The sequence below is a fragment of the Podarcis liolepis genome (assembly GCF_965112155.1).
Source record: "Podarcis liolepis genome assembly, chromosome: 14".
NCBI lineage: Eukaryota > Metazoa > Chordata > Lepidosauria > Squamata > Lacertidae > Podarcis > Podarcis liolepis.
Genome location: NC_139569.1, coordinates 30,274,585 through 30,387,836, shown reverse-complemented (window position 1 = coordinate 30,387,836; position 113,252 = coordinate 30,274,585). Strand labels below are relative to the sequence as shown.

The 113,252-nt window shown below is 44.7% G+C and overlaps 1 protein-coding gene across 10 annotated transcripts; it reads right to left on the bottom strand.

The window, feature by feature from the left end:
* Nucleotides 1-1,985: 1,985 nt before the first annotated feature.
* On the bottom strand, nt 1,986-67,916 carry CHD2 (chromodomain helicase DNA binding protein 2). 10 transcript variants are annotated; one of them, XM_083474964.1, is made up of 41 exons: nt 67,124-67,862; nt 66,640-66,779; nt 50,127-50,346; nt 48,851-48,937; nt 48,127-48,192; nt 45,887-46,001; nt 42,392-42,453; nt 39,615-39,740; nt 38,818-38,967; nt 36,972-37,105; nt 36,043-36,268; nt 34,497-34,597; nt 34,205-34,249; nt 33,893-34,068; nt 33,149-33,273; nt 31,514-31,730; nt 30,400-30,489; nt 28,985-29,175; nt 27,958-28,146; nt 26,692-26,854; nt 25,428-25,580; nt 24,228-24,299; nt 23,307-23,456; nt 21,964-22,112; nt 21,721-21,817; nt 18,185-18,277; nt 17,499-17,672; nt 16,397-16,572; nt 15,959-16,000; nt 14,742-14,881; nt 14,467-14,605; nt 13,473-13,623; nt 12,463-12,585; nt 11,842-11,970; nt 10,812-10,952; nt 10,457-10,591; nt 9,773-9,951; nt 8,146-8,245; nt 6,474-6,687; nt 5,188-5,437; nt 1,986-3,730 (listed from the first exon to the last, which is right to left on the bottom strand). In XM_083474964.1, the coding sequence occupies exons 6-41, from the start codon at nt 45,959-45,961 to the stop codon at nt 3,397-3,399; spliced, it is 5,211 nt and encodes a 1,736-aa protein (XP_083331090.1). In that variant the 5' UTR covers nt 45,962-46,001; nt 48,127-48,192; nt 48,851-48,937; nt 50,127-50,346; nt 66,640-66,779; nt 67,124-67,862; the 3' UTR covers nt 1,986-3,396. The 10 variants fall into 10 exon arrangements, with proteins under 10 accessions (XP_083331090.1, XP_083331083.1, XP_083331085.1 ...); XM_083474957.1 differs by lacking the exon at nt 45,887-46,001 and having other exon boundaries at nt 67,124-67,873; XM_083474959.1 differs by lacking the exon at nt 45,887-46,001 and having other exon boundaries at nt 6,474-6,684; nt 67,124-67,873.
* Nucleotides 67,917-113,252: the final 45,336 nt, after the last annotated feature.

Here is a 113,252-nt window from a genome sequence, read left to right as displayed (position 1 = left end):
AAATCCTTTGTTAGGCTCTCTCCTCCTGTCCTCTCGCTATGAATGACCTGCTGCATGAAAATGCTTTTATTTCTGCTCTTACTCAACTCTGAGGAATCCCAGGGTGTAAGGCAGAGCCCCAGCGGAGGAAGCTTCACGGAAGACGGGAAGCAGCCAGGCAAGTTAAGCACCTGTGTGAGTTGAGCAACAGGGCAAGGCCAGTAAATCCCTTTTGGTCTCAACAAAGCCAGGTTTCCAAGAAAACAAGCCCAACCAACAACCAAACAAAACTGTTTCTGAAGGCAGGAAGCCAGTTAGTTGGGGGTGGACTTCCCCCATCTGCTGCGCTATGTACAACTGCCCAAGGGACAGAAGTCAGAGGTGTGTGTTCTGTAAAATGCACTGGCCTGGAAAGGCTAAGTAAGGCAGAGGATTGAAGACCAGGGCTGCCAGGATGTACTCAAGGCATCCTATTCCGCTGCTGAGCGCTGCTCCACTGTCAATTAAGAAGGAGTCCTGTTGGAGCAGGCCAAAGACCCATCTTGTCCAATATCCTGTCACTAAATTTTAAAGTCTGTTACAAAAAGTGATGTGGAAAGACAGCTCTAGCCAGAAAGAGCCAGCTCCTAAGGTATTCCCTCCCCCTCCAAGCTGCTAATGTCTGCCCCTTTCTAAACCTACATATACTTGTCAATGCAGGGTGACATTTCATGTTATCTGAAGAAATGATTGATGCATGAAAGCTAATGCCATAGAATCACAGAATTATAGAGTTGGAAAGGAGCTCAAAGGTCATCGAGTCCAACCCCTTGCAATGCAGGAATCTCAACTCAAGGATCCCTGACAGAAGGCTATCCAACCTCTGCTTGAAAACCTTCAGTGAAAGAGTCCACTACCTTCCAGTTTAATGGAAGCCTGGTAGCCAATGCCCACAAATATGGAAACTAAAACTCAAGATTCTAAAATATTGCCATAAGTAGACATACAACATGCCATCATGTTATAACTGTCGTCTTCTATGTCAACGGATTCATTTATCACATTTTTGGCTGACCCCATGAAGTCATCCGAGCTGTTTTTCAGTCTGAGGGCCACAATTCTCTAGCCTCAATCCAGGCAGACAAAAAGCAGTGTTAGAATTCAAGCACACAGGCCAGCCAGGCAAAAAAAACAAAACCCAGGGAAGTGCAAAACAGGGTGAATTTGTGTGTGTGTGTGTGTGTGTGTGTGTGCGCGCTTCAGAGTCCTGAGGGCCATATAGAGATAGACTTGGAGGCCACACTTGAGACCTAATGTTGCCCATTCAGACGAGGTTCTCCATCCTGATCTATTGAATTGCAGTGTATTTATGTACAGGCCTCTTCAGTATCTGGGAATTGGGCCAGTTTGCTCAGATACTAGCCAGGAGACAACACCCATGCAAGGTCATTTGTCAGGCAAGCTTTATACAGACATAGTGCTTGCAACACAGATGGTGAGTTGGTGCAGGATCATGATGAAAAGGTCAGATTCAAGAATATTCTGAAACTTGGGAGCTTGAGCATCTGACAAACGATTTAAGGAGCATTTTTTAAGATTCTGGCAGGCAGGATACCCCTCGCTCATCATCCCACTGTTACATGTGCACATAAAATGAGGTTTTCAATGAAGTGGTAAGCCTCATTTTGGAAAACGTGTGCCTACACGGTGGGTTCATCCAGAAAAATGTCCTGCATTTTCTGCACAGGAAGTAGCAGGGAAGACCAAGATTTATATCCTGCCTTTCATCCAAGAAACTCGAGGAAACAGAGCATTCTCCCCCTCGCCGAGTGCTTCATGGGTGAGAGAAAGTATGTGTGTGAGAACGTGTGCCCGCACATGCAGTCCTGCATGTGAGAGTGTGTTTGGACATGTCTGCTGTAGCCTGGAATCAGTCCAGGTAAGCCAAACCTCAAAACCGTCCAACAAACTGACACAAGGAACTCATCGCGCGGCGGTAGCAAACAGAAAACAAGCAGTCAGTCCAATTTCTGAAAATGTCCATGTCACATTTTAATATACAAGAATCCAAAGTACAGCCTACAATGTAGGAAAATTTTTTTAATACATACTCTATAAACAAACATATTTACATCAGAAATCACTAGGACAGTGGCAATTCTTTTTGTCACAAATATAAATTAATTATCAATAACTGGTTGCGGCTGTTGTTGTTTTTCTTTTAGCCGGTGGGGTAATGTTCTGTTTCTCCCTCCCTCTCAGAAATCCACAGCTTAGTCCTTCCGGTCTGTAGATATTGGAGAAAATGGGTGGGGGACAATACTGCCATGCAGATGTCGGGAATGGACCCCAGAAATAATATTCCTCCCCCATTCCCAAATCCATCAAGAATTCATCCAAACTGGGATCCAAACCCAGCGCTACTTCCTCAATCCTGGCACACAGCAGACAATACAGATTCTAACATATGCAGTCAATGTTCTTTCCTGGGAAAACGAGAAATGAGAATCAACCTACAGTGGGGGGAGTGCATTTCCCCCCCAAGCCCTGGTGTTTCAGTAACAGGACCTGAACATCTCCAAATGTAGGTGCCTGAGACTATATGCAAGTCTCAGGCACCTACAGGTGGAGATGTTCAAGTCCTGCAAGGCTTGGCACCTGTGGGTTTGCCTCTGTTGAACGGTGGGGGTTTGGCATAGGGATGAGGGAGGAGTGGGGAGGAGCAAGTCCTGAGATGAATGGTGCAGCCTTTCAGTAACAGGACCTGAACATCTCCAACTGCAGGCACCCGAGACTTGCATATATATATATATATATGTGTGCAAGACTTGCATATATATGTATGTGCAAGTTTCGGGCACCTACAGTTGGAGATGTTCAGGTCCTGTTACTGAAAGGCTGCGCCAGCCACCTCGGGACTTGTTCCCCACCACCCATCCCTCATCCCTATGCCAAACCTCCACCGTTCAAGAGGGGCAAACCCACACAGGCCAGCACCTCTGTTCCCATTCTCCATCCCAGCCAACGACTTGGATCTCCATAGCGAGGCCATACAGGTCTCTTTCCTCCGTCTGTGCCTCAGGCAGCCATCGATTCAAGTTCCATGAAATGTCCATGGGAGACCAGTTAGGCCTCAAGATACAGAAAACAAAACAAAAACCCAGGGTGGGCCTGGCCTTTTCCCCGCAACAGGTCACTCGAGTGTAGGGAAGTCAACTCCCTAAACATTTGGCCAGCAGGATTATGTGAGGAGAGATTGGGGCAGAAATCCAGGCAACCCCCCCCCACGATTGGTCCAGCTCTTATGATCCTTCTGCAAATGTAGGACCCAACAGCAGCAGGTTCAGAGTCTCTGGTTACGAACCACAGCAGCTGCCATTTTACCTCAGGCCAAATTACCTCAGATGAGGTTCTTGCCTGATCTCCCAACCATGAAATCTAAGTTTTCCGGCTGCTCCAGTTATAATCTGGATTGTTCTTTTGTTCTAATGACCTGTCTAGGGGTGACCGGTGATCTAGAGGGGACTTGGTGTCGTGTGGGGATTTCTGTGAGGGTGGGGAGCGAGGGTCCGAGACTTGGGAGTGAGGAGGGGGGAGAAGCTGTTTGTAATCCGGCGATTTGTCCAGGTGGAAAGGCCGGTAATGGTCTGAGGGGCCCTGGCCATGGTAGCCCATGGAAGGCCTATGGTCAGGCATCCTCCTGAAGTCCTGTTGGTGGTAATTCTGAGACCGGAACTCGTCTGATCTCCGTCGCTTCGAATCATGGTGATGCCTAGGCAGAAGCAAGCACAGAGAGCAGTCAGCTCAGAAGTGGGGACTGAGGAAACATCCCATTCCCAGATGGCCAGGGCTGGTGGGAGCCATAGTCCATAGGGCACCAGGTTGGTTTCTCACAGGCCCATGTCCGCATGCAATGACCCACCTGCAGACCATAGTGACCTGGGGCAGTTTGTATGGGAGAAAGCAGTCCCCAACTAGCTCCCCCCTCGCATCTTTTGGGAAGTGCAGGGAGAAAAAGGGACACAGTCCAAATGAGGGCTCCATGTCTACCAAAACAAGACCATGTCCAACCCATTCAAATAATCAAGAAAACATTTCGCGTTCCAGCCAGTGGTAAGGGGAAGTTGCCTTCCCCTGATCTCAGTTGGCCTCACTCTGTAACGGTGTTCTGACTGCGCCGCCCCCCCCCCCCCCGAGTTCCTCAAGACACAGTAATTGACAGGAGGAAGCTGAGAGCAGGAAATCATCCTATTGCTGGTCTACACGCGGCACTGCTTCCAATCCACTGCAAGTCGTCTTCTGCCCAGAACCATGTTATTTGTCTGACTGTGGTGAAATTACGCAACTTACGTAATTAATTATGTAAATGCATTCCATCGTCATGATGTTATTCTACCCTGCTCGTTTCAATGCAAAGGAAATTCAGTGCATAAAGGGGGGGGAGTAATCTAATGTTTGTCTTTAGCAACCGGGGGGAGGGGGCGGTTGTTCCACCAAGTGAGCGCATGTGCTTTTTGCAGACGGACAAGGAAAACGATGTTACCTTGTACAGTGGTACCTCGCAAGACGAATGCCTCGCAAGACGAAAAACTTGCAAGACGAAAGAGTTTTTCATTTTTTGAGTTGCTTCGCAAGATGAATTTCCCTATGGGCTTGCTTCACAAGACAAAAACGTCTTGCAAGTTTGTTTTCTTTTTCCTATGGGAAACCGTTTCAATGCATTCCTATGGGAAACCGTGCTTCGCAAGACGAAAAATTCGCAAGACGAAAAAACTGTATGTTTCTCTACTGCACTGGCTGACAGGAAATTAAGAGCCAGGCTTGTGGCTCAAGTCTGTCTTTTTTCTCTGTTTTGGCTTACAGCTAAACAAAACTGTTCCTACTACTACTAATCAACTGCGTATGGTTTGTGAACTGAAAACAAAAACAACAGTGAATACAGATTGCATTTACTGGACTGATTTCAGTCCTGAATGTGGGATGAATAAGTGAACACTGGGCATCTCCACTCCCGCTTCTCCCATTTTTGTTGGAATACTCTGATGTCGCTGCTCAATGCTGGGGCCTGGCTAGAAATTAAGTTGTCCCCTCATTCAACAAAGCCAGGCCTCCACCTAGTGGCCAGTGCTGGGGGCGAGGAGGACATGAAACAGCTCAGGGCAGAGCTGGAGAGGCCTGGTTGCTGAGTGCAGGGAATCGGCTACCCAGGTTCTGCTGCTGGCGGCTCACCTGTCGTAATAGTCCCTGTGGCCCCGGTGATCTCGGTCACTGTTGTACTGCTCATATGGCCGCTTGCGGCTTGGGTTGTTCAGCCGGTAGTTGCGAGGTTCACCACGAGGCTCGCCACGCGGCCGGCGGTCTCCATAGTGGTGCTCTTTGTACCAATGCGGTTCATACTGATGATGCCGTTCTCCGCCCCACACTTGGTTGCTGTTGCCGCCGTAGCTGAATTTGCGGTCTCTCTGCCAGTCACCTCGCTCTGCACAAAGAGAAGGGAGGGGAAGGCTCGACTCGGTTTCACGAAACGCCCTTGAATGGGCAAGGACAGGATCCCTAGGGGTCCCTGGAAGCTGATGCACGCGGTGGGGGTTCTCCACAATCAGATCAGTCACAATGGACTGTACAAAGCCTGCCTGTCCCTCCGTACAAACCCTTAAGCCAAAATGTATAATAGGCTTTTATACTTTGTGAAGCACTTATAAGCCTTGTTTTGGAATGAGCAGTATAAGGTTACAGGTAAAGGACCCCTGGACAGTTAAGTCCAGTCAAAGGTGACTATGGGGTTGCGGCGCTCATCTCACTCACAGGCCGAGGGAGCTGGCATTTGTCCACAGACACCTTTCCAGGTCACGTGTCCAGCATGGCTAAACCGCATCTGGTGCAACGGAACACCATGACAGAAACCAGAGCGCACAGAAATGCTGTTTACTTTCTCGCCGCAGTGGTACCTATTTATCTACTTGCACTGGTGTGCTTTTGAACTGCTGGGTTGGCAGGAGCTAGGACAGAGCAAGAGGAGCTCACCCCATCACACAGATTCGAACTGCCGACCTTTTGATCAGCAAGCCCAAGAGGCTCAGTGGTTAAGACCACAGCGCCACCCGCTCCCTTAAGCGGTATACAGCTAAATAAACACAATTTCTGAAATGGCATTTTTTTACAATAAAAGATTCCTGAAGGCATCTTGAGGCAAAAAACTTTTAAAGGACAAGAATAAGCTCAGAGCCTCCTGCCCCTACCAGCATTCTTGCCATGGTATTTTGCACTAGTTGCAATTTCCAGGCTGTCTTCAAGGGCTGACCCACATAGAGTGAATTATAGTAGTCCACCCTGGAGGCTGATGGATCCTCCCTGTTAACTGGCCATACTGGCTGGGGCTGACAGGACTTGAGCAACATCTGGAAGAAGCCAGGTTGGGGAGCAATGGCCATCCACTCAATCTGGAGGGAGGGAGAAGTTCTACCCAGAGGAATAAGGAGAGAAGGCTCTTTGTGGGCTCCTGCTTGGTCTCTGACCTGCACTGCTAAAATGCCTCTTGTTTGGGTTGTTGTAGTTCTCCCGCTGGTGCCCGTGCATTTGGGAAGGATGCGACGTCGGAGGCTGGTGGAGCTTCTGAGCATGAGGTCCATGAGGTATCTGAGACATCACAGAATCTCGGCCGGACCCAGATGCCTCCGACCGAAACGGTTTCTTGCCTCCCAGGGCCTCCTCCCTTTTCCTCTGTTCCTGCTGAGGATGACGAGGGGAGGGGGACAGTTAATTCACAATAAAAGGCTCCTGGCATTGACTGAGTCACCTGAGGACAGCGCGAATGGGCCCTTCCCACACAAATCTTGTCGTGAGAACATAGGAAGAGGCTGAACTGGATCAGGCCAGGGACTCTTCTGGCACAGCATCCGGTTCTCACAGCAGCCAACCAGAGGCCTCCACGGGAACCCCCAAAGCTGGACTTCAAGTGCAATAGTAGATCTCCCCTCCTGTGAGCGCCAGAGACTAGTACTGAGGCATAAGGCCTGACTGCGGTGGCAGAGCATAGCCATTGTTGCTGGTAGCCATTGATAACCCACACATTTGCCCAATCCGTCCAAGATGGTGGCCAATCTGCCTCCTGTGGGAGTGAGTTCCACACTTTAACTATGCTGCTGAATGAGGAAGTCCTTTCTTCTGTCTGTCCTGAAACTCCCAACATTCAGCTTCAGTGGAGCTCTAGTATTACGAGAAAAAATGAAAAACCTCCCTCTGCTCACTATCTCTCCACACCAGAGGATCCCAACCTTTTTTTTAGTACGGTGAGCTGCTGGTCCAAATTTACTCAGAATGGCGACCCATTGATTCGACTGTCACGTGAATTTTGAACTTTGCATCTTCGGCATCCATCAATCTGGTGCATTTTAACTGCTGGTTTGCCTATTTTTTTGCCATTACTTGAGGCCTCCAAGCAAAAAGTTTACTTAACGTCCCTATCAATCTGGACTTCACTGAAATTGTTATAGTACTTAACAAAGTTATTCAGAGTTTTTATTCATGGGCAGGTAAGCACGCCATCTGTGTTCGCTGTTAAAGCCTACACGGCCTTGTGACTCACTTGTGGACCCACTGCCCTAAACCACACATAGCTTTATGTACCTCTTATCCAGCATATCTCCCCTTATTTTTCAAAGCAAACAAATGACCTCCCGAAAACCGCAACTTTTCCTTGCAGGACCGTTGCTCCAGCCCTCTTCTGGCTCTATAGTCTCCTTACTGAGCCTTCTGACTCCCAGGTAGCCCATGCAAAAGATGCAGAGTGCCTGGGAGCAAAAGAGAATACTGTACATCTGCAGACCAAATCAAGAAAGCTTTGCCCAGGCTCCTTCTGGTTTCTAAGGGTGCATCACAGAATCACAGAATGACAGAGGTGGAAGGGATCCCAAGGGCACCGCCTATTTTCTACAGCAGCCTTCACCAACCTGGTGCCCCCTCCAGATGTTTTAGACCACAACTCCCTTCAGCCCCAGCATCACAGAGCTAGCTGTCCAGAGTTGTGCTCCAAAACGTCTTGAAAACACCAGCTTGGCGAAGCCTGTTGTACAGGACAAATCTCCTTTGCTTATTTTTTAAAAATTAGATTTGTATCCTGCCTTTCAGTGACAAGAGCCAAGCGCTCTCTCTCCCCCCCCCACCCCTCTCTCTGTTTTTCAGACTCACCTCCTCATCCTGCGACCGCTTCTTGTGAGCCATCTTGTACAACTTGTGCAACTTTCTCGCATCAAATTCCGTGAACTTGGACACAAATATCCACAGGTTCCTGGAAGGAGGCGAATGGATTTCATTTTTTCATTTTCCCCCTTTAGTGAACTGACAGAACAGCAATTTGCTTACCCCTTTCCTCTATCAGTCTAGCCCAGATGAGGCCCCATCCCCTGATTCCACCTGAATGCAGTCTATCTGGAGATCACCCAGCTGAGACTGGAGAGGCACACTCTGCATATGCTCAGGAGGCATCTCTTCTCTTTGGGATGACTTTGTACATTCAAGGCCTGAGCCATGCAGAACCTCAAATCAAATATAACCCAATAAATCCAGCCTGCTATGCTGTGTGTGGCAGTAATGTTATAGTTTTTATTCTTATAAAACTAAATCTAAATTCTTCCCGCCCGCCCCCAATCATTTTTATTAAACCTCCAAAAATATTCCAGAACGTTATACATTTTTAAAGCTGTTTCTTCTTGACTTCCTACCCTTCCCTTCCTTGATGTTTGGTTTTTTTTACTCCATTTTATTAGCCGTTTTACAACACATGTTTTTACTATCTAAACTCCGGTATCGTTAATTCCTTCATTAAAAAACCCCCCTAAATCTAAATTCTAAGCCAAAGCAACCGATATTTTGCAAAATATTTTGAAATGTAAAAGCTCAGTGGGAGAGCATCTGTTTTGCATGCAGGCGGTCCCAGATTCAATGCCCAGCATCTCTACATAGGGACACGATGCCCCCTGCCTGAAACCCTGGAGAGCTGCTGCCAATCGGAGATGATGATACTGAGCTAGATGGACCAATGATCTTACTCGGTATAAGGTGACTTCCTACATCTTGCACTCGCTATATTGCATTTCTGCCAGGGTAGCTTACAGCACAGGGTGCGTTGTATACCTTGTCCTTGCTGTTAAGTTGCTTGGAGACCTTCAGGTGACGAGCAACTAGTAAGTCTAATAAATGAAATGAATAGGAAGCTTCTTTATAAAAGAAGCAGACCACTGATCCTTCTACCTGAATGTTGTCCACACTGACCAGCAGCAGCTCTCCAGGGCTTTAGAGAGGCAGCCTTTCCAAGCCCTACCAGGAATAGCTGGGGATTGAACCTGGGGATTTCTGCACACAAAGTGGGATGCTCTTTCCCCCAAAGGTATAGGGACTGAAGAAACTACCTCGTACCAAGTCAGATCTATGGTCCACCAAGGTCCATACGGACCGGCAGATCTCCAAGGGATAATAATAATAATAATAATAATAATAATAATAATAATAATAATAATAATAATTTATTATTTATACCCCGCCCATCTGGCTGGGCTTCCCCAGCCACTCTGGGCAGCTTCCAAAAAATATATTAAAATACTGTACTACATCAAACATGGATCAAACCTGGGACCTTCTGCATGAGGAGCAGCTGTTCCTTGAAGACCCGCTGCCAGTCAAGGTAGACAATACACAGCTAGGTGGGCCAAGGTTGTAAGCCAACTTCCTTAAACCTGACCTCAGTAGCTAACCAGCGTCAGAGCGCAGTGGAAGGCCTGACAGGCAGGAAGGCAGGCGGGTAGGTGGAGCTGGTTACCTTCTCCAGAGCTTGATGAGCTCCTGGTCTGAGTAGGCTTTCAGGCACTCCGAGATGCGGTCGCCGATCTTCAGCAGGCAGCTGCGCGTGTGCTCCAGCTGCTCCTGCACCGTCAGTCCCTTGTCTGGCTTGTCCAGCTGCTTCAAAGCCTTTTTGACAGGCCTCATCCGCTCTTTGCACTGGGAGGGGAGCAGCAGAGAGAGCAAAGCTACACGTTATTGAGGATTTATTTACCGCCTTCCTACAGGGGGCAGCCCTAGCCATCTTTCGAAAATTGTGAATTCGTGATTATTTGTGCTCATGCCACCACATATGGGACAGAACCTCCAGCATTCATTCTGCCTTTTCAACGTTTTCCACAACTGGTGCACTCCAGGTGTTTTGAACTACAGCTCCCATCAGCCCTGGCCAATGCATGCTAGGAGTTGTAGTCCAAACCACCCGCCATAAACCCAACCTGCTCATACCACTGCCTACTGTGCCCTGCTTAAGGGTTTCTTGAAATACAAAGCCGTATATAAAATGCTTCTAAATAAATGAATGAAAAGGTACATGCTGCTGACTTGAATCAAGTAGCTTGCAAAAATTCTGAAGCCCAAAGATGAGATCAACTAGTCTAAACCTCATGGGGCTGGAATGACGAATGGGACCCCTTCCTCCCTGACCCCATGAGGAAATACTTACTATGCTGAAGGTTTCCTGGTCCAAGTCATCCTCTTCCTCTTCTCCAATGGGGATGGGCTCACTCCCAGCTGTAATGTGGACGGGGCCCTGAGATCGCTTCCCTTTGCCTGCAGATTTGGCATCGCTGCCTTTGGCCTGTAAAAAGACAAAACGAGGCATGGCAAACATAAAAACAAAGCACGGCATTTGCAGTAATTTCACACAGAGAAACGAGAGAGATGAGGCCAGGCTGAAGCCAGAGAAGGGAGTTCCTGATACAGTTCTGCGGGAGAAATTATTACTCAGTATCTCAGCCAGGGTTGCTAAACTGATTCCTATGTGACTTTTCCTTGTGGAGCAAGCCAATCTCCGTTACCTTTTCTCTTTTGCCCTTTGTCTTCCTCCTCTCTTTCTCCTCTTCCTTTTCTTTCTTGCTTGCCGTCTGTTTTATCTTGTTTTCTTTGTCCTCTTTCTTCTTCTGCTTCTTTCTCACAGGGCTGCCATCTAAGCCATCCTCCTGCAAGGAAAGGGGAAAAGCAGGAAGGGGAGGGGAGAAAAAATCAAACCTATTTCATTTATTTCAGGGCTGAGGGATTGCAGGTTAGGTGGTGGTGAATTTCGTCCCCTGCGCCTCTGTATCGGGCCCTAGTGACTCTATCCAGGCCCCTCCTCTACCCCACCTTCTCTTCCTCACCAGCCCTTAAGTGCTTCTACCTAGCTGGAATGAATCCTTGAACTGTGATAACACCTCTGCCTGTGGATGATGGAAGTTGTAGTCCGAGACATCTGAAGGGCCAATTTATAGTCTACACAAGCCATAATCTGAATGGAACAGCAATGGCATGGATCATCCACATGAGGCTAATGTGCACAGCTATTATGGGTTTGTTTGTTTTTTAAAAAAACAAACCTGGTTTTCAAAGCTATCATTGTGGGGAGCGGAGAAAGACTACAGAAGCTGAACAGGGGAAGGGGCTCTGCTGGCTGTGCCTGAGGAGAGGCATCTGGGAAACAAAATCTTAGCCACCAGCTCCTGGTGGATTTTTTTGGGGGCGGTGGGGAATAAATTTTAAAAGGAATACAAAAATATCAAATACTTGCTTTATCAAAGCTAAAAAGCTGATCTAAATAAAAACATAGACCAGAAAAGGAGAGAGAGAAAGAGAGAAAGAAAGAGAGGGAGGGAGGGAGGGAGGGAGGGAGGGAGGGAGGGAGGGAGGGAGGAAGGAAGGAAGGAAGGAAGGAAGGAAGGAAGGAAGGAAGGAAGGAAGGAAGGACAGAAAAAAGAGAACTTCCGATTCTTCATCTGCCAGCTGTCTATATTATTCAACACAATAGAATCTGCACATCAGATATTGCGCAGGTGGGCATGTGGAATCACAGGAGACCTGCCAAGCTGGGCTTACCTTGACCTCTCCTTCTTCTGAGGGGTTGTCCGAGTGTCGAGGAGAGGAGACCTCATTCCCATGCTCATCTCTCCCTTTGAGAGACTTGTTTTCCTTCTTTGTGCGGGGCTTCCTCTTTTTCGCCTTGGTCTAAGTCGAGAGAAGAAGAAGTCAGTCACGAGCAGGAGAACTGCAACTTCCCAAGGAAAGCTTCCCTCCCAGATGACACACAGACCGAGATGTAAAGCCTTGTAGCGCACGGCGCATTCTGCTAACATGGTGCCCCCTCTTTGTGAGTTCTGGACCGGCTACGACTCACATCAGCCCTAGGCGGCCTGATGCTGATGTTAACAGAAACACACTTGTGCTGGATGGGGCTGATGACCTGTGGTCCAAACTTGGGGGCACCAGGCTTGGCATATGCTGCTTTAAAAGACCTGGGGGTCCTATTCAGCCCTCACTCTGGTTTGAGAGATTTTGCAAAGCCCCATCCGTATGTTTCCAAAGCATGCACTTGCCTCCACAGAGACTAGAAAGCTGACCTGTGCACTACTGCAGTGCCAAGTCAGATGTGTGAAATGCACAAGGCCTGGTCTAGTGACTCTGCCTTTTCTGCTGCAATTCATCCATGGTGGAACTGACCTCTTCCACCTCTTTCGTTCCATCCTTTTTCTCCATGTCTTTCTTGAGTAGTTTCAGCAAGTAGTCAACTCGTGCCTGGAGCTGCTTCCCCTGAGGCTTCTTGTCTGTCTCAACAGGAAGGATCTGGGGGGGGGGGGAGAGAGAATGTTTTTAAGGACATGGGCAGCAAAGGTCTGACAACAAGCGCCCCCACACATATACTGCTTTCCAAATATAAGAAACAGAAAGCTACAACTAAGAAAAAGGGGAAGTGGATTAAGAATTCAAAGTGGGGGGAATTGGACATCCATCAGTAATCCAAACACTAGAGCAGTGTTTTCTGCTCTAAGAGGCAGCATTCTTTAAGAGTATAAATAAATGTTTCTTTTTCTTCTGCCCAGCTTTTCCATGAGCCTTGCAGGGTGTAGTCAACAGCAAAATACATTGCCATTTGAACCACAGAACTTATACCCAGTTTCCCTGAGCACAACAGACTTCCAGAGATGTTGTTTTGCCCCATTATTGCCATTACTTGTTTTGATTTAAGGCTGGTTGCTCAGTGGAGGGTTGAAATTATCTATGGAGGAAGCCAAACACTTGGCTGCAGACACACACGCACTGCCTGCATTCACACATGATAGTATGCCATGGTTTGTTCTAGCTATGGCTCGTTCAACAAACCATGTTCACAGACCTGCAAACAAGGCGCATCTTGTTTCTCCGAAGCTTTCATTTTCCAACTAGCTTTGCCTCAACAGCTTAGTGAGGATCCAGGGTGGAGTGGCCTAACAAACCATGGTTAAGCAAGGCTATGGTTTCAAACATAACACTAAACCATAGCCATAACATGTCACAGTTTGTAAGCCAACAGCAAATTGTGGCTTCACGTTGTGGTTTGGCTGGGAGAAAATAAACCTCAGTTAGTCTGTTGGCTGAGTTTGCACAGCCAAACAAACCACTCTTTGGCCAAACTAACCATGGCTTAGTGTTATACATGCAAACCAGGTCTCTGCATGTGAGGTTTCTTGTACCTTGTTGGTTAATTTCAGCTCTGGGTCTGATTTGATGAGCTCCCAGTTCCCGTAGCCATGTTCATATACTCCCACCAGCAAGTGAGAGTCATCTTCCAAACTCCAGTCCACATCAAAATGGGCAGCTTTCACACGGCAAGTCAGGCAGAACCTGCAATTTAATGGGAGAGCAGGTAAGAGGTTTTGTTGTTTGGCTCAAGATGGTATATATGGTTTTCTTCCTTCCCCATTTTATCTTCACAACAACCCTGTGAGGTAAGCTAGGGTAAGGGTGGCTGGCCTATGGTCACCCATGGCCGAGTAAGGATTTGAACACAGGCCTGCCAGGTCTAAGTCCAACACTATAACCCCTGAACGACACTGTCTCTCTTCACTTTTTACATCAGAGTTCTTTTTCTATGCCTCTAAAGGTCTGCAACGGAAGGGGGACTGGGAGAGAGAGTAAAGGCACAAAATTGTGTCTTTCTCACCTAAACTTTCCAGTGTTTTAGGCTTCTTCACCCATTACACTGAGGTGCAAGCTTTCTCTACACATGTACAAGTGTTGGTGTGTGAAAAGAGTGTACACCTGTTGAGCACAGCTGCACTATGGTATGTACACAGCTAGATACATTGAGTGTTACATGCAGATAACCATGAGTCCACAGCTCAACTGTTTGTGCACCCCAACTAGATGTGTCCAGATGCGTACACTGGTTTGAATGTAACATGCGATGAACACCCATTCTGAGAGGCAGGACTTCATTCTGGACCCACCGAGGGCTCCCCTGTGAATATTCTCTTCTGCCTATCTCATTAAAGAAAGGAAAGTCAGCTGGGAGTCTGAAGATGAAGGGGTGAGCCAGAAGCTCAGTGAGTCCCATTAATTTACAGATAAACCAAAGCTGCAATCTGGAAAGCAGCTGAAAGTCAGGCCTCTCTTGCCACTGCTCTACGCCAACTCTCACCTCCTTGCGCTCTTCTTCCCTGCATCCCCAGGAAGCTTCAGACTCACCTTGCCCTCTCCTCCGGGTCCGTTGGGATGGTCTTGTGCAGCATTGCAAACTCCTCTTCGTGCTGAATGATGGCTTTCACGTTCACCTGGACGCCAGAAATCTTAATGGTGGGGCCTCTTCTCTTCCCTGGTCCTTTGTCTGGGGAAAAAGAGCCACAGATGCTTCAGCTACAAGCAACAGGGGGGAAGGGGTGAGTTGCTTATCTGAAAAGAATGAGGATCCAAGTGCTTTAACCAATCCCTTTTTCCTGGGTGCAAGACTCTTCTCCACTTACTTTCTGCAGGGTTCTCTTTCAGGTGTTCTTCGTACTCCTGCATGGCCGAAACGCAGCTGTTGTGAAGAAGCTCCCCGAGGCGTTTGAGGTCGGCCACCGATTTGTCTACCAGCTCCGCATCTCGGGCAATGCACTCCAGCCTGGAGGGGGGAGAAGAGGACAATGAAGTGAATGGAAGCGCAGCTCCCTCGTGGCAGCAGATAGTTCATAACCCAGTGCCACACTGGAACTCATCAACAGTTCCTCTGCCAGAGGCATCGTTTATCAATGTATGGGATGTGATTTTATCTGAACATCTGGTCAGACATAGACGTGTAGTCTGGGGCAGAGCCAAATCAGACGGTTTTGATGCAGATAGGTCTCCACACACACACACACACTCTCTCTATATATATATATATATATAACTAGGGAGAGCCATAGATGTACTCCTCCTATGACTCACTCCTGGGCTATGTAGACACATCTTAAGAAACTGGCTATATTTAATTGCATCTCTTTAATTTGACTTATATACTGAATATGCTCCGTGTATCGTTCTGTTATGGTTTGTATCATGTGTTAGTCTGTACCACATGTCTATTGTTAAATCAATAAAAATGAAATAATGAAATGAAATGCCACATCCTACAGCCTTCCCCCAAAGAATCCTGGGAGCTGTAGTTTGTTAAGGGTGCGGAGGATTGTGAGGAAACCCCCATTCTCATCACAGTATGACAATTCCCAGAGTGGGTTAAAGAATCAATCCTTCTTCCCAGGGAACTTTGGGAATTACCCTCCTTAGCGTGGTATGTCTGCCTCCATCATTATCAACTCTCAGGCAGAATTGGAAAACATTCCAGTCTACCCAGAAATTTGGTGGCCCACAAATGTTGTGGCAGCCTCAAGATCATTGGATGGTAGAATGTTTTAAAACTGTAATTGCTGTTGTTTATCATTTCTAAAATATATTTATATAATGCTATTATCGGGGGGGGGGGGAATCAAGTTGACGTATAAGAAAAAAATGAATGTTTCTAATTGTTTTAACATGTTTTTAATTGTTTTTTAGAATATTTTTATCTGTTTTGTAATGTTTTTGTTTTAAAAATGTATTGTTTGCTATCCTGGGCTTCTCGGGGAGGAAAGCCATGATGAAAAATCCAGTAAAATAAAAAATAGTAACAGTACCCTCAGTGTAATCCCTGGCACCCCCAACTAAATAGATCAGCACTTACCGTTCCAGGGGAACTCCAAACTTTTTGTAGGCCTTGATAAACCTGCGGGGTTCAAACAAAAAAATGGGGCAACAGCTGTCAAAAGAGTTCCAGCAAGTGCATTCTTACTTGAATAAACTTGTTCTGTGGAGCTGGTCACCTAACTATGGCAAAAGGCAGTCAGGGATGCTGCTAACTCCAGCTCCCAAATCATGATTGTGCCACCCATCCCAAGAGTACCACAATCTCCCTGGAATTCCAAGCGTTATCACAAAGCTTTGCTGGCTGTGTGGGGCGGGGGGGGGATAGCTGCCAGGTAAATAAAGTAATTCTGAATTGGAAAAAATGGCTTTTTCGCTTAAATGAAAATGAGTTTAAGAAGTATCGGAGCCTGCTCAAGACTCCTGGGCAGGGGGAGGAATAAACGCAGATGAAACCCCATCAGGCATCAGTGCTGACCTCCTGATTTCCGTGTCCGTGAAGCCTTCCACCATGTCCTTCCGGACGCTGCGGGGCCGCCCTCTTCGTTTGGGTCTTTTATCATCGTCTGAGTCCTCCGTCTCGCTCTCCGAGCCGGACGACCCCTGCAGCTTTTTCTTCATCTCAACATCCGAATCGCTGTCATTGGCCTGAGCCTATGGGGGCAGAAAGGACAACAGATCAGCCAGGCTGCTTGCTTTCAGCAGGAGGCATCTTAGCCCCTGAGCTCTCATCACTTCAGGATGCCCCAGATATTTTGGCAGAGGAGGAGGGTGAAAGGCTTCCAGTGTACTGCTGGAGCTTTGATGTGCCAGCTATCGCCTATAAAAACAGACCCACTTGTTCAGGAAGGGCCATTGTTCAGTGGTAAGCATCTGCTTGCATGCCGAAGGTCCCAGGTTTGATACCAGCTAGGGCTGGGACTGCCACCTGCCTGAAACCCTGGAGAGCTTGGACCAGTGTAGAAAATACTGAGCTAGTAGTCTGACTCGGTTTAAGGCAGCTTCCTTTGCTGCTATTCAAATCAGCCCTTTATTCCAAACCATGAGGAGTGGAAACTTAATCCTTAAAGGCACGGGACCACAGCTCAGTGGTAAAGCATCTGCTTTGCTGGCAGAAGACCCCAGCATCTCTGGGCAAGGCTCGGAGAGATCAGTCTGAACCCCTGGAGAGCAGCTACCAGCCAGGGTAGGTGATACTGAGCTCTATGGTCTGGCTCAATGTAAGTCAGCCTCCTATGTTCCTTCCCAACGAGGGGCCCTGCTTTGCATTTCAAAAAGCAGAGGTTGCAAGAGGGGAAACTGAAATCTGCAAGGGACCCGCTTAACCCACTCTGCAGTCTCCAATCCTGCATTGCCCTCTCTCACACCTCCTAAGCTCAGCCTCCGACGTCCCCGACTTCCTAAATTTACAATGTAAACCCTTTGGGGGCGATCATCTGCCTTTGCTTACATCCCCCTATCAAGTGGCCGCAGGAGGACTAGATGGACTTTTGGCCTGAATGAGTTGGGCTCTTCTTACATTCTTAGCAGTGGTTGGTCTGGGTTCAACTTGAGAAGGACACGCCCTGCCCTGGCCATACCTTTTTAGCCGAGCTGCGGATTCTGGGAAGCATGTAGATCTCCTCTAGTTCCTTCTGCCGCTCCTCCTCCTCCACCTTCTTCCTCTGCTCCTCTGGGATGATATCGTCCCAGTCCTTCTGAGACTTCTCCTCAAGCTCGGCTTCCTCCTCCTCCATCGTTGCAAAGTTGGCCACCTACAAAAGGATAAAACACCCGCCAGGTTTCATTCCTCGTCACCAGGTTAAAAAATATTTCGAACCGATCCCATGTTCTCTGTGTGTGTGTGTCTCCTCACAATGACACCGTGTGAGAAGGAACCAGCTAAGACGAAGGGAAACTGAGGCTGCAAGTGCATGCCTTCTCCAAGGCCACCAGGACCGTGAAGGAATTTGAACCCGGGTCACAATCATGAGTGTCTGCAGGAATTTTTCCAGAGTAAGGTGGGGACAAAGTTTGGACACAATTGCTCTACAGCCACTGACAAAATTATCTGCCATCTGTGCTGGTACTTCTTGTAAGATCTGAAACCATCACATCTTCACAGGGTTGGTCATATTCCTATTTGAGAATGCTCTCATTTCATTTTTAAATTGTCTTATCCTCTGCCCCTAGGTTCCTTGGGGAGGAAGGCTGCGATATAAATTCAATAAAAAATAACTGAAAACATGCTAACGTTGCTTTATGCTCCACCCACACAGGTCCATACCTTGAACTGAGACAGAAGTTCATCTGTGGCGCTCGTGGATGCTTCGTTCTCTCGGGTTTCGGCTAAGCGCAAAATTTCCTCGATGTCCATTTCCTGGAAGGGGTGGGGAAGACAGGATGGAATCAGAATCTGCAATAACCGAATACTGAGTAAGAATGAACTCAGTGGGGGGGGGGGATGTGGGAGAAGTGTGCTCAGAGAGATGGAAGGAGACCGGATAGCGTAGTCCAGCATTTCCCAAACTTTCTAAAAGCAAAGACACCCGGGTTTTTTGCTTCTTTCAAAAGTACAGTCGTACCTTGTTTCTCGAACAGAATGTGTTCCGGGAGTCCATTGAACTCCCAGAACTGTTCAAAAACCAAGGCACAGCTTCCGATTGGCTGCAGGAGCGTCCTGCAGCCAATTGGAAGCCACACCGGACGTTCGGTTTCTGAAAATCGTTCGAAAACCAGAACACTCACTTCCGGTTTTCGATCGTTCGGGAGCCGAAACGTACGAGTTCCAAGGCGTTTGGCAACCAAGGTACGACTGTAGAGGAGTGTGCCCCTTTCAACACCGCATTAAGATTCACAACAAATAATTTTCTGCATTGCTCACAGAGCAACTACTACTAAGGCCCCAAATATCTGAAACGCTGTCTCCATCCCTGCCTACAGGCCCTCCCAGGGTACCGGCAGAGGAGTACCTAAGTGTCGCTCCGTCACCTTCAGAAGTGTTGGCAGTTGTAGCCCAGGAGAGGGATTTCTCTGTGATGGCCCCTCAGTTCTAGAACTCCCTCCCCACAATGCCTGACATCATCGTTCCACAGCTTCCACACAGAGCTGAAGACACACACCTTTTACCCTGCCCCTTGGAAGTTAATGTATTTTGTTTTGGGGGATCCACTTCCTTTTGTTGAATTTAAAGTCCCCTGTTCCATTTATAATGGTCTTGCTAGTTTTACAATCATAAACTGATTTATTTGATTTTATAACTGTATTAGAATATCGTCATAACCTGTCCTGGGACCTTGCGGTGAAAGGGGTAGGTAAGGAATCCTATAAATGAAAGAATAAAGAATGAAATAAATTTATTCCTTGTGGAACACCAGCTTGGGAACTGGTATGGGGTTGTTCACCTCTGTTGGTATCATAGAAACATACAAGCTTGTATCAAAAATTAATCCTGCTCAGAGGGTTGTTGTTGTCGTTTAGTCGTGTCCGACTCTTCGTGACCCCATGGACCAGAGCACGCCAGGCACTTCTGTCTTCCACTGCCTCCCGCAGCTTGGTCAAACTCATGCTGATAGCTTCGAGAACACTATCCAACCATCTCGTCCTCTGTCAGCCCCTTCTCCTTGTGCCCTCCATCTTTCCCAACATCAGGGTCTATTCCAGGGAGTCTTCTCTTCTCATGAGGTGGCCAAAGTATTCGAGTCTCAGCTTCATGATCTGTCCTTCATGTGAGCACAATTGGATAGGTTTGATCTTCTTGCAGTCCATGGGACTCTCAAGAGTCTCCTCCAGCACCATAATTCAAAAGCATCAATTCTTCGGTGATCAGCCTTCTTTATGGCCCAGCTTTCACTTCCATACATCGCTACTGGGAAAACCATAGCTTTTACTATACGGACCTTTGTTGGCAAGGTGATGTCTCTACTTTTTAAGATGCTGTCTAGGTTTATCATTGCTTTTCTCCCAAGAAGCAGGCATCTTTTAATTTTGTGGCTGCTGTCACCATCTGCAGTGATCATGGAGCCCAAGAAAGTAAAATCTCTCACTGCCTCCATCTCTTCCCCTTCTATTTGCCAGGAGGTGATGGGACCAGTGGCCATGATGTTCGATTTTTTGATGTTGAGTTTCAGACCATATTTTGCGCTCTCCTCTTTCACCCTCAATAAAAGGTTCTTTAATTCCTCCTCACTTTCTGCCATCAAGGTTGTGTCATCTGCATATCTGAGGTTGTTGATATTTCTTCCGGCAATCTTAATTCTGGCTAGGGATTCATTCAGCCCAGCCTTTCGCATGATGAATTCTGCATATAAGTTGAATAAGCAGGGAGACAATATACAGCCTTGCCGTACTCCTTTCCCAATTTTGAACCAATCAGTTGTTCCATATCCAGTTCTAACTGTAGCTTCTTGTCCCACATAGAGATTTCTCAGGGGACAGATGAGGTGATCAGGCACTCCCATTTCTTTAAGAACTTGCCATAGTTTGCTGTGGTCGACACAGTCAAAGGCTTTTGCATAGTCAATGAAGCAGAAGTAGATGTCTTTCTGGAACTCTCTAGCTTTCTCCACAATCCAGCGCATGTTTGAAATTTGGTCTCTGGTTCCTCTGCCTCTTCTAAATCCAGCTTGCACTTCTGGGAGTTCTCGGTCCACATACTGCTTGAGCCTTCCTTGTAGAATTTTAAGCATAACCTTGCTAGTGTGTGAAATGAGTGCAATTGTGCAGTAGTTGGAGCATTCTTTGGCACTGCCCTTCTTGGGAATTGGGATGTAGACTGATCTTCTCCAATCCTCTGGCCACTGCTGAGTTTTCCAAGCTTGCTGGCATATTGAGTGTAGCACCTTAACAGCATCATCTTTTAGAATTTTAAATAGTTCAGCTGGAATACCATCACTTCCACTGGCTTGTAATCTGGGGGGTTTCTATAAGGCCCATTTGACTTCACTCTCCAGGATATATGGCTCAAGGTCAGCAACCACACTACCTGGGGTGTACGAGCCATCCATATCTCTCTGGTATAATTCCTCTGTGTATTCTTGCCACCTCTTCTTGATGTCTTCTGCTTCTGTTAGGTCATTACCACTTTTGTCCTTTATTATGGTAATCTTTGTACGAAATGTTCCTTTCATATCTCCAGTTTTCTTGAACAGATCTCTGGTTCTTCCCATTCTGTTGTTTTCCTCTATTTCTTTGCATTGCTCGTTTAAGAAGGCCTTCTTGTCTCTCCTTGCTATTTTTTGGAAATCTGCATTCAATTTCCTATATCTTTCACTATCTCCCTCACATTTTGCTTGCCTTCTCTCCCCCGCCATTTGTAAGGCCTCGTTGGACAGCCACTTTGCTTTCTTGCATTTCCTTTTCATTGGGATGGTCCTGCTCAGAGTAAACCCACTGAAATTAATTAACGCAACTATCTTAGCTCTAATAACTTTCATGGGTCTATTGAATACTGGTCATTGCCTGTAACAATAAAGATTTGATTTGATTTGATTTGTGGGCCTGGTCTGGGTAGGACTACAGTGGCACCTCGGTTTTTGAACGTAATCCGTTCCAGAAGACCATTCGAGTTCCAAAACCGAAACTCAGTATGGAAGCCTCAAAACAGAAAACTCAATACGGAAGCAGCATTTCCAGTTCAACTTCTGAGGCACGTCTAAAAACCGAAGCATTTACTTCTGGGTTTACGGTGTTCGAAAACCAAAATGTTCGTTGACAAAGACGTTCGAAAACCAAGGTACCACTGTAGCTTTGAATACAACCTTCAGAGGGGGAACCATCTCTAACAAAGTGTGCCAACCAAAAAACCCTTCCAGCTCGGCTCACCTGTGGCTCAGACTCTTCCCCTTCCAGCTCTTTGAATAGGTCTTCCGCACCGAACTTCAAGATGGCCGTCAGCTCCTCTTTGTTGAAAGGGTTTGTGCTGCAAGGGAACAAGAAGGAAGTGGACGTTGGACCTACTGGAGGGCAGCATCTCAAGGAAGGCTGATATACACCCAAGAGAGACTAGTTAGTTTAGATCTATAGTCCTCAAGAGAACCTGTCCCCATCCTTCCTCATCTCCCTTACTTGGATCTGCCAGAGTTGTTGTCCAGAACAGTTCGACCAGTGGTGTCCATGCGCTGTATCACCAGATGGTCTAATACCATCTTCTTCTTGGCTCTTTCGATAATCTCTTCTTCCACCGTCCCCTTCGTAACCAATCGATAAATATTCACCTGCAGGGGGAGGAAAGGGTACAGATAAAAGCTCCATTTTCCAGAGAGTCAGATCACGGTTCCTCTCTTACCCCAGAGCATGAAAGCCAAAAGCTTTTCTTTCTCCCGTAAACGCAACATCTTTTTAACTGAAGATGACAAAGACTGAACCTGAGGGGCCCTTCTGTTAGATGAGCTACTACTTTGCCCCTGACTCCTGCCCTGCAAGCCAGAGGAGCTCGAAGGAGGTGCCACAGGTAAACAGCTTAGAGCTTTTGTTTCCCCTTAATGCCTTAGAGCGCTATATGACTGTGGCTGCTTCTAAAGTAGAGGTCTGAACTGTGGAATTACCTCTCTACAAAGGCTCCCATCTGCACCATACATTTAAACCACTATGATACCACTTTAAATGGTCATGGCTTCCCTCAAAGTATTTGGTAAGGGTGCCGAGAGTAGTTGGGAGACCCCCTATTCCAGGCATGGCCAAACTTGGCCCTCCAGCTGTTTTGGGACTACAACTACCATCATCCCTAGCTAACAGGACCAGTGGTCAGGGATGATGGGAATTGTAGTCCCAAAACAGCTAGAGGGCCAAGTTTGGCCATGCCTGCCCTATTCCCTTTACAGAGCTACAATTCCAGGGAGGTTTAACAATCAAGCCCTGTTCCCAGAAAACTCTGGGAATATAGCTCTGGGAGAGAAATAGGGGGGTCTCCAACAAACTAATTATTTGGGGAGAGCCACGACTGTTATTAGATTATTTTCAAATGGTGTTTTTTTTAATTGGTCTTCATGTTGTTTTTAAAAATCAATAAAAAACTTCTCCATGAATCTGTCCGATCCTCTTTTAAACTTTTAGATGTTTGCCGCCCTGGGCACCGTTGGGAGAAAGGACAGGATAGAAATTCAATAATAACAATGAATAACAGCATCTTATTAAGCCTCTAAGAAAAATAGCAAATAGGATTCCATGACTGAAACAGGGCAGAAAATACCCCTTTCTCCTGGTGTTACCTCAAATCCTATCTTTCCGTCTCCCTCTCCACCTACGGAATGAAGAAAGCAACTGGCACAGAACTAAGAGGTAACTGTCATGTCCGAAGGAAAACAACCCAGGAAAACGGCCTGCAGGAACTTTGTGGGCGTTCCAGAATCTTAGGGGCTGCTGCCACCCATCCATGGCTGCAACATGAAAGCTTCGGCTCTTTCTCTGACCTGCTTCTTCTGCCCTATCCGGTGAGCCCGGGCCTGAGCCTGCAAGTCATTCTGAGGGTTCCAGTCCGAGTCGAAAATGACCACCGTGTCGGCAGAGGCCAAGTTAATCCCCAGGCCACCAGCTCGCGTGGACAGGAGGAAACAGAAGTCCTGAGGAGGAGGAAAAAGGGCCTCAGTGCTAAGCACATGAATTGCTTCCCTGAAGCATTCCAAAGAAGTGATTTGCAATACAATAACCACACACATAGACACACATATTCATTTGGAGGGAAAACCTTTGGGGAACTAGAGGGCAGATTTATGCAGAGATGTTTCTGAAAAAGAGATCTGGCTGGCTAGCAAGGGACAAAGCTTGGATAGAAAGGAAAAGTTTCAATCCCCCAAAAAAATCTTTGCAGAATGTTTGCAACAATATCCCCTTTCTTTCTTTTTTTCTTCCTTTTAATTTTTTTTATTCAGTTTTACAATATACATTTGAATTTAAACATTAATCATAATCACATAGTAGTCCCTGAACTCTTAGGCTTCCCTCCACGCGCGTCTCCATGGTTTCCATTGTCAAACTTTTTTTTATTGCATCTTATAGTTTCTCCATTTATCTTAAAAATCCATTTTTACCTTAGTTTTTCATACATTACAAGTGTTACTATAATCCTGCCAAAGTTTTTAGTCATTTACAGTGTTTTGTTTGATAACTTATAAATTGTCCCCCTTCCTTGTTAAAGTTTCTGCCTTCCTGGTTTCTGATATTCCCGGTCATTTTCGCCATTTTGGTGTAATCCACCATCTTTATCAGCGACGAATGGCTGATAAAGATGATAAATATGATATCCCTTTTCTTGTGGTACTCGCTGCCTCCCCTCAGAAGACCCCGCCAGCTGCTGCCCTCCCTCTGAATGGGCAGGTCACAATGATCATTACCTCTGAGCCGTCAGCATTGAAGTGATCCAGCGCCTGCTTTCGGATCTCGCCTTTGATTGAGCCGTCCAGGCGCTGCAAAGAACGACAGTGATTGAATCAAAGGACACTGGTGGAATCACTGCTTTTACACACCTACACACACTCACACAAAAACAATACCCTGGGTATTGCTGCAGCGGATGGTTCAGAAAGTCAAATCCCTGTCCAGCTTCTACCAGCTTGGAGCAAGGCAACACTTTAAAAATAACACTGATTAAAAATAACCTTGTTGCCACAGGGGACGGTGCCCGGGAAGCCTCAACAGGCACCAGGTGACTCCACAGCTCCCATTACAAGCCCTGAGCCAGAAACTGCTTGTGGAAGCGCTTATTTAAAAAAAAAATACATGAGGAGGAATAAGACACAAGAGGCCACGTGGAAAGAGCAAAGCTCAACGGCAGATTTCCATGCAGAGGGTCCCATAAGGATGTAAGAAGAGCCTGCTGGATCAGGCCCGTGGCCCATCTAGTCCAGCATCCTGTTCTCACAGTGGCCAACCAGGTGGCTGTGGGAAGCAGGACCCAAGGCCAAGAGAACTCTCCGCCCTGTGGCTTCTGGTATTCAGAAGCATTACTGCCTCTGACCATGGAAGCAGAGCACAGCCCTTGCGATTAGTAGTCATTGATAGCCTTCTCCTCCATGCATTTGTCCAATCCTCTTTTAAAGCCATCTGATCACTGCCTCCAGTGGGAGTGAGTTCCATAGTTTAACGATGCGCTGCATGAAGAATGACTTTCTTCTATCCACCCTGAATATTCCAACATTCAGCTTCACTGGATGAAGTCCCAGGCCAAACCAGCAAATGTCTCCAGTTAAAAAGTACTTTTGCCGGGCTGAGATGTGCCCCCTGAACACCATAAGGACTAGAAACTTGCTTGCTTCGAAATAAAAGCCGAGATTCTCAGGAAACCGAACTACACGGTCTCTGTATGCCCACAGTATCTTAACATCAGAGGGAAGTCCTCTGCAGACCTATGTGTGATGCATAAGGAGTACATGGGTTCTTTGGGGAGGAAGGGTGGGGTATAAATTCAATAATAAAAATACAAAATGCATCATCCCCTCCTTTTCTTCCCAGGCACCTTTGGTTTCCACACCTGAAGCTTACCTGAGACCATCCCCTTTGAACCAACCAAGCCAGAAGCCACATGGCAGCCTCACCTGGAAAGGGTAGTGCTTGATGGCCAGATACTCTGCCAAGATGTCCAGCATTCTCACCATCTGGGAGAAGATGAGGACTCGATTGCCCCTCTCGCGTAGCCTGCTCAGCAGTTTGTCCAGGAGGATGAGCTTCCCGCTGCTCCTGATTAAAGACTGAAGAGGACATGGTGGTCATTTGCAAATGGCGCTTCCAACCTGGACTGAGCCCTACAAATCAGGAAGATCCCTCGTTTGAATCTCGCCTAGTCAGCCATGAACTGACATGGGGGGATTCAGGCAAGCCGATCTGTCTTAGCCTCAGTGTCTCCATCTGTAATATGGGTGACAATGCTGCTGGCTTAGCTTACAGCAGGGGTGGAGAACTTAAGAGCCAGGAGCCAAGTATGACCCTCTAAGAAAATCTATCTGGCCCTTAGGACTCGCCCCAGGCCACAGACCTCACATATCCTGTTCAAGTACTTCTGCATGGCTGGAAAGAATTCTTGCATTGTGATTCTGCTTGCCTGGGTGAAGAAATTAGGTGTGAGGAAACCTCTGGGTCGTGCGGGGCTACTGGAATGTAGCCTAAAACAGAGCCTTATGGAGCTCTCCCATGGATTACAGCTAGACTATGCATGTGAAGGATTTCAAACACTTAAAAATGCTATACAGATGTTGCACATCTGTACACATTTAACACAGAAGATGTCCAGAAGCAGTGTGCAACGGGGAGCATAAAAAGGGCCTACTGGATCAGGCCAATGGGTCACTTAGTCCAGCATCCTGTTTTCAGATTGCCTGTGGGAAACAGTCAACCAGGATTCAAGCACAAGAGCACTCCCCCCCCCCCTTGGTAAGAAGCATGACTTCCGAGCATAGCCGCTATGGCTAGTACCACTAATAAGTGCACTCCTCCATGGATTTGCCCAGTCCTCTTTTAAAGCCATCCAAGTTGGTGACCATCCTATGGGAGGGAGTTCCAGAGTTTAACTATATGCTGCATATTGTATAAACGTCTATCATGTTGCCTCTTACTTGTCTTTAAGCTGGAGAAAAAAAAGTCCCAAATGTGGCAATCTTTCCTCATGGTGGAAAGCTGCTCCATGCTCTTGACCGTTTGGTTTGCCCTTTTCTGACCCTTCTCCAACTCTGCAAGACCTTGCTGAAGCGAAGCAGCTGCGCAGCATTCTGAATGCAGCCGCCCCACAGGCTTATGTAACCAGCACATGGGCCAATGTGCTCCCTCCTTGCTGTCCCTCTCCCTCCCTCCCTCCACGTTACCCACCAGCAGCAGCTCCTGCCTGTTCTCCCTCTCATTCTCCTCGGGGGCCTTGATCAGATAGCAGTGGTTGCAACACTTCTTCAGCTCCATCACGATGTTCAGGAAGCCGGACGTGCTCCCGCGAGTGCCTTTAGAGAGCGCTCTGTAGTTGCGTGTTAAAATCCACCTGCAGAGCAAGCCGGGAACGGGGCGTCAGGAGACATGAACTCCCAGTTGTGTTAGTTCCAAGGCTGGCCAGCAAGGGGACTTGGGGAGACGATCCTAACCAAGTGGGCATGCTGCGAGTTCACAGAGACCGAGCACAAGGGAAGTAAGGAATCCATATGTGAGCATGGGTCCTGAATCCAGCCGCAATTGTAGCAATCATGCTCAAAGCAAAGGTATCACCAGGACGTTTGCAAAAGTACAAAAGATAATATTTCAAGGTATTTGAGGTGGGGGGAGGGACCCTCCAAATGAGAACTATGAAAACAGAGAAAGTGCCACGAGCACAGAAATTTGATGAGCTGTTGGGAGGATAAAAGGGGGGCAGGGGAGAATGGAATGGAGTATCCTGGAAGAGGGTGTGGCTGACCGGGCAAACTCCATACTGCAACATTTTGCTGCAGATTTCACTTATAACTATGAAAGGTGTTCCCTGCTTCCTAATGGTCCTGGAATTTAAGGACATCCACAATGCAGCTTTTGCCGCTTGCAATTTAAACAGCCTGACGTTACACAAACCCCGTGTCTTCTAGAAAGCGGAGGGACTCACTGGTTCTGAATTAAAACTCGGAGGCCACTTGTAAAGCTGAAAGGGTGTTTGTGCTTCTGTCAACCTGCTGCCCTTCAGGCAGTTTGAACCACAGGTGGCTGAAGCTGGTGGAACTTGTGGCCCAAACATCTGGAGGGTGACCAGGCTGGCAAAGAGGATGCCAGAAGCAAAAACTACTACTACTATTGGAGGAACCTGGCTCCTGGGCTCTTATACGAGTCACTGGCCTGGATAGGACTCTGGCAGTGACTCATGCAGAGATGCAAGAGCGAACCTCCTGTGGGTAGCTAATGCTACTCTATCTTTTCATCAGGAGGGAAACAAATACTCCAAATCACATGCAAAGATGGGGAAAGGATAAATCACACAGAGATACATCAGGCAACCTCTTCGGGTTGTGGGGTGATATTGGGGTTCACAGGGGCCTTTATCTAATAATCTTATTCCCCATGGTGCATTGAGGTGTACTGAGAATCTTTCTCTGGAAAGTCCTGGCCATGACACCAGACACCTACTTGTAATACTGTTTCTGCAAGGCAGACATCTCCACCCGCAGGATCTGTTCCACTTTGGCAGGGAGGGACTTCTCCACGTCCTTCTTCACTCTGCGCAGGAGGAATGGCTCCAATACTTTGTGGAGGCTCTGGTAGCCATTCTCGCGCCCTTTCCCATGGTCGTCTTCAAAATCTTCCCACAACTCAAACCTGACAGTGAGAACAGGGCACAAAAAGGGGCGGTGGAGATGAGCTGGCAGGACTCCCTCTTCCTCCTCTTTCTGACCCACCCACCCTCAAAAAATATCAAAGGCTGCCCAAATTCTGCACTAGTTTGCAGGTTCAGAACAGAATTTCTTTCAAAACCATCTGCAGCAGATTCTCACTTTGTGTTGGCAAGGAAGGAAAGAGACTGCAGGGTGGAGATGAAAGCGGCAGGTGCTGGGCATTCGCCCAGAGTCTGCACACTCACATATATACACGCTTATACTCACAGGCACACACACTTGGATTCACACTCACTTGGGCACATGCTCACACCCACACCCATGTCCATGCATGTACTCACACTCAGCCACAAACCCCTTTGCCATTTTCTGTGCTTGGATGAACTGTAGCTCCGTTGAGTACATTTGCATCTCTCTCTTTTTTATCTTATTCTCTCTTTTTCTTCTGCTGCTAAACATGGGGGGCAGGGGGCAAGGACAGAGCCCCCTGCCCGATAAGGAGCTCTCTGCCCAGCCACGTTAAAAGCTGCCACTGGCAATGTCCTTTCAAGCCAACTTTTGCTGCATTAAGGATTAGAAGCATGCAAGTTCACTTTTGACCTTAGGGTCTAGGAGCCCTTTCCAAAAAAGGAAGGAAGGCTTAAGAGACTGCTCAGAAAACCCATCCCTGCACTTTTGGTGGCTCCCTCTGCAGTATCTCATAACACACACATACCCCCACAGCTTCTTCCAACCTCTCATGCTCCCACCGCTCTGCGCCCTTTGTGCTCCATTTGCCCTGGAGGCAGGTGTAACTTCTGATGCATAGTAAGGAGGCTTACTTCTCTGGCATGATAAAATGCAGCAGGGACCAGAGCTCTTTGAGAGAATTCTGAAGGGGCGTCCCAGTGATGAGCAGCCGGTGGTTCGACTTGAAGTCGATCAACGTCTTGTACAGCAAGGAGTCGTCGTTCTTCAAGCGATGCGCTTCGTCCACACCCAAGAAGGCCCAATTAATGCTCCCCAGAACAGTCTAGAGCAACACATCAACAAGGTCTTTTTCAAACCTACTAGCTCTTCCGGCAAGCTCTTTTCTACATCTGCCAAAGGAACTCTGCACACTGGCCCCCCAGAAAATCACAGGCCCCATCTCCATTTAAAGCACTATGATACCACTTTAAACAGCCACAGCTTCCCCCAAAGAATCATGGGAGCTGTAGTTTGTGCTGAGAATTGTTAGGCAACCCCTACTATCCTCACAGAGCTACAATTCCCAGAACGGTTTAACCATCAGTCACTCTTCCCAGGAAACTCTTGAGAACTGTAGCTCTGTGAGGGGACCAGGGGTCTCCTAACAACTCTCAGCACCCTTAACAGACTACAGTTCCCAGGGTGCTTTGGGGGGGGGGAGTCCTGACAAGTTTAAAGCGATAGGATACTGCTTTATAATGCAGGTGGGGCCAGAGTGTGTTGCAGAGGATTCTGGGGGAAGTTCTAGGCTACACACTCTGCCCACATATCAACAGCAGTTCTATCCTGCTCTGAATTATCTACTCTGACTGGTAGCAGCTCCTTGTAGTCTTGGGCAGAAGGAGAACTTTCCCATCCCTGGCAACCAGCTTGTATTTTTAACTGGAAATACCAGGAATTGAACTGGGGATTTTCTGCACGTAACTCATCTGCTGTGCTGCTGAGACCTGGCCCCCTTCCCATTACAGGAAAGCTGGATACCCTCAAGCACATGAGAACTCTCTCCCCTTCCAGCATATTCAGAACTGTACTGCCTCTGACGGTAGCAGCAGAGCAGAGCCATCGTGGCTAGCTGCCTTATCCTCCATGTCTGAATGGCAACTTCAGAGCAGGGCAAAACTTAAGTGCTGTGTCTCTGGGAGCAAGGAGGAGATCTATGGCTACCTCATGGTGCCTTGAGGGACACAAAGCAAGCAAGCAAGCCGCTTTTTACAGAGGGTACTTGCCCCCCCCCCCAAGTATTGCAACCCAGGAAGGAGCTGCATGGAGAGAAGGAGGCTGTGTTAACAAATCAGAGTCCCTTGTGGCCCGGAAGACCCAGGTTAAAATCCTTGCTCCGCAATTCATTTAACATGCCCTGTTTTTAAGCTGAAGATGCACCATTGAACACAGACGTTTTGCAAGAGGAGAGCCAATGAAAACAAGGAGAAGGTTCTTGTCACCAGTGGTATGAAGGAGTGCGCATTTCCAAAGAGAAAAACAGTCCTGCCCTCGCCTACGCAATCACCTTGTCCTTCAGGAGAATCTCGTATGTTGTGATGAGCACGTTGAACTTCAACCGCTTGGTCTGAGCGTGGATCCACTCATACTCACGGATCTGAGGAGGAGGCAAAAGTTCAGGCATGAGCTTCATCTGCAAGGCACGTTCTTAGACGGGGGTCTTTCCTAGCTCTACCCAGAGAGGCCAAGAATTGGACCTGGGACCTTCTACATGCAAAGCAGCTGCTCCATCCGTGTGAAAGGAAAGCAGTGCTAGCCTGATACCGAATTGGCCCGAATATAAGACACACTTTTTTCCTTCCAAATTCCAACCGTGAAGTTAAAGTGCAGCTTAAATTCGTGACCTTACAAAAATGGGCTTTTATGATATCACTCCTGAAGCAGATATACGGTAAAACGGAAGAAAAAAAATGTTTTCTTGCCGGTTTGTGAGCTTGAGACTGTTGTGCAATTAACCCGTAGGGTTTTCTTCTACATTTGCCATTTACAGGTGTGAGTGCCTGTGGAATTGTAGCAATTGAATAGCGATTTGCGATTTTAGAGATTGTATGATAACCTTTGCGGGTTTGCAAGATCAAAGGCTTAAAATTGGCTCGGAGTTACAATTCTACCAACCACAGCAATTTTCAGCCTGTAACCCAATTTTAAGGGAGCGGCTTATATTCAGGTTGTTGTCTTTTTTTTCTTTTCCCCCCATGAATTTTAAAGGTGCAGCTTATTTGCGGGTGTGGCTTATATTCAAGCCAATACGGTAGTGAGGAAAACTAATGCAATATTCCCCACATTTGAATGCATGGCAAGATTTCTAGTGGGGTTTCAGCACTTTCTTACAAATAAGGAGAATACAAATAAGGAGAAAAGAGAAATAATGATTGCACAGTCAATATAGGCTTGCCTTGGGAAGGAAGATTCAACATTCACTTTGCATTACAACTTCTTTAGAAAAGCCAAACACGACATGAAACAGTTTTTACAAAAGTAATTGTAACTGTTCAATGCACTGGCAGCCCAGTCCTTCAGGAATGCTGAGTTTTTTTGACCCTGTGTTTGCAAAACCCACCCCAAGATACGATCCCATTTGCACGTTCTCTGTTAACCCAGCTTCTTGGGCGGTATCTTACAGCGTTCCTGCTCATCTGATCTCCGATATAGACGACCACATTGATCTCCGGGGCCCAGATCTCAAACTCCCTCTGCCACGAGGTCAGCGTCGACAAGGGCACCACGATCACGAAGGGGCCATACAGCTGGTGCTGATGGAAGAGGTAGGAGAGGAAAGAGATGGTCTGGATGGTCTTCCCTAAGCCCATCTCATCTGCCAGGATGACGCTGTTGCTCCTGAAAGGACACAGGAGAGGCGAGGAGGAAACGATCAATGCCCATGACTCACGGGTCAGCTCACATTTCCAACACATTTCTGGTATAAGCCAGAAAGTTTATGCTGCTTCTTCATGCATGTCACCCTAATCAAAACATTGTCCTACTTATTTTCCTCTTTTAATTCAGATTTACCGTTTTCGTGGAAAATACATAAAGGGTTTTTCGTTTTGTTTTAACCCAACTCTGCAGAAACCTTTTGATGAGGACAACATCGTGTGGATACCACAAGAATCTTGCACACGTGAGTAACAGCGTAAAAGAATCCGCAATAAATCCACCAACTGATTCCTATTGACCAAGCCAATAGCCAGGGAAGCCATTTCTTGCTTTCCAGGAAAGGGAAAGGGGGAGGGAAGAGATTTGAGCAGGGTCCTGGTGAGGCTTCAACACCTCCACAAAGTTATATTAAAGATTGCATTGCAAAAATGCGAAGTACCTTAAGAACATTCTTTTGGGAATAGTCTGAGTTTCTCATTAGATCAAAATAGTCGAAACAGTACATTAGTATTACAGATTTGGGGGATGAGGGCATCTCCCTTTAAGAGCATGTCTCATGCTTACTTTTTTTTAAAAAAAAACCTTTTAACAACTATATAATGTTGTCAGCACAGGTCAAAATCTCCTTCTAGTTCGTTTATTAATTGCTTTTTTTATCCAAACCATCCTGCAAAGAGCTCAGGAAACGGCAGACACTTCCCATCCACAACTATTATATCCAAAAAATATCAACTCTGCTCAGTGGGCAACTATTTTAAAAAAAGGGGGGGGCAATTACTGAATATACAGAAGCAGTAGATTTTTCAGAAATGTACATGCTTCAGAAGAGTAATCGCAAAGGAAGCTGACTCTATCTAGCTCAGCATTTGTCTACACCAGGGGTGGGGGGTCTTTTTTATCTGGAGGGCCACATTCCTTCATAGCTAACCTCCCAGGGGCCGCATGCCAGGGGCACAACAAAAGGTGAAGTTAAGTGGACCAAAGGCATGGATAGGAACACATTCCAAATCTGGGCTTTGGGCTGTAGCTCCGTGACAAAGCATTTGTTCTGCATGCAGAATGTTGCAAGTTCAATCCATGGCATTTTCAGATAATGGCTGGGAAAGACATACACACACTGTTCTGAAACCCAGATAGATGCTGCCAGTCAGTGTAGACAATGTTGAGCTAAATGGACCAAAGGTCTGACTTAGGATAAAGCAGCCCCCCTCTGTTCTGATGACAACAGAGGATGCCTGTGATTTGCAGGTGAACCACCACCACCACCAGCCCAGGTTGAACAACACTGGGGAAAGCCAAGGAAAGGAGTTCCCAAAAAGCTTGACTTCACTCTCAAGTTCAAACCCGATCATCCCTCCAGCCAACTTCCTTTCACCTACTTGCACCATGAGTGAGCCAGCCAATTGAGGCCTTCCAGCTGGTAGTCTCGGAGCTCCAGGTTCTCACCACCAATGTAAGATGGCTGTTTCTTCAAGGCAACGAATCGAGGCCTCTGCTTCAGCACCTGGGAAGGCAAGATCATCGACTCTTGGTCAACTGAACAAAACTGAAGGGTTTGAAAGTTGGAAAGGGCAATCAGGTTCTCTGTGCAGGTTCTCCAAGTCTTGGTGCGGACCTTTAAAGCCCTAAATGGCCTCGGTCCAGTATACCTGAAGGAACGTCTCCACTCCCATTGTTTTGCCCGGACACTGAGATCCAGCGCCGATGGCCTTCTGGCAGTTCCCTCACTGCGAAAAGTGAAGTTACAGGGAACCAGGCAGAGGGCCTTCTTGGTAGTGGTGCCCCCCTGTGGAACGCCCTCCCATCAGTTGTCAAAGAAATTAACAACTATATGACTTTTAGAAGACATCTGAAGGCAGCCCTGTTTAGGGAAGCTTTTAATATTCAATAAATTATTGTATTTTAATATTTTGTTGGAAGCCGCCCAGAGTGGCTGGTGAAACCCAGCCAGATGGGTGGAGTATAAATAATAAATTGTTGTTGTTGTTGTTGCTGCAAAGAGTGCATCACATAGTTTAAAGGTTCACCAAAATTTACAAAGGAAAGCATGTGGTTTTTCCAGCTGGCAACTGTCCACTGGAGAGAAATCAAAGACCAGACAGGTATAGGAAAAGCAGACGAACCTTGCAATCCCGGGTGGGCATTGTTTTGGAGTTGTTCCTGCTGTTGAAGCTGTCAATGCAGTGCTGGAATTTTTTGCTTATCAAGCCCTCATCCTCCCAGCTGCAATCTGCGTACGAAAGCCCCATCCACTTGCAAAGGTATTCGGGATCGGTGGAGGAGGATTTGCGGTTGTGAGCTACAGGTGTTGAAACAAAACAACAAAACAGGAAAGGCCTGGTGTCACCTTCGACAGGTGCTACCCTACACGAGGCCCCTTCTGAAAAAACTGGCGCCGTTGTTTCAGTGAAGCCATTAAAAGCGTTAAAAGTTACCTGGAAATTCAGACCCAGGGATTGCCGATTTGCTCGTCTTCACAGCTGCGTATCAAGAACAGAACAGCACCAATAAATACAGCGATGTAGAACTGTGAAGACCATCAAAAGAATGTAAGAAGGGCCCAAAGGAGGCCCATCTGGTCCAGCACCCTGTCCTCACAGTGGCTAAAGGCATCCACTGGATGCTCAGAAGCAGGACTCTAGTGCAAGAGCACTCTCTCCCCACCTGCGACTCTGGTGACTAGAATTCAGTGGCATACTTGGGGCGAACACAGAGCTCTGGACTCACCAATCACTCTCTCCACTATCTGGTACTGTTTGTTCAACTCGGAAGCCAGCTCTTGCTGGCAGTTATAGTATTCCACATCTTCGGGAGTCACCTTTGCCAGCCTGTGCAGGAAAGAGACAGATAAAGGCCCTTTGCAGAGTGAGTGCAGGTAAAAGCAGGGGGCTGCCCCGAGGTGCCCACAAAAGGTCTCCAAACAAAACTCCTCAAAAATCCACAATGTGAAAGAGACTGTTTGCTCTTGCTGCTCAGTTCCTGTTTGCACTGGCTCAAGTCTCTCTTACATTGAACACACACTCTTAAACGTGACTGTGTTTCTACTGGGTGCCAAGACTGAATGTCCACCCTCTCTTCTATTCTAAACAGAGAAGAGGAGTTTCTTTCAGTAAGAGCAGTGGCTGACAATAGGTGCCTTTCCTCCTCACCGATGAGTGTTTTTGATTTGGTAGTCTTGCACCATTTTGTATCCTTCTCTTTTTCTGCTCTTTCAGATGTGGCAGCCATCTTGTGTTATGCCACGGCTCCAAAAGAGACATGTTGCGTTATGCCACACCCCTACGGAAGCCAGCTTGCATTGTGCCATGCCCCCGACAGCCATTTTGTGTTATGCCACACAATGGCTGCCATTTTGTGACTGGCGCCCATGGCACTTCCTTAAAACTCCAAATGTGGACATTGGCCCCAAAAGGTTGGCAACCCTTGAGAGCCAGAGCATCCGAGCGCTATCCTGCCCAAACTATTCCCTGAAGATTTTAAAGCCACCTGAAGAGCTGAAGCAGGTTTCAATCAAGAGCAGCATTCAGAGCCTGAATTTCATATCTGGAAGCGGGAGGAATATTACACCCACTTCAGGCGTGATAATGAGAGCCGATTCCACAATTTCTCCAAGGGAGCTCACAGTGACATGCAGGCTCCCTGCCCTCCATTTTATCCACAAGTAACACCCCTGTGAGAAGGGATGCGGGTGGTGCTGTGGGTTAAACCACAGAGCCTAGGACTTGCCAATCAGAAGGTCGGTGGTTCAAATCCCCGTGATGGGGTGAGCTCCCGTTGCTCGGTCCCTGCTCCTGCCAACATAGCAGTTCGAAAGCACGTCAAAGTGCAAGTAGATAAATAGGTACTGCTCCGGCAGGAAGGTAAACGACGTTTCCGTGCGCTGCTCTGGTTCGACAGAAGTGACTTAGTCATGCTGGCCACATGACCCGGAAGCTGTACACCGGCTCCCTCGGCCAATAAAGTGAGATGAGCGCTGCAACCCCAGAGTCGGTCATGATTGGACCTAATGGTCAGGGGTCCCTTTACTTTACCTTTAACACCCCTGTGAAGCTAAACTAAACTAAGGGATCGTGACTGGGCCAAGGTCACTCAGATAGCTTCACAACCAAGTGGGGATTTGAACCCTGGTCCCCCAGGTCCTAGTCAAACATTCTAACCACTACACCAACATGGAAGTGGTGTGGGAGCTAGCTCAACGTGGCTAGGCCTGCATCCTGCTTCGTGCAAGTGTCCTTCCTAGGGAAGATGGCCCCTTTATACCGAGGAGACGTACCACTGCTTGATCTCATCCTCTTTCTTCTTGAAGTTCTCCAGCTTCTTCAGCCCTTTGACCTTCTGCTGCTGCAGGGAATCTTCACTCTCCCACGTGCTGTGGATGTACGACCAGCCTTTCCACTTAATCAGGTACTGGAGCTCCCCTTCCTCCTTCTCAGGATCAAAGTCGGCACAAGGGTCCCCGTTCGCTTCTGTCGCGTAGACAGTGGTGGAAGCGCCAGTGGCTGTCAAAGAGACAGCAGAAGTTAATCAATGTTAGGAAGAGCCCGCCAGCTCAGGGCAACGGCCCATCTTTGTCCTGCATCCTGTTTTCTCAGGAGTCAACTCAGATCCCTGTGGGAAACCAGCAAGCAGGATGCCGCACAAGAGCACTCTTCCCCCACCAACCCCTTTGGTTTGCAGCATCTGGCTCCAACCAGAGCGTAGCCGTTGGCTAGTAACCACAGAAAGCCTTGTCCTCTGCGCATTTGCCCAATCCACTTTCAAAGCCGTCCAAGTTGGTGGCCATCACGGCCTCCTGTGGAAGCGAGTTTTGCAATGAGAAAACTTAAAACCTGCCAAAATGCTTGGGAACTCCCTCCCATTAAATACCAGACGGGCGCCTTCTCTGTTGTCTGTTCGGTCCCTTCTAAAATCTTTATCCCAGTTTGGTATCTGTCTTTTTCACAGCCAACTGAAGCCTGTGTTTTTTCGGCCAGACATCCCAGCACATTGAACAGCTTTAAGTTTTTTGTTTTATAATTCAATTGGTTAAATGGCACTGCTGTTTTTTGTGTTTATGTTGTTTTATTGCTGAACACTATTGCATGGGGGGCTTTTTTTCCTATCTGTACCTGTGCATCACCCTGTCGGGAGTTGACCAAGCTTAGCTAAATATACCAAGTGAGACCACTGGCACAAGCAGGTCCCCTGCTTATAGACACTCACCTCCTTTCTTGCCCACCCTGCTGTCTATCACTTTCTCAATGGTCTCGCTGTTATCCTGCTGTTCTTCAGTCCCTTCTCCTGTCATTTCAATCAGGTCGTCCGAGTCCGTCTCAAAGTCATCGTCTTCCTTGTAACTTCGGGCAGGACCAAAAAGGCAACAGCATAAGTCTTTCTTTCTTTCTTTATATACAAATAAATGTGTTTATATTCTTCTGTGCTGTGGAGCTGCAATCTCTCCTGGAGGGCGAGGTCACAAGGCGGTGCTGGGTTCAACCCCCTTGGCTGCTGACATGTTGGGTCCCCCATCCTACTTAGCGTGAGAGCATGGCACCCCAAAAACATGCAAGATCATGGCCGGACACACGTCTCAAGTGAGACTGCGGCAGCCAAAAACACTCATTTTGGGGGTGTCACGCTCTCGCATGGGAGTGCGGCCCAGGTTTGCGCTGAGACGTGTTGGAGGTTATGGTGGCACCATTCACATAACAAAAACTGCCCAAAAATTACAGTCATACCTCAGGTTGAAGTAGCTTCAGGTTAAGCATTTTCGGGTTGCACGCCGCGATGATGCAGAAGTAACGGGCTGCGTTACTTCCAGGTTTCGCCGCCTCGCACATGCGCAGATGCTCAAAATGACATCACATGCATGCGCGGAAGTGGCGAAACACGACCCAGGCAGTCGTGTTACGTTCTACTCAGGATGCGAACGGGGCTCCGGAATAGACCCCGTTCACATCCAGAGGTACCACTATATAAACATCTTCAAAAGCAGGGGGCCCATGGCTTGGCTTTTGAAAAACAGGGGTCTGCAGTACTTAGCTAACTGGGAACCACTGATGTAGACAGTACTGAGCTACATGGACCAGTGATCTGACTCCGTGTAAAGCACCTTCCGACTTGATACACAAAACATTTCCTCAAGAGGCCACTTTTTTCTTTTCTTTTTTAAAAAATTCATTATGCTTTATTAGACTTATTTACAACTGTACAACATAAACTTGAGTTCATTGTTACCAATAAACTGATACAAAAAGGGGGGAAAGCTAACATTTAATTTAACATTTAAAATTAATAAATTTTCTTCCAAAGCGTCAGACTTCCCGTCTTTTCCATATTTTGTTCTCTTGAAACCTATCGCATAGATTTGTCCATTTGTTTAGTAATAAAGTACAAATAATTGTATCATTCTCTTTTTGTACAAATTACTTACAGAGGTTATTCAAAGGCTATTACAGAATTTAAGTCACAGCAGCTGTTCTCAAGATATTTCTTGAGAACTTCCCAATTTGAGATGAACTCCTGCTTTGGCTTATCTTTGATCCTTCCTGAAAGGTTATCTAGCTCAGCATATTCTACAAGTTTCAATAGCCACTCTGATTTGGAGGGGACTTTACCTCTTTTCCAGTGTGTAGCAATAAATATCCCTGCAGCTACTGTAGCATATAGGGAAACCTTTCTTACGTTCTGAGGAATGTCAGGGCCTGTTATACCGAGTAGAAATGATTCTGGTTTTTTTAAGAAGGGATACCTTTAACTTTTTTTTTTTTTTAGTTCCGAATAAATATCACTGCAAAATATTTTAATCTTTTTACACACCCACCACATATGGAACATATTGAAACTTTGTTCCCCACATCTCCAACAATTATTTGGGACACTTTTGTACATTTTTGATAATTTCCAAGGTGTCAAATACCATCAATATAACATTTTGGGGGAATTTTCTCAAGAGGCCACTCTTAGTAGAGGACTGAAGACAACACATGCAGACCCTGGTCTGCTTCTGCCCATAGACAAATCTAGAAATGGTCGCTCTCCGTGTACCAGGGCTCTTGCCCGCCATTACCTGACGTTTTTGGCTGCTCTGCGCCGGGTCTGCCTTTTGGGTGCCTCGTCATCATCATCATCATCTTCGTCCTCAGACGACTCTGTTTTCCTCCGCCTCTTCCCACGCTGGGGCTTGTGGACCTTTTTCGCAATGGCTTTGCTCGCTGCTCTAAAAAACGAGCATGAAAACAGACCACGGTGTGTATTATACAGACGGTGGGGTGCAAAGGGAGCAGCTGAGCAAGGACAACCTTTCCCCAACCTTGGTGCCCTCTAGATAAGGCACAGGCAAACTCCAGCCCTCCAGATGTTTGGGACTACAACTCCCATCATCTCTAGCTAACAGGACCAGTGGTCAGGGATGATGGGAATTGTAGTCCCAAACATCTGGAGGGCCAGAGTTTGCCTATGTTTGCTCTAGATGCTGTTGGGACTACAACACCTATCATCCCTGGGTATTAACTGTGCTGTCTGGAGCGAATGGGAGTCCAACAATTGTTTCAGCCATTTTATATTTGCGTGGGATTGTTGTTGTTGTTGTCAGTGGTGGTTCCTATTGAGGGGAGGTGTGTCAGGGAGGAGAGGAGCTGGGGAGAGCAAGGGGGCCCAACTGAAGCAGTTGAGGATAGGGGGAGGTCAGCCCAGTCTCCCCTGGGAGCCTCAAGCCCAGCCAGGGAAGGGCAGGAAATGTTTCATTTCCTGAAGATATGTAGGTCAGGCTGCTTGTTAAAAGGGCCCAGAAGCAGAGTCTATGGGTGGGTGAGGGAAGCATGGCAAACCCAAGGAAGGCAGCACCCCCCCCCAGCCCCTTCTTACCTCCTCAGGACAGGTCTCCGAGCTTTTATTTTCTTCTGCTCTGGTTCGCTTTCTGCGCTGGTACCTTGTTCCTGTCCGTCCTCCTCCTCACCATCGTCCTCAGAGCCCTCCCTCTTCCATCGTTCCCTAGATTTATAAGCAAAAGGCCAACAAGGGTTATCATTATCATGTCCGGTTCTGGAGGGAACACACAACATGCCAGGAGCACAAGCATCCCTGCAGCTCTGGAGAAGTTGAGTCGGTGACCCAAGGTCCTCCTTGCTTTGCTCCTTTTTACTGAGATGTGCAACCAAACATTTGCAGAGCCCCTCTCGTCAAATCTGCCAGGATGATCGGATGCGTTTTACGTCCTTTCGCTCCTCTCAGATCAAAAGGCATCTATCGCTCTTGGTGTGGCCAAGTACTAAGCTGCAGAAAGGGAAAACCCACCAGGAACTGACCCCAGACATTTTGCCATTTTTCCTCTTTGGAGTTTGTGATGCGAACAGAGCAAAATGTTGACACTCATTTTATTTCATTCTATGGCGTTTTTATGTACAGTGGCATCTCCGGTTGCAGATGGGATCCGTTCCGGAGCTCCGGGTTTCCGCAACCGGAGGGACCGCTTCTGCGTGTCCACAGCAAAAACCCAGAAATATACATCCAGGTTTGCTGCTTACGTATCCTGAAGTTTACGTAAACAGAAGGATACGTAACCAGAGGTACGACTGTACTTGATTTTTCTCTTTTTACTCTATTATACACATTAGGATAATGTGCTCTATGTGCCTCTTGACCATTACACTAAGAAATACCACTGATATAGAGTTACTGGTCTTCAGCCAGGGGCTCAGCACTCCAAAGCGGGTCACAGCTTGGCCTGGGTGGAAGACTGCACTGAAAAACATTACCACCACTCCTTTGGCTAGAACAGGGGTCTGCAACCCGCGGCTCCGGAGCCGCATGTGGCTCTTTTACACCTTTGCCGTGGCTCCGGGGTGGATACTAGTGAGGGGAGGAGGCGCATTGTGTGCCCCGACACTCCCCACTGTGGCGGGCGCTGTACTGGCTGTGACGTCGCATGGGGGCGGTGCGTGCGTTAGTCACACACCGTCCCGACGTCACCTTCCCGCCCGCTGTCAGATCGGAGGGCAGCGGCGTGCATGCTTTAAATGTTGCAATGGTTTTGCGGCTCCCGGGTTGTTGTTTTTCTTCGGAAACGGGTCCAAGTGGCTCTTTTTGTCTTAAAGGTTGCAGACCCCTGGGCTAGAACTTTCCCCCTGCCTTTTTTCCTTTTTAAAAACAAAACAACAACAACAAGGAGGGCTCTTGGCTTTTAGAGTGAGGAAAAAGTTGCATCATCCAAAATTCTCTCTTCTGTGCGACTGTTACACAGAAGATGTCCCCTTTTGCATCTAGAGCATGAATGGAGACCTGTAGCCTTCCAGATATTATTAGACTTTAGCATGGCCAATGGATCAAAGGATAGTGAGAGCTGTAGCCTGAAAACATCTGGAGGGCTATATGATCCCCCTGCCCTAGAGAAGGAGAGAAAGGCATATGAGGTCGAAACATTAAAAACAATATAGCCCATGTTATAGGGTATCACACCTAAAAATGCTTGACTGGCTTCCCTGCAGAACAGGGGTGACTAACCTGTGGTTTTTCAGATATTTCTGAACCCTAATTCACATCAGCCACAGTCAGCACTTTCAATGGCCAGGGTTGATGGGAGCTGGAGTCTAACATCTAGAACAGGGTTTCCCAAACTGGGGTTTCCAGCTGTTTTTGGACTACGATTCCCATCATCCCTGACCACTGGTCCTGCTAGCTTGGGATGATGGGAGTTGTAGTCCCACAACAGCTGGAGAGGAGACCTAAGTTTGGGAAACCCTGATCTGGAAGATCACAGGCTAGCCACCTTTGCTCTAGAGCAGGCATAGCCAAAGTGGTGCCCTCCAGTTGTTGATGGGGTACAACTCCCACCAGCCTCAGCCTGCATTGCCATTGGTCAGGGATGAGGGTAGCTGTAGTCTGCAACATCTGGAGGACCTGGCATTGGCTACCTCTGCCCTAGAATGCCACAAATGTTGCTCTGAGTAGACACACAATTCATACGTGGGCTGCACAGAGGACATGAAGAATACATTGCAATGCCCTCTGGACGTTGCTGGACTACAATGTCCATCATCCCTGACCACTGGCCATGTTGGTTGGGGCTCATGGGAGTTGGAGTCCAGCAATATCTGGTGGGTACCAGTTTGAGGGTGGCTGTCTTAATCTCAGGGTTGTGGGTTTGAGCCCCATGTTGGGCAAAAGATTCCTGCATTGCAGGGGGTTGGACTAGATGACCCTTGTGGTCCCTCCCAACTCTATAATTCTATGATTCTACTATGTTCAAGAGGGATTAACATTTCAAGCATAAAAGGTTGGCAAGAACCCTCCTGAAAAAGGAACTCGGCGAGCACGGTGTTTAGTGTGACTGCCCATGTTTTGTGGAACAGCATTCCTGTTGAGATATGACAGCCCACTCCCCGCCTATTGTACTTTCTGGAATCAATGGATGGCATTTTTGTTCCAACAGGTTTTCACAGCTGGACGAATGGGCCTTTGCAATGCGGATCAATTTGTTAGGGTTTTAGTCTTGTTATAAATGCATTTGTTGTTTTTTGTGTTCTTAGCTGTTTTTAATATTCTTAAGTGTAAGTCACCTTGAGGTGGTGGTTTAGAATGTGATTAATCAATCAATCAATCATAGAAATAAGGATGCAGAGTTTTACAGGGCCCTCAAAACTTACGTTCTCTTCATTTGCCTTTGGCCTCTTCTTTTGGGGCTTTCGCTCTCAGACTCGCTATTTCCCTTAAACGAAAAAGGAGAGAGGAAGGGGAACTGTGAACGAGGCTGGTCGCAGGAGGCCAACCTTGCTGCTGCTGAATGCTCAAGATCAGCTAACGGTGGTCAGACATGGAAGTCGTTCACACCCAAACTGCAAAAGCAGCAACACCAAACTACTCGGGACAAAACACTAGTAAGATGGTTCTCCTTGCCTAAGCAAAAAAAATAAAAAATCTGCCATTTGGGCAAGCACCTGAACGCCTGCAGCCCTGACCCAAAAAGAAGGTCCATTCTGCTACAGGTGCACAAATGGGTGAAGAAGGGAGTACACAGTAAGGAATAAAAACCCCAAAAGGCAAGGAGACTAAAATGAGTAACAAAACAAAACCAAGTGCACAAGGCAATCTATCAATAACCTTTACGCTGTCTTGTACAGAGTCAGACCCTTGGTCCATCTCATTCAGTATTGTCTGCACTGACTGGCAGCAGCTCTCCATGGTTTGAGGCAGGAAGCATTTCCAGCCCTATCTGGAGATACTGGGGATTGAACCTTGGACCTTCTGCATACGAAGCAGGTGATCTACCACTGAGCTACAGCCTTTCCCCACGTGTGACTCTGTCAACCTCTCTAAGGTGCATGGGCTTCCATGTCTAAAAAAGTTTGTGACGAGCTGGCCCAATTCGGCCTCCCAAGCAATTTGTTTCCATTGCCTCTTCTCTCTTCTCCAGTAAGAACCCACCAATTTTGTCAGTGGCAGCAAAAATAAAAATAAATGCAAAAAGAGTACTAGGGTAGGCAGAAATATCTCCACCCAGTGGAGCACCCTGATTATGCCCCCTCCCCCGTCATGAGATGAATCATTTGATGAGCAAGAACGAAAAGGAAAAACCCTCCTCAGCTGATCCACAAAGATGAGGAGGGTAGCTGGGTTTCTTGTGTGTGAGGTCACATCCATCACTAGCATGTAGTCCCCAAAGGCTTTTCCAAGGCTGAATTTTGTCCCTTGGGAAGAAGAGGGTCAGCCACCCCCTCCAGAAAGTTCCAACCATTGTTCTGCAGGACCCCAAAGAAGGGGGCATGTGTTACATACAAGTGCGATTTGCAATTAGAAAGCAAAGAGAAGTAGCTTCTCAACAATGGACAAACACACAGCACCATAGCAAGAAAAAACCCCTAGTTGTCCCAGTTCTGGCAAGATCCTTGAGAAAGCAATCAACAACCATGGGGGGGGGGGGGACTGAAGAAGGGCAGAAGCAAGAGTCATATGACAGGGGATAGGGAGATGGTCGAGAAGGGGGTGTGAGAACTCAGTGTTGTCTCCACGGGTAGGCAGCAGCTCTCCGAGTTTGAGGCAGGCACATCGGGGGCAAAAAAAATCAAAACAGAATGAAAAAGGGCTTTGCAGAGTTCAAAGGCAAGGGAACATGCTTATTCGCCATCACTTACATCCGCGATTTGGGCATTGAGCTGCTAGACCCTTGGAGTCCTTTCGAACCTTACAGTTCTATGGCTCTGTGATGTGAACCATTTGCTTACTTTAAGCAACCTTCACCTAACAAGAACCCCTAATGCTTGACATGTCAGCCAACCCTAAGCAAGCTCCCTTTTGCAAGCACCAACATACAGGCCCAGGCTTGTCAACTTCAATGCTCCCTGCCCCAAAACACAAGGCAGTCCCACCTGCCAGCTACCGATCATCACAAAGCTTCTGTGTTGTCCTGCTGGGCATGTCTCACCCTTCATTGGCACTCTCTGCTGCAGGTAAGAGCCTCGCCAACAAAAGCCGGTCTCAGGCCAAGGTTAGCTTCAGGTCCTGGCTGTCTAAGGCAACTCCTATCATGGAGCTGTCACCCAAAATACAGTATCTGGAGGCCAGAGGCTGAACTCAGAGCTTTGTCATCAGGCAAGAAGCCTAGTAGGGCATCTCGTGCCCGGCCTGTCCTAAGATGGCACTCGCAGAATCCTCCCAACCGCCTATACCCACACAAAAGTGGAGGGTCACATCACTATGGGTGGGGCAGAAGAGGAGATGAGAATAAAGTGTCAGCCATGTGGCTGGTGTGGACCTGAAAACCTTTCGAGGTCTTGAGGTCTAATCCAAAACATACCAGCAAAATTAAACCACTGCTAGTGGACATGGAAGAGCTTAGTTTCATTCTGTGGCTTATTTTGGAGAGGGGTCCTGCCCCACCTTCCCCAACATTTGCCTACACACCCATTGTGTCTATTTCAGACTTTTTCAGGCCAGAACAAGAGGCCTCGTTTCCACCCATACGACTCCTCAAGTGCTTGTAGGTGTTGTCTCCTTCATTTTTATTTTGTGTACGTTATAATGAAGAAAAGAGCACCTTTTTGAAATGAAAGACAAATGAGGTAAGACAGCAAGGGATCTTCTAGGATTACATGGGTAAAACAGCAGCGGGAAATGGATGGGGGGGGGCAATTTCAATTAGAAAGTTGCCCAAGGGGGGGGGTTTAAGTGCCCCTTTTTGTCCTGTTCCAATCAGATAAGGAGACTATCCTGATACCGAACTTGCGGGTGGGAGACAGCTAAGAGAAGACTGAATATTTATTTCCCAGCCTCTCATCTATGTCCCAGTTAGAAACAGGTTTCGTGTCTTCTGGGATTATGTGCAAATTGACGCAGGTGAAGGTGCTCCTTCGCTAAGTGGTGTTGGTTTAAAAAACATAAAGTGAGACAGAATTCCCAGAACAGCCTAAGAAGAAATGCCTCTTGTTTAGCAACCACAGTGTCCGCATGCAGAAATTTTGCATCAGCTCGGTTTAACTGATTTGAACTCCATCCATGGCTGAAGGAGGCTGGTGTAACATACTGGCCTGGTTCCCGCACAGTGCTGGGGCAAACTATGGCTTAAGGCAAGCGAGCAAGCATGCTGGCGTACAGTGACAAAACTGCAGCCGCTTCGCTACTTGCACAGGTCGGGCTTAGCACTATGTCCCAACCCGGCACTGGGCTTTTTGTCACTCCAAACAAACCACAAGCTGCAGCCAAGATTTGTTCTCAGCTTACTGCTTGCGATTCCTTTGAAGTGAGACCAATCATGAACCCAGGTTGGGACACAACACCAAGCCAAACCATCACTTGGTGGCAGGAGCGAGGGAGCAGTGAATCTCCCACAGCTTTCTAACTGTGCGCCAGCACAACTTCCCCATTCCTTGTTCCATGGAAGGAAGCCTCTGTTCCATGTGGTGAGCTATGGGCCTACTCTGCGTTTCCACCTCCATTTCAGAAGGGAAGAGGAGCGTTCTTTTTTGGGTTTTACAATATTGTGTGGTATAAGCAAAAGTTTCCTACTGAATGACACATATGTGTGTACTTTTTTGTTTTTGTTTTCAACTCTTTATCTTACAGCATAGCCAATGGCAATTGAGGAAATGGGCCCAATAGTTATGAGACCACATAATATTGTAAAACAAAAAAAGGACAGGACTTACCTGAGCCCCTAGAGGGAGCTGCTTTCGCCTGCAGCGGAGATCTGAGGTGGGTGTGACATCACCAGCACAGTGCATGCTGGGCCATCGTTACAGAGAGAGCCTAGTATTGGCAGAACTTGGGAAAAAGGAAAACAAAAGCTGGCATAAATGGCATGCTAACAGCCCACTGGATCTGACCTTTCTTGCGGGACGGGGAGGGAGGATCTGTGGATTTCTGTCAATAATGGGGAACCTGGCACCCTCCAGACTTTCTTGGAATCTGCCTCCCAGTAGCCCCCAGCGATGCGGATGATGGTCAGGGTTGATAAAAGTTAAGAAGATAAGAAGAACCCTGGTGGATAGGCCAAAGGCCCATCTAGACCAGCATGCTGTTCTGACAGTGACCTATCAGATGCCTTTCAGAAGCACACAAGCAGGACCTGGATGGAACAGCCCTCTCCACACTTGAAATTCTCAGTAACTGGTATTCAGAGGCATAGTGTGGCATCCTGGCCAGTAACCAATGATAGCCAGTTCCTCAATTAATCCTCTCTTGAAGCCATCCAAGTTGGTGGCCCTCACTATCTCCTGTGCTAGCAAATCTCATTGTTCATTTTTGTCCTGTGTGCATGGCTGGAAGTCTGGCAGCCTCTGAAGGGCCACCGGCAACCTGATCACCCCTAAAGCAAACTACAATGGTCTGCAAAGTATCTCCTGGCTTTCTCATTTCCCATGGAAACTAGGAAGCTTGGGAGGTGGAGGAGTTGAAGTGGGGTGGGGGGACGCCATCTATGATAGTAGGATCACTAAGTATCATAGGACAGGAAGGGAGCAACAATCTGGCCACAGAGTACTGCAGAAAAATGGGTGCCATGGTTGAGTAGTATGGAAACGGGGTGCATCTCTTTGCCAGCATCTTGAGAGCTGGCTCAGTGTGATGGTTAGGAGACCGAGATTCAAATTCTGCCTCTACCATTAACTCACTCAGTGAGCAAGTCTGTTTTCCCTCATCTGTAATATGGGAAATGAGAATACGGGCTTACCATTATTGCGAAAGTTATAAAACAAAACACGGAGGCAGCTCTAAGGCTTTGCACTCGGCAGGCAGCACCATTGTAAAGGACACTTGGTTGCTTAATTACTGTTGTGAGGCAGTAAGAGGAAGGGATGTTGGACCACCCACATCTGGGACTGGGGGGGGGGAGGTCTCCCCAGAGCAGCAGAAAAAGGAGGGGAAGTTGGGTGGACAATAGAGGGGAGCATTTGCTTAAGCACCTTCCTTGCGTCCACACACAAACACACCCCATGCATACTGCTTTTACAGAGTAAAACACAACTGGTATTTATGGAAAGGGTTGGGCAGTCAAGCGGGAGAAACATTGCACAATGCAGATATATACTTTAGGGATAGAGAACCTGTGGCCCTTCGAGATGCTGATATACAGGTAGAGACTATTTTGTGTGCGCCCGATTGACGCGAAACCGCCAACACGAACCATGACCTGGAACGCAACTCCCACGCAAACAGGGAATTGCCTGTACTCCAACACCCATCAGCCCCAATTTGCATGGCCAATAGTCAGGGTTGCTGGGAGTTGTAGTCCAGGAGTATATGGAGAGCCACAGGCTCCCTATCCCTCATCTGAATAGACAAGTGTGTGTTTGACCACCTTATGTGTTAGTATGTGAGTTTGTCTTGATGGACAGATCTTAAATCCAGAAGTGCTTATTATAAAAATGTAAACTGCCTCGAGGGTTTTGGCAGGTAGACTGGATAAAAAGGTAGGAAACAAGACAATCTCTGGCACCACCTTTTTTATGAATGTAAGAACAGCCTGGCAGCTGGATCAGACCAACAGGCTATCTAGTCCTGCAACATGCTTTCAGATGCATCTGAGAAGCCTGCAAGCAGGATATATATGCCACAGCACTTTCCCTCGCTTGTGCACCCCAGCAACTGGTCCTTAGATGCATACCAGCTTTGACCCTGGAGATGAAACACAAGTCAGTGTGCTATCAAGTTGCACACTGAGGAAAACCAAATCTAATCAAAACTCAACTCCAAGTTGGCCGTAAGTGGCCGAGAACAATTAATACGCATTTTGAGACAAAATGCTCAACCGTGGGTGCCTGATGCTAGGCACCTAAATCCATATATAGGCACCCAAGCATAAATGGACCCATTTTTAGAGGACTCCCGAATGGGAGGTGCGGGTGCCGCTTATATTTTCAGGTGCTTGAATATAAATTTAGGTGCCTACCTTTGGGTTTCCAACTTGGACATTTTCAGTGTGACTCTGAACTTTCCTGAGCCTCATTTTCTCCATCTGTAAAAAACAGAAGGCGAAACCACTGCTTACCCTCCTTACAAATTGGTAGGCTGTGGGGGAATATTGAAGGGGGGGGGGAGGAAAAGCAACTCACAAAATGGACAGCAAATAAAAGGTCGCAAGTTCCAGAACCACATTGTTCTTAGCAGAATTTGATGGAAGGCAGGGAAGGAGAGAAATGTCTCAGCCAACAGATGATTAAAACCCCAAACTGAGTTCATTTCATGCACTGAATTCGAGAGATGACTAATTATCTACAGGTGCGAAAGGGAGGGAAATGGTTTAGTGAAATGAAACATCATGCAAACACACACCCCTACATACACACAAAATGAATTCATCTCAATGGTGCCCCTCTGAGGTTCCAAGCACAGCCGTTCCTGCGATCATTTCCCCAGCGTTTACATCACAACCACATCAGACTTCCAATTCGGATTGTGCAACTGGAACTTTTTAACCATAACATTGAAAGTTCAGGGGCGTTCCACGGGCGCTGCTTGCTCAGGTCAGACTGCAGGAATGGCGCACGGCACGTCCAATGGAAAAATGCAGCTGCCATGGCGCCACCTCTGTGTTTCAAAGGTAACACTGAACAGAATGGCTTGGCCATTCCCAATTATGTCTTTCCCCTCCTCTTTATCCTCCCTCCCCTTACCTCTTCATTTATATTAAAGCGTGAGGGCTCCTGCCTGCTTCGGTTCGACCTCCTCACCCCATAAACATCTGGATATTCTTCCCACATCTGCAAAATAAATCATAATCACATTTGTACTGCATCCTTCATCCATGGATTCAGGGCAGTCGACAGATGTTCCCTCTTTCTTATGCTCCCAAGAACTCTGCAAGGCTAGAAGCGAGAATGGCAAGACACCAATGGTTTCTTCTTGTCACTTACAACCAGGGATCAGTACTCAAAAGAACTTTATTATTATTATTATTATTATTATTATTATTATTATTATTATTATTATTTACTGAATTTATATACCGCCCTCTACCCACAGGTCTCAGGGCAGTTCACAGGATTAAATCAGAATATAAAATCACAAAGTACATAATCAAAATAAAAACAACAACATGGAGGTTCAACTCCACTATCACGGCCAGTAACAGCTAACATACCAAGGCTTTGTGATTTTGCCCAATCTGCTTTTAAAGCCATGTTGTTGTCATCTGCCATCACTCATATGCTAAATAAATAATGAGTAAACAAAATTATCTTGTGGCAGTGAGTTCCACAGACTGATTACAAGCTCCTTGCCTCTGCCCCTATATTGGTGCAACGCCGGCACTCAAGGATGGCTTGTGGCTTCCAAAAGTGGCAAATGCTTGGCTGCTGTCAGAAGAGGATGCTGGATTAGATAGGCCTTTGGCCTGATCCAGCAAAGAAACCCTTAAATTCTTATCTAACAAACGTAGGAATAGCATGGAGTGTGTGGATTTTGCAAGCCCACCTCTCCTTCAAGACAGAATTTCCTACAAACTCTTTCTAATTCTGCAGACCTTTAATACATTCCTCATTCTATGTCTTTTCCCTGCCACTTTCTAAATTTTATTTTAACACATCATGACTAGCTCTTTGCAAACCTTCCAATCAATTTGTCCCTTCTTTTCAGAATTTCCTTCAGCGGTTCACAGTACCGAAGAGGCAACTCAGCCAAATTCCAACGACACACAAAAGAATCCAGAAGGGTACACAATTCAGGCTCTGCAAAGTCACTGCCCTCCAGACCTTTTGGACTACAACTCCCATCAGCCACAGCGAGCAGGTTGGCAAAGGCAGATGAATATCAGGATATCAAACCAAAACCTGAAACCCCGGAAACAGAAGACCTTGTAGTAGATGGCAAGAAACTAGGCTGTGCTTTGCCACCTCCGCCAAAGGCCACTCAGCTGAGTTAGGCATACCCAGCAGCAAGGGAACAACATACTTTTTTTACATCGGCGAGCCTTTCTTTCTTGGAAGTTGGTTTCTCCTTGGCTTCCAGAGGCGTCTGCTGAGATTTTGAGCCCGTTGAGCCGCTTTCGGATTCAGACTGGCTTTCGGAAGTCTCCGAGCTGCTGTTGGATTCGCTCCCATGCTCGCTTCCTTGCTCGCTGTCGGACTGGCTGGCCGAGTCAGACCCCGAGGCCTCTTCTGATGCTGAGTGACTTGTGGAGGAAGAAGAGAGGGTTTCATCAGTGTCAACCATCTTGCAAGTTCACACACTTATGATCTGTTGAAGCTGCCCAGAGTGGTTGGGGCAACCCGGTCATATGGGAAGGGGATAAATAATAAAGTTGCTGTTACAGTGGTACCTCGGGTTACAGACACTTCAGGTTACATACGCTTCAGGTTACAGACTCCGCTAACCCAGAAATAGTACCTCAGGTTAAGAACTTTGCTTCAGGATGAGAACAGAAAATATGCTTCGGCGGCGCGGCGGCAGCAGGAGGCCCCATTAGCTAAAGTGATGCTTCAGGTTAAGAACAGTTTCAGGTTAAGAACGGACCTCCGGAACGAATTAAGTACTTAACCCGAGGTACCACTGTATTATTCTTAAGCAGATGTGCGCTTCAGATGCTGTTGGACTACCATAAAATATCAATGACTTCCCTTCTTCTCTTTCCATGGTTCATTCTGCGTAACATAAATCCCTGCATATTTTATATAAACTAAACCATTCAGTATTCCATTATTACATCCATCAAAACTTATTTACACTGTTGAATTTATCTTAATGTTGCCAACCTTTTCGAACGTACACAATTTCCCCCCATATAGTCAATAAACATTTTCCAATCTTCTTTAAACATGTTCTTCTTGTTTCTCTTATTCTATGAGTTAGGTCCGCAAGCTGCGCATATTACATCAGTTTAAGTTGCCATTCTTCTTTGGTTCGGACCTCGCTCGTTTTCCAAGGGAAAGGCAGTTTTAGATTGTAAGCCTGAACTGCTCTAGGTGGCCTTGTTTTGTTTTTGTTTTGCTAAAGTGGGTACGTGGTAGCATAGCATCAAAATATAGTTTTTATTTGCAGAATACGAATAGATATCTTTTCAAAATCCAACACTGCTATGAGTTGTTTCTTTCCAATGTATTTCTCATCAATAAAAAAATGTTGTGGTGCAAGCAATTTTTTTCTCCTGAAAGTGTGGCCCAAAGAGAAAGAAAGTTCAAGAACTACTGCCAACTGCATTTTTTGTATGTTTTTTTAAGAAAGGGGGAGGGGGAGGTTATAAACTAAGAAATACTTCAAATCCAAAGATTTGTGGCTAAAATACGAAATGGCTTTAAACTGATATCTGGCACAGAGGTTGGAATGTTATTCCAGCAAGGTTTAAGACAATATTAAAAAAATAAAATACAAGTTGAATTATTTTAATATGAGAGGGAAAAGGTCAAAAACACAAAATGCATTTCTTTGGGAAGCTGGCAGAGGGCAATATAGAGGTACTCAGGCAGAGAGGTGGCGGGGAGAACAGACACAAACAGCTCCAGAGGCAGAGAGCCAGAAGCCATTTTAAAATATTCTCTACTCCTCTCTCCACCATCTTACAGATCTCCCTGCGTTTTCTTCACCGATAACCCAAAGGGAAGTGTGTTGTGAAAAGCACCAGCAGAAAGGCCTTTGAAAAACACTTGAGAGGACAGAAGGCAAATTTAAGAAGAGGATGGTCTCCCGAAAAATGTGCAGAGGATTCAGGCAACTGCCTGCATCACACTAGTTGCTGAACTGGACAGCAGCTACTTATTCACTGCCTGTTTTGGATCATGGAACAAGGAAGCTGCCTCATACTTTGTCCATCTAGCTCAGGGTTGTCTACACTGACCAACAGAGGCTCTTCAGAGTGCCAGGAGTCCTGACTCCAGATGTTTAAACAGAGGGTGGGAGTTTTTCCTAGTCTACCTGGAGATGCTAGAATTGGACCTGCAACTTTCTGCACTCAGAGCAGATGCCCCACCAGTGAACTGCAGCCCTTTCCTAGACAGAGGAAGCTGCTTTATATCGAGTCAGATCGTTGGTCCATCAACCAGTGGCGTAGCGTGGGTTCTCAGCACCCGGGGCAAGGCAAGTAATTTGCGCCCCCTAACCCGTGGATTTTAGCACTCGAGTCTCTTCCGCCGCCCCCCAGATGTTGTGCCAGGTGCTGCAGGCCCCCCTGCACCCCCCACGCTACGCCACTGCTCCCACCACAAGTCTTCAGGACAGCCATCCGAAGGCTGGCGCGGGGAGAAGGTCTCACCGCCAGGCTTCGGAGCAGCCTTCCGAAGGCTGGCGCGGGGAGGAGGTCTCTCCGCCCCACCGCCAGCCTTCGGAGGAGGTCCGAGGACAGTGGGGTTCCTGCTTCCTCAAGGAGGGCCGGCCAAACGCGCCCCCCCAAATGTTGCACCCGGTGCGGCCGGCACCCCTGGCACCCCCCACGCTACGCCACTGCCATCAACTCAATATTGCCCACACAGACTGGCAGCAGCTCTCCAGGGTTTCAGACAAGAGGGTGTGCAAGCCTGGGCTTCGGCATGCAGAGCAGCTGCTCTACCAATGAACTATGGTCCTTCCCTCTGTTACCTCTTTGGGGGAACTAGAGAAGGGGATATTTAAACTGTAACAAATATATGTTCACGAGCCGTCCTCCCAAAGAGTAAAAGGAATAAAATCCAATTTCCTGGCTTTATTGTGATCATCAAGTGTTCTGAACTAACCAGGGGAGTCGCTCCCATGTTTAGTTGCTTAATCCTCAGCGTCTTGACTGATTCAGTTGAGACAGAGAATCACAGAATTGTAGAGGGACCACAGGGGTCATCTAGTCCAACCCTCTGTAGTGCTGGAATCTTTTGCCCAATGGGGCTCTCGTGCTCTTTCCACTGAGCTACCCCAGGTCCCCCAAACTCTCCATATGTAAGGCTGCTGAGTTTGACATGAAGACTCTAGGTCTTCGGAAGGAAAGAGTAAAAGAAACAATGTGGTTGAGCAATGTGGAACAAGGAGCAAAGCGAGCCATGTTCAAACTCTCCAAAAAGATCCATGGGTAACACTTACATCTAACCTACTTCACAGGGTTACTGTGAGGATGAAACAGGAGGAGTCATGGACGCAGGCAGCAAGGCTAAAGGATGTTACATATCAAAACTGGCAGCAAATAAAACTAGGTCAGGGGCAGCCCATACAGTGAGCGCCAGAATGTTAGCACTTAAATAGAGAAGAAAACCTGATAACTGAGGAAAATGAACAAAACAGTACAATCCGAGGAGAAAGGAATAAGAGATTTTCTTTCTTAGTTCAGGTATTTTACATAGAAGGAAAGTACTCAACCAAATGTACAGAGGTAAAACTCCCTCAAAGCTATACAACCAATCAGGGCACATGCTACCACAGTGAAGCTCATAATAAAAAAATCCTTCCTGTAGCACCTTAAAGACCAACTAAGTTAGTTCTTGGTATAAGCTTTCGTGTACATGCACACTTCTTCAGATACATGCACACGTGTGCATGCACACGAAAGCTTATACCAAGAACTAACTTAGTTGGTCTTTAAGGTGCTACAGGAAGGATTTTTTTTATTTTGACTATGGCAGACCAACACGGCTACCTATCTGTAAGTGAAGCTCATGCAACTCTACCTGGTTGCTAAGCAACACCTCTGCTGCCACCCCTTGGCTAGTTGACAAATTAACAGAAGTAACCCTTTAAGGTGCACAGTGAATGATCCCAGCCTACTATTGGACTTCCATGTCCAGATACTATAGGACTCCATCTTCCACCAACCCTGGGCAGCATGGCCAATTGCCAGGGATGATGGACACTGAAGTCCTGCAGCATCTGAAGGTCACCATTTTAGCTATGCCACACCTTAAAAGCCTATTAAAACACAACTGTTCCGTTTCACAAGGGAGAAGAGACTCATTGTTTGTTTACCTACAACAGGAGTGGGACAACTGTTTTCAGCCTGAGGGCCATATTACCTTCTGGGCAACCTTTCAGGGGCCACACGCCAGTGGTGGGTTGGGCAGAGGCTGCTTTCTACACAAAGACATCCCTCTTTGTCTTCAATCCAGACAAGCAAGAGGCATTATCAGAGTTCAAATACATTTTCCAACCAGACAGAAGCAGTCACCAAGAGTGTGAAAAAACGAGCCAGTGCTGGGTGCCGCCTGGTGAAAGTTCTGAGGGCCACATAGAGCACCCTGGAGCTTGAATTTCATCCTCAGGCCTTTCTTCCTAATCCTAGCTGCAATGCAGGAAGCTGTGGTTGCTCAAGTGCAAGGGGAAATGCACTCTGCATGTGCCTAGAGGCACTTTTCTGGTGATTTTTCTTCAGCACATTTGTGACGTTCCAAATTGGGACAGGGGAGGGCACACCAGAATCCCAGTGCCCAAACCACATTCCGCACCAGCGACCTGCAGGCCTGTGTTGCTTTTTCAAGCAGCGTGGAGCCTGCAGGGAGGCGGTGGGCAGACGTAAGCCCCATGCCACCCGAGCCACTGCATCACTCCTATGAGAAACGTGCGGCTCGGGCGTGCTACAGGCCCTGTGGTAAGTGCCACCCTCCGCAGTGTGGCGCCCAGTGCCCGCTTCCTCCCCTAGCTATGCCTCTGCTGAAGAGGGTCTGGGAATGCTAGCTCAGAGGTCAGTTGGTGCTGCCAAGCAAAAAGTAGACTAACCAAAGTTTCAGCTGACCCCCTCCTATGCCTTTAGCTGTGAACTGATCTGTAAGAATTACCAGGACTTTTTCACGGCACAGACATTAATATCCTCATTTCCCAGTTTCTACAAATCAATCTGATACTAAAGTCATAAGAGCAGACCAGAGTGTGTGCTTTCTGGGTCAGTGGCAACCCTTGTTAGGGAGAAGTGGGGTTAACGTAATTAGAATATACATGGACTATTTTGTGGTAGATAAGTATCTCAATGGGCTACCTAAAATAAATAATCTAGGGCTGGATAGGTCCGGATTTTTCCACACATTACCGGGATTTCAAAGGCGAAACTGACGTCCGGGGGGAATTTCCGAAAGGTGGTGCTAAAAAATTTTGGGGGGTTTCCAACAACTTTCAGAATGCCCTGGTTTTTAATTTTTGAAATAGGGCAACCCTAAATAAGCCAAAATAGTTATTAGGGCAATACCTTTATTAGACCAACCAAAAATGTCACAAAAATAGTGTGCAAATATTTTGAGTATTTTGTGATCATTTGGTTAATCTAATAAAGATATTGCACTAATAAATGTTTTAGAATTTTTCTTAAGGACCAACACATTTTTAAAGTAAATACAGGAAAATAGACAGCATTTGAAAAGGCTCAGCCTCTGCCAAACACAAGAGCCACAGGCAAGATTTAAATGGGACAATGAAGCTACTTTTCCTCCCCAGAGAAATCTAAAGGGTTTTCAGCTTCCTAACACAAACCACATACGGAGCATTCAAAGGACCTGCAAAATTAGCCACATAACAAGTTCTGTGATGCATCTTTTGGTAGAAAAGGGGATTTCCCCTTCAACTGCAGGAAGCTGCTATTAACAAACTTAAAAGTGGTGGGGCACATGCCTGATCTTTGAGTGCATTTCATAAACACGTCTCTCGAGCAATTTCATCCACAGTAAAGTTGCTCTGTTTATGTATACTCATCTGAAAATGTAGCACAGTACTAAACTCAAACTTTGGTTGGTAGGGGTAGCCAAAGTGGTGCCCTCCATATTTTGTTTGACTCATTGGCCTCAGCCAGCTTAAACGATGAGGATTATTTATTATTATCATCATCATCATCATCAAGGAGGCCAGGGCTGCAGATTCATAACTGATGAAACAAAAACATAAAACGTACTAATGACAATTCCAAATGAGACGTAGACTGGGATAAACATCTCCACTTAAAACAGGGGTAGGCATCCTAAGGCCCATGGGCAGGATGCGGCCCAATCACCTTCTCAATCCGGCCCGCGGATGGTCCGGGAATCAGTGTGTTTTTACATGAGTAGAATGTGCGCTTTTATTTAAAATACATCTCTGGGTTATTTGTGGGGCATAGGAATTTGTTCATATTTTTTTTCAAAATATAGTGTGGTCTGAGGGACAGTGGACCGGCCCATGGCTGAAAAAGGTTGCTGACTCCTGACTTGAAAGGTTTGTCTTCAGAAGGTACAGAAAAGGTAACAGATACAGCTTCTGTCTGATAATTAACCTGAGGGATGAGGTAATTTCCAAGGGTCAAGTGCCACAAAGCTCAAGGCCTGGCTCCTATATTGTGTAAATCTACCTCCTGCTAAGCTGATATCTACAGAGGACACCTGAAGGCTCTCTCAAAATGGGCCATCATATTCCACAGATTATCCCTTCCAGTGAGATGTGCTTCCAAAGAGTTGGAGCCAGGCTTCTTCAAAAGACCTTTCCTTTGCCATATTGCCCCCATGTAGTCCAGTCCTACCAGCAGAAGGGCACATTCACTCCATACATTTAAAGCATCGTGATGCGACTTTAAACAGCCATGGGTTCCCCCAAAGAATTCTGGAAACTGTGTATCATGAAGGGTGTAGATCAGAGAGCTATGATTCCCAGAGTACCCCAGGAAAAGCAACTGGCTGCTCAAAGCGGTATCACGGTGCTTTAAATGTATGAATGTGGCCTTAGCATCATGCAGCAAAAAAAAAAAAAAAGAGATTTCTTGCGGAACCCTGAAGACAAAAAAACTTACTATAGCATAACCTTTCAGGAAGTTCCTTTTCTTCCCCATGTGACACACTGTCACAGAACACTTTTTCTCATGGTTTGCATTGCTTTTAGGAAACTTTCTCATAACTGTTTTCCTCTTTGTGCCCGCCCACCCCCAAAAAACCCTCTAGGATCCTCATATTCACCCTCTTTTTCAGTTTCCTAATACATCACACAGGCCCGTTCCCAGACAGCCACTGAATGCAAACTGGAGGGGCCTGACTCCCAAGCATACGCCCCCACTGGCCGCTTTTGCTGCAAGGCCACAAGATTTCCGTTGTTCTGTGACATCTGGAGTTTCAACATCCAGAGGGGGAGTTGCTTGGATTTAACCCTGTGAATGTGGCCTCCATCAGGGAATAATAGGTTGCCAGGGATACGGATGTTTTACTGAGTGAACAAAAAGTTCAGCAAAGAAAGAGATCAAGCATAATGGCCCATCACCACCACCCATGATTAAAGAGCATCTCTGACAACTTCAATAGGAAGCTTCTTCCCAGTTCACACTCAAGGAAGAGAGAGGATAAACCAAAGGCTCCTTTAGACTCAAAAGATGAAGTAATTCTTCCAGCAATGTGATGGGGGGTGGGGAGCATCCCAACAGATGAGAGCTTACTTTCAAGTTACACAATACTTTTTTCAGGGATAAGCATGGGGAGGGGGAGATACAGGGTTGCATCCAATTGAAATTAACGGCCATTATTAACTTAGGCCCATTTATTTCAGTGGGCCTACTTTTGAGTATAACGTAACTGAATGCAACCGATTTCTGGGTGTGACATAAACTGGGTACACACGACATTTTAAAAACACACTCTTTTCCTCAAAGAATTCTGGGCACCGTGGTTTGTTTAAGGGCTGCTAGGAATCGTAACTCTGTGAGGGGTGAACTACATTGCCCAGAATTCTTTGAGGGTGAAAATTTGCTTTGAATGCACGTTGAAGGTGGATAAAACCCGGGCTCAAAGTTGCACACACTCAAATTCATGGAAAATGTTAACTTGGTAGAACTTTGTGTTTTTCAAACCCAAACCAAGGAAATTCAGATTTTAAAATAAATTAATAATAATAATCATCTTGCTTTCAATGACTGCAGAAACTCACGGCCAAAATCTTGAGCAACTATAATCCTAATTAAAGAAGTCGTATCACTTCTTGAAGTTTTTGGTCTGTGGCATCACTGGCCCTGTCAAGACTCTGACCTACCCGCAAACCACAATGCTTCACAAGAATCTTGCAAACTCTTGTCTTCTTGAACAGGAAGGGAAACCAAATTGAGTAGGGTTAAGCATAATTTCTGAAATGTGAGCCATCTCTACACACACACACACACACACACACACACACACATATACACCTCTCACCACCTTTAGGAAGCAACACTGGTGTGGGTCACAGCCCACAATCAAGCACTTCTACTGGAAGCAGGGTCAGATAGTATGGAATGGGCGGGGGGGGGATCATTTCACAAGTTAATTAGTGACAAAAAAAGGCAAATCAATCTCAAAGAAGCTGAAGAGTAATACTTTTTATGAATGTCCACTAATAAAAAGCACTGCTATTCAGCATCCTTGAGACAGATCTGCCTTTTTTGCCATTTTCATTGGATGCTTCCTGTTTTCATGCATGTGGTGCAAGTATTTTTTTTTAAGAACAATAAATGCACAGTGATTGCAAATACAACACTAAACAAACTTGGAAGTTTTGCCAAACACAAATAAACCTGCTAAATTGGATCACTTTCTGAAGCATCAAAAATGTTTCCAATATAAGCTGGAAAATTCCCGACGCAACATAGCCTAATCAAATTAGACTAATCTGCATAGGACAATTTTCCAATTCATAATTTTCCATTAAACCATGGGCTGCACCAGGTTCGCTGTAGTATTAAGCCTAACCTTAAACCAGGGGTCGGCAACGTGCAGCCCATGGGCCGGATCCAGCCCACAAAGACCGTTTTACCGAGCTACCTCTGAACCGAGCTGCCCACTCGATGAGTCCCCCGCACGCTGCGCTAAACTGGCGCAACATGGCACGGGGACTCACCGAGTGGCTCCAGAAATCACATCTGCACATGCGTAGATACCGGAAATCACTTCTGCACATGCCCAGACGCCGAAAATCTCTTCTGCGCAGGCACAACTTTTGGTGTCTGGGCATGCACATAAGTGATTTCCAGCACCGCAGACATGCGCAGACGCGATTTCAGGCATCGCGCTGCCCCAGTCCGGCCCACAGACAATCTCTGCGGGAGTGATCCAGCCCATGGTCGGTAAGCCTTGCCAACCCCTGCCCTAAACCATTGCCCATAAACCTGGGAAAGGGTTGTAGCTCAGTGGTAGAACACCTGCTCTGGATGCAGAAGGTCCTGGGTTCAATTCCCAGCATCACCAGATAGGGCTGGGAGAGACCGCAGCCAGGAATGCCAGAGAGCTGCTACCAATCATTCTATGCCCTATGATCAGAGTAACAATACTAAACTAGAGGAACCAAAGTCAGCATACAGCAGCTCCCTATGTTCCCAGGCTGCCCGCTTTGCAGATGCCACAAGGGTCTCCCTGAAGTGAAAACAAGCTAGCTCACTACCCATACCCAATGTATTGTTGCATGCCAACCCAATCTCTGAGTAGTGGGTGATTTCAGGTGCCTACCCAGGGTTCAGTTTCCTCAGAATGAGGAACAGAGGAGACTGTGGTGTATTTAGGACAGGCATAGGCCAACTCGAACCACCAGATGTTTTGAGACTACAGTTCCCATCACCCCTGACCACTGGTCGTTAGCTAGGGATGATGGGAGTTGCAGTCCCAAAACATCTGGAGGGCCAAGTTGCCCTATGCCTGATTTAGGATATATGGCTTATTTACACACATATACAACCTAAAACTATGCTTGAGGTGCTGAAAGCATTAACACCCCAAGGTGGTCTTGCTTCTCCCATAGCCAGAGAGTTGGATTCAAGCAGAAATCAAGCATGTCTCTCAGGCTTTGGCCTGCTTCTAGCTTCTACTCTAGACTTTGTATTTCTAACTACCAGCCAGTTGAGGGGGGGGGCACCTATTTCGCCTCTGGCACAAAGCCACTTCCTTTGTTAGCTTAATGACCCATACTTAGGGAGCCATTACAAAGAAGCTGGCCTGGCTATTCCAACAAATTAATCCTTGCTTAGATTTTAACCCTTGCTGGGTCCAGGGATTAGAAGGGACTCGGGCATACAGCCTATCTTCCCTCCAAATTGACAATATCTTACCTGAATTCAGACTGAACTCTTCTGTGCTCCCCTGGAGTTCAGCAATACCAGCACTGGAATTGGGAGTTTGGTTAGGTAATCTTTTTGTTTTCACTGCTGTTTTTGATCTTGCTTTTGCACTTCATTAAAAGTTTAAAAGTGGCATCTTAAAGGCTTAACATATTTATTGTGGCACAAGCTTTCACAACTAGAGTCCATCAGAAGGAAATTCCCTTTGAAATTTGCATTTTCTCTCTATTCACTGTAGTGTTGAAGTTGACTTTTTGACTCTGTCCTATTTGAAACTGTCAGCATGCCTGGTGATTAATTGTTGATTCTTAAAAAAATATTTATTGTGAGCCGCTGTGGGCATGGTCTGCTAAAGATAATTAAACCTCAAAAAGATGGAAACTACCCAGGTGCCTAGGCAAATGTGCCTGGAAAGCAATGTATCATTTGTAGACGAGCAGCCTACCAGATTTAAGGTGCACATGTACCAATACATCAAAATAGTCCTGATAAGAGTAGACAAACCTACTGAATATCAGCCACTGGCATTTACCATTTCATGTGTGAAGTGCCCACAAGACAGATGAAAATTCACAGAGCAATTAAAAACTCGGATCCATATTTTGCCATTTTGGGTTGGTAACAGTTTTGATGACCGAACAATTACAAATTGAGGCAGGGTTACAGGGCACCCAAGTTGAAAATCTGCCAGCCTGGAATCAGGTTATTTGTGTACACAGAGCAAGGGCTTTTTTGTTGTCCTGTACTTGTGTTCATTGGCATAAGAGACAATGGCACTTTAAAGTTATGCAGAATGAGGCCATTCCTCTTCTCTTCATTAAACCAGATCCAGTTACTTGGGCTGCTTCTACATTAATTAGCAGCAATTGCTAGCTTGCAAACAGCAAGAATGAGGCCATCTGTGACTCACATCTCAAACAATGGGGAAGTCAGAGGAAGGCGGAAGACAAACACTAGTCTTGTGACATTCCAGATCTCTTACATCTTTAACTGCATTAAATATGTTCTTTACAGGCACTCTTCTGACCTATGCTCTTCACAAGGTAAACCTCTGGTGTAAAGGAGAGATCAGGGTGAGTTTTGCAATGATTCAGAAAGTTCAATGGAGCACCAGACAGGATCCAAAACAAAAGAGTTTGGGATTAAGTAGCAAGAGTTCACAGTACAGGAAACACAAACTTTTCAGTTCAAAGGTTGCCAAAGCACTACCAGCTGGCTTGAATTGTTAAGAGAACATCACCTATTTTGAGGAAATATGTGTAAAATATATAGAGTGCATTTCCCTAAACACATGAGGGAACAACACCTCCAAAACTATGAGCTTTCCAGGAAAGGTGATGTGGCTTTTCAGCAGCTGTGAATGCAGACACCTATGTCATTATTAAATCTCAATTTGAAATATGTTTGTAAAAGTGCTTCACCTGAATTATTCCACACCCGGCCAGGTGCCGGGGATTATAGGGTATTAACATAACCTTCCTGTTGTGAAAATAAAAAAAAATCCTTCCAGTAGCACCTTAAAGACCAACTAAGTTAGTTCTTGGTATGAGCTTTCGTGGTGTGCATGGACACTTCTTCAGATACACTTCCTGTTGTGAAATCCCTGTTTAAATTTGATCTAATGTGAGGCTGCCCCAAAGAGCAGTCTTCTTCCAGTATAAAGGACTGTGTTCTCCTTTGTTAAATTGCAGCCCGATTAGACATAGTTAAACACACACACACGTTCTGTACCCATTAAAGCAAAATAGCTTAGGGAGAAATGGTTGGGTTCTCCCCAATATCTGACGAGACTGCCGACGAAGTGTGCTCTAGCCTGAAAAAAAGCTCGTTCCTCAAAAAATATGCTGCCTGAAAAGCTGTTCTCTTGCTATTCTTCCAAAAATGGTTTGAGCATAAGGGGAAGTAGATTACTCAAGGGAAAACCCAGCGTTTTTTAGCGGCATATTCTGGTTTATTGGTCATGTTGCCACTGGCTATGAAGACACACATCCTTTTTTTATTTTGCCATCACAGTTTTTGTTTCGTTTTTTAAAAAAGCTTCACGCTTTTTAAGCGCTGCATTGCTCTCAGCCTCTTGCTTTCCAGCATCGTGGAAGAAGTGAGCACGCTGCATGCAAAAGGCTTCTTTCTAATCCACCCTGGTTGGCTGGAGCAGGCAGAAAGCTGTCTGGCTGTGAGAAATGAGAGGACTGTGATGTCACCAGGAAGGCAGGGCTCCGGCTGACACAGAGCTCTGCCGTTGTTGACCCTCCTGTTTCCAAGTGAGCCGGCAGCCAACCAGAGCTCTTGTCCAGCCCAAGATGGCCTTTGAACTATCCACCAGCAACTTCCTGCTGTGCTTAAAAAAAAAAAAAGAGTACACAGTGCAATGCAGTATGTCTGTCAGCTATGCGGCACAAAGGAACAGCCATTTTGTGACAGACCTGCAGTAAAATGCTTAGCGTTTTCTTATTTTGCTCCGACCCACCTAGCCCATTTATTCTCCCCCAAAATAAATGCTTCGTGCCTCACACCACAAGAGATATTAAAGCCCCCCCTCCCCCACAAGTAATTCTCTCCCTCTCTCCCCTCCACCCTCATTGCTCATTGTCCCCAGCTAAAAACCCTCATTTTAAATACGAGTGGTGCTTCATAAAATGGCCGCCACTAGCTGAATGTGCTTGTTAACAGAAATCTGCATGATGCAGCTTACAGTTACTGCTTACAGCTTTAATGAGAAATTGCTCTGGAAATAAAGCCCCCAGCTTGCAGGGAGAGCGTTAGCGGGCACAACAAAAATGCTATATTAACTCTGTGTAGTCTTAACTAGTTTATAGATTGTGGTGCACGGAGGCAAATATAAATGTTGACATAATGAAGGATTTGCGATGTGAGCATGCATTTCGAACAGCACAAAAGACAAGTCTCAAACAGCTATTTGTAAGAAATCGTAACTTTATGCAGACTCCTCTCATGTGTTATTGAATACCCCAATCCTGTGTACTGTTTACTAGGACTCCATTGGGTACAGCGGAGCTTACTTCCAAGTAACAGCCCAATCCCAACTATGTTTACTTGGAAGCAAGTCTTGTTTAACTTATGCTTAGGGTCAGGTTGTGCATGGAACTTCTTATGTATAGGGGGTTCCAGAATATATGTAGGATTAGTTGCAGGTGCTCCCATCTTGAATATGGCGTAGCTAAGGATCTTACAGGAGGTGCAACTAACCTGTGACCATCCAGAAATTGTTGGGACTCCCAACTCACAGCAGCCCCGGTAGCATGACCAAGGATCAAAGATGATGGAAAGTACAGAACAGCAACAGCTGGAGAGGCACTGGTGGCCCATCCCAATCAACAGCCTACTTGGGGGTGGCACCCCAGTTAGCAAATTCCCTTGCTAGGAAGATTAACCTGGTATCTTCCTTCCCTAGCTTTCAGGCAGCAACAGGAAACATTTTCATCGCTGAAAAGTGCTTTTCATTAACACAAGACGCCCAACTGTGTTCAACAGGACTTAGTTCCGCATAACATGCATCAGACTGTGACTTAAGCCAGGTTTTAAGAGGGAGTGTGTTTCTCTATTCTTTTTAAAATATTGCATTGTGTTTTGATTTTCTGTGTTTATTGTAAGCATTGCAGAACATTTTGACATGAAGTGGTATGGGAATTTAAAATTATTGGTTCATGAGCATATTGGGAATAACATGGTTCCATGACAAATCTTGTGTGAAGTTCTTAATAGCTTGGGCTTTGAACGAAATCTTTTTCCAAATGACTGGAAGTGTTCCAAGCTATTTATAATCTAAACCAAAGGTGGGCAACCTGTGGACCTCCAGATGTTGGGACTAAAAAATCCCTTTGGCCCAGTCAGTGTGGCCCATTGTCAGGGATAATGGCAATTGTAGGTCAACAGCATGTGGAAAGCCACAGGTTCTCCACCCAACTTAAACCATAACAGGTTTTGTTGCAGAATATGCCACCACAGCTTTTTCATTCTACATACTTGCCCATAACCACATGAGAATATTCATTGTTCACTCACAGCATCCACCTGTTAGCTAAGAAGTGTGAAACATTATAATTATGAATAGGATTAAAGGTTATAAAACCAAAGAAACTATAGTAGGCAACCATTGTGCAATGACAAGCTGCATCAGAACATGGACTTGAGTTGTATATTATTTGGGAGTTTTATCCCATCCAATATAACGGCATATGGAAGAAGAAGAGACCTAGGGTCACCTACAAGTGACCCTAAAGATCATGAGCCACATAGAATCCCTATTCCAAAACTGTGGAGCAAGTATTAAAAAGCAAAACTTCCTGCAAGAATAAAATGTGTTCTCAAAACATTTCCCAGTAGGAATTGTGTTCTCTGCACAATGTATTCTTGTAGACCAAAGCATATAAAACACTTAGGGAAAAGAAATCTTGAGCCAATTTTTGCAGGGTGGGGGAAGCAAAGGAAGGTAAGTTAATTCTTTCTCCTAAAAACAATATAAGGAGCATGGGACTAGTCCCATCTCTCTGTCTCATATACACATTTACCCACCCTTCAACCAACACCCCAATCTTATCACTTATCTCCCAATCAAGAGAGGCCTTGATGTAAACCATCTATGACACGTTTCTCTACCCCAATCAGATACAGAAAGGAAGTTGCAAGTAGGATGTGTGTGTACAATTTTGAGGTGGCCTTCATAAAAGTACTTTCCCCACAGATACACCTTCTACAACATTGAGACAACCAACAGCTCAGAAAATGAACTCCAAGGAGGAATTGTTTACAGTAAATATTGTTTTTTCCATTAGTCCCCCGTGAGAAAGTATTGCTAGTAGTAAGTATCTTCCTTTGAAGAACTGAAAGGGGAGGGGGAGAATAGGGATCTTTATTTCAATACAAAAGGTGTTAACATAATGCTTACCAGGAAAGCAAAAGTTCATGTGTGGAGGTTATGCAAATAATATACCCATGGGGAAGAAAAAAAGGGGGGGAATGTCAAAGGGGTGGTTAATCTAATTTTCTAATTCAATTCACATTTCACAGCTTTTTAAAGGTTTAGTTTGCTGCCCCTCGTGATACTAAACCCCTTTGTTCAGTTTATCACATTTATTTATTCCTAAAATGCAGTGGGTTTCTATCAACGTGGATTAACCGATTAACCAGCTAATTTCAAAAACAATGTTGTTACCAAGTCAGCAATTTGACTTTCACAACTGCATGTCTGAATTGTGAGTTTCATAGAGTTGAAAATTATGCATTCCTAAAAAGAGATCCATGCTTTCTTGTACCTAGGTGTGGGAATCAAATGGCTTTTTCACCCCCATTAAAAATTGCAGCTGCCTTCAGTTTTAATCTTCAATTAAATATATCCACATCCACTGAAATATTTTACATTGCTTAAACTTTGAATCTCTTAGTGCATAACATACTGTAGGAAAACACCCACAACCCCTAGGGTTTTTCTACCACATGGTATTAATTCAAATTCTAATAATCTATTGAATTAAAATCTAAACATCACAATATATCATTCATACACTTAAAACAAGGAACAGGTTGGTACACAAATTATTTTCAGGATTATAAACACAAAAAGCTGAAAATGGGATTTTAAGTAACAAAACAAGCTAGGGTCAGTAAATATGTTGCAGAAAATTATTATCAGAATTATCAGGGACACACAGCTAGAATTCCCTTGCTACAGGGCTAAGCAAAAAAGTGACAGATTCAAATTAAAAATATTTTATTAGACTTGCCATCCCAACACCTGCAAAAAAAAATACACAAGAAATCCCAAACATTAAAATTTACTCCAAGTTAAAAAGAAAATAGACAAGATTCCAAGGTGTCCCACTTAGTTCATTTCTCTTTTAAATGGAAGAATCTACTATCAATGGGGAAATCTGGTTAAAGTGTATCAAAATATATTAAAATACCTAAAACAGTATCAAAGTTTTAGGTATTTGAATATGAAGCAAAGGGTGTCAACCACACACACGCGTTCTGTTTTTTATTATAAAATGAATTTTTTTTCATTCATAAAACTTTGTGTAGTTTCTTATTTACAATACTATCAGGCTTCTGTCTGGCCTTCAACTAAAGTTTAGACTTCACAAATTCTTCAAAGGAAAAAAAATCCCTTATATGTAAAATGGTGCAATGCAGCAGTGGCTATATAGGCAAGGTCATTTTTCACAGCACAAAACCCCTCAAAAACACAAAATTCAGAAGCTAAAACTTGCATAATATACAGGAAAAGGTTCCATCTGTAGAAAGGTGCTTTACCTTTTAACTATGGCATGGGGCCTTTCAATCACACCACAACTTCCAGAAATTGCAACCCAAAAAAAAAGAAAATCAGGGTGTGGCATATTAGCAAGCTCAAGGTCACTCCTTAGAAAAAAAATCAAAAGCATTGAAATATATATTTTGTTTCTCTCCTGCTGGTAACCCAAGGGTGTCAAAAGGTAAACAATGAAATCAGGTTAATAAAAAAATAATAAAGTTGAGAGATCATACCTCGAAGCATTGCTGTGGACTGAACCCTCCTCTCCTTGGCTTTTATCCGTATCTCTCATCATCTTTTTATTCTTAAATATTTAAGGGAAAGGTACGAGAGGTGGCTGTGTTTGCTTTGAAGTCCTGTGCCCAGGTATTTACTGTCAAAAGTTGAAAGAAAGGTAAGGTCCCAGTTTGTGCCTATGGCTTTCAATACCAAGAACAAAGTCCTGACGCTGCAATGGTATTTGTTACAATAATGCAGAACGCTGATCAACACGGGGAAAACGGAGAATATTATACATTTAAAAAAAAAACAACCACGAGGGTACACAGCCCTGGGGAGCATCCTACAAACTTTCCTAAAGTAACCCTGGAAGCAAGTATTCTCGGTATTTTATTGCGTCATTCCAGGGTCGTTCAAACCGGTCGAGGGGGAAAAAATCAAAAGTATTCAAAAAGGACAAAAAACCTTCAAAATGGTAATTAATAATCGCCCACCTACCTGATTCAGGCACCGGCGCCAGGTCCAACCCGATATTAGTTTCGGGTCGTGGGAAAACATTAGCTCCAAAATAGCTCAACGGCAACACGGAGAACGAAAGAAAAAAGCCGGATTTCTTTTGAAAAACAATAAAATAAGGCGTTTAATCCCAAACGATCTGCATTCGTTCAATTGCCAGAGGCGATAATTAGAGCCAAAAGATGGGGTAAAAAAGATCCGGAGAAAAAAGCTCATTAAGAGAGCGCACAAAAATGGAGGTACGCCATGGCTTCCAAGCTAGGAAAAACAACGACCTGGGCTGCCTCCACGGCTGCTTCTTTCCAACAAGGCGAAGGGAGAGCGCCCCAAAAAGCTGCTTTTCTGCCCGAAAAACGCTCGATGCCCCCTACGACAGTCCCCGCGAGAGGCTAGGGGCCGCAGGAGCCCCCTGAGGTAGCCAAAAAGTTGGGCAAAGTTGCGCAAAAGTGGCGGAGGAGGGGGAAAAAAGCAGGGAGGCTCAATGCGCTCTCCAAGGCACAGCCGCCATCTAGAGCTTTCTTCCCAGCTCTGAGCTCTGCCTTTGATTGACACTCTCTACATTTACCCCACAACTCAGGTGATGTACCATAGACCCACCCCTTCATTTCCACCCAAAAAGAGAGGGGGAGCCTCCACCTCAAGGGTGCATACCCCCCATCACTGGCATCTTCATACCCAACTCCAATCTGTGGAGGAGGCAACTTAACCCCATCTGGTTCAGACACCCTTTCCAAGCCAAAAGAGATATTATTGGTTGCTTTTGTTGGAGAGGATTGCCTTAGATCACTGTCCTTGGGCTAAAATTACTTCCTCTTTGGACAGGAAGTTGTGGTGTAGCAAGCCATTTTGAAGGAATGGAAGCAAGACTGGTATCCAGTGGGTTGGCACCAGTGGTTCACATGGGAAGGCTAATACCCCCAAAGGGTAATTTTTAAAGTAATTCATCAAGTAGCTTATTTCTGATAGGCACTGAGACACAAATAGCCCAAAGCCATTAATCGTATAAAAGTAATTCCAATGGGCACAAAAAGAATGATCTATTAGCCCTTTTGACTCAATAGCGCCACCCTAGTGGTTCTATTTGAAAAGGACAAAATTGTTGTGCTGGAATTCCAATTTGCTGGTTACCAAGAGGGTGTAAAATAATTCTAACATAGCCATGGTTCTATGACCCATTTCCTGAGCTCTTCATTTCAGCCGCACTCCAATGACAAAAGCTTACGTCTCAAACATCAACAATTAACAAAACTATTTGGAACTCCTATGGAAAAGGTGGCACAAGAGTTGCTTGTCCAGTGACCATTCCCTTCCTGATTGGGATATTGGGTATTTCTCATAACCCCAAACATATGGAAAGCATGTTATACCATTGAAAAATACCATGGATGGTCAAATGTCTATCCTCCAGTGACAGAGCAGAAGGTCCAAGCAAATGACAAGTTCCATCACTAGAACCAATCTGTTGCCACTTCCCCACATTATTTCAGCCCAACAAAGCTAGTATACAATACACAATTTCAAGCGAGCAATTTGAAGAATTTAGTTGAGAATTCTCTACAATGGAAGAAGGCTATTCTTGAAGGTAGGTTCCAAGTCTTCAAACTGATGAACACCTTTGGATCAAAGTTAGTGGCCACCTGAGATTCTTACTAGTACCTCAAGCAGAATTAAATATCCAAGGAATCACACTAGTCAGAATCTCAGGTGTCTTGCCTAAACCCAAACCACCACTAGGCAAGCCATACAGAATACACATTAAGAATGGGTAATTGCGCAACTCCCATCTTTACAACATTAATATCAGAAACATGAACATCATACCCATCAATAAAAATCTTCAACAGCAATCTGGCAGTTTAGATCCAGTTTCCCCTTAATAATTATTCACAGCAGTATGTCAGAAAGAAAATGGACCTTCTAACCCCAAAATTATGTATCAAGTTACTAAGCTACCAGATCTGAGTTACTTGGTAGACATGAAGTGGCAATAGGTATTCAGTAATACAATAAAATGCATACGGTTAACTTTAATGGTGTGCATAGGCAATTATTCAACCTAACTTCTTTATCTAGCTAGGGTTGATTAACCAACATGGTAGAATCAAAACATTACAGATTTGTACAAACAGCAATTCATTTAAAATACTGTTAAGTATGATCAAGAAAATCAGACCCACATACCACACCATAAGGAAATAAAATTATAATTAAATGTTTAGAAAAAGTGTTGGTTTTTCAATATGTGTATATTATCCAACTCTAGAGCTGTCATAGGAAACTCTAGGTCATAGTGTGATGGTGAGGTGACTACACATATTTGTACCATTCTAAGATAGTTGCACTGTTCCGAAAATGTCTTGCTGACATCTACCATCATTTATCCTAGATCAGGCAGACATAAAACCCATAGGAGGATACAACCTTTTCCACCTAGCCAGAAAACACAGAATATAAAGCCCCAACCAAGAATAAGATCCTACTAAAAACAGACAGCAATCTGAAAAGTTAGCAAGTATTTGAAATATCATTTCACAAAATATTAAATTCTTTCTGTAATCAAACAGTTTTTGTCAACACAACCAGTGACAGCAAAGATCAATACATTAAGAACCTTTAAGCCTGAAAGACGACAAACAAGATAAAAATGTAAAAAAACCACTTTTATTTAAGCCATTTAAAGTAGCACAGCACTTCTGCCAACAGGGGAGAAAAGTATGCATACATTCCTGGTTTGAAAATTCAGTCAGCCCATTCCATCCCCAATGCCAAATAAGTTATATTGGAAGGGTCAGAAATCATTTGATTTTTTAAAAAATCCATTTATCAGATGATCATTAGCCCAAATCTTCTCTGGTTTAGATTACACTGAAGTTCATCCTAAAGTGCCCCTCTTGGTTGGACATAATCAGCAATCATGCAATAGTTCATTCCTCAACCTCTCAATCTGTGGAACTGCCATCTTGATTTGGAACTCGTTGTCTCCCTTTGAGATTCTTCCTTTGTCTGGACTCTTTATAAAAAAAATTAAAAGAAAAATTCTGTTGGAATACAGGTAATTTTATCCTTAAACTAAACAACCAACATTGAATTATCATATCTGAACACATTTTAATGTATTTTCAAATAACAAAAAATGTGAAAATTAGTGATGTCAGAGGAGCATTTAAAAGGTATTGAGAAAATACCGGCCATTTTTCAAGATTGCTATAGAGAAGAACGTAGGCAGAATTTTTTACTTTAAACCACTAAAACAAGAAAGGAAATGTACTGGTTCTAGACACAGTCTTTATGATCATGAGATTCACAACAAACATACTATAGGGAATATATTATTTTTTAAAAAAAAATCTATGAAAGAAGAAACATTTTGTTCTGAATTCATAAAGTTTTGTTCAATTTCATACAATTCTGTGTGGTTACACATTTAATTCATAAGGTGCACAGCTGGTGAATACATCACTTCCCAAACTTTTAAGACTATGGGTTATGCTACATGCCAGTTGGGGGGAAAACTGAGTAGACCCATGGCTATCTTATTTTTATCCATTTCAATGTGCTTGCTCTGAGTAGAACTAGCATGGGACACAGCCCTAAATATTATTTAATTTGTTTAATTTGTGTGCTGCCCTTCATCTGAAGATCACAGAGCAGTTCACAACATAGAAATACAAATTTAGAACACAAAATACATAATATTCTCCCACGAACACATTTAAAGGCCATAAAATGTTAATCAGCCAAAGGCCTGGTTATATGTAGTTCAGTTTAGTGAACTCCCACACCAATGGGCACTACACCTGGGTGTTATATAGGCTGTAATAGATGCAACAAAATGAAGATTTCAAATAGCTTAAAACATAAGCAATACAGTACTACTGGGGGACTAAACAAGTTCTGCTGTCCTTACAGATTTAATAAGGACTGAAGAAGTCATGGGAAGGTGGGGGCAGAGAACATGACTAGAAGGTAGGACTGGCTAAATACTAATTTATCTCAGCTTGGTCTTTGGTTATATGACTGGCCCCAAGATCCAAATGAAAAATGGATTTGTTTCATTTTGATCCCTATGAACATAGAATAAACAGAACAGCAAAAATTTATAATCCTGCTACAAATTCCAAGAGGAGTAAGTATTCCCTTCAAATTAATTCTCCTGATTTAAGAATGATTATTCACTAGGTTCAATTCTATATTGACACCCAAGGGCAACCGGGTGTTCTGGATGGTCTGGTTTTGTAGCCCTTTCACATTTGCCACCTCCTTCCTGTGCAGTTCTTAACTGTACCCATCTGTTACACTGGGTGTGACTGTAGTCTCAAGGAATAGCATTTAATGAATGAGACAGCACCAATTATGGTGGAGAGATCTTCAGGGTTTAAACCGCTTTGAAGTATGTGGTGTTTTTACCATCAAGCAGTGTATAAATTTTATGAAATAAAATAAAAAAGGATGATTTTAAACTTGCAGCAGATTTGTCAATACAACAGAATGTTGTAATAATATTTTGGCTCTCAGGCAACACATTTTCTTGAAATTACAAATTCAGTTTTGAAGAAAACTTCAAATTTAAGCTAATTCATGAAATCATGTTGGCACTTCTCACAAAATCATTGTCCAAATGTTATTAATGTACAAACGGTAAAATTATCAAGACCAGAGATTTCCTTACTTCAGGTTATAGCATAGAAACCCTGCTGCAGCCAAACCTGAAACATGGAACTATTCAAAATTTAACGAGGAAAAAGTTTAATAATAAAAGTGAGTAGTGAAGCTAGGACTCACAGAACACTTGACTGGTTTGCCCAGATATAAAAACATTTCAAGTGTTTTTCAGCCCCAGAAAAATTATTTTGATCTACCATTACCACAATGTTCTGTAGATGCATCAGCATAGTAGAAGACCATAGCCAGACTTATGGTACATCCACAAAAACTCAGGGCATCACTTGTCTCAAAATAGGTTATAGGAAAGCTATCTCCATTTCTAGACACTACTATCTGCTTTCTTCATTTAGTGATCCTATCCTCCAATATACTCTACAATTATGGCATACAGAGCAGCTTACAAATCCTTTGTATCCATTTTTCATTGGGTCATTGCAACAAAAAACTGGTCAAATATAAATTCAGCCAAGTCATAACCAAGTATTTAGTAATTACTGACCTGCACTAGGAGAGCAGAGATGAAGAACCTATGGCCTTCCAGATGTTGTGGACTACCAACTCCTATCAGCTCTAAACAGCATGGCCAATGGTCAGGGATGATGCGAGCTGCAAGTCCCAACAAGAGCAAGGCCATAGGTTCCCTGTCTTAAGAGAAAACTAAAAAAAAGTGTTTTGGATCAAGGTACACTAATATTGAAGTATTGACCTTCTTCCACATTTTATTATTTAGTACTTTCAGAAGGATATACCTCTACAAAGGTGCTCTTAAAATCAGCAACATTGTAAACTGAAGTAAAGGATGCAACATAAGCTCAGCAGCATTTTAAGTGTGTGCACAGATATTTTAGGAAGCTATGCAGAATATTCAATACTTTGCTTCCTATAAGAAGACTGACAGTTGAAAGTAGCATGTAGAGGTCAAGAGTACTAATTAGCAGTGTTTAACAAACATTTACATTTTTGTCTAAATATGTTAAGCTTCAGGTTTGACTCGCATGTTGATACTTTGCAAAGTGCCAAGATAAACACACATTTGGGTTATTACTAATTGCTACTGGAAATCCATGGTAGATACAGAACATGGAAAAGGAGAAGAGTAGAGACCGATGGTGAACAGAAATCTCTAAGAAACACTTTTGAACTTGTTAGCAACAGAAAGACTCGTGGGGTGAATAATGTAAAGAACAGTCAGCAGGAGACCACAAATTAAAGGCTGACTTAGAGCAATGTTCCAAGGAATCCTGTTTTTCCTCAGAAGCACAAGATCCAAAATGGTGGGCAAGCTAATTGAAAGGAGGACTGGTAGGTGAAGAAAGATAGCAAATTATTGATATCATATGGCAGAAAACTACCAATATTTTTACGGTTGGGGGGGGGGCTCTGGATTTTCTAAAACACCAAAATGTCTTGGACTGCTTCACTTTGGATGCCAATACCAAACTCTCTCCAATGCAACAGGCATAGAGGAATGTTGGGCAGGTTCTAATACATAGATCTCTGTGTCATTCAGTTAATGTGTGTTAACAGGCTTCATCATTGTCCATGTTTGGTGTTTGTCTACCCTAGAACATGCTCAGAATCCCATGCAACTTATTGGTTGCTCAGCAGACATGATGTGGAAAGCCTTCCCTGAAGACAGAAGGTTTGAAGGCACTGGTCTTGACAGAAGTTTACTGAAATATGGCACTCAATTCAAAGCAACCAATTCTGGATAAATGTCATAGTTTTGGAGTTAAGAATAGCTTGGTAGCATAAAAAATGCTGAATAATAGCACTTTAATACAGGAAGCACTTTCACCCAATGACGTATAGTTTCCAATTATGAATCTAAAATCTACTGCTAAAGTGGAATTTCAAATATACCTGTTTGAAGAATACTGCAGTATGCTTAAGAATATGGCAATATGCTAAGAGAGTCATGCTTAGGAATTAGGAACCTAATAGATGCAAGAGTCAACACAAGGAAGTACCAAACAAACTTGAATGTCCTAAAAAGTGCCTAAGTGGCATGAGGTTGTTGAGCAAATGAAACTTAAGTTCTGGTGGGGTGGCCAATCTGCAACCCTCCAAATGCTGTTGGAATACAGCTCCCATAGTTCCTGACCATTGGCATAGTGATAAGAGTTGAAGTCCGACAACATCTGGAGGGTCACAGGTTCCCAATCTCTGCTCTGAGCAAAGCCACACAACACCTCACACCTTAGCAACTATTTTAAATCACACCACATAAGTGGTGTCTGTGAAGCAACCCACTCCATGGCGGAGCTACCATATACTGATCTAACACTAGCCTTCTCTATATATAGTGGGTCACTTTAGAAGAATCCATATGAAGGCAACGTCCACTGCATGCTATTTAAAGTGGCTCTCCCACACAAGTGCTACTTGTGTTCAGTATGAGAGCATTTTTTTCTTTTAAGCAAAATCATTTTTTCTTCTCCAAAGACTGAAAGGTTTCCCACCACTCTCAAATTAATTTAACAAGTTGGTACCCTGGGACAGTAGCATACATTTTTGATCACCAACCTTTGTGACTAGAGGAACAATAAGGGAAATAAAGCCTGGACTTCCTAAACTTAAAGGAGTGTCTAGCATACCCTTGTTTCTGCTTACTGGACAAAAAGATGACTGAAAAAAATCTTAAGACGTATACAAGCCAGTATGCACATTCAAAAGCTTCAATTTAACAGACATAAAGTGACAGAAAGTATTCTAGAATGCTTACAGGATTGCAAATACCATAGCATACTTGAAAATTAAGAAATTTATGTACTATATCTCTCATTAAGACTCACTTTCAGTCCCATAAGGTAGAGTGGCTAACTGATTTAACCACACAATCCAGAGTAGTCTGGAACAGGCAACAATTTTAGTACTCTACATGCTCAACGGATTTGAACTTGCATATCAACACACATGTTAATCATATAAACCAGCCCACAAAACTGAACATTGACAGAATTAAGAAGAGTAAAGCTTTTCCTGGAGTAAACTAATTTGGGCTGCAAGTAGGGGAATCTTGCATTTGAACATCTCCCATGTAAAAAACACCAGCACATATTACAGACTAGCCCAGAGTGCTAGGTTGTCCTTAGTAATTTCTATATAAGTATACAAATGTGTAATTTCTCTCCCTGCAGCCTACAGTGGTTCACCCCAGAACAGGAATAGCCTATGTAGTACCCTCCAGATGTTGCTAGACTACAGAATCTGTCAGTCCCAGCCAGCATAGCTGATGGGAAGGGATGACGGAAGTTTTAGTTCAAGAACAGTTCAACAAATGGGAGGTGTGCTGTCTTCCAGGTACAAAGATTCACAATGTGACAGAAATGTTTCTGAGTCTTATAAAGCCCACTGATCACAACCCCTTCCTTCTGATTCATGTGGGTACAAACATTACTGCCAAACACAGCCTTTGATGTATAACAAGGGACTATGAGACTCTGGGCAGTAACTGAAAGGTGAGCAAAGGTGGTTTTTTCATCACTCCTTCCATTTGAAGAGAGGAAAATACTGGAAGTAAACCAATGGCTGCGTAGGTGGTGTCATCAGGAAAAGTTTGGCTCTAGGACCATGGTTTCTGCTTCCTTGAGGAAGGACCTCTGGCAAGAGATAAATTGCACCTCACAGTGGTTGGCAAGACTGTGTTTGCTAAGAATCTCACAAACCTCATCAGGAGAGCTTTAAACTAAATCCTGAAGGGGTGGGAAACAATATTACATATGTCAGGGGAACACCTGGTACTGGGGATAATAGTGTCATTGATGCACAGGAACCTGAGGTGGTACTACAGAAACTTGCTAAAGGGAATGAAACAACAAGAAGGAAGCAGCTGGAGGGACCGGTTTCAGTTGTCTGTATACTAATGCACAGAGGATGGGAAACAAGGAAGACGACTTTGAGCTCTATACAGAATGGCAAATATGATTCAATAGGCATTACTGAAACCCAGTGGATGAGACTCATGACTGGAATGTAGAAATTGAGGGGTGTAACTAGTTTAAAAGGAATAGATTAAACAGGAAGGAAGGGTGAATAGCATTATATATAAATAATGTGTACACCAGTGAAGAAATCCACAACCTGGAGCATGGAAGACAGGTTGAGAGTAAATGGGCAAAGACTGTAGGAGGGGGAAACAATAGTGACCTTACTGTGGGTGTCTGCCACCTCCAAGGTAGCCTGAAGACTTGGATGTCCAATGGATTACTGAACATTCAAAAAGGAGAGCTATATAGTAGTCATGGGAGACTTCAACTACCCTAATATGTTGGAACTCGAACTCTACCGAGAATTTAAGGTCTCACTGACAAATTCCCTTCCCAGACGGTGGAAGCAGCAACAAGGGGCTCATCTATCTTGGACCTGATCCTCAAGAACTGCTCGATGAGGTGGAAATAGTGGAAACCTTAGTGGGGAAGTGACCATGTCCTTGTGGGTTTCATGATGAAGAGACAAGGGAAAGTTGAGTGTAGTCCAACATGTACTGCGGGCTTCTAAGAAGGCTTATTTCAAAAAGCTTAAGGAACTACTGGATGACATATAGTCAACTACTCAACGAGAAGTCCAAGATGGACTTGAGTTTCTTAAAGGTGAAATACTGAGGGCACAAGTGCAGACAATTCCAACAAGAAACAAAAATGGGAGGTATCAAAAGAAGCCAGTGTGGTTGCATAAGGAGCTAACAGATGAGCTGAGATTTAAGGAGGACATGTATAATAAATGGAAGGATAAATATCAAAGGAAGAGTATAAATGAATAGCCAACACTTGCAAGGAGAAGGTCAGGTGGACTAAAGCTCAGGCTTGCAAGAGAGGTTAAAAATAATAACTAAGTTTTCTTTGGCTATGTTTGAAGAGGAAAAACAGATGGCAGGTCCTTTGCGTGGAAAAGACGGGGAAATGCTATTAGGTAACAGAAAGAAGGCGGAACCACTCAGCAACTATTTTGCCTCAGTTTTCATCAAAAAGGAAAGCAGTGCTCAACCTGGTGATAACAGATGTAAGAGGGAGTTGACCCAAGATAGGAATAGGTAGTAAGGGAACACCTAGCTACTTTAATGAATTAAAACCTCCAGGGCCTGATAAACTGCATCCAAGGGTACTAAAGGATCTTGTAGATGTAATCTCAGAGCCTCTGTCTATACTATTTGAGAATCCTTGGAGAACAGGTAAGGTCCCTTCAGACTGGAGGCAGACAAATGTTGTCCCCATCTTCAAAAAGAGGAAAAAAGAAGACCCAGATAACTACTGACCAGTCAGCTTGACGTAGATACCAGGAAAGATCCTAGAACAGATAATTCAACATTTGGTCTGCGAGCTCTTGGAAAAAGATGCTGTGATTACCAAGACCCAGCACAGGTATCTCAAAAACTAGTTATGCTAGATGAATCTTTTTTTGATAGGAGTTACAAGCTTGGTGGATCAGGAGAATGCTATGGATGTAGTGAATCTTGAGTTTAGTAAGGCTTTTGACAAAGTCCCCCACAATATTCTTGTGAGGAAGCTGGTAAAATGTGGGTTGAATGAGGAAACTTAGGTAGAATTGTAGCTGGCTGACTGAAAAACCCAGAGTGCTAACTAATGATTCCTCTTCATCCTGGAAAAAAGTAACGAGTGGGGTGCCACAGAGTTCTGTCCTGGGCCTGCTGTTCAACATCTTTATAAACGACTTGAATGAAGGAATTGAAGGGATGCTCATCAAGTTTGCATATAAAATCAAATTAGGAAAGATAGCTAGTGCCACAGAATATAGAATTGGGAGAACTGGGCCAAAACTAGCAAAATAAATTTCAATAGGAACAAATGTAAGATTCTACACTTAAGCAGTAATAACCAGCTACACAAATATAAGATGGGCAACACCAGGCTTACCAGTAGCACATATGAAAAGGATTGAGGGGTCCTAGCTTAGCATGAAACCACAAGGATATCATGAGTTAAAATGTGATGCAGCAGCAAAAAAAGCTAATGCTCTTCTAGGCTGCATTAACAGAAGTACAGTGTCCAGATCAAAGGAAGCAATACCACTCTATCCTGTCTCCAGTTCTGGGTGCCACTGTTTAAAAACGATGTTGGCAGGCTGCAACATGTGCAGAGGAGGGCAACCAAGATGATCAAGAGTCTGGAAACTAAGCTTTATGAGAAACGGTTGAGGAAGTTGGGTATGATGTTTAGCCTGGTAGAGAGAAGACTTGAGAAGAAATGACAGCCATCTTCAAATATCTAAAGGGCTGTTACATGGAAGATTGAGCAACCTCATTTTCTCCTGCTTTGGAGGATAGGACCTGAACCAATGGATTCAAGTTACAAGAAAAAAGGAGATTCCGGCGAAACAACAGGAAGAACTTTCTGACATTAAGATCTGTCCAACAGTGGAACTGACTCCCTCAAGTGGTTGAATCTCCTTCCTTGGAGGTTTTTAAGCAGACGTTGGATGGCCATCTGTCATGGATGCTTTAGTTGAGATTCCTACATTGAAGGTTGTTGAACAAATGACCATCTGGGTCCCTTCCAACTCTACAATTCTATGATTCTGTGAACATCTGAAGAGCACCGTGTTGGTTGCTGTAGCTATATAAGTTTTACTAGTTGATTCTACTAATTATCATTGTTGAATGGCTATTTTAATCAAGATTAAAATTATAGATCCAGAGATCCATAATTTAAGACATTTCCATAAAAATATCCAACATATATGATTAAACAAACTTTTTAAATCACAAGAAAGCGACTTACCAGTGCTTCAATCAGTATCAGATATTTTACACATCCAGATCTTCAACATACCTGGAAAGACATGTTTTAACACACTAGATTCATTGAATGGATTTTAAATACATCAGCAACATGATTCTGTCAACATCTACAAAGAAGTCAAGCTATTTGTTTAGTGAGTATTCTTTCCCTTTAAATGAAGTTCAAAACTGCACCCCAAGCTAAATCCCATCATCTGATCCCCAAAATTGTACACCCCAGTATGTATCAGGTTTTGAATAGCAGCCCACAATTTTCACATCATAATAAGCTTCCTCTGTCAAAAATTATCATCAAATTGACACCACCACAATATAGAATTTATCCTGCAAGCTTATTTCCCTGTCCTATTGTTCCATAGCCAAACCTGAAGCATAATACAACAGAATGAAGCTGAAGAATTTCTGGAAGCAAAACAGAGGAACCACCACTGTACTATTATGATGTGCAGCAGCACTGGCGTTAGGGTGATGCGGACAGTTCCCTTGCACAGGACACTGAGCCAAAGGGAATAATAATAATAATAATAATAATAATAATAATAATAATAATAATAATACCATCTCCATTAAAAACAGCTGTACCAAAAGGAATTGTTGTAAAAATAAGAAATATTTTGTGGGGCAGCACATTTTGCCCTCGCTCAGGGTACAACATTACCAGAATTTGCCCTGTGTGCAGAACTGCTTAAGATACAAAGTGACCTTGTGATTGCATTGCCTTTACAGCCAGTCTCTCCCCCCCCCCTTTTTTTTTTTTAGGAGGAAGAGGTGAAGCAATTTCAAGTTGCAAATTTGCCCTCCAGAAGTTGCTGGGACTCCAGCTTCTATCACTCCTGACCATTGACCATGCTAGCTCGAGCTGAGGGGATTTGGAAGCCAACAATATTTGGAGGGCCAAGAGGTTCCCTACCATGCTTAAAACCTCATTTCAAAGGTGAAATATACTATTGTTTGTCATCTGTTTTCTAAACAGTCAAAGTTGTTGGTAATTAAAATATTCAGCACTTGACTCACGTTCTTCCTCATTCCACAATCTATTCTGGCTATATTATACACACACATACTCTCTCTCACTCTCTCTCTCACACACAAACACATTTAGCCAAGATTTGGGCCAGATAAACTGTTTCCAACATACAATACTGTTAAAACATCTTTACCCAAATGTAAATCTAAAAACAGTATGGGAATTAGCACAGATTTTGTAAGTATGTTGCCAATTTGTAGCTAAAATATAATACAGCAGAATCCATTTGTTTTGCTGTGCGACAAAGAAAACACCAGGCTTCTTAGCGAGTTGAGTTCAGTTAGAAATCAACCTCAAGTATGAGTGTCCTGTCCCAGAGTACTTTTTCAACACAAGTCCCACAAATTCACAGAACTCATTTTCAGACAGCTGTGCTTAAAAAACAATTTTGGCATATACATTATTAAGTCACTTGACGATTTAGGTTTTTCTCTTATCTGCCATTGTTGAAAAGGCTTTAGTTTTAGAGATAGGAACGGGAATAAGATGAATGAGCAAGAAGTTCAAGACACCATAAAAAATTAATAGTATGATCTCACCATGTAGCAGACCACAATGAGATCCCCAGGCAAACCTTAATTTCAATATATAAAAGTAGAACATTTCCAAAAATATACATTAGAGGTTTGGCTGTGCTGGGGATTTTTAATTTCTGGAGATGTTATTGTATTCAGACCAAACAAGCTACTAAGATTATTTCATTCACAAATTTGGGAATAAAGTGTGGTATAAAACACATGACACTAAATACATTCAAAGGACAAGATAACTTAAGGTAACATAATTTTAAAATTTTCAGATGTTAATAACTTGCTACTTCATTCAGAACTATTTAATTACCACAGCCAGGTAATTTCCAACAAGAAAAACTAGAAAACTTAGAAATGGGGGGAGCCCCTGCTTTGGACCAGGTATTTAAATATCCAAATAGCTCCTCAACTCAATCTCTGAATTACATATACAAGCACTTATCTTCCAGTTGCACCACAGCTCAAGAGAGCACAGGTGTTTTTCAATGTCCTGTCACATGCCATGGGAATTAATCTAGAATACTAATGGGATTTATGTAAGGTTTTTGCAGTTGAATCCAGAGCACAGACTCAATCAAATAAACTTTGTGCATTTCCCTCTGAACTTTCAACACTAAAATATCATGGTCTGTGTTCTATGATATTCACCAGAGTGGCACAGGAAGTATAAATTTATCTTTTAATTAAAAGCAGATTTGTGAGTGAGTTTTACATCAAAGAATGTTTTTAGGTATTCTGTAAGCCGCCCAGAGTGGCTGAGGAAACCCAGTCAGATGGGCAGGGTATAAATAATAAAATTATTATTGTTGTTTTTAAAAGGTGGGATTCCTGTATTACTATTAAAACTACTATTTAGTTTACAGTGTATCATTCCAGTCAGGTGTTCTGGACATAGTACAGTACTGACTTAAAAACCTTGGAGACCTGGGTCACAAAGCTTACTAGGTCACCTTGGGCCAGTTACCATTTTGCTTTACAGGGCAACTATGAGGATGAGAGGTGGATACTGACACCAAATTGAGCTCTGCGGGGGAAATTAGAAGAAAAAATATGGGACTTCTATAAAGTAAATTAATATTTATGATCAAGCTGTTCAGTTGAATGTAAAGTCACATACGTACCGGGAAGAACTCTTCTACAAAAGATGTGACAGTTTTCAGCTAAGGGTTCCCAATTTAAGTCCATTTTATTTAATTACGATTGCAATCCTATGCACATTCAAGAGTCCAAGTCACGACTGAACTCAGTAGAAATTACTTACGTGCAAACATGCATCCAATTCCATTGTGTGTTTTACATTAGCATTATATGTTTATTTAATCCAATTTTGTGCCCTTCAGATGTTTTGACCCTTACTCCCATCAGTCTCTGGCAACACAGGCAATGGTAAGTAAGAGATGAGAACTATACTCCAGCAACATCTGTAAGGCACCACGTTGGGGAAGACTGCATTACAGGTTTAAATTGCACTAAGGATGTTGGTGCATTTTAATAAGAAATATTTTTGAGTATTAAATAATTATTTCTAAACAAAGCAGCACTGCTTTTTGCTATTGTTCAGTCAAAACATGAAAAGCCTTTAAAGAAATAAATTTAGTTTGAAAATTGTGTCAACCATCAGACTTGGGATTCCAAATTTGTCTTGCATTTGATTTGTAGCGTTTTACTGTGCTCTTCAGTTGAAAAGGCTCCACAGTAGCTTACAAATATGTACATTTACTTAATATATTAACTACCTTAAAACAACGCATTCAAAAATCAGTGACTGAGCAAGACAGAACATAGTTGAGATTACCAAAGTGCAGATATCCAAAAGTACAGTAACAGGATGTCCTTTACTGTGGTGGTCTTCAGTTTTGTATATGACGCAATGCATTAAGAAATGGGATTACTGGAAATCAGCATCAGAAAATGGGATCATGTCATGGCTTAAAGTATAGGCTGGGGTGTGTGGTTAACATCTCTGCTCAACCTTAACATGTTACGGGTGGCATTAGGCCCCATAATCTGTCCTATGACTTGTTGAATGATTGAGCTAATATATGCAAGTCATTTTGAGCACTTAAGTGCTATATAAAGCTACGCATTTATTCCAAGCTACTTTCATTTGTAATGCTAAAACAATATTCGTATTTTCTAGTACCTCAGTTGTTTAAAAAGACGTATGTATGGTTGATGCCTTGTTTAGAAGATGACATGGGCAATACTACCCAGGGCCTTTGAAGTTATAAGTATTTAATTTAAACAGAAGCAAGAACTCTGTAAAAAAAAACTTGCAAGCTGCAAACCGCAGGAGATACAAAATAGCTATTATTAGAAGTTGGATAAACTAACATACCTGAAGGGCATAACATGTTTTCTTCTGATGCCATCTGAATCTTCCCAGCTACCAGAATCCTGATGCGATCTTTAAGGAAACATACAAATTTGTGTTAAAATAGGAACACACAACACAGCCAACTGCGCTGTTGAGCATGAGTGTTTTGTTCCAAAGAATAACAAAATTTAAAAACTTTTTAAACAGTTACAGATAGGTCCTACATTCCAATAACATTCTACTGAGGTGTTTATTGGAATATACTTTAAGTAAATACATGTTGTCTTCTCTAAAGTTACATTGGGTATTCAAGGTCGCCCATCCTTTTCTTCTCAATGTTGAGATTCATTTTCTTGCCCACTGCATATTCACTTCCTAAAGTTGCAATCTAATTCTAAATATGTCTAAATTTAGAAGTAAATGCCACTTATTTATCACTGGCTTCCTGAAGCATATCCTATTGCTACCTTCGATGGCGACCATAAGCCACTTACTTAGAAAAAGTCCTGTTGATTTTTCAATTGAAAATATTTCCAATTAGGTATTCTCACTATTCGTTTTATTAGTCAGAAATCTTAGATTTATTCTTTATTCAATTAAAAATTAAGAAGATAAATAGAAACAACCACACTGCATTCAATTTTAACAGAATTCATTATTTCATTCTTATTAGAGGAAATTATATACAACTAATCAGTATACTGAAAACAGTGTACAGAACAAAAAATGAAGTTCAAAACCATTCTTACCTTAACAAACAGTAAGTCTGTACAGGTCATCTGAAACACAGTTGTTACAGAAGTAGTAAACATTCACGAATACCTAAACAAGGAAAAGCATGTTTAGGTTTATCTAAAAGTGTTTCATATTTGTCGTAGCGGCATATTATGTATTGGAAGGGTTGTCTGTGCTAGGTGCATTTCTAAAGCTAAGCAATTTTCTAACTTAGCATAACATAACTAATAAAGGCATAGCAGGCTTTTTGTTCAATTTGCACATTCATATACAAAATAGTAACAGCATTGTTATGGATGTTTATCCCTAAACAACTGTTCAAGCTAGTGTGAGTATATCTGAAGGTAAAAGTATTAGTCAAAAGTGCTTACCCTTTGCATTTACTCTCAAAAATGTTTACCTTTTATACAGTATTTAATCTCAAAATTCTGAGTAGTTACATCAAACAGCAACACACTTAATATTTTACCACCACTTTGAAACTCCAAAGTAGACAACCTAAACTGCTAATCTTCTAAGTGTTGTTTTTGAGACTCTGTGAAGTTTTCATCTTTATTAGTCCCGTGAAGTATCTAAATTCTACAACCTTCATGTTTGCACTTGAATTCATCTGTTTTCTTGCATTGATGTAGAAGTCTTTATGTAACTTGGTCACACTTAACTTTATTCATAAGAGCACACTATAAATTTCCTCTTTTTTAGAAGATCACAATTTCAGAAGATACATTAAATTAACCACTGATATTGATTCTTTAATATATATACATACCTAAAAAATAAAATGAGTTATCTGCATGGCAAACAGTGGTTCTATCATCAGTTTAAACTAATAAGCCTCAAAAATATAAAATAAATTTGCTAACATGCTAAAGATATACCAACTACTCGTTTCATTGGTAGAACTTTATTCTCTGATAAATTTCTTATGTCACACAGTGTCCAAGCCACCTAAATGGTAAGCCTGAACAGGAAGATTCTAGAACAAGGACAAAGTAGTTAACACAACACCTGAACAAAATATAATTGCAGTTCTTCTACAAACAGAAACCCCAAATTTTAAGGCATAGCATCCAAGTATTAAAAGACTCCAGGAAGCTAAGGAAAAGCAATTGCTCAATATTCCATTTTAAGCATTTACTATTAATTCAGGTAAAAGGAAATGGATTTTAAAATTAAATTTACTCCATTAAGAACAACAGAAAATTTGATGCTTCTGAGACATATTGACATACTTAAAATAAAAACCCCTCTCTATGACTTTTAAACTCCTAATTTCTTATTTTTATCCTACTGCATCCCATTTTACTAAGCTGCACTTTCCACTTATGTTTTCCAGTTCTAATTTAGAAGTTCACTCAACTGTACAATTGGCACATACCAAAAATCCTTATGCATTTAAATAAGCTCACTAAATATTTCATCTTAAGCCCAAAGCATAAAAAGGCATCACTGGCACTTTCAGGTTAAAACACACACACAAATAAATTGTCTGTGTATATATATTTTCAACATATCATTTCAAAGTAAAGTTTTTTCCACAGCCGGTTTTTCTACTGGTAGTTTAGAAAGAGTTAAAAGCCAACACCCTACATACAGAAAAACAAGTTTTATATTTGAGAGAAAGAACAGACATGGCGTCTTTTGTTCTTACCAAAATAGAAATGGATTGTTTCCCCTTTTCAGAAGCAATGGTGAACAACAGCTCCCTTTCAAAGTACTTAGGAGTTTGCAGAAGACATATAAGGCACCTTTGATTTCCCTCCTCCAAATACTGTAAAGGGGTGCAGTCTACATTTGCTGCAGACCCCCACCCTATGATGCCCTACACAAATGCTGCATTGGGGCAACAACAAGCTGCATTACAAAATATCTGCCCTTCAGGATTAATTATAGCAAGAAAATAGTTTGCAAAAGAAAACCCCACACAGACCTTTTTCAATCAATATTAAGGGGAAAGTGCATCAAGTCCTTAATGTTGAGGATTAATTCCCCCCCCCCGCAAAAAAAAGAAATGGTGCATAAGATGGGGGGGGAGGCAACAGAGAAGAGAGAAGAAAAACTCTGGCTCAAATGGCGGCTCTGGTTTGACACCAACATCCTTGAAGATCAGATTCTGCGCCTAGATCGGGAGTCTATAGAGACAGAACCCCTAATTCAATTTAGGAACTCCTTCAAAATGGAGAAGGGGTACTTTAACACCCCTTTAAATTACAAACAAGAACATGCTCAGTAAATAAAGCGAGAAAGAAGCCAGGGTGTTGGCTTCTTTCCACCCCAGCCTTGATTATCAGGTTTTGCCCTTGCCCCCAGAAGCCCCTCCTGGGCACCCCTAATTCCAATTAAGAAACCACACATCAAAGTGTGAGTTTTAATACATACCCAAGACTTGACAGGTAAAGGGCGAGGAACCGGGTCTTTTTCCTTCCTCTGCCGCTCTTTTTACGTGGCACCCCCCTCGCCCAACTCCAGCTGCCAAGATGCCCCGAAATGGGGAAAATTAGGAAGGGGGGGTTAGGTCTTTCCCTTTTCCTTCCCATAATCATAAAAAATCCCAGGCGAAGGAGTGAATTGTGTCTTTCTTGCCTCGGTTCTCATGTCCTGTCCCAGTAAGCCTTAACCCTCAGCACCTCCCCCCCCCCACCGATTTTAATTGGGAGGTGGGGAGACAGGACCCCCAACTGGAAGAAGAGGACCCTAAATCCGCCTTTGCCCCGAGTGAAAAAAGGCGTCGAGGGACGGCTAAAAGTGATGGCCGGCGGTTCTTTCCCGACAAACCACCACCTGCCTCTCCCAGGCGGCTCTCCTTTCTCAAGGACAAAGAGACAATGGCGGAGAAAGAGGATATGGAGGGCTGAAAGGGCGGACGATACTTACCTCCCAAAGCGGGAGAGACGAGGCGGGCAAACCGAAAGGGGCTCGCCGGGCGCAGCCGCCGCCGCTCTCGCCGCCGCCCCGAGGACAAGCCGAGCCAGCCCTGCCGCATAGGCGCCTCTCTTTGCGGTTGTTTTTTTCTGAGGGGTTGGGGGTCGGACAGGCCACCCCCCATTTCAGGAGCCTGGGCCCAGCCGGAGAGCCTCCCCACTCCTCAAGCGAGCGGCCGCCTCGGGCCAGGGGGGTGGCCGGAGGAACAGGCGCCCGGGACAGGGAGGGAAACGGCAGCAGCGACCAGCGGAGGCTCCTGTCTCCCCGGCCATCTTGTGCCGTATGTGCGTGTGTGTGAGGGAGCGAGGGAAGTGAAGTCTGTACCCGTCTTCATTGCCTCTCAGCGAAGCCTTCCTCTCCTCCCCCTCCCCCACCCGCGCCCCTACCCAGCATCACAAAATGGCCGCCCTCCGCTCCCTCAGCAACGGCTCTGCGGCAGGGGGAGGGGGGAGAAGGGAGGGAGGCGGGGCCCGCGCACGACGCAGCTCTCCACCCGCCTCCCCTCCATCCAGCTGCGCATGCGGGCAAGCCGCTTTTCTATTGGCCTTCCTTCCTCCTCACGCCCATTGGTCGCTCTGCTTTGGCATTCGCCTGTCACGGGGCTGTGGGATTCCTATTGCTTCGTTTTTTCGCCACCGCCTTGTTGTCATCTGCTCTCCGACAGCTGCTGCTCCCGCCTCCTCCTCACCACCCTTCACGAACTATAACTGGATGAGACGCGAGTCCCTCAGCTGCCTCTTCTTCTTGATTGGCGGGTATAGGGTTGCTCCCGCGCCGCCCCCCTGCCCCTCGCTCTCTCCTTGCATCTTTGCAACGGTTTTCTCTGTACCCTTCGCCCGGCCCCTTCGATGGCGAAACACCTCACCGTCCCCCCCGCCCTCTCACGCTTCTTGCAGAGCTACAGAAAATACGCGAAGGGAGGGAAAGATGCCGAAGCTGCTGATGGGGTGGGGGGAGGGGTTGGCGCGGTTATTGCGCGTGCGCGCAGGGTCATCACTCGCCCTTCCCCCACGCTCCCTCCATCTGTCAAGCGTGGTGTATGTCGCTCCCACAGATGCCGCATCACAATGTAAATTCGACTAAATAAACAATTTATGCATTGCTTCACATGAATTTTTGTGTGTGTTTGGTGGGACGATAAAATCCCTGTACAATCAAAGTTAATATCAGAAAGTAGGAATCAATGAAAAGTATTCCGAATGGAGTGTTTTATTTATCTGTAGTATTTATATGCCTCTTTTCAGGTGGACCTCATAAAGCGGTTTACATGAGATTGTTACAATGAACATAGATTTATAATTTTAAAAAGTGAGAACAGAATGGAAAAGACAAGTTGTTTAGAAAAGCACTCCCCCTCCGGGCAAGGTCGTCCCAATGGTGGCAGCTGAGGGGAGGCCCACTATGGGCACTGGATGGTAACAGTCCCTCAAGCTCCTTCCTTCAGACCCCTCAGGGCAAGATGAGGTGCACAGTGAGACTATTGGTGTCTGTGCTATTTTACTTGTTGACAAATAAGCTAGAGTTAGTTGGGAGCCAGTGACCAGGTGGCCAACTTTGCTTATGATACTTTGATCAACATCCTACGTGGGTTTTCTTTTGGGGGGGGGGTATTTTGATTATATATTTTGTGGTTTTTTATTTTGATTCTTTTCTGTGAACCTCCCTGAGACCTCTGGGTACAAGGCGGTATATAAATTCAATAAAGTAGTTAAAAACAAAACGGGATCGTGAAGAGCTCCAAAAATAACCTCTCTCAACAGAGTGAATGGGCAGTAAAATGGCAAATGTGGTTCAGTGTAAACAAGTGTAAAGTGATGCATCTTCGCCCAAACCTCCCCCCTCCACCTTAATTTCACATATATGATCATGGTTTCTTAAATGATGATGTCCAAATGCCTGGGGATATAGATGTCAAATGACAATGCCAACTTGCCAGTGAGGGCATTGCACAATTGGGGAGGGGCAAGGGAGAACCAGAGACTGTGATTTTATAAATCATTACTATTCTTCACAGAAAGTTGCTACTTAACCAAGGTTTCTTCAGCACTTTAACTTAGCTGCTGCAAAGCCTCATGAGCTCCTGATGATCCTGCCTTAAGCCTTTGCAACAAAGATGGTGAACTAACAGTAGACAGCAGCACAATCATCTTGTTGATGTTTCAAGCCCAGCCAGCTGAAAAAGTTTATTCACTCTAATAGTGGGCCTGCCCTGTGACCCAAGGAGGATGTTAAGAAAAACACCAGAGGATAATGAGGAAACCAAATGTGAAAGTTCAGCTTCTCTGATTCTAAATATTAGTTTGCCAGTAAAATTTAGATTAGTTTGTCCATTGAACCAATACCTGACAGTAGATCACTTAGAAGCCCACAGACTGGGTGCTTTCTGAATTTGGACTTTGATAAATACAGTATCTGCAAGTTTAGACACATAGAAAAAGCTTCAAGAAAATGACATGGTCTGTGGTAACTGCCTCAACCAAAGAACCTAAGGCACTCATTACATCAGAGTTATTGAATCCTCCTTCCATCGAGCACTGGTGGGTGGTAAGAAAATTTTACCATCAAGAAAGAAGCATTAGTGGGCAGTAGGTATAAAAAGGCTGACTACCCCTGCTTTAGACAAAGAAAGATGGTCACATAGGACTCCTCCAGATAACCTGTTTATTCATCCTGATTTGCATACATAAAGCTTACAACATAGTTAGGCTATGTCTGGTCTTTATTGAGCATTTATTTATGGTGAGGTTATATGACAATGAGCATTCATTTGATTTTCTTGTGAAGTGTTTACATGTCTTCCTCGTAATCATTCATTCACCCCACACTTTTCAATGCATTTTACATTTACTTTCCAAACTAAAAAAAGTCTGTTATTTTAAAAAGTGGATTTGTTGTGCTAGGATTACAGAGTGCAATCCCAAAGTTTGGGTATGCACTTGAATCCCTCTCACAAGATGCTGATGGTCTGGAGGCACCCATAGTACTGTAGAAAACTGGTAGTTGGCTATTATACTTTCTCCTCAATATTTTCTTTGTAATGTATTGATAGACGAATCTATGGAGTTTTTACATTCACATTGTTTCTCTGGAGTTCTTCCCTTGTCATTCTAGTCCCCTGATCCTTGCAGGTGTAACTATTTTGCTTCTGTTTTCTCTATATGCTACAATTACCCAAAGTGTAATTATGCACAATTTACACTGATTCTCCCTTGTTATTCTGACTTGGCTCTGATACTCTTCTGACAACAACTCTGATAATAACCTCAAACCAGGATCATCTGCCTATGAGGCCTCACACCCATAGAATGTACTGAACCAAGCACGTAATGGAAAACCTATTAGGAAAGGCCATAGATCAGTGGTAGAGCATTTGCTTTGCATGCAGAAGCTCCCAGCTTAAATCCCCAGCATTTATAGATGGGCCTGGGAAAGTTCCTTGCCTGAATCTCTGGAAAGCCACTGCCAGTAGTTTTAGACATGAGGTGGAGAAATATCCTCTGTCCTCTTTATCCTCCATCCAGGCAAGCAAGATGGATATCAGCATTCAAGGGTGCAGTCCAGCCCGGCAAAAACAGTAAAGGAGTGTGCAAAGCAGGGCAGGGATGCAGTCTGGGAAAGAATCATAGAATCATAGAGTTGGAAGAGACCACAAGGGCCATCGAGTCCAACCCCCTGCCAAGCAGGAAACAAGGCGTGTGGTCTGAGGATAGTCCCAAGCCCTAGACAAACAGACCTGAAGGGGCACATTTAGCACCCAGGCCTGAGCTTTCCCATCCCTGTTGTGGAAAATACTGAGCTAGATGGACCAATTCCTCATATCTCACCTCTCACATATAAATTTGCACATGCATTATCCATACTGCCCTTCAAAACCTCTCCAGATTATTGTTCATTTGCATGGTCAATGTGGTGTTTCTGCAGCTTTCAGTCTTAAAAGCACAACAAAAGTAGTACAGTGGCACCTTGGGTTAAGTACTTAATTCATTATGGAGGTCCGTTCTTAACCTGAAACTGTTCTTAACCTGAAGCACCACTTTAGCTAATGGGGCCTCCTGCTGCCGCCGCACCGCTGGAGCACGATTTCTGTTCTCATCCTGAAGCAAAGTTCTTAACTCGAGGTACTATTTCTGGGTTAGCGGAGTCTGTAACCTGTAGCGTATGTAACCTGAAGCGTATGTAACCCAAAGTACCACTGTATTCTTATTTGCACTGACTTCACTGTTCTTATTTTCATATTGAAATTGAAACAGGAAGCCCCTGAACTACAGCGTACTGAATAGAGAACTGAAAAAATTATGTGCTGCTGAGTGCTGTCTACATTATTAGCCGCCTGGCCTTTCCCACATCACTCATACCGTACAGGGTGTCAGCTGTCAACTGCAGACTTCCACACCCACTAGTTTTTCACATAATTTAGTCAAGGGCATGCATGGGGCTGTTGTGCAATGCACAGGGATGTTTAAAAAAATAATCTTATCCTCTAGTTCTGAGATATAAAAGGACCTGCATGTGCGCTAAATATTGTGCCATGATGCTACTGAAATGTTCTAGCTGCACTGCGTCACAAAAGTATTCAGTTTCTCAACAGAGGATATGTATTTGCAAGGATGGGGGATGGGAAAGGAAGTGGCTCTTGTGTCAATAATCTGTCTCAGAAGACTGGAGCTCTGCAGGGACAAGTTTGTATTTGATTTAACTATTCAGCTTCTGGAAAGCTTGGATTTTGAACATGGAATCAAAGAAAACAGTAATAAATAAAGACACAATAAAAACACTTACTGAGATCTGAAATAAGATGGATGAAGCACTGGAAAACCAAAGGAAGAGAACAACTTGATAAAGATGTAATGTATATCCTCATATAAAGTGAATTAACAAAGCATGGCTATCTCACAATAAACAAGTAGGGTGCTACCAGCCAACCTCATTATTGAGGATTCATTCTGATTTGCTTGTAGAGAGGTTATATTATGTTGCATCAAAGCACATGTTGATCTACACTTTCTAGTCCCATTTTCCCTATTGCGAAAAGTCTGATATTTATGGGGAAGCAGGTTCATCGTGCAAGATGTCCCAATCAACTAAATGTGAAAACTTAATTAGCAAGTATGTGATAGCAACAGCCTGGAAGCATCCCTAGAATGCTTCCAGACAAGGGCTTAATATTGTAAAGTGGGTCACTGAGGTATCATAAATGGGTTGTTGACAACAGGATGTTGTTGTTTTTTAACTTATTGGATTTCAACCTTGTAAACGATAAATCTGGATTAAATGTGGGGGTGGGCAAAGAGTAGCACCCATCACACAACTGTCAGAAAGCACCCCTAGTGTGGAAGCACCCCACATCATGAAGATGCCCTGTAAAAACTGAGTGAACAAACCATGCTGATATTATGAAACCAAATACAGAAGCTAGTTTCTCTGCATTACTCCACACTCTTACCCAATTGCCATAAACCAGTCAAACCGGGACGTCACACCCAGAATGGGAAAAACCAAGTCATAGCTGGCTCCTTTGGCAAAGCTTAGGTTAGCAGCTAGACTAGCCATCTGCAACAATCATCTTTAAGAGCATCTTTGGTTGCCTCTTAAGCCCAGGATGTTTTGCTGCTTCATGCAGAAAATGCCACCCTGCCTCCTTTGCACCTGCTTCCTTGCCACTGCCACATCCGCCTCCTCTGTGGCCTCCTACACCACACCCATCTGTAGCCCCTCACCACCACTGCCCCCAAATAAATGCCTTGGTTGGGCCCAATTAATCACCTTGCACTATTGCATCTGTGCACCCCATCCATGCCTATTTAGGATCACTGCTGGAGCATCTTTACTGCAAACATGCATCCATACAAGTTTTTAGTTCCCTGCAGCAGGGGCACCAATGTGGTGTCTGTGGGCGTAATTGTGCCCTTTGGTTCTTCTCCCGGTGCCCACAAAGCTTCTGAAGGCCCTCTTCACCTCACTGCCCCATTGGCCATGAAATGGTAGCTACTATTTTCTTCCTTGAAAATTATAGAGATGGAGGAAGAAGTTGGAAGTGTAGAACTCTTTCCCATCTCTTCATGATGGGCTTTTCAAGGCTCTCTTTAACTTTACTGGAACTGACTTTTACCCAGCAAAATCTGTAAAAAAAGGGGGGATTGTGGGTGCACATGCTCTCTCTCTTTCTGCCTCTCCAGATGTTGCTGGACTCCAGCTTCCATTGTCTTGGCTGTGGCTGCTGTGAGTTGGGAGTAGAACAATATCTGGAAGGTTCCCCATTCCTAGTCTAAAGAGAGTTAATGGGATAGAGTGACTGGTTAATATTCCTTAATGGGCAAGTGATGTCTCTCTATGAGATCTTTCAGAAAATGGTTTCTTGATCCAGAAATCATAGGAAGTTGCCTTAAACCAAGTCAGACTGTTTAGTTCAGTATTATCTGCATTGACTGGCAGCAGTTCTGCAGAGCTGGGGATTGAATCTGGGACCTTCTGCATGCAAAGCAGATGCTCTCCTACTTTTCTAGGGACCTGCTCCAAGAAAGAGAAAAAAGTCTGAGCTTTGAGGAGGAGGCATCCTGGGCTGCCGGTATCTCTATAAACCTAATGTAGGACAGTGAATCTAACACCTTCAAGGAATGCAACACTGTTTGGCACCATGTGCATTTTACTTGTATCCAGTGCTTTTTTCCTGGGGGGGGTGCAGGGGTACACATAAACATTTTGTGCATCTTTGTACTTTTGTCCATTTACTGTATTTATTTTTCCAGATTTGAACTATAAAATGGTGATTTTCTGAAGTCAAAATGAGAATACCCCAGTGCCGGATTTACATTAAGCTAAACAAGCTATAGCTTAGGGCCCCACAAAAAATTAAAGAACCCCCCCCCCCCGTGGATGTACATTTCCAAAATATGAGATAAAAAACAAATAAAATAAAAACCTACGTACAGCAACAGTGTTTTGTGTTGTGTAGGCATTACTTCTATGATGTAAGTAATGGGCCCCGCCTGCTAGTCTGCTCCCTAAAATGTCACTGGTTTGCTCATTTCTATATATGGTATAGGGTGCCTACATTCTGCATGTGCAAATGGCTTTAGATACCTATTAGGTCCATAAATTACCATATAGCATATATTCAACACAAAAAAAAAACAGCGACAATTTGTTGTTGACAAGGACAGCTGGACATATAAAGGGCCCCATTACCTTCAGTAGTTTAGGGCCTCATCAAATCTAAATCCAGCCCTGAGCACCCCTAAACATTTTTAAAGAAAAAAAGCACTGCTTGTATCTTTCTTAAATATAAAAAAATACAAGACCACCACAAATCTTCAAGAGAGTACTGCCCCTGGAATGCCTCGCTTAAGGACGTGAGGACCTCCTAACAATAAATTTCTGAGATCCATCAGAAGTTCCACTAGTATCAAGCTGCAACTTTAAATTCACCCACCTCCACGCACCCCAAAAATGGGGGAGGGTGCGCTAGGGCAGACAACCCAGCATTACAGGAAGAAACTGAACCACTCCCATTTAGGAGCAATAGAAAGCTCTACAGACCAAATAACAAGCACCTTCTTGTTTCCGCTGCTGCTGCCTTCACTAAATATAGCCTGTGTAAAAGAGCCACGGGTTTCTCTCTGCCCTTTTCCCTAGCCAATAAAGTCTTTGCAAACAGCGTCCTCCCTCCACCCACTCTCTAAGGAGAGAACTGCTACCGTGCCCTAGTTACAGAGGCGAAAAGCGAACAGCCTCCTCTTAAGAAACATGGATCCATCAGAATCAAGTGAAAATGTATTCTGCACAGATTCCATGCACAGCACAAGGGGGGAATGCTCCCTTGTGTCACACATTCAGCAGCAGCACAAATTGGGACGTGGTTATTAATTGTTATTTATTGCCTTTTTATTTTATTTTGACAATTTATCTATGCTCAGTTACCAGTGTCTCGAAGACTGGTACAAGTAGCGCAATACAATTTGTTGAACAGCTTCTACAAATAATTATTATGAATAACTCTTGAAATTTTATACTGCCCTTCCTCCCTGAGGAACCCAGGGTGGCAAACAGATACACAATTTAAAAGCAAAAGCAGTATAAACCAGGCCACAGCATTCTAGAAACAATTACAATTCAAAACATTTAAAAGCAGCTACAGTTAAAAACATCCATCCACCCAACAATCTTGGGATTGCCAGGCGTAGTCTTGGCTGAGACTACAAAGGGGTTTCAAGGCATTGTGCAAGTGATAAAAAACAGAGAATCTAAAAACGTAACAAAAACAAACAACAATTTTAAGCATACCAAAAAAGCACACCATCCCATTAAAATACCAAACAGCACAAGTCTAACCATGGCTACTCAGAAAGAAGCCTTATAGAATTCAATGGAGCTAGGTAAATGGGGTTAGGATTACAGCATAAATCAGTGGTTCAATCAGTGGTTCCCAGTTACGGGTCCGCGGTTCCCATGGGGGTTCACAGCCTCACCCCCAACTAATTTTTTTGTCATTTTTGCATGATAATACCTCAAATTTTATGGTCTTTTTTAGCACTCTGTAAAATATATTGGCCAAAACCAGTTTTGAAATCACACTGCGGTAATGATTTTGACCTGACAATAAGCAGCAATATATTGCTCCTCGCGCGAGGGAGAACAGAGCGGATGATTTCAAGGCACCCCTATATCGCACGATGATCTCAGCCAATACTGCTGCTTCACCCCACCAGTGAGATCTCCATGACTGTTCCTTCCCTCATCCCCACACCTGATCTCCAATTTCAGACATTGTGATATATCGGAATATTGCAGTGTTTAGCTCCTGATATAGCATGATATTGAAAACCAGTTATCGCTCAGCCCGTGTCTGTTTTTTTAGTGTCTTTGCTTATTAGGGGCTACCCCACATTTTGTTCAAAAAATTGCTTTGCAGAGGTAACCAACGTAAAGTTATCAAAATTGTCAAAACTAGGGGGTACGTGGCTTGGCTTTTGACAAATAGGGGGTCCTCAATAATTAGCTAATTGAGAACCACTGGCCTAAATTATTACCAGCACAGATGTCAATAAATAGAAGGTGATCAATAGTTCACAGCTCACCAGATACAAAGGAATGCCTTAGCATAAAGGAAACACTTAAAAGCTGGAGCTAAATAGATAGCATAGGTTGGTGGTGACAAGCAGGACCCATTGGGAATGACCCCCCAAAAATTCTCCTTTTGCCACCATCCAAACATCTCTTGCAGGAGGACCTTGGATGAAGACCTCAAACTCTAGGTAGCTTCATGTTAGAAGAAGCATTCCATCAAGTCTTGGGATTCTGAGCCACGTAAGGCTTTAAGAACACAAGACGAGCCTGCTGGATCAGGCCAATGACCCATTTAGTCCAGCATCCTATTCTCACAGTGGCCAACCAGATGCCAGTGGAAAGCCCACAATCAGGACAGGAGCACAAGAGCCCTCTTCCCTCCTGTTGCTTCCAGCCACTGGTATTCAGAAGCATTACTGTCTCTAAGAGGGGAGGAAGAACATAGCTATCAGTGTTAGTAGCTATTGACAGCCTTCCCCATGAATCTGCCCCTGGAATCATATTTCAAAGACATCCAAGTTGGTTGCCAACGCTGTTTCTTGCGACACTGAGCTCCATAGTACATAGTAGAGCACTGTGTAAAGAAGTACTTGTTTTTATCTGACCTGAATCTTAATCTGAAGAGGTTCTCTTGATTCTAAGGGATGTGATTTCAGTGATTTGAGAAGTCAGAACAGTCTGGGTCTCACCACTAGCTACCAGCTGTAGAGCTAAATGACAAGGCATTTTTAAATAACAGGGGTGGAGGTTGTATAGTTACTCTTCTTGGCTCGGGGGGGGGTGGCATAACTCCATACCCTCCATCATTTATCTCAGGCTTCCTCAACCTCAGCCCTCCAGATGTTTTTGGCCTACAACTCCCATGATCCCTAGCTAGCAGGACCAGTGGTCAGGGATGATGGGAATTGTAGTCTCAAAACATCTGGAGGGCTGAGGTTGAGGAAGCCTGATTTATCTGATGAAAATAGAGACATCCTAAGGTAGGGGTCAGCAAACCTTTTCAGCAGGAGGCCGGTCCACTGTCCCTCAGACCTTGTGGGGGGCCGGACTATATTTTTTTTTTGGGGGGGGTGAAGAAATTCCTATGCCCCACAAATAACCCAGATGCATTTTAAATAAAAGCACACATTCTACTCATGTAAAAACATGCTGATTCCCAGACCGTCCACGGGCCAGATTTAGAAGGTGATTGGGCTGGATCCGGCCCCCGGGCCTTAGTTTGCCTACCCATGTCCTAAGGAAAAGCGGGACATTCCGGGATTAAATCAGATGGGATGGCTTCTGTAAATCTGGGACTGTCTTTGGAGAATAGGGACACTTGGAGGGTCTGTCACATGGGCACCTGATTTTGATGTAATAGGGAAGGGCTGTAGCAATCCTAAGACACCATAAAAGAGTAATAAAGAAGAAGAACTTAATTCAGGTTGGTTTTCCTGTGACCCTTTTGGAAGGAAGGCTGTTGATCTTCTGTTCCTCCCGAAAGCCAGAACAAAAGCTCTGCTTGGATCTTGTCCTCCTGTCTGCTTCACTCAATGAACAGGTTTGACTGCTGCATAGCAAAATGATCTTCAAGACTACTATGTCCTGCATTTGACTGCAGCTGTTATTGTTGAACTAAATAAAGCGTGCTCATATGTTCTACGCAGCCCTATTCAATGCTTCCTTAACTGGGAGCATGGAAGTGCTATCATGAAACTTGCATGATCTGCAGAGGAGAAATGTGCAGCAATCAATGGCTGGCCTAGCTGGGCAGGGAAAGAGCTGCTTTTTTTCCTTGTTGAAAAAATACAGCCAGCTGAGCACTAAGAAAATACAGCTTCCCAGCAATAAAGACTGATGAACTTGTTTCTGGGCTGCAGGAGAGGTTAATGCTAATGCTTCACACCAAAATAAAAACGTTCCAATTAGAAATCGAGTGTTTCAGGGGGAAGGCTGCCCTGATAACTAATTTTCTATGTGCAGGGAATTATCCATGCACTAAAGCATATCTGAAGTAATCCAGCTAAGAGTCAAATTTCACAAAATTCATCTCAGAACGCATTCCTTAATCCGAATCACACAAATCTGCTCTGTCAAGAAGAGATTATATATACTGTTGACAAACCTAGACAGCATCTTAAAAAGCAGAGCTCACCTTGCCAACAAAGGTCCGTATAGTTAAAGCCATGGTTTTCCCAATAGTGATGTATGGAAGTGAGAGCTGTACCATCAAGAAGGCTGATCACCAAAGAATTGATGCTTTTGAATTATGGTGCTGGAGGAGACTCTTGAGAGTCCCATGGACTGCAAGAAGATCAAACCTCTCCATTCTTAAGGAAATCAGCCCTGAGTGCTCACTGGAAGGACAGATCCTGAAGCTGAGGCTCCAATACTTTGGCCACCTCATGAGAAGAGAAGACTCCCTGGAAAAGACCTGATGTTGGGAAAGATTGAGGGCACAAGGAGAAGGGGACGACAGAGGACGAGATGGTTGGACAGTGTTCTCAAAGCTACCAGCATGAGTTTGACCAAACTGCGGGAGGCAGTGGAAGACAGAAGTGACTGGCGTGCTCTGGTCCATGGGGTCACGAAGAGTCGGACACGACTAAATGACTAAACAACAACAACATCTTGTATTCATGCATTTTGCAAACAGGACAAATATTAGCTTTGGGGGGGGGGAATCTTGATTGAGGAAAAATACATTTGCATGTCCCCCTGGTAGTGAAAAGTATGGTGGGCTCCAGAGATGCTCCCATGCAGGCTGTGAGAGCTTTTACCCTCCCCATTATAGAGCCACAGGGGCTCTCTTGCCTTCAGAAACTACCTCATGGGCCTCCACCCTTCTGAGATCTGTTTACTTAAGCAGCCTTGCTCCCCCATTAATCCCTCTATCATCCCATAAATCGCTCCCTTCCTCCAGTTAATCCTTTCTCTCCCCGCTTACCACTGGGGTAGCTAGCCTCAGGAGGGCTGCCTTTTCCTTCCTCCTACATTGAATTCTAAAACACGGTGGAAAGGATTGGTGTGTAGTAGTCTGGAGTTGCAGGGTGCCAAAGACCAGGAACTATTTCTGAAGCAGGGTCCCTGTCTCCAGTGTCCTACAGCCGCCTGAAAAGGCAGCTTTTTAGCCACATTATGCCCTGAAGTAAAGCATCTAGGAGAACTGAAAACACAAGGGGCTTCAGTTTCAAGAGAACAGTGTGCAAGTTCTGCTATGTGCAAAGGAACTTCATTTAAATCAATCTGAAAAAGGATGCCGGAGCACTCCAAATCATTTGCCCATGTGCGTGCACAGAAAACAGTAGCTTGGCTAAATAGCAACACATGGAGATCTGCATTTTGCAAGATATCCCTATTTATTATTATTGCACAATCATAAGATCATTTATAAACTCAGTAGGGGCATGGGTGTCACACCCATGAAGGGACATCTGAATTTGCCACTACACTATTGTCTTAGCCTAAGCTCTTTACTCTTTTCTTTTTCTGTTACTGCTTCTCCATCCTTGCTCCCTCCCTCCTCAGAACCCCCTCTATATAATGTTATAAGAAGTCTAAGGCCCCAAATATAAAATAAGCGTTCATAAATGTACAAGGCAAACACATACATAAATATATAAACCACGTATATAATACAGGAGAGCAATCCTGAAGCCATTTTGACTCTCCCAAATTGACCTCAAATATTTCTCTGCAAGGAGGAAGGAAATGGGAAAGCCTCTCCACAGCAGCGGAGCAAGCAGAACGGGTGCCTGGAGCGGTGCATGTGCCCTGCGCCCAGGGGTGCGGCCAGGCAGGGCAGGACGCTCTGCGGGGCCTCCAAGGAGTCTGCCTGCCTCCTCCCACTAAGCCACCCTACAGCTGAGGGGGAGTCGGTGGGCAGACCGTTTGGGGCAGCATGACGGAGCCTGCAGGTGCCCAAGCCACCGCGTCACTCCCAGGAGAGAAGCATGGCTCAGGCGCGCTCCAGGCCCCGTGGTGAATGCTGCCCAACATTTTGTCACCCCTCTCCGTAGTGAAACCCGGGGTGAACCGCCCCCACCACACACCCCTTCCTCCGCCTCTGCCTCTCCATTGTCCTTTGCTTACCTGTCTTAAGGGCGTACTTGTGTATGAATAGGGTGAGCCTGTGACCTGGATTCAGGAATTAAAGTATTTACCATCACAAAAGAATGGCCAGGCTGCACAGGTAAAGCAATCAGTGACCATTATTATGTGTCCTGGCAGACAGGATTTCTGCTGTAGACCGCCTCCTTCTGTGATATATGTATGAAGTCTATATAAGGGCTTGTGCACCATTGTTCTGGGTTCCTCCTCTCTCCTGCATATGGTGAGTGAGGATCCTGTTGCAACAGTTCATGTTCAGGCTTACTAGCTACTCTCAGTATTCTCTGGCTGGCCTCTGTTATTTTCCCCTACCAATAGGGAACCCACTTAAGGACTCTATACAGGACTCTATATATCATTTTGGACTCACAGCTGTCCATGGAGGCACAGGTTAACTCTGTGTCCAGGGCAGCTGTCTACCAGCTCCACCTGGTACGCAGGCTAAGACCCTACCTGCCCGCGAACTGTCTCGCCAGAGTGGTGCATGCTCTAGTTATCTCCTGCTTGGACTACTGCAATGTGCTCTACATGGGGCTACCTTTGAAGGTGACCCGGAACTGCAATTAATCCAGAATGCAGCAGCTAGACTGGTGACTGTGAGTGGTCGCTGGGACCACATAACACCAGTTCTGAGAGATCTGCATTGGCTCCCAGTACGTTTCCGAGCACAAATCAAAGTGTTGGTGCTGAGCTTTAAAGCCCTAAACGGCCTCAGTCCTGTATACCTGAAGGAGCGTCTCCACCCCCATTGTTCAGCCCGGACACTGAGGTCCAGCGCTGAGGGCCTTCTGGCAGTTCCCTCATTGTGAGAAGTGAGGTTACAGGGAACCAGACAGAGGGCCTTCTTGGTAGTGGCGCCTGCCCTGTGGAACTTAAGATGTGAAGGAAATAAGTAGCTATCTGTGAGCTACTCTGTGTGCCTTTCCAGCAGAACAGTGGGATAGAAACACTTTACATGAATGAATGATCCAAGTGAAGTGGAGAAGTGCCAAGCAAACGGCAGGCCACACAATTCTCACAACTGCTGGGCTGCATTGGGCCTTTTCAAACATTTCAGAAACTTTGTAACTAAGCAAACTTACATGTCGGCTCCTTGCCCTTCCTCATTTCCCCCCTTCTAATTTTTAGATTTCTAGTGCCTTGGAGGGAGGGACCTGTCAAACTTGCTCTTTATAAAGCACAATACACACTTAGGGGCAGGCAGATCAGGACCTCCGGGAAATTTGCAGTAGATCAGAGTTTTTGAAGAAAGCCTGGCTAAGGACCATCTGATTTCTTGCGCACCAACTTGATCACCAAGGTGCTTTGTTAGGACACTTCTTGTGCTTCTCTCCACACTCCTGAGGTTCAGTCGGCCTCTGCTTGGAGAGTGTGGCAGGCCCTGCCTTTTGCAACTCATTGCCAGAAGAGGCTCAGCATGAACCGTCTCCGCCTTCTTTTAGAAGTCTCCTAAAAACTGTGTTACTCAGACAAACATTTGTGCCAGCTAGCATTTATTCATGTTTTTACTGTTCTTACTGTAATTGTGTGTGATGCACAACAGTATATTTCTGTGGTGGGTTTTTGGTGGTTGTTTTTTTTAATGGAAGTGTTATTTATAAATATTTCAATAAATAAGTAAGCATTAAAAAGGTAAAGGACCCCTTGCAGTTAAGTGCAGTCACGAACGACTCTGGGGTTGCGGCGCTCATCTCCCTGGGTCATGTGGCCAGCATGACTAAGCCGCTTCTGGCGAAACCATGGAAACGCCATTTACCTTCCCATCAGAGCAGTACCTATTTATCTACTTGCACTTTTTGGCATGCTTTCAAACTACTAGGTTGGCAGGAGCTGGGACTGAGCAACGGTCGCTCGCCCGGTCACGGGGATTCGAACCACTGACCTTCCAATCGGCAAGCCCTAGGCTCATTGGTTTAGACCACAGCACCTGCGTCTCTAAGCATTAGGACCCATTAAAAAAACCAGAGTAGAGAACAAGCCTTTTGCGTTCTCCCAAAGTCTCCCCCATGTTGAATGTTAAAACAAATCAGGGTGGGGGGTGGAATAGTGTGAACTCCGTTGTGGTTCAGTGGCTAGGTTGATTTACTTCAGGTTGCAAAACTACAGCGAATTGGGCAATCTTGCGCAACAAATCTAGTTACAAAACCCCTAGGTGGTTTGCTGGAAGGAAAGTAACTAGGAAGAGTGGGATAATTTCCTGATTGCAATGTCCTACAACCTCCCTGTAAAGAAAGAATTGTCAATAAACAGTGGACATTTTAATATACCTTGCAGGGTTGTTTTGGAGATATAGCGGAAGGGCGAAAGTGTGTATACTTCCGCGGCCTTCTTTACAAGAAGGGGTGCAGGTATTTAATTAATAAATGCAGTGCCTCAGTCCCCAAAGCCTAGAGTTTGCAAGAAGGTGTTAGGGAACTGTAGTTTGTCAAGGATGATGGGAATTGTAGCATTGTGGATGGTTAATGAGTTCCCAGAATCCTTTGGGGGGGGGAGTCATGTGCTTTAAATGTATGGTGTGCGCACAGTCATAATCTTTCTTTCTTTCTTTCTTTCTTTCTTTCTTTCTTTCTTTCTTTCTTTCTTTCTTTCTTTCCTGTCTTTCCCAAGCATAGATTTCCTCGACTTTGTGACATTTTAGGGGGTCCTAATAAAGACACTCCGTTGCTGCAGCTAAGGAGTTCACACAGGTTTCATGGCAGCCTTCCCTTTTTCCAAGCTTAAGAATGTTATCTGGAAAGAGCTCTCTATCATGGATTTCTTTTTTGCTGTTTTCCTTGCCCACACCAGACGCCAGGAGCACCTCCCAGGAGGAACCTGGCACGCAGCCTGCATACCAAAAGGCGTTGCTAGGCAACTGGCGAAAGGGGATCTGGGCCTGGGCCCCTCCCATCATGCACTGCAGCATGCCTTGCAAATGATTCCTGCCACGTAGGCAAGAGAGTGGAAATTTACTACAGACTTTTTCCTTAAAGGGCCAGCATCACCCTTATTCAAGTTTCCTAACACGAAAAACATTTTGCAAACACTGTTCTGCAAGAAAACCCACGCATCTTTTCCTTTCGGTGCATGGCAAACTTTGCGTAGCTGAACAGAGGCTTCCTTGATGATCCCCACAATACATTTAGGCTGTTTCTTTTGCTACAATAAAAATGTGAAACACAACTGCAAGATCGGCAAAGGGCTTAATAAACAGGAGGCCCTCCAGAATAGTGCATTATTGCAGATGTATACTGCTGCATGTTCTTGATGCAATAATAGTGCAATAGTGGTGAATTTATTCTACTTTCCTTTGTTCTGCCATGCTACCATGTTACTGCTGCTAATGCAACAATCCGCCCACCCCCAAACATTTAGAACCCATCCAGATGGGCCTTTATTAAGAACATAAGAGCTTGCTGGATCAGGCCAATGACTCGTTTAGTCCAGCATCCTGTTCTCACAGTGGCCAACCGGATGCCTGCTGGAAACTTGCAAGCGGGACCTGAGCTCAAGAGCATTCTCCCATTCCAGCAACCGGTACAGTGGTACCTCGGGTTAAGTACTTAATTCGTTCCGGAGGTCCGTTCTTAACCTGAAACTGTTCTTAACCTGAGGCACCACTTTAGCTAATGGGGCCTCCTGCTGCTGCTGCGCCGCTGGAGCACGATTTCTGTTCTCATCCTGAAGCAAAGTTCTTAACCCGAGGTACTATTTCTGGGTTAGCGGAGTCTGTAACCTGAAGCGTCTGTAACCCGAGGTACCACTGTATTCAGAAGCTCCTGTGGGAGCAAGTTCCAGAGATTATGTACTGCATGAAGCAAGTTCATTTGTGCGCCATGGGGTCTGTGGGGCGGCACAGGAGTCTTTAGTGCATCACGGTGGCTGCTGAGCATCAGAAGTTGGGATTCTGGGTGGCAGTGGAGTTTCTGGGCGGCACATCAGCTCCTTGGCTTTTCGGCATCTGCCCTAAACAACTTTGATTTCTCTAAAGAAGCTAATGAGGCTACTGTACTGAAGTGGTCAAGCAGGACATCCATTTCATCAATATCCTCTTTTAAAGCCATTCAAGTTGGTGGTCATCAGCACCTCATGTGGGAGTGAGTTCCACAGTCTAACGATACTCTGCAGGAAGAACGTTCTTTTCTCTGTCCTGAATCTTCCAACAATCAGTTTCACTGGATGTCCCCAAATTCTAGCATTATGAGAGAGGGAGAAAAACATCTCTCTCCCCACTCTCTCCATGCCATGCATAATTTTACAAACTTCTGTCATATCTCCTCTTACGCACATTTCCCCTAAATTAACCCCCTCCCCAATACTGCAACCTTTCCTCACTGGACAGTTGTCATAGGTTTCTACCCCCTTGTCTCTTCCTGCCCGCAGGCAATCTCTCCCATCTTCCACCTGGGAATGAAAGAAGCATCACCACACTTCCAAGACACCTCCCACCCAGAAAAAAGCATTTGAGGAGGATGCCGAACAAGGCTGGTGGGGGGCTGGCCTATGGACAGAGAGGCCTCTATGGACAGAGAGGCCTCCAAGGTTTCAGGCCCTGATCTTGAAGCAACTGGCCAGTTCTGGGCACCACAATTCAAGAAGGACACTGACAAACTGGAACGTGTCCAGAGGAGGGCAACCAAAATGGTCAAAGGCCTGGAAATGATGCCTTATGAGGAACGGCTAAGGGAGCTGGGCATGTTTAGCCTGGAGAAGAAGAGGTTAAGGGGTGATATGATAGCCATGTTCAAATATATAAAAGGATGTCACATAGAGGAGGGAGAAAGGTTGTTTTCTGCTGCTCCAGAGAAGCGGACACGGAGCAATGGATCCAAACTACAAGAAAGAAGATTCCACCTAAACATTAGGAAGAACTTCCTGACAGTAAGAGCTGTTCGACAGTGGAATTTGCTGCCAAGGAGTGTGGTGGAGTCTCCTACTTTGGAGGTCTTTAAGCAGAGGCTTGACAACCATATGTCAGGAGTGCTCTGATGGTGTTTCCTGCTTGGCAGGGGGTTGGACTTGATGGCCCTTGTGGTCTCTTCCAACTCTATGATTCTATGATTCTATGGCAGTGGGTTTCCAGGGTCTCAAACAGAATCCTGTCTCAAAGACTCTGGCATGGGGACTCCAACCCCCATCAGCTCCTCCAGCCAACGTGGTCAGGAATGAGTCAGGAGTTCGAGTCCAGCAGCATATGGAGGTCCACAGCTTCCCTGCTCCTGTGCTTAGAAAACAAACCTTTTTTAAAAAAATTAAACCTGGGACTTTTGCACACGTTGCTTTCTTGGGATTGCTTGCACAGAGTGCCAGATAAGACAGAGCGTGATCAGATCTGGCAAGACATTCCAAACATTCTTAAGCAATTGGGCATGCACACCCAGCTCCAGCTCCATATACAGTGGTACCTTGGGTTACATGCTCTTCAGGTTACATATGCTTCAGGTTACAGACTCTGCTAACCCAGAAATAGTACCTATTGCTTCAGGATGAGAACAGAAATTGTGCTCTGGCGGCGCAGTGGCAGCAGGAGGCCCCATTAGCTAAAGTGGTTCTTCAGGTTAAGAACAGTTTCAGGTTAAGAATGGACCTCCGGAACGAATTAAGTACTTAACCCGAGGTACCACTGTACTGGAGTAGCCTGGATTGATAGCAAGCAGTCAAACTTCTCCAAGTTTCTAGCATCCTTCCCAGACAACAGCACTGTACTTCTAAACTTCTGAGCATTTGAGCTTATAGGGAAGAGTAACACAATATTAATAAAGCATCAATGCAGAGGCATGCCTAAGCGTCATAGCTGAAATATTCACCTGTTTACAGTTTTAAGTCAATTAGGCTTCTCCCCCCCCCCCATTGCAGAAATGATTGCTGCTGGTCACAAAAACATGCTCAAAACCAGTCAGTTACGTCTTGTGCCTTTTCTGCTTTCTTGATGTTACACCATTGGGGCCAAGTTATGCTCTGTGGTTATTCTAGCTTTCTCCCTTTCAAAGGATGCTCAGGCAGGGCGTTTTTCATTCTGAAGGAAAAGCAGCTGCCAGTCCCTGAACCAGAACATGCACTTGATCCAGATTGAGGGTTCATGTGCGAGGACTGCTTTCCCTTCAAATTAAAGGGACCATCTTAAGCATGATTAACTGGATTCTGCATGCTTTTTAAAAAAGCATGAGTAATGAAACATCCAACCTGGCCCTTGCCATTCCAGACTATAAAGCATTGGCATTTGTTGCCTTTTTCTTCTGACAGAGCTACTGTGCCTTTGGGTTCCTCCAAACTGTTGGCATTCAACAGCATATTGACAAACGCTGGTTGCACAACTGAAGCAGACCAGGTGCTCTTGAGGAACAAATCAACACACACCCTTCCAAAATAAAAGATCAAACTGTTTGAGATTAGGAAATTGTTGTAGAAATGCTTGAAACAATGTTGTCTAATCTTCCAGCAAAAGGAATCAGGATGACCAGTCAACAAATAGATGACAGCATCTAATGTCTCCGCAAACCTTGGTTGCTTCCAGATGACCTGTTTATTGAGCGTTCATCCTGATTTCCCAGTTTGCTGTTGAGCAATACCTCCCAGTCAACTAAAACTGGGCAACCTGAATTTGCTGCTATGCAAGGAATCCCATTCCCAAATAGTGACAGTCTGGAAGTTCCCCAAGACACAAACATTTTGAAAGGAAGAAAGCAAAACCTGTTTTTAGCTGGTTTTTGGATCAGTCTCAACAAACTTTACTTTGAGGGTATGAGAATAGAATCTGGGGTGTTTCCTTCCTTAGAGGATGTCTGACACTGGCTGCTTTAAGACTTAAAAAAATTAATTATTTAAAAAATAATAATATGATGCCCAATTAATTGATGGGGTTTGGGTTATTGTTAGCATCCATCTGTCTCAAGAGACAATGGTGAAGTCAAACAGCTGTTTGGCAGCACCAAAATGTGCAAAGCACCTAGGGGCGCAAGCCTGGGCAGTGTTTATGGAGGTCCAGGGCTGTCCAGACAACAAGACCCTCTTCTCGGCCTCACGGATGTGGCCCAGAGAAAAGCAGAGCAATACTTTTGGCACCAGCTTGGCTGTAGGAATTGCATAAAGGTGTACAAGGTGCTACCCAACCATCTTAAGGTTGTATTTGTGTAGGGTTTACTCCTTAGCCTTTTCTTCTACCAAAGGTATCCCACAAGGCAGCGGTGGTTTAAGATCAGAGTTTTCCAGAGAGCCAGTGTGGTGTAGTGGTTAAGAGCGGTAGTCACGTAATCTGGGTAACCGGGTTCGCGTCTCCGCTCCTCCGCATGCAGCTGCTGGGTGACCTTGGGCCAGTCACACTTCTGTGAAGTCTCTCAGCCCCACTCACCTCATAGAGTGTTTGTTGTGGGGGAGGAAGGGAAAGGAGATTGTTAGCCACTTAGAGACTCCTGAAGGGGAGTGAAAGGCGGGATATCAAATCCAAACTCTACTTCTTCTTCTTCTTCTTCTTCTTCTTCTTCTTCTTCTTCTTCTTCTTCTTCTTCTTCTTCTTCCTTCTCCTAGATGGGCTATGCTCCCAGGAGCCCCATCTGCCCCAAGATGATGATGCCTGGGAAGTTGATTAAAAAATCCATCTATTAAGGCAGAAGGAGGCAGACTTTGAGCTTCACAGATCTACTTCAGAGGGATCTCTCCCAGCTCTACCTAGAGATGCTGGAGATTGAAAGGGGGACATTTTGCATGCAAAGCAGATGTCCCACCACTGAAGCTACAAGAAGAAGAGGAGTTTGGATTTGATATCCCGCTTTATCACTACCCGAAGGAGTCTCAAAGCGGCTAACATTCTCCTTTCCCTTCTTCCCCCACAACAAACACTCGGTGAGGTGAGTGAGGCTGAGAGACTTCAAAGAAGTGTGACTAGCCCAAGGTCACCCAGCAGCTGCATGTGGAGGAGCGGAGACGCGAACCCAGTTCCCCAGATTACGAGTCTACCACTGTTAACCACTACACCACACTGGCTACAGCCCTCCCTGCACCCCAATAGCTTGCAACATTATTTTAACAAGGCAGCCTCATATTACAGGAAAAATAAAGAGGAGGCTCCTTCGAGGGACCCATTTGATCGAGTGTTCACCCTGATTTGCTTGCACAAAGCTTTATGCAGAGGTTAGTTTGATGTGGGAGCTTCACATCTTCCTGCTAAGCATTCCTTCATCCCTCAGTGCATCTCTCCACTCCCCCCCCCCATTTTATTAACCGCAAAAAGTCCACGGTGTGTGTTTGCTTTTTTAAAGTGGATTTGTTGGGTGGGTCAGGTCAACGGATCTCTTTCATCTGCTTTAAATGCACAAACCTAAATGTCTGGTAAGCGCTTGAGTTCCCCATCCCCCCACTGCAAAATTCCGACAGTCTGGAGCTAAAGAGAAGGACGTAACCAGGAGATCGGGTACCGAAAATTAAGAACCATCTCTCATCAGTAGGGACAACCTAGGAGCACATGTATTCAGTAGGCAGAATAATGCGTTTATGAAGTCCAATCCAGATAAATGACTGCTCCATTCTGCACCAGCACCCCTTTTGTTGGAGAATGCGGCCCTGCGCTCCTTGCCTTTCCTGTCTTGGAGATGACGTAACCCTCCCAGGCATGTTGCTATAGCAACCATGGCACTGTGGCCTGGGCAGGCATGCTGCAGCAGGGAACGCCCTTCAGGAGAAGGAGGTGCTTCCACCTAGTGGAAAGCAAGGGCAGAGAAATTTCCTCCACCCTCCCAGCAACAGCTGGGCCACATTTTGCTTGGTGTCTCAGAGAGCAGCCATTTTCGAAAACCTCTCTGGAACGCACGCAGCTCCTTTTCACTGGGGGGGGGGGGGAGCGCCGGTGCCAAATCAATTTTAATCGTGCAACTGAATAACAGGTTGAATGACACCTGAATTGGTGGCAGTCTGGAGGCCTGCTAAGGAAGAAGACGATTATAAATCATACTTCATGCATTTATAATTTATATACGATAAAACAAGCTACCTCCTGCTTACAAAGAACTTATTTACATTTTTGCCCGGACATTCCCCAACAGTTGATGATGGTTCTAAATCACCAGCTGCTTTGAGGGTGTTTGGCTGTATTTGTACATAATAATAATTTGTACATAAATAATACGGCTCTAGATTAAAAAATTAAAAATCAGTAGAACAAAGCTGGTATTTCTTACTGCCTAATGCCTATAAATATATAACAGAGCAGTTAGATTTGTAGGGGCTGCTCTAAAATCGTGAGAGAGGTTTGCTGAGGTGGATTTCAAGAAGATGTTGCAGAAATTTATGTATAGGTTGGGGGGGGGTTGCCCCTCCAGCAGATATCATGCACATGCAGCCCACTACCAAAATCAGCACAATCACTTTTGTGACTTTTGTGATTTGTCCCCAGAAAACACCCCACCACAGTTTCTTCCTATCTATTAAAAGGGCCTTTGCTGCATGATACCAAATGTAACAATTCACTGATAAATGTATCTATGTACTGGCTCACAGGGAAAACTTCAGAAATTCATAGACATGTGAGCTCAACTACTCAGCAGCCCCTCTGCCTGAGTGATAATTCCTAGCATCCTGATACCTGAGTGCCAGACAGGTAGCCATTCCAGAAATAACAAACCCAGATGAAGACAAAAGGGTGTGGTTAACTTGGCTGGGAAACAGGGAAATGTAAATATCTCTTTTGTTACCCTTGATGGGTTTGGAGCAGGGCAAGGAGAACCATGGGGCAGGGTCCAGGATGCTCAGATTACTGCCACCAGACCTCCCCTTTCATGATGTAACCATGACGTATGAGTGATGTAGTTTGGGGGGTGTAACATGGGGATTAGCAGCTAATAAAAGTTTGGGGGCTCTTTTGTTCGGGGCTTCCATCTTGTTCCACCTCGTGGCAGGTGGGAGTCCTGTTGCAACAGTCTTCAATAATGACCAAGCCTACTGGCTGCTGTTTTGCTCCGGTATTCCTGGCTGGTGTCCTTGTTTTTTGTCCAAGGGAGCCCTCAGATTTCTCCATTAACAGAGAGAATGAGTTGTGTATTGCATTATATCTGTGTACATGCTATAAAACCCATATCACTTGGGAAGACAGGAGAACTAATGTCCGTGTACTGGAAGAAGCACAGATCACCATTGTCGAAGCAATGATTCTTCAACATCAACTTTGTTGGACTGGTCATGTTGTTCAGATTCCTGAGTATTGTCTTCCAAAGCAACTACAGTGGTACCTCGGTTTATGAACTTAATCCATTCTGGAAGTCCATTCTTAAACCGAAACCATTCTTAAACCATGGTGCGCTTTCCCTAATGAGCCCTCCTTCCACCGGTACCCTTCCACCGTTCGGATTCCATTCTTAGACTGAGATAAAGTTCTCAAACCGGGGCAAAATTTCCAGTTTTGTGGAGTTTGTAAACCAAATCGTTCTTAAACCAGACTGTTCTTAAACCAAGGTACCACTGTACTATATCCCCAACTTAAGAATGGAAAGCGTAATGCTGGTGGATAACAAAAGAGGTTCAAAACGCTCTCAAGGCAAATCTTTAAAAATGTAGTATAAACCCTGACAACTGGGAAACACTGGCCTGCAAGTACTCCAATTGCAGAACAGGCTTTCCCAAAGGTGTCATGGGCTTTGAAGATGCTTGAACTCAGGACGAAAGGGAGAAATGTGCTAAGAGGGAGGCACATTTGGCAAATCCGCACCATGATCAATTCCCACCCGGAAACCTATATCCCCACTGTGGAAGGACGTGTGGATCCAGAATTGGCCTCCACAGTCCCTTACGGACCCACTGTTACAACCGAGGGATCACCAAAGAAGAAGAAGAAGATATAACCTTCAGGGGACATTCAAAGCACATTCCCCCCCCCTCAAAGAATTCTGGGCCCTGCAGTTTACCCCTCATAGAGCTGCAATTCTCAGCAGCCTTTAAACTGCAGCGCTCACAATTCTTTGAGAAGAAAAATATGCCTCAGGTGTTGCTTCAAAAGCATCTTGCTCAAACAGCCTTTGTGCTCCTCTTTAAACGTGAGCACAGAGCATACCGTTGTCGGTCCTCGGATAGTCCGTAGGTGCTGCTGGGATCATGTTCTTTATTGAAGGATTTCTGCATAATGGAACGACCATAAACGGCTGAAGCAATAGCAATGAAGCACCGATAAAGAAAAGCCTTAAGCAACTTTGGGAGGAGGTGGAGAAAAAGGAATGGGTAAGCCCTCTGGTGGTTAAAATGTGCCATTACAGCTTTGGGTTACACCCACCCACCATTTGTTGTGTGGTTTTGTGGGTATTGTGGTGGCAGTATGGAAGGATTGTGGATGCTCCCTAATGAGAACAGGCAGATTTAGGGCTGGGGAGGAGTGTGTAACTTTGCCCCACCTCTTAATGTAATCTTAACTTGGGAAGAGAGCAGTGGGAATGAGAAGTGTATGTTTGTATGTTTGTATATTTGTAATATATGTGTATTAATGATGAATTATTTTAACAATAAAAACTTATTATTTAAATATTTTTTAAAAAGAGAAAAGAAAAAAAAGAGAATTTCCAGCTCTACCTTTCTAAACTTTTCATGTCGGTAGCACACTTATTAGACATGCTTAGAACATTGTGCATGAAAAATTATGGAAAACTGATTTAACATTTACAGACTGTTCCCTGTTGAAGGAGAAATATATGAAGATGATGTACAGATGGTACATGACACCAGTGCAGTTAGGGAAAATGTACAAAACTAGTTCAAATATATGTTGGAAGTGTAAGGAAAGGAGGGGACATTTTACCATATGTGGTGCGACTGTAAGGTAATTAAAAAAAATTGGGAAATGATATACAATGAATTGAAGAAAATGTTCCATCTAACATTTGCTTAAAAACCTGAAGCATTTTTGCTAGGGATTGTAGGGAAAGACCTGCCAAAAAAGCTGAAAAACATCTTCATGTATGTGACAATGGCCGCGAGAGTCCGAATAGCACAAGGATGGAAGACTGAAGAAATTCTAACTAAAGAATCATGGCAAGGAAAACTGAACAGTAGACATTAGAAAATGTTTCGTGACACAGTAATTCAGTTTTCTAGCAAACTGGCACTTAAACCAACCCTTTTCCAGCCCCAGGAGGAGCACAGGGAGTGTTTACGCAACACTGCAGCCAACACACTAATGTGTCATAACACAGAGATGGAAAGCTCTGCTATAAATGCATGCAACACATGTTTGGACTGTGTGTGTGGCCTCTGCTGTATTTCTGTGTTTTGGATCTGTGAGTAGTGGTTAAGGTTCCCATTTGCTAGTTGTTTTAGTTCATCCTGAAGTTTATGGTTAGCTTATCTAAAATTATTATTGTTGCTGTTATTAATTCAATGTCTGTTCCACCCTTTATCAAAAGATCTCAGGGCAGTGTACATTATTAAAAACATATTTTACAGAGCATAATAAAAATAACATAAACAGAGCATAGTGACAGATAGCAAAATAATAAAAATAATCATAATCATTCTGTGCTGCTTTAAAATTTATTTAGTTATTTCATAAAACTTATATACCGATTGATTGTAGAAAAAAACCTCACAGTGGTTTATAAAAAAAGATGAAACAATAAAATTATCACTATAAGTTTACAACCATAGTTTAAAACATACAGAAGGTTAGAACCGCAATAGAATAGACTGAAACAAATTAAAACTCCTACAAAATTACAAAAAATCTGAGTCGGCTTGTCTAAATGAGAATGTCTTCAGCAGGCGCCAAACAGAAAACAGTGAAGGCACCTGCCTCTTTTCAAGAGGCAGGGAGTTCCAAAGTGCCAGTGCGGCCACACAATAACGACTGGTGCAGATATTATGTGGCACTTGCAAAAGTGCCAATTCTGCCAATGGAAGCGCTTGAGTGGGCACATATGGGGTAAGGTAATCTTGTAAGTGGGATGCGGGTGGCGCTGAGGGTTAAACCACAGAGCCTAGGACTTGCCGATCAGAAGGTCAGCGGTTTGCATCCCTGCGACGGGGTGAGCTCCCGTTGCTCAGTCCCTGCTCTTGCCAACCTAGCAGTTCAAAAGCATGTCAAAAGTGCAAGTAGATAAATAGATACTGCTCTGGTGGGAAGGTAAACGGCATTTCCATGCGCTGCTCTGGTTCGCCAGAAGCAGCTTAGTCATGCTGGTCACATGACCCGGAAGCTGTACGCCGGCTCCCTCAACCAGTAAAGCGAGGTGAGCACTGCAACCCCAGAGTCGGTCATGACTGGACCTAATGGTCAGGTGGTCAGGGGTCCCTTTACCTTTAATCTTGTGAGTAAAATGGTCCCAAGTTGTTAAGGGCTTTATATACTAATAGTACCACCTTGAACTTGACCCGGTATGTGGAGTTCCCAGAGTGGTTTAACCATCCAATTCTCTTCCCAGGGAACTCTGGGAATTGTAGCCCTGCAAAGTGAATAAGGGTCTCCTAGCTACTCTCAGCATGCTTAACAAACTACAGTTCCCAGGATGCTTTGGGGAAAGCAACGACTGTTTAAATCAGCATGTCCCTGCTTTGCACAGTGCAGATATTGTCACCATCCACATGTCTCGGGAAACAATGGAAGAGAGCGCCTTTGTGGTGAAGTCAAACCGTTGGAGAGTTACAGCACCTGTTGTGACTGCAGAGAACGATACAGGAGAGACATGCTTCATTGCAGCCGGGGCAGATGAGGACGTCTGCTTGCTCTCTTGTTAAGGACTTTGTGCACCAGTGATAACGCCTTAAATTTGGCCCAGTAGCAAACGGGGAACCAATGCAGATCTGTGAGCAGGGGTGTAGTAATTTGGCAGGGTCTCATTCCTGTCAGCAAGTGCGCTGCAGCATTCTGCTCTAACTGCAGTCTCCAGATCAAGCGCAAGGGGAGCCCCACACAGAGCGCATTGCAGTAATCCAACCCTGAAGTCACCACTGAAGAGACCCAGGCTTCTAGTCATTCAAACAATACTTGCAGAAACCTCCTCTTCTATTAAAGCTTCAGGAGCCTCTTCCTCATCTGCATTCTGACACCCTAATTCAGTTGC

What these genes read in the sequence shown, in the direction of transcription:
- CHD2 (XM_083474957.1), bottom strand. Translation starts at nt 66,701, where the DNA reads ATGATGAGAGATACGGATAAAAGCCAAGGAGAGGAGGGTTCAGTCCAC. An exon ending in ACAGGCAGGAGCTGCTGCTG is followed by an intron (nt 25,581 to 26,691) that starts GTGGGTAACGTG and finishes TGTCCTCTTCAG; the next exon opens with TCTTTAATCAGGAGCAGCGG. An exon ending in AACTTCTGTCTCAGTTCAAG is followed by an intron (nt 17,673 to 18,184) that starts GTATGGACCTGT and finishes ATCCTTTTGTAG; the next exon opens with GTGGCCAACTTTGCAACGAT.